The sequence below is a fragment of the Lepus europaeus genome, chromosome 5, assembly GCF_033115175.1.
Source record: "Lepus europaeus isolate LE1 chromosome 5, mLepTim1.pri, whole genome shotgun sequence".
Taxonomy (NCBI): domain Eukaryota; kingdom Metazoa; phylum Chordata; class Mammalia; order Lagomorpha; family Leporidae; genus Lepus; species Lepus europaeus.
The window spans coordinates 81,243,456-81,387,634 of NC_084831.1; the positions used below are offsets into that span (position 1 = coordinate 81,243,456).

The following is a 144,179-nucleotide window of genomic DNA, read 5'->3' on the forward strand; positions in this document are numbered from 1 at the left end:
GTATTTACTTCTAATTACTCTTGAGTACTATACATATGGCTTGAGGCTTACTCACCAACTCTTAATAAGTTCTGAGTAGTCTGTTTTCCTTACAGTGTTAGGAAAGTTTGCTATTTGTGTGTATGTGTATGTTTCCAGAAGAGCAACAATGAGTTTTCGGTTTGCAGTTAGACGCCAACGTAGTTTAAATAATTCTTTTTAATTTTGTGTTTGCTAAACATGTATAGTTGAACACATAAATTAAATTCATATGAGATGTGATTCATTCAACTTCATTGTTATAATAGACATGATAGAATTCTGATCTACCAAAAATAATTTCAACATTTATATATTATAAATTGGGTTATCTGATCTTTCTGTTTTTATAAAAGATTTATTTTATTTATTTGAAAGATAGTTTCAGAGAGAAGAGGAGAGACAGAGCAAGGAGAGATCTTCCATCCACTGATTCACTCCCCAAATGGCTGCAACAGCTGGCTCCAGGAGCCAGGAGCCACTTCTGGGTCTCCCATGTGCATGCAGGGGCCAAAGCACTTGGACCATCTGCTGTTTTCCTAGGTACATTAATAGGAAGCTGGATCAGAAGTGAAGTAGCTGGGTCTCGAACCAGCACCCATATGGGATGTCAGCTTTCCAGGCAGAGGCTTAACCTGCTGTGCCATAATGCTGGCCCCAGGTACCTTGACCTTTCTTAGGAGTGTGAAATCTCAGAGCCAGAAAGGACCACAAACACATGGTAGGTGCACTAAACATTTGCTAGGGAGAGAAAAAAAGGATGAGTGTTCTTGACTTCTTTCAGAGTAAGTGTATTTCACACCATAACCCACTGAAAATACACACAGACACACAAACACACCCCCACACACAGTGCACACCATTGAAACAAAAGTTATTCAAAAACCCTGATGGTTTCTATTCTAATTGATCCTACTTTAGGCAGGATATGATCAACTGGATGAACCTCAGGATGCTCAGAAAGGTGGTGACCTGCAGTTTGAAAAACACTCATCTAGGGGCTGGTACTGTGGTATAGTAGATTAAGCCTCCGCCTGCAGTGACGGCACCCATATGGGCACTGGCTGCTCCACTTCTGATCCAGCTCCCTAACATGCTTTGGAAACCAGTTGAAGATGGCCCAAGTGTTTGGGCCCGTGCACCCATGTGGGAGACCTGGAAGAAGCTTCTGGCTCCTGGCTTCAGATTAGCCTAGCTCTGGCTGTTGTGGCCATCTAGGGAGTGAACCAGTGGAAGGAAGACCTCTCTCTCTCTCTCTATCTCTCTCTCTCTGTCTCTCTCTGTCTCACTCTCTCTCTAACTCTGCCTCTCTCAAATAAATAAATACATCTTCAAAAAATAAAAACCTCATGTACTCCGTAACTCATGATATACAGATAAGGCCTCTGAGCCTTCCAAGGGGCCACAGAGAGTGATTTCCAAAGCCATAGGAGTCCACGTGTCTAGACTAAACTAGCATGAAGCCAGCTTAAATAATGTGCCCTAGTCATTGGCATATCCTTATGCATTTTCTCTTCACTGCCTCTTCTCATGCACCCACAGCCCAGCATTCGTCAGGTCTGTCACTCTGTCCTACGAGATCAGATTAATCCAGTGGAATATATTCTGGATAAGCCATGCTGAGCATTACCTAGTATCTTCTCCTTGTTTGCAAATCAATCTCTTGATGACTTTCCACTTTTTTTGTGTGTGTGGGTATTAAAGCCATTTTTTAAAGAAATAGCATTTTGATAAAACAACCAGCTACACAAAGCAGTCCCTGGATCTGTGACTTAACACATTTATTTCATTACCTAAGTTGGAATTGAAAAATGCTTTGATGTCCAAACAAAAGTTTGTGTTTGCATTCCCTGATGAAGCCCATAACATCCTGGCAAAACATCAGTTGGAAGAAAAAAAGACTTAAGCTCAATTTTTATATATTTATTTTCAACTTCCCACATGCGTCTGCCCAGCTCTGTGTCTAGATGGTTAGATTAACAGTTCACCACTCTTTTAAAGAATATCCAAACCACATTACTCTCTGTTTAACTTCTGAGGTGAATTTTAGTTTAAATTTATGTGCAAATTGAAAGAACTCACAGGTGGATTCCTTTTTTGTTACTGTTCTCATTATCATGATTATTATCAGCAATTATACTGTTATTTTTAATCAAATAGAGATTAATTCTCTGCTTTCCAATTGCTTAGAGGAGTCCAGAGCCAGTGTGAGGTTTGTGACAGAAAAGGGAAGGGAATGCTCCTTGTTTGAAGATTTCTGCAGGCTTGGGAGGCCCATTCACCCAGGGAAAGACAGGGTACAGGCCCTCCGTAGGCCAGCAACAGGTGGGGTGGCCACTCGTAAAGGAAACAGGTTATCACTTAAGAAACCTTGCACACGTGCATACACTGGTTCCCACTTTAGCAAAGACAGCAGGATGCCTTCCCACAAGAAGTGCTCCGTAAGAGTGTATTCAACTTTGCAAGATATTTCCAGGCTGCTCTGGAGAAGACCTTGGGACCCATACAGCCCAGTGGGCCTCACTTTAGAGGTGAGGAAAGTGAGGGGAGCTGAGGGGACCAGGCCTGTGGCTAGGAAGTGGCATACCCCCAAACTGTGAGTTCTCTTCCCTATGTCATGTCGCTTCTTAAATTTGAATTCTTTCCAGGTCCTCCAGGGATTCAAGAGACACCCAAGATGAAACCCTGATCAGTATCTTTCAGTCATTTTAACAATAAATTCTGGAGCCTCTTCATCTATCAGTATATGTAGCAGATTCTTTTCTCTGATTTGACCTAACAGTATACTGTAAGGAGCCATTCCTTCTCTCTTCCAGTCGATCACCCCTATCCTTCTAAAAGAGAAAAAATGCTTCAAACTGCTTATATTTGTGATGACCTCTTTAAAAGTGAGAAGATACTTAGCCCAGTCTCCAATATCTTTACCATCTCTGTCTGTTCTACATTTATGAAAGATCTCTGTGAGTGAGATCCCAGTGGAAGGAACGGGGCCATCAAAGAAGGAGGTACCTTTCTCTGAAGGGAGGAGAGAACTTCCACTTTGACTATGACCCTATCGGAATAAGATCAAAGTCAGCAAACTCTAAAGGCTTCCATAGCCCTGGCAACTCATGACTAGAGCCTAGGGAGATTACTGACGCCATGAACAGGAGTGTCAAATTGTTAAGTCAGCAACAGGAGTCACTGTGTACTTACATCCCATGTGGGATTTGTCCTTAATGTGTTGTCTAATATGCAGTGATGCTATAACTAGTACTGAAACAGTATTTTTACACTTTGTGTTTCTGCGTGGGTACAAACTGATGACTTCTTTACTAATTATATACTAAATCGATCTTCTGTATATAAAGATAATTGGAAATGAAAAAAAAAACCTGGTGTTAAATTGGAAATGGCATAGAAAATTAATTATTTTTTTTTTTAAAATATTATGTAGGATCTCTGTCTTTAATGTACTGTATACTATTATTTAATGCTATAACTAGTACTCCAACAGTATTTTTTTCACATTGTGTTGCTATATGTGGGCAAACTGTTGAAATCGTTACCTAATATATACTAAACTGATCTTCTGTATATAAAGAAAATTGAAAATGAATCTTGATGTGATTGAAAGGGGAGAGGGAGCGGGAAAGGGGAGGGTTGCGGTTGGGAGGGAAGTTTTGGGAGGGAGGAAGCCATTGTAACCCATAAGCTGTACTTTGGAAATTTATATTCATTAAATAAAAGTTTAACAAATGAAAAAAAATAATTATGTTGCATGAGGGCCAGATAAATGGAAAAGCCCCTATTCATTGAATGAGCATTGATATAGTCATCACAATGACCTTAAGCAAGACATGAAATTTTGTACCAATATATTTTTTTTATTTATCTGAGAGGCAGAGTTACAGACAGAGGGAGAGACAGACAGAGGTCTTCCATCTGCTGGTTCACTCCCCAAATGGCCCCAGTGGCCAGAGCTGAGCAGATCCGAACCCAGGAGCCAGGAGCCAGGAGATTCTTCCAGGTCTCCCACATGAGTGCTGGGGCCCAAGCACTTGGGCCATCTTCTATTGCTCTCTCAGGCCATAGCAGAGAGCTGGATCAGAAGAGGAGCAGCTGGGACATGAACCATTGCCCATATGGGATACCAGCACTGCAGGTGGAGGCTTAGCCTACTATGCTACAGCACTGTTCCCCCACCCATGTAGTTTTAGTCTTGATCTGCCCTCAAGGAGACCCAACAGGCCAGTCCACTGCAGTGGCTTTCAATGTGGTAAGCCTGGGCTTCAGCAGAAGTCAGCTTGTGAAGAGCCCTGGCAGCTCTGCCAAGAGTTGGATCACCGGAAATGGACCTGCCCTGGAGTCGAAGGATGCCCAGGTCAGAGCCACAGATCTTATTGGCTCTAAGCTGAAAAGCCCATCACTCAGCCCAACTTCCAAAGTGACCACTGCAGCTGAGGGGATGGTCAAGTAGGGTCAGCAACATTGCAGGCAGAACTGTAAATTGCTTGTTAGAGATGCCCCCTGCCTTTACCTGGCCAGCTCTCCTCCCAGGCCAGCCAAGTAATGAAAGTCAACAGAGTGCCTTCCCCTAGGAGGTTCACACCTCCCTTAGGATGTACCCCATGTGAAGAGATAGATAGGTCTGGGCCTCTTAACTTACAAGGCCTAAAGCCCAACAGATTATTATCAAGCCCCTTCTATCAGGTTCTATTTGCCTCTCAATCAGAAAACTTAATTGTAGCTTAGACAGCACCTTTCTTAGCTCCTCTAATAATGACTCTGTCCTTTGTTCTAGACCCTGTCTAGCGTACTTGGGCCTCATTCCTTTGTAATCATAACCTCTACTCTACCACCAATGGCTCTACTCCCAACCTGTATGTACTGATGGTCCTCTTCCCCACTTAATGCTGTATAATTGTCCAAACCTGGTAAATGCCACTCTTAGGCTCATTGGTTACTATCCTCACTCTGTCTTTTATGACCTTGTCTAAATATGATTAGAGTCGGCAAACTTGGAAGGCTTCCATAGCCTTGGCAACTCATGACGACAGCCTAGGGTGGTTACTGGCACCATAAACTAGAGTGTCAATTTGTTGGGTCAACAATAGGAGTCACTGTGCACTTGCTCCTCATGTGGGATCTCTGTCCTTAATGTGCTGTACATTGTGATTTAATGCTATAACTAGTACTCAAACAGTATGTTTCACTTTGTGTTTCTATGTGGGTGCAAACTGTTGAAATCTTCATACTAAATTGATCTTCTGTATGTAAAGAGAATTGAAAATGAATCTTGATGTGAATGGATGGGGAGAGGGAGCGGGAGAGGGGAGGGTTGCGGGTGGGAGGAAAGTTATGGGAGGGGGAAGCCATTGTAACCCGTAAGCTGTACTTTGGAAATTTATATTCATTAAATAAAAGTTAAAAAAAAAAAGCTTTGTGCTCACTAGGCTAATCCTCCGCCTTGCGGCGCCGGCACACCGGGTTCTAGTCCCGGTCGGGGCACCGGATTCTGTCCCGGTTGCCCCTCTTCCAGGCCAGCTCTCTGCTGTGGCCAGGGAGTGCAGTGGAGGATGGCCCAAGTGCTTGGGCCCTGCACCCCATGGGAGACCAGGAGAAGTACCTGGCTCCTGCCATTGGATCAGCGCGGTGCGTCGGCCGCAGCGCGCCTACCGCGGCGGCCATTGGAGGGTGAACCAACGGCAAAAGGAAGACCTTTCTGTCTCTCTCTCACTGTCCACTCTGCCTGTCAAAAATTTAAAAAATAAAATAAAATAAATAAAAAAAAGCTTTGTAACAAATATTTTTCATCTATCAGAATTTCATTTATCAAAATTCTATATTCTCAACAAATTCGTAAATGATATTTTCAACTATAGTGTTTCTTGTGTCATATTTGAATATTTTGTCCCTCCCACTTTTATTTTAGAGTCAATGCACATTAAAAACAAGAAAGATATAGTAAGTACTATCATCAGCTCTAATCCAGTAGGGGCAGGCAAGCTGAACATTATAAAACAAGATTTAACACTGCATACAGGAAAATCAAGTGAAGTTTGTAGGATGACATAGGCAGGTCAGGGGAAATTAGAAAGGGAAAGATCATTTGTTTCTTTAAAAGATTTACTTTTTTATTTGAAAGGCAGAGTGACAGAGAGGAGAGAGAGAGAGAGAGAGAGAGAGAGAGAGAGAGAGAGAGAATCATCCCTCCATTGGTCTACTTCTCAAATGGCTGCAACACAGCAAACAGGTTGAAGCTGGGAGTCAGAAACTCCATCCTTGTATCTCATGTGGGTGCAGGGGCCCAAGCACTTGGACCATCTTCTGCTGCTTTCCCAGGCACATCAGCAGGGAGCTGGATCAGAAGCAGAGCAGCTAGGACTGGAAATAGTACTCTGATATGGAATGTCCAGCATCTCAAGTGGTGGCTTAATACTTGAACCACAACACTGTCCCCAAGGGGGAAAATCATTTTACATAGGAGTTATATAGGCGCATTCCAAAGTCTGCAAAATGGTCTGGAAAAGGGGTTTAGGGTTTGCAGGCATCAACGTGTGCAGAAACAGGTGTAGCCTCTTATCATCAAGGAGGAGGGGGGCGGGGCAGAGGAAAGGTCCTACAATTGATGAATGATGGCGATGAGAACAGTAGTGGCTTTTATGTGACGCTTTCACTTAACAAGCATTAGCACGTCCGGCGTGCACAACACATCTGTGAGATGAGCACTGCTGGCGTTGCTATGTAGGATGTAAGAGGAAAGTGGGCAAAAATCACAGAGCAAATACGGGACAGAGCCTCTCAAATGAAGCCCAGGGATTAAAAAAAAAAAAGAAATGCCAAAAAAGACTTCCAATGGCTCCTATTACTCTTCTGTTTCTCTTGCCCCTCCCCTTAACCATTATTTTAAATTTGAGACTAAGAAGTTCAAGTGTTAACTTGTCCCATAGAACCTGATGTTATGTACTGTGTCCTAGCCCTGCCCCGCTGGGCTGGTTCTCTTTTTCTCAGAGGTTCCGGGATTTTTGAGGATTCTTGGATGGAAGAAGTACCTTTGGAGTCCTGAGTCACGGACTTCCCATGCCTTGTTGGCCCTGCCAATCTTGGGAATTCCACTGTGGAGCAAAAGGCACCCCTCAGGCAGTGCGGAAGACTCATCCTGAAGGGCACGAGAAAAACCAGTTTCTGTGCAAATCAAAAAAAAAAAAAAAAAAAGTAACCAGAGCCCCAAGGAGGAAATAATTCTTCAATCAAAAATCACTTTGGTTGAAACATGTACTGACACCTAGATTTGCAAAAAAGAAATATGACACTGAGAAAGAATTAGAGTCCCCTTCCAATTAATAAATCTTGGCTACTGTTGGGAACGCTCACAGTTTTGTTTTCCAAATGAAGTTTAAAACCATATTTTGTAAAAATGCAAAATGACAGGTATTTAAACTCCTTCACTTCCTTCCAGCCCTCTCCCTAGGATCTGTCTTTACCTGGCCTCTCTTTTTAGCTACATGTGCACCAGAGGTATGGTCCACCCAGAACCCCTGCCCAGGGGCCATTCCGCAGTGATCAGTGGGACAGCCTGTGTTTACCTCACGTCTTTCAGGCTGAAAAAGGTGCCCTTTTGTTACAGAGGCCTCCCTCTGGACAGTCCATAAGCAGAAAAATAAAGCAAATAATTATCCTTGCCCCGACCTGCAGGTTCACGCCTCTATTGCCTTGTCGCTCCTTAAAGTTAGAAACAGCTGGAATACAGACACTTTTCTAGGGGAAAAACATAATGTGTCTTCTGCAAAACTTGAGGACTCTTTTCTTAAGATGCGGGTCCAAGAACGGTCTTCCCTTTTGCTGTGGTCAAAGTACACAGAGCCCTCAGTGAACGTTTTGGGGTGGGTATGGAGAATTCAGGGCCTTTGAAATGATAATCTGTTTGAGCGGTGGTGTCCATGAACTTGGTCACGAAGACGCGTTCCCCTGGTCTCTGGTCTCTTAAGTCTGAGGTCAAATATTTCACAGACTGCCACACCAAGTGATTACGAAACTAAGTTGTAGCTGGTGGACAGCTGGGTGCTTATTGCCTTGTAAGCCCCAGTGGTTTGGGCTTGTCTTTGATTATAGGAGGTGACCTTGGTCGTAGAATAGTTGGGAAATCTAAGGGACTGGACAAACTGCAAATAGATTGCTCGGAGTTTCCTGTTTTCATTCAGATGTGTACAAATTACCTCAACATGCCCCCCCCCCCCTTTTTTTTTTTTTCAGAAAACACTAAGGTCTGAAAGAAACTCTTGTTATATTGTTGCCACTTAGGTTTCACTGAGCCTGCATTATCTACTCACAGCTTTAATGACTTCCTGCTGAGAGAGGTTCTGTAGCAGTCTTGGCAGCAGGGCTAAGAATAGCATTAAATGCAAGGTTATCTAGGCATTACACTCACTGTAACATGCAATTAACTCTCCTCTTCCATTTTCATTACACAATTATTCATTAATGTCAATTTAATTTTATGCATTGTTCTACATGACCGAAGGCTGATTACGGGCCTTTTCACTCCAATATCCCAAGTTAACTGGTGCCAGCCGCACTCAGGGCTGCCTAATTGCAATTTAGCCCAGACAATTCCTCCCATTTTTGCCTCCAGTAATGGAACAACAGATCATGGCCAGGTAAAGATTTTAAGGTGGAAATAAAGCCCAGGCTACAAAGCACTAAAGTTCAGAAAAGCCTTTTTCCTTTTATTCAGCCGAATAAAGACTCACTGGAAAAATTAAATGGAACAGGTCTTCCCCTCCCCCCCAACCTGCCTCATCCCCGCCTCTTTTTTTATATGATGCTTTTGTGAGCTGTAGTTTAGGAGTTTAAACTAGCTACCAGAATCCTAAGCTACTCTGGGTCTTGGGACCCCACTGGGCTTCCTTGGTTCAACATTGTCATGGTCATTATCACACAATGCTGCTCTGTCCACACCCTGGAGTTTCAAAGGATAATACAGAATGCCCAAGGACCTTCCCTAGTAGTTGCCAATGGGTTCATGGGTTTGCCGCCCATGAATAAGTAATTATTTTTTGTTGTTGCTGTTTGAGAACGTGAGCAGGTTGTCGGGTTCTCAAGTTCAATCTCTTTCTAGCCGCCACTGTGCGTGTTTTGAACAGCATCCCGCAGGAGGTAGAAATGAAACGCATCTTGCCTCTCTCTAAAGCTTCCCACTAGAGTCTTTCTACTTCACATCAAAATCAGTTCATTAGACGTCCACCTTAAAACCCTAGCAGCCATGCAGGCTAATGAAATCAGGGTCCTCAGACCTCCTTGTGCCCAAGACATTCACGGTATTCTTTAATCTGCACAAACAGCGCATCATTAGCGTCTCCAGTTTTACCAGCAGAAAATTGGGGAAAATTGAGATTTAAAGAACCATTAAAGAGGAAGCTTACGTTGTCTTCTGCTTTTTGTTGATAGTTACTGTTGTTAAATGCATGGGGGGAAGGGGACCGTGCTGTGGCTTGGCGGGTAAAGCCTCTGCTTGAGGCTCCAGCAATCCCATAGGTGTGCCAGTTCGAGTCCCGGCTGCCCCACTTCCAGCTCCTTGCTAATGTGCCTGGGAAAAGGCAGTGGAAGATGGCCCAAGTGTTTGGGCCCCTGCCACCAGGTGGAGGGCCTGGATGAAGCTCCTGGTTCCTGACTACAGCCTGGCCCAGTACTGGCCAATGTGACCATCTGAGGAGTGAACCAGCAGATGAATGACCTCTCTCTCTCAACTCTGACTTTCAAGTTAAATAAATAAATCTTAAAAAACAAACAAAAAAAAAACCCGCAGGGGAAGATGAGTCTCTGGGATAATGAGATCTATCAGAAGTCAGGAAATAAGTCTGGCCTCTTTCACAAGGGGTTACCAGGTGCCTTGCCTGGGGCTTGGGTACTAGTTTCTTTGCAAGCCCTCAGAGTGGCAGGACGTGTGACCAGATCAATGCATTTAAGCAGTGTCTCATGCTCAGGGCTGGGCAGCTAGACTCCTAGAGCAACTGAAAAGCAAGCAAGGTACAAATAGACACTACAGCACCTCCCTCCTCACCACTGTGGGCAGAGCTGTGTCAGCATTTCCATTTGAAACCTCTCCCCTCCCCCCCCTCTTTTTCAGAGGCTTTATAACTCTGCCATAAAAATTAGTTCCAAGCAAAAACTTGGCACGCAAAGTTTCAGCCTTACAGTGAACTTTTTTTTTTTTCATCACAAATTGTCAAAGAAAAAAAGAGGAAAAAAAAAACCTAGTCCTTTGGCTATTTTTACTTTTTTTTTTTAGGCACAAAAATAGAAAACAGAAATGTAATGTACTGGTTGTGCACTTTTTTGGAACTCTTACAAAAACATTTATAGGCCATTATGAGGCACGAGTGTTCTTGGAGGACTCCTGGTTTTCTCGACAGATGATTTTATAAGACCAACATCATCAGGGCCTGTGAGCTGACTTTCCCAACGTGTTCTCTGTGGTATCTCTTTTTCTCCAGTCTCATGGAGCAGATGTGCTTCTAAGCTGCTGTGACACTTCTGGTGCCTGTAGTGGCGAGTCGTTCCTGTCTCTCAGCTCCGTAATCCATGCTCTCAAGCACCCGCCAGGATGCGTTTGGCCACTGGACCACAGAGTCTGGCGAGAGGCTCCCACAGCTCCTAGAGTGATTTGCAAGATGTTTGAACATTCTCGAGATTTGTAGGGAAACACATGGGCCCAGGGAGGAGGGGCCGAGTTTTTCCAACTCCTTTGAGAGCATTGGGCCAAAGTCCCACACTCCATAGGACACCAGGGGAAAATTAAAGAACTTTAAATAGCACCACTCATTACTTCGCTAACATGGTTCAGGCGGAATTGTGCAAGTTTGGTGATACGGACGGCCAGTGGTAACAGAATCACACTTGTGGCTAACCATGACTCTCCTGGCCGTACAATCAGCGCACACTGGTCAGGTCTGCGAGAAGCTGTAGTGTTTTGATTCCCCACAGGTTGCAACTACTTGGTGCAACCCAACAAGTGAAGGAGGACAGCAGGGACTGAAAATCGGGGCTCCCTTAAGCTCTGTGAGCTTGCCATTTTGTGGGGAACAGCGGGACAGCGTTTGTATTGTTCCAAGTTCGATAGTGTCATTGCTGCTCCTTGTGTGCGGGTTGGTGTGTGAGGCTGCGCTGACATCACGGCCACTGAACTTTCTTCCCCCACCCAACTTTGATTTTACACTTAATTTATATGTTACTAATAGCTAACTGCTGTCTAAAGCCTCTTTGATTCATGCTCTGTTTGCTTTCCTTCTGTGAGGTTTATGGTCAAGGGACCTAATTTGCTGGCTTCATTATAAGCTGCATTTTGGACAAAATACGAACTAATGGGGTTGAAAGGAGGCCCTCGACTTTGCCTCAAAAGTCAAACCATGGCTTTCTAACAAAGAGGTATTTAGCAGTGTCATTGGAGCATTTAGCTTCCTGAAGTTCACATATGATTAGAAGTTAAATATCTAAAGATCCATTTATTTGCTTAATAACATGGCCAAATTGAACCCGTCTGTGGGTTCTGCATTATAAAGCCACTAAAGGACTCTTTTGAGGTTCTGTGTGTGTGTGATTACTGACTTAATAGATTTCAACCAGCACCACTCCAAGGCAGCCCCCATTCCTCGTGGGCTGCACACTTCGTGGAGCACCGCCCGGGGCTGGCCCTGGGAGAACCTGTCACACGTTGCCCTCTATCTGCTCATCACCATGGAGCTTTGGTATTGGAGTCCGGGTCTGCCTCCACCCGCATTCCTTGATGGTACAGTCTGGACTCCTCTGTGTGCGGGTGTTTCCGCCATGGCACAGAGGGTGCAGTCCCTTGAGCCCTTCCCACGGGAAAGTGGCTTGCCTGCTGCCTCTTTCATGTGCACTGACACAGAGTTCCTCTTCTTAACAAATGAAAAGCCGGGTGTGCTGATGAACACGGCAGTACACACATGACACAGCTGTGCGTGTGACTGCAAGCCAAAGGAATGGCAGAGATCATAGGAGCCGTAAGCATCTAAGATGGCAGCCATCAATGTCGTCTCTGTACTAACCAGGGGAGACGTCCTGGAGGGGGTGTGGCTGTCTTTTTGATTTTTTTTTTTAAGATTTATTTATTTATTTGAAAGACAGAGTTACAGAGAGAGGTAGAGCCAGAGCCAGAGAGAGGTCTTCCATCTGTTGGTTCACTCCCCAAATGACCACAACAGCCAGAGTTGAGCTGATCCAAAGCCAGGACCAGGAGCTTCTTCCAGGTCTCCCACAAGAGTACAGGGGCCCAAGGACTTGGACCATCCTCCACTGCTTTCCTAGGCCATAGCAGAGAGCTGGATCCGAAGTGGAACAGCCAGGACTTGAACCAGTGCCCACATGGGATGCCAACACTGCAGGCCAGAGCTTTAACCCGCTGCACCACAGTGCCAGCCCCAATGAGATTTCAAGAATGAAAGGCCTTAGGTAGGTGGCAAGGAGGCGAGAGTTATTTCTACTGTGAGGAGGGAGAGAAAGAGGGAACAGAGTTCACCCAGTAGGTCAGATAACCACAGGCAGGGGAAGTTGGAGAGATTGTCTGGGTGGGTGAGGGCCTATAAAGTGAGCTTAATGAAAGAACATGATTACTGCGTTAAGTGTATGGCTTAGGAAATCATCTTTGAGTTTGTTCAACAACCTGGGAGATGGAATGTATTCAGAAGAGCCTGCGTTGCGTGGGAACGGGCTGTAGCACACCCTCCTGCCCAAGGCCACAGCTGGGCCCCCGTCCTTTCTCAGGCTCCCCGGAGTGGAGAAGCTGCCGCACCTCAAGTCTGCACGAGTTTATAGCAAGGCTGGTGCCGGGGTTAACTTGGCTGCCAGTCCCGATAACGGAGGCCGCAGCACACGCATTGCTTGGATTAAGAATTCAGCCTCCTGTACGAAGATCCAGAGAACGCATTCAGTCTCAGGGCTTCTTCCCCCATTCTTCTCCCGGGGGAACTTGCCCAGCCTGGTGTCTCTTATGCAGTCTGATCCAAAAGGTGTATGTGTTCCGAAAATCCAAATTGACATCCAGCTAATCAGAGGCTCGTTCATCACAAAGCAGTCATCAGGAGCCAACCGAGCGAGCACCGCATTCAGGGAAAAAGAAAGCCACGTTTCGAATTCCAGTTGAGACACTCATATTTGGCCAAATTTTCTCTGCCAAATAGGGGCCCACGGCAGCGTCGATACTCCCGGGGCGACAGGTGGTCCAGCCCCAGGCCTGATTGGAGATTCTTGACATGCATGGTAGCAGATAGTTCACGGTCGCTTTGCAGAGTTTTAGAGGGCATTTTCTAAATGTATGATATCACACGTGCTTTCACAAGTTAGAAAAGATATAACCGTTTCTTTTGTCTTAGAATGACAGAATGTGGTAGGAAAAAGATATGCCCCCTTCCCCCACGAGACTGTCTCTCTTCATTTGACAAATGAGGGGTGCTGAGACCCAGAGAGGGGAAGTGATTTGCCAGTTCCAAACTCTAGTTTGCTTTTCGTGCACACACTCAGTGTGCTCCTTCCTAATATATCTTTGAGGCTGTGCAGATTATTAAAGCTAATTAGAGTTCTCCTTGGTAAGGATAATTAGCACAGAGGTACCAGCCTTGCGTCAGACAGTCTAGGCTTCAGTCCAAACTCTCACTCCCTGGAAGACTTGGAATAAATCATTCAACTTTCCTGATCCTCAATTTCCTCATCTGTAGAATGTGTATAATAGTTGAACCGAGTGCCCTGGGCTGTTAAGAGCATCCAAAAAAAAAAAAAAAAAAAAAAGATACTACACAGGAATGTTTTTAATAGACCATAAAACACTCTGCAAATCTAGTTGTAAAAAAGGATAAAAATATTATTTTAAAATGTGATAATGTTTGTATTGACATAGTTTATATCTGTGTATAATTTCTCTCCTCCCACTACCCCCTAAAATTCAAAACAAACAAGAAATTGGTTTTAGAACAGACTGCATTCCTGCCAATTTTTCATTCTAAATTGAGTGCTATTGGAAGGTTACAAGGCACAGGAAAAGGCACATTCTAAATCATTCCCGTTGAAATACATCAACATGTTAACAGTGGTGGTTGTAGGGTAGCAGGGCTATGGGGAATTCTTTTAAAATGTTTTCTTTTGTAATTTCTCAATTCTTGATAATGAAATGTATCAGTCTTACAATTAAAGAAAAACATTGAAAAATTAATCTCATGCTCTATTTGGAAGAGCCTCAGTTGAGGGTCATAATTGCTGCAATTTATCCCTTGTTTACCACGTGGCATACGTTGCTTTATTCGATTTTTTTAAAAAACCTACAGAAGTATTGTTCCATTTACAGATGATAACCGGAGGTTCGGGGAAATGAAGTCAGCTGCCCAAGGTTGCCCAGCACGATCCGTAGAGCCTCTCTCATTCCAGAGCCCTTATTCTTTCCACTGTGCCATGCTACAAAGCCAGATTGAGATGGGACTTGCTGGGGTTTAACCTCTTACTCCCTCTGCCTGCCAGACCATGGTGATGGCAGATGGCTGAGCCGGGTGCGTGCGGAGCAGACAGAGGCCTGGATCTGGCTGGGCAAGGAGAACTGGGCTGCATTCTTGAGTGTCCATTAAGGACTGGGGGAAGACTTCACACCTGTGCCTCGTCTCTTCCCCTCCCTGCAGCCTGTGGGTTCTCATCAACAAAGCGAAGGCTTTAGATGAAACAAATGGCCTTCGGACTCACTGTAGTGACAGACTCCTCCCTTTTCTCTTTCTCACATGAATTTTTATTGTCTGGCCTGGGTGTTAGGGACAGTATGCCTTTGAGATCTAGACAAGGGAACGTGGGCCTGTGCTGTGGCATAGCCGGTAAAGCCACCACCTGCATTGTGGTGGGCATCCCATTTGGGTGCTGGTTCTAGCCCTGGCTGCTCCACTTCTGGTCCAGCTCCCTGCTGATGCGCCTGGGAAAGCAGCAGAAGATGGTACAAGTCCTTGGGCCCCTGCACCCATGTGGGACACCTGGAAGAAGCTTCTGGCTTCAAACAGAAAGCCATCCTGTCTTTGGATCAGCCCAGCTGCAGCTGTTGCAGCCATTTGGGGAGTGAACCAGCAGATGGAAAATCAATCTCTCTCTCACTCTGTCTGTCTCTCTCTCTCTCTCTGCCTCTGCTTCTCTGTAACTCTGCCTTTCAAATAAATAAATAATAAATAAAACTTTAAAAAAAGAAAGAAAAGGTGACAAAGCCCAGCCTTACCCTGTGGGTGTGATCCTAGACCCCTTGTCTTGCGAGCCCTACTTCCGCTAGGCGCGGCTCTTGCTCTGCCTTGTCTGTGCTTCAGTGGTTCACGTCTAACGTTTGGCTCTTTATCTTGCTTTGCTCTCAAAGCAAAAACAAAACAACACTCGTCTCAGTCTCTGCGCTTGGAAAAGGATTTGCTGAATATTTGGGGAAGATGTGGGATTTACAATCTAATAACTTAAACATCCCTACTAGACCCTTCTATAAAGGTTTTTGCTCGTTTTTGAGCATGGACTCCAGCCTCTGATTGTAGTTCCACCCCTGCCCCCTCCCACCTCCAGCTCCTTCCCTTTTGTCCCTCCTTTCTGTCTCTCACCACCACTCATTCCTATTTTTGCTTCTTCTCCTGAACAAAATATTCACCCTGAGGAATTTCTGCACCGGGTGTCGACAATAACTTTTTTTAAAAACAACACATCGTGTGGCGCCTGAATAAATAGAATTGATGGAGAGGGCGCAGAGCTTGAAGCTGCAGAGGAAGGAGCAGCACCTTGCTCTCCAAGGCCCCTGGGCACGCCGAGGAGCCCAGCAGCATAAGCACTGGAGCAGGTAGGTCACCTTTGAGCAGAGAACCTCTCTGAACGGCTCCCTTCCCTGCCTTTCCCTACAACAGGGGCCACTATGACCACGGCACCCCCAGCAGGCAGACCTCAGAGTAGCGTTTCAAATTGTATCTGCACGTCTCCTGTACCTGTCGCACCAGCTAGACTGTTAAAGAAGAGGTTGGTAGTATTATTAGTCATCTCTCTACTAGACAAGGTACCTGCTAAGCAGATGCGTATGACTGCTTGTGGATGACGGATAGGATATGACCGTGGGGCCTCTCCATCCAACCGATCACCCACTAGAAAGGAGGGAGCTAAAAGTGACCACGTAGGCCAGAAAGCAAGCAAACCCATCTCCCCAGGGGACCTCAGAGAGTTTGCAGAAAGCGGGATGACAAGCGAAGTCTCTTCTGGCACAAAAAGATTTTTGACATCATGCATAGAGGGGTCTTCAAAAAAGTCAGCATTGTGCTCCCTGCCCTTGCACGTGGGATCCACTGCACCCAGTTTGATGGGGAGGGGAGGCCCTGTGTGAAAGCTTCGTTTGTATACTTTGTTTGTAATCAGCCCAGTTGCCCGTTTGATTTAGATCATTTGGTGGAAGACCGTGCTTGGATCCGTGTTGGGCGTAAGTAAATGGCCATCCTTCATCCGTTCGGAAATGCTCTGGTGGCTCGCCGAGGTACCCGGTGCAGCTGTTGTACAACGTGTAACGGCGCCAGGCGCTGCGCTGGAGAAGGGTCCGGTGCCAGGCGTTTCTGGCAGCGGCGATTCTCCTGGTGAGGAAGCTGGCACCAGCCGCAGCGCCAGAGGGCAAGGCTGGAGGAGAACCTGCATTTCCGCCCCAGGAAGGAGGGAAAGGGGTTTTGTTCCTGGGTCACAATCAGCAATGATCCCCTTGCAAATTCCATCTCAGTGACTGGGAGTGGAGCACTCAAAACCCAAATCCATGTACGTGTGGTTTTGGTAGTTCCTTTCTCCCCCATGTCCTCCCTCATTCCCTATGGATGGGATGAGAGAGAGCACACCTAAGGCGGCCTGCCTCTGATTTGGCTTCCTGAGGGCGTTCATTTCCTTTAGTGCTCACAATGTGGACACTTTAGGGGGAGGAAGAAGGTTCTGCTCATCTCATTCCAGTCACAGTCCTAATTCTTCTTGTCATACAGCTAAGAGTAAGGGAAGTATTGTGATTGAACTTCGGAGTAGAGCACCAAGTTCTCTCCTACGACGAATAAGAAACTCACATTTTCCAATGGCATGAGAATACTCTTTCTGTCTCTCCCTGCACATTCACACATACATAGGAAAAATAGGGCTGCACCGTCTCAGTGGTCTTGAAGAAGCCTGAGTGGTGTTTCAGGCTAGCCATGCCAAAGGATATTTTGTAATTAACTAATAGGGGCAGATTAACTGTCAGTCAGGTGTTGACATATGCTGAAATGTAGCGACACAGGTGCGTGTGGAATGGCCTGTAATGTTTCCCATTCAGATCAGACCCTGCTCTCACTCATCCTCCTGCTAAGGGGTTTCAGCACAGCTCTGTTCCAGGAACACATTTGTGAGACTCCAATGTGCAAGTTCCTGACCATAAGACACAGCTCCCATGGAGCACAGGACAAAAACATCTTCTCTGTGCAAGTGATACCATTGCAAAGACGTGGGTTGGTGCTCGCTTCGCCAGCATATATACTAAAGAGATGTCGGTCAGCCGCTGTTACACATCATGAGTTTCTTTAAACCACAGACATTTTTTCAGCCCCTTCCTTAGGGTTTTAGAGTTTCAGTGAACACACCACCTTGCTTTACCTCATGTTTAGAAACATTTCAGGGATAGATAAATGGTCAGAGATATATTACTGACAATGCTGATTGGAAAAATGGCCACATAGACTTGCTGACGTCATCAGCACCCTCTGGGTTAAGTTGACTGCCCAAGCTTTCAGCACAGTGGGGAGAGAATGCTGAAGAGTTTCCTGAAGGCAGGTGAACTTCTTCAGTCTTATTCCATGTTGGTTCTGCAAACTTGCCAGCTGCACAGGTTTCTGTTCTTCAGAGGAGGCCTGGGGGAGCAGAAGCAGTGAACAAAGGGCCAGAGAAAGAGCTAGAGTGTTGAATTCCTGAATGTTTCCATGTGGGGGCATGAGAAGAGGCAGAATGAGCATAGGGCAGTAGCAGGCCCTATGGTATACAGTGGCAATGCAAGAATTAATATATAAGAATGCAAAAAAGTACCTGGCATAAAACCACATGAGCAGAACAGAAGCCTTGAAATACTGATTATATCACCATACAGATATAAAGGGTAGGTGGGGTCACATAGGCAGAGTGTACTGGGTAACTAATCTGCCTGGTATGGAAAGCTAACATTTCTTGCAGGGATGTTATTTGACTTAGTAAACACCACATTTTGTCTTCTGCTAAGTCCTGCTCCTACTGGATTTTACACATGGCCACCAGCATGCATGGCTCTTAAGCAGCACAAATCCTACAAGAGAACTAGGTGCAGTGTCCAGGCTGGGATAAAGGAATTATCCAAATGGTGGCTTCTCAAAGGAGCAAAAACACTGATATGTTAGCATGGAAGACACTGTTGGAAATTCTCCAGCTGTCACCATCATTATATCTAATTGTTAGCCAGTTAGCACTGGATTCCTGAGACACCGGTATTTTCATTTGGGGTTGACCTGAATCTTAGCTATTCTTTTTATTAGTATGCTTTGTGATCACTTTGCTGGCAGAAAGAGACTGAGGGGAATAACCAACAATGAGATGCCAATCCACTGACCATTTAAACCTGAGCCACTGGAGTCTTGAGGGAAGGATCTAGCATCCGGAGTCAGAGAATATGAATTTTAATCCTTCATCTGCCATTAAATTGACTCTGTTATCCTGCGCATAGCTTTCAACTTCTCTGAAATTGTACACAACAAGGATACTAGTAGGACCAGTGATACTTTATAAACTTACACAGAAGGTGAAATTACATAAGGGATGAGAGAATCCTCTGAAAAGTACAGTGTTATCCATTATTATCTGTTAATGATGAGACATTTGGTGGAGTTACAAATTGAAACAAATGGCTGAAACATGGTACAAGTCTTTTGCTTTCCCCCTTCCCCTGCTGTACTAACTCCTACCCAAATACTAAACTCTGTCCTTTCACTGCACGCTCACGCCCACCTCTGTGGGGCACACAGATGATGCTTCCCTGGCTGATTCACACCGACACTGTTGAACTGAATAGACTCCATTTATAAAAGGGCACATTCAAGGTAGGACTTTTTTCCAGCCAGGGTAATACCTCCCACTGGGTCAGGCCTCTGCTAAGATTGCATCTGTTCCAGGCTAGCTCTGAGCTTCTGTTTCCATTATGGGCTGTGTAAAAAAAAAAAAAAAAAAAATCAAACTAAAGTGATACAAAAAAGGTTAAAAACAAGCAACGTCTCACATGGATGAAAATAAGACTGCCAGACATCTCGAGCCTTCCGACTAGAAGCTTGAGCACCAGGAAGAAAGCATCCCAATGTAGGCCATAGGCCTACCTCCCTGTCCCTCAAGCACGATTCAAATGCACAAAGAATCCCATGATTATGAACATCAATAAAGGAAAACTTTAAAAAGCCAAAGGCATTGATTAAAAATAAGATAAAATTTCAATAGAGTAGAGGCATTTTAGACAGAGGCATTATTTAAAAAATAATCTACATTATTTTTAAACATAGGGTTTTAGACTGGAAGGGATTTCAGGGTCACCTGTTTAATTCAATCTGAATTACTGTAACAGGCATGTCTCGAGCCCCTTTTGTGTGTCAGCCATGGGGATACAAAAAGGAAAAGTCTTGGGATCCGCTCTCACGGGGAAATCACTCACAAGCCATATAATGAAAGGGGGTTGTATGATGCTTACAGCAGAAATAAAGGCCTTGGGGAATGTGATGAGGAGAGAACTCAAGATACGTTCTGGATTTCAGAAGTCAAGGGAAGGCCTGTAGGGAGATGGAACTCACTCAGGGTCTTAGAGCGTGAGGTGGACCCTGCATGACTCCTGGGAAGAGGTGGGAAAGTATTGTAGGAAAGAAAAGAGTCTGAGCAAAGGGGAAGAAGTGAAGACCACGAGGAGCAATCCAGCATGATGACCGACTCATTCACGGGAAGGGAAATTAATGCTCAGAGTGGGAAGAGAGCTGAGCCTTTGAACTTGGGGGAATTTAAAAAGCAACATTGAATAGTGGTTAAGAACATGACCTCCTGGGTTCAAATCCTGACTCTGCCATCTCCATCTCCATCTCCATCTCCATCCACATGTTTCTGTGGGATTTGGAAAAGTTACATGACTTAGCTCTGCTTCCTCATTGAACAATGAATAATATAAGACAGTTATCTTATAGAATTACTGTGAGTGCTGCATTAGATAATTCATGTCAAATACTTACATAATAGTTACTGAAAGAAATAACTAAACTTATTGCTGAGTTGTGTCCCCTGCATATTTTTATATTTTGAAGCCAAAACCCAGTGTGACTGTATTTGGACCTCTTAAGAGGTAATTAATGTTAAATGAGGTCAGAAAGATGGGGTCTTCATAAGGCAGAGTTGGTAGAGTTATAAGAAGAGGAAGAGGGAGTTAGAGAACTGTGCTTGAGTGTTTGCCCTGAAGAAGGCTACGTGAAGATACAGGGAAAAGTCCACCATCTGCTAGCCTTTACCAGATCCTGATAATGCTAGCCCTGATCTTCGGCTTACCAGCCTCCACAACTGTGCTGTGATGGAACGCTATGTAAGCCATATAGTCTATGATCTTTTGTATGGAAGCTTGAGCTGACTAATACATATAGTCTAGGGACCAAAAACCTGAACCCTCATGGAGTAACACAAATAATAAAAATAAGTGAAGCAACTGGTTGTTAGCAAAACAGCGTTTAAGCTCGGTGATAAATGACAGCTGACACTGGACATGTCTGACAGGTACCTGGGAGTGCTGGAGCCGTTGTGTGACTGCCAAGTCGGAACGGATCAGCCTTCTCTTGGGTTGAGTCAATTGGTGATGGCTGTGTGGGATGCCAGGCCTAGCATTCCAGAATTCTCTGAGTTTTTAAAGAAAAGGTGTGCTGTGGTTTTTTTTTTTTTTTTTTTGAGGAATTGGGGAAAAAGTGAGGAAGAACTTCTAAAATTAAAATGCTGCCAGTACTTTGAGAGTGTAAAGGTAAAAGCTGGTCCACAGACCACTGATCTACTCCATCAGAAATACTGAGAGTCCAGGGACAGGAAGACTGGGTTGGAAGGAAGAGGAAATGCCAGGACAAGAGGTGGGAGGAGACTGGGATTTCTAGTTTAGCTTTTCTGAGACTCAATTTTTTCAACAGAAAAATGATAATGAAAACAATACCAGTATTTTATGGTTCTTGAAGGAATGAATGAGGAATGTATGTCAAGTATCTAATGAGCACTGGAATATTCATTCTTTCTCTTTTCTCAGTGGATAGATAAAAGTCTGAGCAAAGGACAGGATGGTAGAATGGAGGGGATGCTGTGAAGATGTTTCACAGGATTTGATTGGACGAGGGAGACTCAAAGTTGATGACCCTTGGGAGGGAGGGGATAATGAAGCTGTTAACTGAGGAAAGAACCACAGGAGAAGAGAGATTAATTAATTGTGTATTACATAGATTGAACTTGGGGAGTCTATGGGACGTTTGAATTGAAATGTCCTACTGGTATCCAAATAAGTATAGGAGGAGATCAGTTAGGGGTGGAGACTTAGTTTGAGGTGCCATTTCTTAGATAATTGAATCAGGGGAATGGTACAGATTTTTCAGACAGACCAAGCAGCATTAGTGAGAACAAGGCTCAGGAAGGCCAAGGAAGAATCCAAGAGACAATGGACCACAGAAGAAATGACAGCTTTAAGAATGGTGAGGGCTGCCAGAGGCATACCTATGCAACAATGAACAAGAAGTAGCATGAACAGAGAGAAGAGCGATTCAAGAGTAGGTCATTATAGCAATTTTAGATAGAATGAGAAGAAAGAAAACAAACTTGGCTTTCGTAATTTGGAGTTTACTAGTGAACTTGAGAACAGTTTGATGAGAAAGCTACTCTCGTGTGGTCTGAGTTACTTAGCTCTAGTCACCCTTTGCCTGGACCCTCCTAACTCTCAGTACTGACTGCAACCCATCAAGGAAATGGTTGATTATGTTCATGACAAAGAAGCCACGAGGGTATTGAGGCTGAGGTGTTCCTAGCAAACCTACTGGAATGATACAGAAGAGGGGTATGCTCTTGACATAGGGCCGTGTGCCCAACTTTTTATAGGCATGAACACAAACTCCATATTGAATTAATCAATTATGAATGATGACCATGTATAATATAAAGCCTCTTCAAGTATGCATAATTAAACAGGGTAATACAAAAACCAACTGCATAAATTATATTTAATATGAGGGAGTAGCATAAATATTAAACAAAGTTATTATTTTATTTCCTGACATTCTTTCTCATTGGCAGGTGATGGGAATTCCAGCATCATGGAATCATAAGAAATCTTTTGGAAAACTTTTCATAGATATCTCTGAGAAGGCTCTGGACATGACTGGGACTGCTTGATGCCTTTTTAAGGAATTAATGGACTATTTTTGCTCTCTTTTTTTCCTAATAATGGTTTCCATAACAAGTATTGGAGGCCAAAATGTTGGTTTTTCTGCTATCCTCAAAAGTAAAATCTTTCTGCTTTATAAACTTAACATTGTAAGCCAAATACTTTCATTAAAATGATCAAAATTTTATTTCCATATTTTGGCTTTTATAAAACTATGTTTCATGTTTTTGAAACTTTTATTTCTGTGGAATAAAGAGTTTTGAGACTGACCTAAAAGTAGCATCCATGAAGAGATGTCATGTAGTTTTGTGATACACAGATATGGAAGGAGCAAGGTGTTGATGATGAACTTGAATAAACCGCCAAGCAAGATAGTGTGATTTCCTTCTGGACATCTCCATAAATTCTATCTTACCTTTTCCAAAGGGGAATGATGGTACTAGATGTTCTCCATCTGTCGTAAGTAGTTCACATTTCTAAAGTCATTCTTTTCCAGTTGATGTGATGGACTTTCCCTCCTCAGTAATTCACATTCTCCTCAACAAAGGCTGATATATGTTCCCAATGGCTGAATCAGGAAGAGAATATTAGGATATTCACTAGAGATCAAAAGTGAAAACAAGTTGTTTTTAAATGTCCTCTAAGGAACTGTATTTGCATTCTTCCAAAGAAAGTGAGTATGTTTGTGTTTGTGTGAATAAATTAGGAGTTTATCTCCTTAAAGGTGCTGAAGATACTCTCTCCAAAGTGTGTGTGTGTGTGTGTGCGTGCGCTGGAAGGAAGGAACTGGGAATAAGGAGATCTGTTGTGGAAAGACATAAGGAAGGCTGGGCAATATGCGGGAGACAGGGTGGTGATAATGGTGGCAATGGGGAGAGGATGAGTTCATAGTGCAGTTAGAACCTGGAAATCTCCAGCCCTGACCTGCATGATCTGACTGTGAGCTTGGAAGGGGCTTTGCAAGCAGACACATCAATGGCTTGCTCTGATGGGCTGTGTGCAGAGCCTGAGCCAGTGCTGCCTCCTCCTGCCCCTCATTCTTGGCACTCTCTCTCATGGTTACAGAAGGACACTCAGGTACGAGTGAAGCACTGGGGCGCCAACCCTGGGACTCAAGGAAGCCAGAGAGATTCTAACAATCTAGATATGATGCTGCCTGGAGATTAGGGATGGAAACTCTTTGAAAACCTTGGCTTTCCCCTACAACTTCCACATAGCTATGTCACTTATTCTCCTCTTAGCAGTAATTTTTAACCACCTCATAAGGATTCCATCATGTGTTGATTTCATGATTGTCTGAAGCTTCCTGCTATACTATGGGGTCCTTAAGAAATTTTTGGAGGGCCGGCGCCGTGGCTCACTTGGTTAATCCTCCACCTGCGGCGCCAGCATTCCATATGGGCGCTGGGTTCTAGTCCCGGTTGCTCCTCTTCCAGTCCAGCTGTCTGCTGTGGCCCAGGAGGGCAGTGGAGGATGGCCCAAGTGCTTGGGCCTCTGCACCTGCCTGGGAGATCAGGAGGAAGCACCTGGCTCCTAGCTTCAGCTCGGCACAGCGCGCCAGCCACAGCAGCCATTTAGGGGGTGAACCAGCAGAAGGAAGACCTTTCTCTCTATCTCTCACTGTCTAACTCTGCCTGTCAAATAAAAAAAAAAAAGAAATTTTTGGTTTGTTTTACAGGTTGCACCACTGCCTAAACCCTTTGGGATTGTTTTGAGCTCCCATCTTACCAAAGGTTTCACAATCCTTTTTCTAAAACTCCAAGTGCAATGCATAATGTAAATTACTTACCATCCTTAGTAGTATTGATCAGTAACTGTGATGACTTAGTTCCATAGGGAAGACATAGACGTCCATGGTAAGGTGATAGATAAAATCATAAAGAGCTTCATATCCATCTACATCAGGTTTTGTTGTCACTGGATTCATACCAAATTGTTTCAGTTTTCAGTGCTTTTGGGATTTTTGAACTATGAACAGCTATTCTGAACTTATGCTACTATTGTTAAACATCTTAAAGGCCAGGAAGGAGTGATGGGTTCAACTGGTGGCGGTTGATATTTCCTTGTGTAGAAGGCCGAATGATGGTACCACCAAAATATCAGGTCCTCATCTCTGGCTATTACCCTATGTGGCAAGACATGTGATGCAATGAGGGCTCTGAGATAAGGGAATTACTCTGGAACATCTAAATGGACCTAAAATGCAATCATACACAGATGATTAAGATGGAAGAAGTCAGAGGGATCCTTGACATACGCAGTAGAGGCAGAGGTAATGAGAAGAAGAGGAAACAGAGAGATGAGATTTGCAGATGTCAGCCTTGGAGATGGGTGATGCAGCCACAAGCCAAAGTCTGCTGGCAGCCACCAGAACCTGGAACAGGTGAGGAATGGATTCTACCCTGCAGCCTCTGGAGAGAGGTGGCTCTGCTTACCCCTCAATTTCCAATCAATGAGTGGGATTTGGGGCTCTCAGTCTCCGGAACTATGAGAGAATTAATGTCTGTGCTTTAAGTCACCAAGTTTGTGGCCATTTGTTACAGCAGCCATCCCACTGAGGGATGCCTTGTGACTTCTTGTGCAAGTTCTGCAGTGTTCCTCACTCTTTGGATTGCCTGACTTATCTCAGCAATTCCCTAGTTGTTGCTCCAAATGTCCAAATCTCAGTTTCTCCATTTGTTAAATAAGGATTACGATACATACCTCACCGACTTGTGTGAATTAACTTAAAATGCTTATTATATCATCAGCATACAGTTAGTGTTCATGACGTGGTAGTGTAGTTTTGACAGTACTGTTTTCTGAGAATGCTGTCCTTTTAAAACTTCCCAGGAGATACGAATTCACATTTATGTCAGAGCCCATCTATACTGCAGAGAGGGCTGATTAATCAAACCTCAGTTTTCCCTCATCTAAAAGATTTTTCCAACCCATTTACATTCAGCAATGTCACACTGATGATGCATTTGATGTCTAAGAGTGTTAGAAGTCTAAAGACATACCGATCAGTCCCAGGAGTTTAGCTGCTATATTTACCCCAAACAGTTTTACTTTCTCAAAGGCTAGAGTTTTTGAATCTGGTGTCTTCAATCAAATCAAGGGTACATTGCTTGACAAATGCTTAGAAATATGCCCATAAGATGGGTATGCCTTTTGGTACTTAGTAGAAAATTCTTTTTTTTTAATGAAAGTGACAACCATATAAAAGCACTAATCAAACTAAGAGACTATAATATTTTGAGGAGAAGCAATTAATAATTATAAATTACCTGAGCTCCTAAAAATAAGAAATAAGGCAATAAAGTAATCAGAAAGCATTCACCAGGAGTTACAGAGTATGGAGAGAAGAAAACCAATGGGTGGCAAAAAAGGAAAATAATATTTTCTGAGTGTCTACAATGGGGTAGATGTAGGGACTAGGTTATAAGTACTTGTGCCTAACTTCAGCCAGACAAAATATTTCTAATAGTTTAGTCTTCTGGGATAGTTCAGCTCATTTGAACAGGGTTAGTTTTACCATTTACAAATATGTAGCCTTGTTTCATTTATTAAAAGATTTTATTTATTTATTTGAGAGGAAGAGTTAGAGACAGAGAGAGGAAGAGACAGAGAGAAAGGTCTTCCATCCGCTGGTTCACTCTCCAAATCGCTGCAATGGCTGGAGTTGAACTGAAGCCAGGAGGTAGGAGCTTCTTCTGGGTCTCCCCGACAGGTGCAGGAGCCCAAGCACTTGAGTCATCTTCCACTGCTTTCCCAAGACATTAGCAGGGACCCGGATTGGAAGAGGAGCAGTAGAACATAAACCGGCACTCCTATGGGATGCTGGTGCTACAGGGGGAGGCTTAGCCTACTATGCACAACGCTGGCCCCACAGCTTGTTTCTTGAAGGACAGCTTTTTCTTCTAGCATAGCATACAATGTAAGTGCATTGTTCTTTCAGGAAATTATGGAGTTACACCCTCTGATAAGTGTCTCCCCTAAAAGACCTCTCTGGTGCTAAGATCACAAGGCATGAGAGCCACCAGGGTCTTGGCATTTATCTGACACTGAATGCTCATTTTACAAAGGAGGAAGCTGAGACACGAGCTTCCACGCCCCATGACTGGGGTGAGGCCAAGGCCTTGCAGGCTGCCTTGGCACTGAGAGCTCTTTCTGTCCCACAGTGAGGCACTATTAGTTGATTTGTGGCTACTCCTTTCTCAACTTCCAATTTTAGCCTTTTTGAGGCTGTAATACCAGGGAAGAGAAAGAAGTCCAGAACTGCCCTCGGGGTTTAGAGATCCAAATTGAAAACTCAGCTGACCACTAACCAAATTAGAGTGGGAGAAGATCTTCCACTTTCTTCATTTTGTTTAAAGTTTATCTAGCTGGGCACTGGTTCTCACAACTGTCTGTGGAATAGACTGTGGTGCTACACTGCCTGGGTTCCAATCTTGGCTCCACCATTTATGAACTCTGTGGGCAAGTTACTTGGTCTCTCTGTGCCTCAGTTTCCTCATATGTAATGTGAGGCGCTATAGTTTGGGTAGATTTGACCCTCTAACTCATGCAGACATTTAATCTCCAAAGTCATAAATTAATGTTACTGGGAGAGTGAAGCTTTGATCCAGTTATGGTGAAAAGGAAGGGGGAATAATGAATGGTCCTTAGGTCACTGTGGGCTTCCCTTGGAAGATAATCCCAAGAGAGGCTTGGGACAAAAGCCTGAGTTGGACACTGCCTGTAGCTCTTTGCATTCTGATTTCACCATGGGATTCTTCCTCCACACATGCTCTTCTGTTGCTGCCCTCCAGAGGGTCAAGCCAATGGGACCTACCCAGTGTTGGACTGTGAACCTACAAAACTGTGAGCTAAAATAATCCTCCTTCCTTCATAAGCAGCTTGTGTTAGGAGTTGAGGTATAGTGATGAAAACCTAGTACGTGGGGTTAAATGATAGAAGCCACCTCACATGTAGAATAAATGAGTTGATAAGCAAAGAACACTTAGAGTCATACCTGGGACACACTAAGCACTGTTGACTTCTTACTGCCCCACCTCCTTTGACATGCTCTATCAAGAGTTAATTGTATTCTTGCTTGGGTCCTTGCTTTCCTTCCAATGTTATCTGTTGCTCCTTTTCCACTGGTGCTAAACTATTTCTCACCAAGTTTTTTTTTTTTTTTTTTTTTGACAGGCAGAGTGGACAGTGAGAGGGAGAGACAGAGAGAAAGGTCTTCCCCTTGCCGTTGGTTCACCCTCCAATGGCCACCGCGCTGGTGCACTGCGCTGATCCGAAGGCAGGAGCCAGGTGCTTCTCCTGGTCTCCCATGGGGTGCAGGGCCCAAGTACTTGGGCCATCCTCCACTGCACCCCCTGGCCACAGCAGAGAGCTGGCCTGGAAGAGGGGCAACCAGGACAGAATCTGGTGCCCCGACCGGGACTAGAACCCGGTGTGCCGGCGCTGCAAGGCGGAGGATTAGCCTATTGAGCCGTGGCGCCGGCCTCTCACCAAGTTTTTTAAACCATCCAGGACCTTGTATGACATTTCCCTACCTAAATACCCTTTCCTTCATAGGGATGAGAAAAGGAAAGATTCTCTCGATTTTCTTTTTTTAAAAAACGGTGACTGAATTCAAGCTGCAGTAAATTGGCTGCACAGGGTAAATAGTGAGGCTCCCATTCATTAGCTCTCATGAGCCTCTGAGGGTGGCTACTCTCTCGGTTCACTCAAGCATACCATTGTTTTCTGGAGGTTAGTAAAACATGTAGACATAACAAGTGCCGCCACCCCTATTAACTAATTGTTCTAAATCACTCAGGTGATCCAGGGGCTCCTAGAGAGCTGTCCTCTGATGTCCTCAGAGGGTTGAGAGCTTCCCCCATTGTGCTCTCACTGTGTTTCTTCTTTTGCTTGCTGTGTAGACCAATGTTTAATGGTTTACATATTTTGTGATTTTTTTTTTTTTTGCTTTTTTCTGTTACAAGCTTTTGAGCTTTGTGGGTGCAGGGACCATGTGTTAGTCATCTGTACTTGCTGCATCTACACAGTGTGTGGCACATGGTCTAGTCTAAAAACTCTTTTCTGTGGTTTCCTGGGCACTAAATACTTCCAGTTTTCTTCTAAATTTTCTGAATCTTCTTTTTATTTTTTTGCTGGCTCCTTTTCTTTGAACTGTCCTTTGGAGTCCATTGCTCTTTCTTCTTGTAACTTCCTGCTCATCTGATTCATGTGTCTAAACATTTGCTACAAGCAGGGATCTCCGCAGTCTAGCTGATCTCTGCTTCTAACCCAGATGATTTTACCTGGGTGGATCACATAGATCTCAAAGTATGTGTATCTCGAAAATAGAAGTCATCCTACCTTGTCTTCTAATAATGTTTTTAAAATCTCTTGTTGGGTAAATATTCCAGGTGAGAAATTTGGAATTCTTTATCTCTCTTTCTTTGGCATCTATGCAGTCTTTAAGTATGGAAAATGTAGAATTTATATTTCACATTTTTGATGCTTCTTCAAAATCTCCATTGTCATTGGTTTTTTAGTTCAATTCTTCATCATCTCTATTTTGACCTTTGGCATCTGCTTCCTAACTCCTTTAATAACTTGACACTTCAGAAGAGTATAAGTCAGATGCTTTGCACACTGATCCTTAATTGGGTTTCTTATGTTTAATTTCAAGTTATGCATTTTTGGTGGAAATAGCACATAAGTAATAATTCCCAGGGCTGGTGTTGTGGCATAGTGGGTTAAGCTGTTACCTGTGATGCTGGCATCCCATATCAGAGTGCTAGAGTCTCAGCTACTCTGCTTCCAATCTAGCTCCCTGTTTATGTGCCTGGGAAAGCAGGGGATAATGGCCCAAGTACTTGTGCCCTTGCCATTCACATGGGAGACCTGCATGGAGTTCCTGGATTCTGGCTTTAGATTGGCCCAGTCATAGCCATTGTGGCCATCTGGGGAGTGAATCAGGAAATGGAAGATTTCTCTCTCGCTCTGTCACTCTGTCTTTCATGTTTCCTTCCTTCGCAATGCATAGTATTAGAAGTCACTTGATGTCTCTTTTAATTAATAGGTACTTTGTAGGAAGATATTTTGAGATTATGTAAATATCTTATTTCTTCATCAAATTTTCAGTAGTTTTATCATCCATTCATGATTAGAGCCTGAGCAAGTCACTACTCTGATGACTTTTGTCTAACTCAATCATTCTACCTATATATTTTAGTTGATATTCTACTTTAATTAATTTAATAATGTATTCACTATCAGTACAGATTCATAAATCCTTATTTTATCTAACAGATCTTTTACTGTCATTATTTATTTTGATATCCTAGGTTTGGCCAGTGGTAAAGCTGACTCCTGTGTCTTGTGATATGTTTTCATATTTTTTGAGCGAGTCTTTTATTTCTGGCATCAGGAGATACTTTATCACTTTCATTTTTGAGAAATATTTTGTCTATAAAATTAAAGGTTATCATTTGCTTTCTTTCAGTATTTTAAAAATGTCTTTCCATTGTCCTTTGACATCCATTGTTCTTGTTGATAAATCAGCTTGAATCTTTATTTTTGTTTCATTGAAGGTAGTGTGTATTTTTTTAACCTCTATTTTAATATTTTCTCTTTGTCTTTGATTTTTAGGATGTTTCACTATGCTATGCTTATATGATGTTTTTCATATTTATCTTCCTCAGATTTTGATAGCTTAATGAATCTGGATTTTATATTTTTTAGTTTTAGACATTCTTAACTGATAATTCTTAAATATTTTTCTGCCTCATTTTCACTCTCTTTTCTTTATGGAATTCCAGTTACATGGGTTATGCATATTCACAATATCCTATATATCTCTTTTATTCCTTCCCCAAAATTCCAGATTTTTCCTCTCTATACTTCAATCTGAATTCCTTTAAGTGATTAGTCTAGTTTACAAACTCTTTTCTTGCCCCTGTGTAACCTACCTTTAGACTCTACATAATTTATTATATTTTTCAGTTCTACAAATTCCACCTGGCTTTTTAACATGGTTATAAATCTCTGCTGAAATTCTCCATATTTCTTTTATTTTATTGGACATATTTATACAGATGTCCCTGCCTAATAATTCTATTCTATTATCTAAATCATTTACTGATTTTTTTCTATTTGGCTCTGGTGATTGGATTCTTTTTTTTGTTTGTTTGTTTAAATACCTCAAACTTTTTAGTTGGATGTTGGACATTATATTTGTTATCTTCCTTCTGAGAGTGTAAAGATCTCATCTGCCAGTAGGAGTCAATGTAGATCACCCCAATCTTGTTGAAGATTAATTTTAGGGCTGTTCTATGTCAATTTGTGTTTGCTCTTTGCATATAGACTTTCTGATGCCTCAACTGAGGGTCTGGAATATTTATAAGAGATGGTCAATATTGGCAAGCCTTGAATTCCTATTTCTGTATCCTCAGCTCTAGCAAGCTTACAAAATCTTTGCCCCAATTTTCTGGTTTTCCAGCTGCCATGGTTCCTGGCAGATTTTGCAGTCATACCCTGTATGCATTTTAGAAATTGGCCAAGCTCTCAAGTGTAGTTGAAACACAGACTCTGTAACTGACTTTCCTGTGGTGGTCTTCTTCTTCCTCCTCCTCCTCTTCCTCTTCTTCTTTAGATTTATTTCCTTATTTATGTGAGAGTCAGAGTTACAGACAGACAGGCAGAGAGAAAGGTCTTCCATCCACTTGTTCACTCCTTAAGTGGCACCACCAGCCAGAGCCGGGCTAATCTGAAGCCAGGAGCCAAGAACTTCTTCCAGGTCTCCCACGTGGGTGCAGAGGCCCAAGCACTTGGCCATCCTACACTGCTTTTCCAGGCCATCAGCAGGATGCTGGATTGGAAGTGGAGCAGCCAGAACTCGAACTGGTGTCCATAAGGGATGCCAGCACCGCAGGCAGAGGCTTAGCCCACTATACCACAGTGCCAGCCCTGGTTTCTTTCTATCCAGATTTTGTTTCAAGTCCCAGCTGCTTCAACTGTCCCACCTTCTTGCATTTGTCTTCTCAGATCATTAAATCTGCCAATTTCTGCTGGGATTCCAAGTCCTCATGCTACCAACTGGCAAATACCCATGAGGAAAAAACTAGGTGAATTTGGTCCTCACTCAGAGTGTTTCCTTTCTCTCAAAGGATTGCCACCTCTTTAGTTCTGTCTATGATGATTACTCTCTGGTAATTTAAATGGATGTTTTATGTATCTTGTACAGGTTTTAATGAGGAAGAGCTTAGTCCAAATCAAGCTTGCTAAAGGAAAAACTTTTCTATTTAGCAATAATATTAAAGATTTCAAAATATTTTTCAAGTTCTCTGTCATGGATTGAATATGTACCCCAAAAGGTACAAGTGTTGGACATTTGATCTCAAGTGTGGTGGTGCTGGGGGGTGAGGTCAATAGGAGTGTGAATGGATTAATGCCGTTATCATAGGACTTGATTTCTTACAGAAGGATGATTTCAGCTCCCTCTTGTTCTCTCTCTCTCTCTCTCTCTCTCCTTTCATGCTGGGGTGACGCAGTAAGAAGGCCTCTGCTAGAAGTCAGCCTTGTCGATGGGATAGAAGGAGAAAGTCAGAATCAAGGCTTTTTTTTTTTTTTGACAGGCAGAGTGGACAGTAGAGAGAGAGTGGACAGTAGAAAGAGAGACAGAGAGAAAGGTCTTCCTTTTTGCCGTTGGTTCACCCTCCAATGGCCGCCGCAGTAGGCGTGCTGCGGCCGGCGCACTGCGCTGTTCTGATGGCAGGAGCCAGGTGCTTCTCCTGGTCTCCCATGGGGTGCAGGGCCCAAGCACTTGGGCCATCCTCCACTGCACTCCCTGGCCACAGCAGAGAGCTGGCCTGGAAGAGGGGCAACCGGGTCAGGATCGGTGTCCTGACCGGGACTAGAACCTGGTGTGCCGGCGCCGCAAGGCGGAGGATTAACCTATTGAGCCGTGGCGCCGGTCAGAATCAAGGCTTTTCAACTTTATATCAACGCACAAGACAAAAGGAAGGATCAATAATGATATAATTTCCTTCTTTATTTAAAGTGATGTTATTTGATCTATTATGGATTGGTTTTGATCTTAATTTCTAGATCAAAATATTATATTCAAATACTCTTTATCTTATTTACTGAGTTTTTCAGTGCCTCCTTAAATTTTGTGCCCAAAGTGAGTACCTCTTGGTCTTATTCTCGATTGGTCCTAGGTATTCAGCTTTACAGGCATTCAGCTCCTGCTGAGAAGGTTTTTCTTTGTATGCTTTGGGGCTTGGGATTCTTGAAGTAATATAAGCTGACAGATCAGGTTGAAGCACGGAGAGATCACAGTGCCTCTCTACCACAGTCATTGACTAGTTAGATAACACTTCTCACTGCAGACAAGAGAAGAGTCAGGCCTCATAGAAAGGAACAGGCTGAGCCCTCACCAGTCTGTTCTCCCTTCCCTGTCCTAGATTCTGCTAGACTGCAGGGGAGCAGAGAAGGAGGCCTCTCCTCACCACGCATCCGTGCGATCTGCTTGGAGAGGAGAGCACAGGAGAGAAGAGAAGAAGAGAGGAGAGAATGGAGGCTCTGGAAGACAAAACCACTTCAACATGGAAGATTAAAAAAACAAAAGAAAGAAAAAAGCCACTTTGTACTCCAGTTACTGGATAATAATTAGTTTCCTATATATTTATAATAAATGAGATTTATTTAGGATATTATTCAAATTTTTCCTATTATTGCTTAATTTTTATCTATCTGATATACCAGACTCTGAAAGAGGTGGATTAAATCTCCAACTATCATTGCTGACTTAGCTATTAGCTATTACTTTCTGCAGTTCTGGTGATTGCTTTATCAAATTTCTATTATATTAGGTGGTATAGGTTCATGATTCTTGATATTGTTTCCATGCAGAAAATATTGTTTTTCTCTCATGACTTAAATTATCTTTAGTGTGGCATTAAAATTTTTATTCTGTTTCTCTCTGCATTCATGTTTGTCTAGCATATGTTTTTTAAGATTTGTTCATTCATTTGAAAGGCAGTGTTACAAGAGAGGCAGAGGCAAAGCGAGAGCGAGAGCGAGAGAGAGAGGGAGAGAGAGAGAGAGGTCCTCCATCTCCTGGTTCACTCACCAAATGGCTCAATGGCAGTAACTGGGCCTATCTGAAACCAGGATCTAGGAGCTTCTTCTACATCTCCCATGTGGATGCAGGGGCCCAAGGACCTGAGGACCTGGGCCATCTTATACTGCTCTCCAAGGCCATAGCAGAGAGCTGGATCAGAAGTGGAGCAGGTGGGACTCGAACCAGTATCCCCACAGGATGCTGGCACCACAGGCACAGCTTCACCTGCCATGCCACAGTGCTGGTACCTGTCTAGCATATTTTTGCTGTATGCTATTTTTTAACCTTTAAATGTTTCTTATATTGGGATTTACTCCTAGAGTTTAGTTTAATATTTTCTATTTACTCTTCATTCTTTTTTTCCACTTTCTTTTTTCCCTTGTTTGCTACTGGATAAATTGTTTTATTTTGTTTCTCTGAAGATTACATATTCCATTTTTATTCTTATAATGAATATCTCTCACTCACTTACACCCACAGTCCTGTGCAGGTCTTTTCTTTCAGCATGTAAAGCATGACAAGATTGTCAGCACTCTCTTCTTCCCTTTTGCTCTGTGCTTCTGGTTTGGTAAAGTTTTGGAATTTTGACATCATCTTTGATATCTTAAATGTCACTCTATTAGACTTTGAAATCTTTCGTTAATTTTGGGAAGTTCTCTGTCATCACCCCTTCATTACTTCCTTCCCTGCATTTTTCTCCTTCTTCCTCCCTCCTCCTCCCCCTCCTTCCTCCCTCCTCCCCCTCCTCCCCCTTCCTCCCTTTTCCTCCCCCTCCTTCCTCCCTCCTCCCTCCTCCTCCCCCTCCTTCCTCCCTCCTCCTCCCCCTCCTTCCCTTCCTCCTCCCCTTCCTTCCTCCTTCCTCCTCCCCCTCCTTCCCTTCCTCCTCCCCTTCCTTCCTCCTTCCTCCTCCCCCTCCTCCCCCTTCCTCCCTTTTCCTCCCCCTCCTTCCTCCCTCCTCCCTCCTCCTCCCCCTCCTTCCTCCCTCCTCCTCCCCCTCCTTCCCTTCCTCCTCCCCTTCCTTCCTCCTTCCTCCTCCCCCTCCTTCCCTTCCTCCTCCCCTTCCTTCCTCCTTCCTCCTCCCCCTCCTTCCTCCTCCTCCTCGTCCTCCCTCCTCCTCCCCCTCCTCCCCCTCCTCTTTCTTCTTCTTTTCTGTTACTGTGACTCTGGCCAAATTTTGGACATTTACTCCAGTGTCCCTTTTATTTCTCTTACTCTTTATCCCTTCTGAGATCTTACATCCTGTGGCTTTATCTATTCGGCTCTTCAACCAGTCCAATACCTTGCTTTTTAATTCCACTACTATTTTTTATTCCAGTAATTTGAACTGGCCTTGCTATATCGTGTTTGCTCCCACTTCATGCTTGCCTTACCCATTCTTTCTCTCAAGACCATATTGTGCTTGTTTAAAGTTCTTGTCTATCTGGTTCCTTGATTGGACTCTTTGGTATAGACCCCTCCAACTGCTCATGTTGATGAAGCTTCTCAGACATCTTCTTTCCCTCCCTTGTGACGCATGATTCATTCCCTTGGGAACCTCACCTGCCTGTTAGCCCTGCAGTGTGGGAGGAAGGGAAGGAGTCCAGGCCTGTGTTCTTCTGGGGGAGTTGCTTTTCCAGAAGAGGCCTGATGGGGAACAAGGACCTTTCGAGGTGACTTTTCTATTTTTTGACACATCCCTATTGTGTTCCCTCTCCATACATTTAATCTTGTACCGATTTGGCCCTGCACAGCCCATGGGCTGCAGAGAGAAAGGGAGGCGATCCTGGGCCAGCCGACTCAACGGACTCAGTGACATGGGCTCCCTACCCTCGCCTGGACCCACTCCTGAGGCAGTGCTACTGATGGCTCTGGGCTTCCGCAGCTGCTTCCCTGACCCCTAATAGCTACTGCACTGCAAAATCCCAAACAGGCTCAACTAGGAATCTCTCCCAGTCTAGTCTATCCTGGAGATCCGTAACCTCCTGCTGCCCTGTGCCGGGACCATCTTCTGTCTCTGTGAGGGTTTCACACAGCTTTTGACCTTCATGGGTGGGTGGGGGAGTGAGGGTCTGGCACCCGTCCTTCTCTGTATCCTCTTGTTCATCTTCTCTGCTTGATTGAGGGGTGGGGGCAAAGAAAGCCTCATGCTCATTCCCAACCCGACCAGGCTGTGAATAAATGATCTATTTCTCGTGGAAAGAAAACAAAGACCTCAAACTCTGGCCATTAGAGACAAATTCTTGCAGCAAAATTATTACAAGTGGTCTTAACACATGTAGGGTTAATAAAGAAACCATAACATAACTTTAAGATCTTTTATGGAAACTTCACCATTTTTCCCTCTAGGTTTCTACTCAATATTAATTTTTACCATAGGGGAATAAAGGACCTTATGTAAAATTCCTTTATTCTCCCTTCCCCCATTTATATTAAATAACGCAAAATTATTTTAATAATGTGATATGGAATCTAGAGACAAAACGCTTTAGTCTACAAAAGGGAAGCAATTTATTTCATAAATCACATTCCTCTGCTCCTTTCAGCATTTTCCCGCTTTCCTGGGAGGGGGATGTTATTGTGTTCTTTCTGTGGCTCTTTGTGTAATTTTAATTTATCATTAAGTCACACTTTGCTTTTTAACATAAAGAATTCAGTGTGCTTGATGGAGCAGTGCTCCGTGCAAAGTTAGTTCGCAGCAACAACTGTTTGGAGCAGAGGAGTTTATTAATTTATCAGAACCTTATGTTCAATTTCAGATTTCTCAGTGTAGGAACCAACAATCAGCTGCACCTGTTGCCAATTAAAGTATTAATGGCACATCAATCAAAGAAAAAATCCCTGGGAATGGAGATTACACAAGCTCTGCGCTCATGTCATCTTTTGGAAGTCATCCTTTATTTAAAAATAAGTGAGATCTACAATCCGTACCCTCCAATCTGCGTTCCCAACTTTTCCTTTAAGAGGACTGTAGCAGCTGAACGCCTTGCACTGCCAGGCCAAATGTAGTTTTCAGCAGAGGAAACTGTTGCTTTGTATTTAAAAAGTAATAATGCCACTAGACATGTGGAGAGTGGCAGGACCCTGTTAACATTTGTAGGAAGCTTGACAAAAGTTAATTACTGGGTTTTCAGAAAGCAGAGAGGCACTAGCGCTGCTCAAGATGGATGGAAGCTGCATTGCACGTGCAGGTGTCTACATGTGCTTAGGAGAAATTCATGGGCTTCCACAGGGGCAACCAGGAGAGAAGAGTGTGCTTTCTAATTCCTTATTTTGAGTAGTTATTTAAGAGATTTATTTATTTATTTGATAGCCAGAGTGACAGAAACAGGGACACACACACACAAAGAGAGAGAGAGAGAGAGAGAGAGAGAGAGAGAATCTTCCATCTGCTGATTCACTCCCCAAATGGCCACAATAGCCAGGGTTTGCTAGGCTAAAGCCAGGAGCCAGGAACACCATCCAGGTCTTCCATGTGAGTGGCAGGGGTGCAAGCACTTAAGCCACAATCCACTAGTCTTCCCAGGCACATTAGAAGAAAGCTAGACTTGAAACAGAGCGGCTGGGACTTCAACCAGCACTCCAATATGGAATGCTGGGCTCACAAGCGGCAGCTTAACCCACTGAGTCACAACGCTGGCCTCTATGTCAACTTTTTCTTGGGGAGAGGGAGGCTGGGGAGAAGGATGGTGGTAGGGGCAGAAGTGGTTGAAAAAAACATTGGCTAAGGGGCTGGCATGATGGTGTATCAGGTAAAGCTGCTGCAGGCACCAGCATCTCATATGGGTGCCAGTTTGAGTCCTGGATGCTCCACTTCTGATCCAGCTCCCTGCTAATGTGCCTGGGGACCCAGCGGGGCATGGCCCAAGTGCTTGGACCCCTGCACCCATATGTAAGACCCAGCTCCTGGCTTCTGGCTTCTGTCTTGCTCCCCCCTGGTGGTTTCAGGAATTTGGGAACCAAACCAGCAGATGGAAAATTCTCTCTCTCTCTCAACTCTTTCAAATGAATAAATCAATCTTTAAAACCATAAAAAGAGTGTAGCCCAGCACATTGTACAGGCTGGTTCTTTTCCATTTCTTTCCACTAGCAGGGTTAGATGTCACGATATGGACAACTTTCTCATGCACGATATGGAGATGTCACAGCAATTGGCCCCGGCCTGGGAGCAGAGCACCTGGAATGAAAAAACATCTGTGGGCTCTTCTGCCAAAACCTCCTACTTTCCTTTGTTCTTCCCTCTCCTTGAATGCCTGTAGTTCTTGATATCTGTATCACTCAAAAGAGAGCTGTTATTTCTATCCCCTGGGTGTCTCTCACCAAGGCAGAAATGGTAAAGAAATGGGAATATAGTGGCCAAGACTCTGGTCTTGGAGTCAGAGAGGCCTCAGGTTGACCCCCGCTCTGCCACTTTTAACCTGGGCCATCATGGATAAACTTACCAGGCTTCTTACTGCCTCAGATTCCAGTCCTGCAAAATGGGCATAAATATTGATCTCATAACACGGCCCCAAAGAGTTGATGTGAGGAGGATCGGTAGACTCATGCAACAAATAGTGGGCATTGTTATTACTGAGCAGATGGGACTGAAGCTGAGCGTTTCATGATGCCTGGGGTATCATAGGCTCAGCAGAACAGGTGTTAAGCCTAGAAGAAACAAATAAAGCAAATAGGCACTTTCAAGTCAGGGCTGTTTGCTCTCCATTCTAATTTAGAAAACTCATATGTGGTATTATAGGCAAGGAGAGAAGATGCTAGAATAAGCTCACCTAATAGTATTAGGGACATTTTCAGGAGATGTCTGCCTTATGTCCCCATTAGGATTAGGCTCAAAAGAAGGTGCTGGGCCATTGTGTTAATTGTGTTCTGTGCATGTCCAGTACATAGCTTGGCACATGGTTGTGTCCAAATAACATGTGTTAGCCAACGGAGTGATTTCATTGTTTGCTAAACTAAGGTGTCTCCAATTATCTCAAAAGTTTCCAAGTAACACTCAAAATATGTTATAAAAGAAAAAAACACTCAGTTTAATATTTAAAAAATGTACCAATATCCTTTCAAGTCTTTAGAAGGCCAAAGTCTGGGGAAGAGGGGGATGCCAAGGTAGGGTTCTCAATGCTAAAATTTGAAAAAATTTCTTTAAAGCATGGTTGCAGCTCTATAGCCATCACTGTAATATGTTTACCTATAACATATTTGTTTTTTCCTGTCTATCTTCTTTACCATTTGGGAACTACATTTGCTCATTCATTTTGATGTAATGAGATTGTGAATAATAATGCTCATCCTCCACCCCTCCTTCTCTACAGCCTAGCCCTAAGTCACTGGTCACTGGCTAAGATCACTCATAGCCCCTAATCCCCAGTTTGTAGAGGTGAGTCCAGAGGTGGGCACATGAGCACAGTGAGGTCAAACACATTGCTTGCTGTATGGATGCCACACCTCAAAACTTCCTGCTCCTCCAGGGTTTCTGCAGGCTGTTCTCCACCAGCTAGTCTCCTCTGCAGTGGCAAGCACATGAGGCTCCACAGTGCAAAGAGAACGGAGACACACAGTGAGAGGTGAGGAGAGTGGGAGAGATCTGAAAGCAGAGACTTCCTGGCTTGTTGCTGTGGCCCCTCCTTCACTAGTGAAAGTGATGCATCATTATTTGCTTGTTGCTTGCAACCAAAAGAGCCTGCCTAACCCATCTGCCTATGGGTCCTGAGACTCACTTCAGAGCCCTTGCAGGTCTGTCACCCCTGTGTCTAGATAAGAACCTATATAATTATGGCAATCTCTGTTTACAGAAGTACACCCATCAGGCATTCTCTCTTCAGCACATTTTATATATATCTCAGGATTTCTCAACCTTGGCATGACTGACATTTTGAACCAACAACTCTGTGCATTGCAGGATGTCTACCAGGGTTCCTGCCCTCTACACACCAAGGGCTGGTGGCACCACTGCCCCCAGTGTGACAAAGTAACATGTCAACAGTGTTTGCAGGCATTGTCCAATGTCACCAAGGAAGGGAAGGCCAAAATCACCCTGGCCAGGGGCCACTGGTAAATACAGAATGTAAGCTCCAAGACAGCAGGCTTTCTTTTTCTTTTCCTTTCTTTTTTCTTCCTCTTTATCTTTTTTAAAATACGTATCCTCAGAACCTAGACCAGCACCTGCCTCCTGGTAGGTGTTTACTATCTATTTCTCTATTTAGAGAGATCGGAGTGCTCAGTAAATGAAGCCACTCTAACAGATGCTGCTATAGATTCAAACACAATCTAAAAAAGAAAAACCTATCATCTTCTAATTTGATGACAACTCAGGGTTTATGAGAAGAAAAGAAAAAAGGAAACTCCAGCACCTAGGTGAGGGCTCTTCAAAAAGTTTATGAAAACACATATTATGAAAAAACTATACAAGGATTTTTGAAAATTGCACCAAAGTAAGCAACTTTCAGATATATTTTCCACACATTTTTCAAGTAGCTTTGTAATTTGGCAACCTAAGGCTCTTGCATTCAGTATAGTTTCTTTTAATGAGGAAAGTACAGAGTTGCATCAGAGAGAGGGGAAATGTCGATTTTTAGGAATTCTCCTTAAAGTATCGTGACATTTTACATTCTCATTTTTTCTATTGCAAGAGAAGAGCATAGTCCAGCAGTAATCAATGATCTGGGATCTTGGTAGTTAAAACAGAACTTGGAAGAATTCCTCAGGAAGAATAGAATGTCTGTAGTAATTTTGTTTCTATTCCCTAAACATGACACATACTTTTTCAAGTGTAGTTTGATTTCCACACCTTCACCAAATAGTTTTCCCATCAGGATTAATAGGATCAGCACGTGGAAGAGTCATTCTGGATTTGATCATCCTCTTTTTATTGTAACTTGATAAAAAAAAAAGCAAGTTAGAGAATTTAATTTTACAGTAAGTTTTCACACATTGTAGAACACTTGATATGTGAAAATACACATGCATACCTTGGCATGCCAAAAAAGCTTATGGAATAATAGAATTAAAGATGTTTATTTTGGTGCAAAAATTCAGAAATCCGTACATAATTTGTTAATAACACACATTTTCCATGAAGGTTTTGAAGACCATTTAGCTCCTTGGCGACATTAACATTGTATTTATAAAACGACTGAGACATAGATGGTCGAATCACATGATTTTGACAATAGCTGCACGGGCTCCAGCCACATCCATCAGAGCAGGAATTACACAGATTATAAGTTGCATTGCCAGAACACCCCTTGCTTAACAGAAAAGGCATAATCCAGGGCTGCTTCCGACTGCCCAGCCACACCCACTCCCTTTCAGAATAACTTGCTTTTCTGAGTTAGAACTGCCTTACCTTTGAGCAACATCCCATACCAGGGGGCTTTGTTTGTCTGTTGTTAAGAGAAGACAGCAATGAAGCCCTAAAGAAAGCAGATGCTGGGTGGTCAGCCAGGCCCTCCGCCAGCTGACTGATTCCATCGCTGCTGCAGCCACTAGAACAGGCCATTGAATTTCGCACCTCAGTAATATTTACAAGACTGTATGCTGTCCAGAGATAGGATAACGTGGACAAAGGTTCTCTTGGAGCTAGACAAACCTAAGTTTGCCAGATTTTCTTCCTGGGGGCTCTTGAGCAAGTGATACAACTGTTCTGGACCTCAAGAGAAAGCATATGTGAAATGTTTGTGCTATAACACCCAGAAGGGTATTATGCTCTACTCCCAAAGGGATACCACCGTGATTAATTTCTTTCAGGAACATGCAAAATTCCTAATAACTGTGGATGTTAAATCCATGAAGCTAAGATGCACAATACAATTCTAGAGTTCAAAGCCAACAATGAACACCACTCTGGATTTGTGTATGAGCCAGATTTGCTGATAGATTATAGGTGGAAGCTAACACTTAGGTTTCCTGGCACATCTTACCTCTGAGGTTTTGTTCATGGAAGCCGTAGGGTAACTTATGACTATCTTCCATTTGCACTTGATTTTGCTATGGGCTAGCCCAGAGCTTCCCTGTTCTCCTTTGTTCGGCCTTTGGGGATAATGGACTCACTCCATTTAAATGAAACCAATAGTTCCCTATCAGGAACTGTAAAGCATTGGACATTAAATCCCAAATAATAGCCAGTGAATGCGGATGCCTACTCTGTGTAAGGCAAATTGACTTTGCCAGCAGTATTTGTATGCTAGGATCTGAATGTGTGTGCTCCCCCAGGTTCGTATGTTGAAGCCTAATCGCCAATGTGATGACGGAGTCCTCAGGGAGTTGATTCAATCTTGATTTGAAGCCCCAAAGAATGGAATTAGTGCTGTTCTATCAGAGGCCCCTGAGAGCTGCCTAGCCTCTTCCTCCATGTGATGATGTAACTACAAGATGTCATCTATGAGAAAAAGGTCCTCTCTAGACTCTGCACCTGCCAGCACCTTAGTTTTGGAGTGTCTACCCTCCATAACTGGGCAAAATAAATGTTATCTATTTTTAAGCCATCCAAGTCATTGTATTTGTTATAGTAATCCGAACTAATATGATATGCCAAAGTACTAAGCAAATTCTTGAGGATTTGAAATCTGAAGTCAAGAAATCTAAAGTTATTACCAGGGTACACCAATTTCTATAGAAAAAGTGAAGTTAAAACCTTGCTCGGGGCCATCAAAGAAGGAGGTACCTTTCTCTGAAGGGAGGAGAGAACTTCCACTTTGACTGTGACCCTATCGGAACAAGATCAAAGTCGGCGAACCCTAAAGGCTTCCATAGCCCTGGCAACTCATGACTAGAGCCTAGGGAGATTACTGACGCCATGAACAGGAGTGTTAAATTGTTAAGTCAGCAACAGGAGTCATTGTGTACTTACATCCCATGTGGGATCTGTCCTTAATGTGTTGTCTAATGTGAAGTGATGCTGTAACTAGTACTGAAACAGTATTTTTACACTTTGTGTTTCTGCGTGGGTACAAACTGATGAGATCTTTACTAATTACATACTGAATCGATCTTCTGTATATAAAGATAATTGGAAATGAAAAAAAAAAAACCTGGTGTTAAATTGGAAATGGCATAGAAAATTAATTAATTTAAAAAAAATATATTATGTAGGATCTCTGTCTTTAATGTGCTGTACACCCTTATTTAATGCTATAACTAGTACTCCAACAGTATTTTTTTTCTTTTCTTTTCACTTTGTGTTGCTATATGGGGGCAAACTGTTGAAATCGTTACCTAATATATACTAAACTGATCTTTTGTATACAAAGAGAATTGAAAATGAATCATGATGTGATAGGAAGGGGAGAGGGAGCGGGAGGGGGGAGGGTTGTGGGTGGGAGGAAAGTTTTGGGAGGGGGAAGCCATTGTAACCCATAAGCTGTACTTTGGAAATTTATATTCATTAAATAAAAGTTTAATAAAAAAAAAGAATAAAAAAAAAACACCTTGCTTTATAAAGAAATGCATCTTGAGACATAAACAATACCACAGTCATCTCTCTTAAGAGCATTTGAACTAATTTCCAAAGTACCAGAAAAGCGTCAAGTAATTACTATTCTGTTTATGGTGCTATACTGAGTGCCTAGTAAATTAATGTAAGCTTCGCCTTTGGCCTGAAGTGGATTTTAATCTACAACATACACCATTGATGCAGACAGAAGTCATCTTATACCATGGGGAAACACTGACAGAGAGTATCAGCAACTTAGAGGGCTAAGACTGTTTTTTGTTTTCATTTCACATGGTCATGTTTGAATAGATAATTGTAACCTGGCTAAATCAGCAGACTTCTCGAGCGATGAAAAGGGATTAAGTGTGCTAATTTTCAAATATTTTCCCTGTCTCCAGTGCTTTATGTTCTAGGCCACCATCATGTCTTGCCAGAATTACTGCAACATCCTTCTAACTGGTCTGTGGTCTCACGTCTTATGGCAAATTAATTTCTCAAGTGGAGTCAGTGAACTTTCTAAAGTAGGCACATGATTGGTTTCTTTCCCTGCTAAGAACCCTTCTGTAGCAGGGGACAACACTGTGCCACTGTGGGTTAAAGTCTAGGCTTGTAGCGCTGGCATCCCATTCAGGCACCAATTCGAGTCCCAGCTGCTCCACTTCTGATCCAGCTCCCAGCTTATGAGCTTGGGAAAGCAGTGGAAGATGGTCCAAGTCCTTGGGCCCCTGAACCCGCATGGGAGATCCAGAAGAAGCTCCTGGCTCCTGGTTTTAGATTGGCCCAGCTCCGGCCATTGCGGCCATTTGGGGAGTGAACCAGCAGATGGAAGACCTCTTTTTCTTTCTGTTTCTCTACCTCCGTCTATAACTCTGTCTTTCAAATAAATAAAATAAATCTTAAAAGAAAAAAAATCCCTTCAGTAGCTCCGTAGGGTGCTTAGATTAAGGGCAAACCCTTTAGGCTTATAAGGCCCTGTGTGATTCAGCTTTTGATCTCCTTTTCCGGTGGTTTCACCACTTTGCAAAATGTGCCACAGCCTCTGATGCGGCTGCCTAATGTCTCCTGAGACTCCACCTCTCAGTAGTAGCGGTTCTTCCTCTGGGAAACTTTTTCTGATCTTTGGAGCCTGGGTGAGTTGATCTATTCTTATGCTGCCCTAGCTCTTAGTGGCTCCACCTCCCACTATCCTGTGGAACAGGAATGCAGTCATTCATTGTTGAATCCACACTTGTTTCTCAGTTCCACGGAGGGCAGGGCCTTCATTGCCTGTTTACTACTGTAGCTCTAATGTTTGACACAGGGCCCAGTGCAAAGTAGACTTTGTTTAAGCAAACTAGAATGGAGATCAGGCCAGGGAAATGCCTGAGCAGCCAAAACCAGGTAGTAACTTTAACCCTGTTTGCAATGCAAACATCAGTGAAACTTAACTTGGGTTCCTTTCTTGTAAATGCTTGTATCAGAGAAAAACAAAAGTCGAGCTTTACCGGCATATAATGAAGGGCTTTCGAAGTAGTCCTTTACTGTGTAACAGCAACCGGGTGGATGTTGTCCTTGTCTTCTTCAGTCTTTGCCCTGAAAGAGCCCTTTCCTGGTGGGTTTTTAGCAAGCCCCAAGCTCTCTTTGGGGTTGGTCCTGCTGGATTCATTAGTTGCTGTTTGCTCAAACTCTAAACTTTCTATTGTGCGTCTGTTTTATTTTCAACAATACACTGTACACAGTTTATTAAATTACGGATGTCTGTTTTTCTGTGGTTTCATTGCTGTTGGCCTTGGTCTGTGTACTGACCTCCAGAGTACCCCAATCCAATAGGACTTGGCCGTGACAATGGAAGTCACATACCTGCTCTCATTAACACAGTGACCACTCGTCATGTGCGGTTAGAATTAATTTAAAACTAAAGAGCTTCATCATGGACAGCTGTATTCGACAGAACATCCCTAAAGATCTTCATGAGATTCATAGGCATTGAAAGTTTTTCAGGGAATGTGTCCAGCAGTAGCCACTAGCCTCATGAGACTATTTAATTTCGAATTTATTACAATTAAATAAAAGTGAAACTTCGGGCTTCTCAATCACGCTAGCCACATGTTAACTGCTTAAAAGCCAGCTCCGGCTAGCAGCTACTCTGTCGGGTGTTGCAGGGAAAAATTCCATTATCACAGGAAGTTCTCATGGATGGCACTAGGTTGGAGAATGGCTCACCTGACCAGAAGGGAGGGCGCCCACTCCACATGATGGGACTGACTGTTACCACCATCCTCCTGCATTTCCACTATTAGGTAGATGTGCTTAGAGAGCTGGAGTTGCAGTGCCCCTAGAATGCTTATAACATCCAATTGTATTCACCTTATTTGAGTAGGAGATTGACCCCTGGATTCTAGGGTAACCATAAATTAGGGCCACTGATGAGAACAAAGTAGCTGACAGGACCAGCGGAGTCCAAGTTGGCTCACGCGGGCGTTCTCCTGTGAGAGGTGTCAGGGCCGATTTCAGCGCTCCCAGCTCAGGCTTCTGATTTATTCTCAGACATGTCGGCTGGCAAGGTTGTAGTGGCCTTTTGACCCCCTAGCTGCCACCTGATTCCCAGGCGGTAACCTCTTCCCTGAGTATCTCTTTTTCTTCTTGCTTTGCATTCAGCCCTCAGACCAGCCACCTCTCCTCCCCTGTGATGCGGTTCCCGGCAGGTGCTCTGGCCTTTGCTGCCTCCAGAATGGATAACCACAAGGCTGCTCTGGAAGAACACCCAGAAGCTTCAGCTGGCGCAGTGTGCCACTGCGCATCTGCCCAAAGACACCAGCACGCCGTGCCAGGTGCACCTGCGCATCTTGGTTTGCCCATCCCTTTGCAGGGAAGTTCAAGGTGCAGCCTTGAAGGCTCACATTGGCCATTGTTGCTTCTGGGGGCTATCTTCTCCCCCTTAGCAGCCTCCGGGCTGTGGGATACCCACCGGCAGGGAGTGATCCCGAGCAGGGGGTTAAAGTCAGGGCATTTTCTGAGGAATTTACTTCACCTTCTGCTCTGACGAGCCGACTTCTCTGTGTTCTGGGACACAGTGAAAGAGCCATCTGTTAAGTTAGGCTTCTGCCATGAAGGGTGGTTTTGGGGATGGCTGTTTAAATCATGTTTTTGTGTTCTTCTCATGTACATTTGGAACTTTAAAATACATGACCAAAAACCCGACCAACTACGTGCCTTTAATTCTATTCGGCTTCCTTTATTTATTGATTTCTTTGAAAGTGGACTTTCTGGTCAACTTCGTGGATCTTCCCTAGGGTAGTCGGTGTTTCTTGCACTCAGCACGTCCCCCCTTCCTAATCCTAATTTCTCAATCTTTGGCCCCAGGAAGGGCCGTGCTACAGTTGTTTTACTTCTCATGTTTACTTCCTCTCAGGCCCACTCCACCCCAGTGTTTTAAAACCACAACCATTAAAAATTCTTTTCAAAAGCACTTAAATATTATATCCCCCCTCCCCCCCAAAAAAAGTCTTGTCAGATTTCTTCCTCTTGTTTGCTTCAGAAAGTGGTGCTTTGATTGTCCATTAGAGAGTTGTTTACATTTCTCCAAAAGCTCCATTTAGTTTCCTTGACAAGGTGGAATAAGTGACTGGCTGTGATGGATAGAGGCACCTGTCCTAATGGCTGCTCACACTGTGCCCACCAGTGCACGTTACATTGATAAATTGACAACAGTTGGGACATGCTCTGCTAGCAGCAAGAATGAGGCTACGAGGACAAACACAGGCGGTTAGGCAGTCTGCTTTAATATTCCTGGGAAAGGTGTGCAGCCTCCTAATCTAACGCCGCAACAGCTGCCGGGAGGAATTAGCGCACAGACAGAATTTCTTTGTTACCTTGACACTACCTCTGCTAGTTAGTCTAGAGTTACAGTCACCACCAAAGATTCCTCCGTCTTCCTGCTAGCCTTGAATTGGGTGCGCCAGTGAAAACAGCCTTGTGAGAGGTTCACGGTGGGCTATTAGAAATGTATGGATTTTGTTGGGAATTCCTTCACTGAGACTTTTCTTCTGCCCCTGATAAGAAAAACAGCAAGAAGGACAACAAAATGCCGCCGTTTGCTGCGGGTTGATTATCAGGAAGATGCGGGAGGTAGCCCGAGTGGATGCTAAGGTGTTAATTATCTGGAATAAGGAGCTCAGGAGGTTCCAAATTTCGAATAATGAAGAGGTGCCTGTCTAGCACTACACACCCCCCACCCGCACCCCGGCCTGGGGTCTTCCATTCCTCTGGGCTTCCTACCCTTTCATTTTCTCTTTTCCGCTCTGTTGGTTTCGTGTTACCTTTATTAAGCCTGGAGCAGCAGTGAGTCTCAGCCATGGACTCTCCCGTGTTGACTAGGGGTCCCCGCAGACACAGACCCCAGATTCGGGAGCCCACCGCTGCCTTCGCCTTCCTGAGGTCCTTGCTCTCAGGCAAGTTGGGAGCCTGTGGGGCACGTGGTGGGTGGGTCTGCTGACACAGCTGGGCGCAAGCAATCTCCACACGGCCCTGCCTTCATCCATTACATGCTTATCTTAACTGAAGACTAACCTAAGGGAACGAATGACCACTGAGAAAATGCTCCAACTTAATACAAAGTCATAAAAAAAAAAATAAAAAAAAAAGCAGGAGCAAAAGAAGTGCGGACATCATACTATGCTTTCCTGAGCCTCGCTTTTAAACGGCCTAGTTACTGATTTTATGATAAGACACAGTTTGCCTTTATGATTTGCATGGGTAATGAAGCAATTAGCAGTCATCATATATAAAACATGCCAGTTCTTCATTAGACACCACACAAAATGGCACAGCCCAAGACGTATAGCATGGCCAGGCTCAGGCGACTTGCTCCCTTCTGTTTACTTTGTGTGGAGTTTTACTGAAAGCCTGGTTGCTGCCCGCCTCCCATTAGAAGGCTAGACTGTGGTTAGTTTGATGTGAAATTCGGACTGGCTGGCAGTCGCCTCCACTCCCCACCCGCTAACTGCTACTCAATTTCATTTCAAGTTATAATTATTGACATTGGAAACAGCTACTCCTATCACAACAACAAAGCAACAATTATACAGGATCTGGTGTTTCTCATGCAAATTACAGCAATAAAATACAGGAAAATCCGGCCCACTTACAGACCAGTCTTTGTCTTTGGAGAACACAGTCTGAACTATTTGGTTAACTAAATTAAAATGTAAATCTTGGCTGGCTTTTCTTCTTAGATAGCGATATGAAACAGTTTCTAAAAGACAGAAAAAGCTTAAGCATTTCAAGCAACTTGTCATGAATCTATATCTATATCTATATCTATATATACATATATAGATATTAATGAATTAGGTTTGAAAAGCTTAACTGTCTATAACCATCAAGGATTCTAAAATGCTGTTCAAGTAGGAAAAGCAGAAGGGAAGAGAAAGTCCGGTGTGTTTACCCCTTATATTTTTGTTTATAAAGGAACTTGAGAGCTCGGGAAGACGCACAGTAATAGAGTCCCCGGCGTTTTCCCGAGTGAAGCCGTAGCTCTCTTATTCCCGGTTGGTGTAACTTGTATAATGAGACATATAACCTAGAGAAGGAGATTAGTGAGCATTAAAACCGAGTTCTTTCACTTTATTAGAGTTGCTTGCCTTCCTGTCTTTGTCTCTTCTTCCACACAAAACCGGAGCCTGTGAAAGTGTCACAGTAAGGGAGGGCTAAATTAAAAAGTCAACCACAGTGGTGTCAGCATTGAGGAGCTGTGAATGCGGCCCCTGCAAGCTGCATGGAGTTCTTCTGCAAAGAACCGGAAACAATGATTTGAATCTACAGGGGAATGGTGTGGTTTCTGATCCATTATCATTACTGCTTTTAAAAAACAAAACTAAACTAAACAAAGCACCGCTCAGTGGGCACAAAAAAGGGTTGTTGGACCCACAAGGCTGCAATCAGTCCTACAGAAGGCAACATCAAAGCAAAGCAGAAGAAAAGCCACTACTTGTGCCCTTGGCCTGGATTCAGCTAACAACACATCTGCTTTGGAAGCTGTGCCTCTGAGTTTGACCACAAGTAAACTGACCCATCCGAAGCCACGACGATGGCAAATGCTGACGTTTAATTTATGTATTTAATTTTTTTATACAGGGAAAAGCAATGATGTGATCACATCTCATTTATAACAAATCTGATCTTTAAAAGGCAATAATTTTACAAATGCACTTTTGCATTAAGGATACTGTTATCATAAGCACAGAGCAGACGCTGTGTGGGCAGTCACTCTGACTTATAGCAGCTCTGTACAGCCGCGGCAAGATAACCAAGAGTAATGGTTTTTGATAATCAGGCCACACTATTAATATAACATGAACCACAAGTGCTTTTGTACTGCAGCTCTGGTTAAACTAGCAAATCTCATTGGAATATAAAGAAGGGGTGAGGAGTCGTATTCTGTTTTCTGCTACTTGCGTGCTGAAAAATACGCCTCAAGGTGCAGTCTTGGGCGTTTCATGTCTTTGGGAGTGCTTGGCGCTGCTGAAGTATGTTTCCCTCTAGAACCTCTGCGCCTTCCTGCTTGGTTCCTGCTGTGTGCTGGGTCAGCATTGAGGTCCATGAAATGCAGCAGATGGATTTCGAACGGCAGTTCTGTTGGCTGGGGTAGTGCTGGTGGACCAGGCTGCTGGTCTCTCCCTGGTCTGTGACAGTTGAAAGATTGCTGAGTGGAAAGGGACTCATTTTTGGAGGACGTGAGCAAGGGGGGACGGCTGCCCCTTCATCGTAAATGTTAATGTGAAGGAAAATATGAGGGAAGCACTTCTGGCAGTGAGAATCAGACAACATCGTCATAACAAGTAAAACCAGGCTTAAGCATGTCACTACAATGTTTATTCATATGGTGACATTTACTGTAATTTTCCTCTAAAAGCCAATGCTTCCCTCCTATTTCAACAACCCAGAAACCATTAGGAAGTTAGCTTTGGACACATGATGGGTATCCCTGTCACATAGCTCTCCAGTTCCTAGGACGTGGGCACTGGGGGCACATAGTGTCTTGAAAATCATTGCTTGTGTGAATTCTACAAAATTGAAGTGGTGTCTATCCAGTCAAGACAGGAGTATTTCCTGAATTTGGCAATGAAGAGAGAGAGGCTCAGAAAAGGCAGATTAAAGAAGCAAGACACAGTGAAACAGAGAGCCACACTCCATCATTTAAGAAGCCCCTCCATGGGGGTGGGTGTTTGGTGCAGGGCTGAAGCTGCCCCTTGGGAAGCCTGCATCCCAAATCAGAGTCCATGGGTGGAGTCCCAGCTCCTCTGCTAATGCACACCCCGGGAGGCAGCCGTGATGGCGCAAGTCCTTGGGTCTCTGCCCCCTTCCTGGGAGACCCAGATGGAGCTCCAGGTTCCTAGCTTCACCCTGGCCTAGCCTGAGCTGTTGTGGGAACCGGGGAGTGAAACAGATAGACAATCTTTCTCTATTCGTCTCTCTGCCTTTCAAAGAAAATGAAGATAAATAAATGAAACATTTTAAATAAACGATCTTAGAAATGAACCTATTCTAGGGCCATGTGTTTTGTTAAGCTTCCCCTAATAATGCAACTCGCGAGTGGCTCTCTCTGGACCACTCCCCTTTCCTGGGAGATGAAGATACAGATGAATTTCTATAATGCTTTCACTATTTTGCCCTGTGGCCATCACCAAATTCAGGCACTTCAAATAGTTCATGGAAAAACAGAATTAAAATATCAATTTATTTTGGTGCAAAATAATTTGAAATCCATGCATAGTTTTCTCATAGCACACATTTGCCACGTACTTTTTCAAACCCCCTTGTATTGTTGTTCATTCCTTCATTCATCAAACATTTACTGAACACTTATTAGGTGCCAGCCAATGGGCCAAGTAAAGAGGAGGAGAATGAAGTAAATTTGCCCCAGTGGGGTCATAATCTAGTAGGAAAGAAGAGACACACAGATAGTTCACTACAGAACTTGCTTGAACATGATAAGAAGACGTCCATTTAAGCTGCTGTGGGAACAATTGCATTGAACAACCTAGGATTGATGGAGTTTGACACATTTAATCTGAGCCTTGAAGAATTAAGTTTTATGTACGTGTCTTATCAACCTTATCTGGTTGCACATTCATTGAAATTATTCACAATGTCTAATTTTTATATATGAAGGTTCTTCAAAATGCTTCTGGAAAAATGAAATTAAAAGACATCGTGAGGGGCTGGGTGGTGGCGCAGTAGGTTAATCCTCCGCCTGCAGTGCTGGCATCCCATATGGGTGCCAGTTCTAGTCCTGGCTGCTCCTCTTCCAATCCAGCTCTCTGCTGTGGCCTGGGAAAGCAGTAGAAGAAGGCCCAAAAGCTTGGGCCCATGCACCTGCGTTGGAGACCAGAAAGAGGCACCTGGCTCCTGGCTTCAGATTGGCACAGCTCCAACCATTGCAGCCATTTAGGGAATGAACCAATGGAGGGAAGACCTTTCTCTCTGTCTCTCCCTCTCACTGTCTACCTTTAAAATAAATAAATAAATAAATCTTTAAAAAAAAGATACCATGAATTTTCCAGGAACGTTTTGAAAATCTCTCACATTACTGTATGAGTCAAATGTCTGGTTTATATAAATCTTACATTGGTTGGTGCCATCTATAAAGCCATTGCTGTGTTTCAGGCATTGTTACAAGCACAAGTTACTTTATTTAATCTTTGTGGAATTTCCTGATGGAGGAACCAAATTATCCTCATCTTCCAGGGGAAACTGAGGCGCCAAGTGGTTAACTAAGTTGCCTGACTTCACAATGCTGAAGCGGACAAGCTGGATGGGAGCTGGGCAGTCAGGTCTGATGAAGAGATTACATTCCTCACTCAAATGCTCTCACCGCCTCTGGGCAAGAAACATTGTTTGCCTGTTGAATAAGCTAGCAGGAGCTTCTCAGCAGTTATAATGTGATTTCATTTACCTCTGTAGATTTTCTTAAGAACATTTAGCTTAGGAAAGGAAACCAAAGATCATCAGGATGTAGAAAAAACATCAGTTTATGATGAAATTATTTATTTCCACAAGAAAGCCACGCAGTTGTCCACAATATATTTGTTCTCTTAAAAGCCTAACAGATGTGGATTGGTGAGCATAGTCTTGACTTACACCGATTGTTCTGAAAAACAGTTCCCACTGTCTAATGAATGTGTGGCGATCCTGTTCGTGGCATCCAGTCCAGCGTTCATCCTCGCTCCCTCCTCACGCAGTGAGATGATGGGCAGCCACGGGGTACTCTTGGGTTCCGTGGCTCTGATTGCTCTAGCACGCTTGCTGTTCTGTGTGCATGTCAGAGCCATTCTTCCCTATCAGAGTGGAATTCATGGACATCTAGTTCAGATGGGCGGTGGCTTGTTTGTATGAATCTCAATGGCATGGATTGTGAGGGGTTCCTGGGCCAACTGGAGAGACAATAAGCAATGATGCCAAATACACCAGCAAGGGAGAAACACCTGCACCGCGAGGGAAGTGAGAAGACAAGGTGCTCAGGTCGATCAAGTGTCTGTATTGCACCGGATTCAGCCTCCACTTAAACCCTCTCTGCACAGAATGGATGAACTTGTTGACTTGAAGAGTAAGATATGGGCCAGCGCTGTGGCTCACTAGGCTAATCCTCCTCCTGTGACACCGGCACCCTGGGTTCTCGTCCCAGTTGCTCCTCTTCCAGTCCAGCTCTGCTGTGGCCCGGGACAGCAGTAGAGGATGGCCCAAATGCTTAGGCCCTGCACCCACATGGGAGACCAGGAGGAAGCACCTGGCTCCTGGCTTTGGATCAGCACAGCGCGCTAGCCATAGCAGCCATTTGGGGGGTGAACCAACGGAAAGGAAGATCTTTCTCTCTGTCTCTCATTCTCTCACTGTCTAACTCTGCCTGTCAAAAAATAAAAAAAAGAATAAGATATGGAAAAAATACATGTGAAACTATCAGATACACTTACTCTTCCAAAGATTAGCAAAGAGCAAACAAAGCTAAAATACTTGGTTTTGTTGTGGTTGTTGAACAATGGCCCTTTTGTGTATCACTACATAGATTTGGGAATTTTATGTCGAGCTGTAAAATACTATGCCAACGGAACGTATAATTCCGTGACTAATTCATCATAAAGAAATAATTCATTATAAGTATAAACACTCACAGTCAGTGGCATACCTTTAATATTATTTTATAATATTAATGAATAGCCTAAATAGTCATCAGTAGGAAAATGGTTAAATAAACTCTAATATGTCTATAAAATAAAATACAACAAAGTTGAGTAAAGATTGCAAATATAGTTTTGTCCAGATTTAGCATGATGAAAATGCACCATAGAATAAGCAGGTATTATGTCTTTTAGGTTAAGATTGCTAATACTTTTTATTTCTACACTTTTTATATCTTCCACATTTTATACCATGAACATACATTGTGTTTATATTGTAACAGCTGTGGACGTGTTGAGGATCCATCCAGACTTTCTCAATGAGAATGAGCACTCTCTTCTCAATTCCTGATGTGCCATCTCATTTGCTGGCATCCATGGCCCTTTCTTCTTGTCTTTCCACAGGAAATTCCAGGAAAGGTACAGCTGCTTGTTGGGATGAACAAGAATATAAGAAAGTGGATTTGAACAACTTGCTAAAAACCTTTGAAAAAATTCACCCTGCCTGAATTAGCAAATCTAGTTGTTTTCTGGGTGAGTTTGTTTTTGGACCATGGACCCAGGCATGCAATGTAAATTGCTTTTTACTTTGTAAGTGATAATGCCTAACTTAACAAGTCAGACATTACCAGCAACTTTTAGCATGAAGTTTTCAAGATAAGAAGAAACAGGGGGGCGTTATGTTTACAGCAAGCAGGAACATTCCTCTCTAAGGACTTCCCTAGGTAAGTATTGATTCCTACATGGCTACATTGGTTTCAATGGAATATTGCTGGCAGCTACTAATTACTATACCATTGGCTTGGGACATAAAAATGCTGGCTCATTCTGTAATTTTTTTTTTAGTTTAAAGAAATGAAACAAATAATTTTGATTTTCCAAAATACGACCAAATTGCAGCATCACTTTCAATTATATTTCTATTCAAATGATTTTGTAAAGTTTAATTCCCTTGTATTCACAGTTGGCATTCTCTCATTTATTCAGCATTTACTGAATACCTATTATGTAACAAGAAACAAGAAGTTTTTTTGTTCCTACATTTTATTTCCAACCTTTTAGAGATTGTTTAACTCAAGAACAATTACGTTTCTCTTGTTGTTCTACCCAGCACCTAAACTGGTACCTGTCATGTTTATTTTTTTTAAATTCAAATGATTAAAATAAATCTGAGCATTAACTTGCATCCCTTGAGAAAATTGGAAACATAACAGACCACAGAAGAAAACTTGTTTTACTATATGTATGTGCATATGGGAGTGTGTATATATATTCAATATTGAAAGTAAGTATCGCAAATAATCAGGGAGACAATGCATAATCAAGAAGGCAACCAAATTTTTGGTGGTCATTGAAAGTGTTATATTTAACTGACAATATGGTTTCTATATACTAATTTTGATAAAATTTGAAATGTTTAAGCTTGGTCTACTTTTAGATTTGAGTAGCAATAATGAAAACTTCATGTTAACCATAGTTGTGACTATAATTGCATACCATTCAAGAAATATTCCATAAAACCAGAACTATTGTTTAATATAAATAAATTTACAATTCAATTAAATTTAAATAAATTAATAATTTAAAATAAAAAGAAACTGTATGATGTGATAGCATAGTCTATTTGAGTAGTTTGGAACAGAAAAAAATGTCTTAATATCACAGAATGGTAACATAATAGTCAACTTTCTGTATTCTTAGCCTCTAATTTTAAAGATAAAATTAAATGTGGATAGGCAAGTTGAGAAACTTGTCCAATTTTGATAGTTCATAGTTAGGCTCAGCATAACATTGAAATTTTCACTTTCTTCTTCACCACTTTGTCCCAATCTACTGAAGAAAAATCTTGTACTAAAATGCCACTAAGTTGTATAAATGGTTTATTTTCTTGCTTTTAAATAGCAGACCAACTTAACTAAGACAGCTCAATATCAGAAAACAAACATCAAATAATTAAATAACTAACTAAATAAATCCGAACAATGTTAAGCAATCTGGGTAAATGAAAATGGATATTTATTTTTGAAAAACAATAATACTATTGCCCTCTCTGGTAAAAAATACTTACAGAATTTACGTGCATGTCACAATAATGCAAAAGTTAGAAAAGGCAAAGAGAGTCAACATGTTTGAGAAGACAGCATAGTTTGGGGAAGAATAAAAGCATTAATTTATATTGGACTTTAGTAAAATAAGGATACATATTTTAATCTCCAGGATAACCATTAAAAACAGCTATAAAATACTAATAAACCAATAGAGAGAAAATAGATTGATTAAAAATAATTTGTTGGCCGGCACCACGGCTCAGTAGGCTAATCCTCCGCATGTGGTGCTGGCACACCGTGTTCTAGTCCCAGTTGGGGCGCCGGATTCTATCCCAGTTGCCCCTCTTCCAGGCCAGCTCTCTGCTGTGGCCAGGGAGTGCAGTGGAGGATGGCCCAAGTGCTTGGGCCCTGCACCCCATGGGAGACCAGGATAAACACCTGGCTCCTGCCTTTGGATCAGCACAGTATGCCAGCCGCAGCATGCTGGCCATGGCGGCCATTGGAGCGTGAACCAATGGCAAAAGGAAGACCTTTCTCTCTGTCTCTCTCTCTCACTGTCCACTCTGCCTGTCAAAAAAAAAATAATTGATTAATGTAAAAGGATAAAAAGAAAAAGTATATATATATACATACATATATATATATATAAAGTAGAAGGAAAAAATAGAAAATACACAGTGAGAGTATAGCTATAAAATTACAAATATCAGTAATTACTTTCAATGTCAATGACTAAAAAATCTCCAAAAATAACTTGATGAAAAAACCCAACAATGTATTGTTTGTATGATATTCATCTTACAAAAAGTAAATAGAAAATCTGAAAGTAGAAGGATGGATAAAGGAATAATGCAAACCACAACCAAATAAAGCAAAAATTGCTGTGTTTTGATTAATATCAAAGGAGTGGATTCTTTTTGTTATTTATTTATTTATTTTTCCCAGAAACCTTTTATTTAAGGTATGCAAACTTTATGCATTTCATAAATCCAACTTCAAGAACATAGTGATTCTTCTCATCCTGCCTGCCCTCCCACTCATACTCCTGCCCTTCTTCCTCCTCCCTCTCCTATTCCCATTCTTATTTTTTACTTAGATCTATTTTCAATTTACTTTATACACATAAGATTAACTCTATACTAAGTAAAGAGTTCAACAAAAAGTACGAAAAAAAACCCATTTCTCAACAGTGTAGACAAGAGACTGTTCAAAGTCACTGCATCTTTGTCAATTTCACTTCTATAGATTACCTTTTAGGTGCTCTATTAGTTACCACAGATCAGGGAGAACATATGGCATTTGTCCTTTTGGGACTGACTTATTTCACTAAGTATAATCTTTTCCAGTTGCATCCATTTTGTTGCAAATGACATGATTTCATTTTTTGTTTTACTGCTGTGTAGTATTCCATAGTGTACATATCCCATAATTTCTTTATCCAATCTTTGGTTGATGGACATTTGGGTTGATTCCATATCTTAGCTATTGTGAATTGAGCTGCAATAAACATGTGGGTACAGATAACACTTTCATATGCAGATTTGAATTCCCTTGGGTAAATTCCCAGGAGTGGAATGGCTGGTTTGTATGGTAGGTCTATATTCAGATTTCGGAAGTCTCTCTGTATTGTCTTCCACAGTGGCTGTACCAGTTTGCATTCCTACCAACAGTGGATTAGGGTACCTTTTTCTCCACATCTCCACCAGCATTTGTTATTTGTTGATTTCTGTATGAAAGCCATTCTTACAGGGATGAGGTGAAACCTCATTGTGGTTTTGATTTGCATTTCCCTGTTGACTAGTGATCCTGAGCATTTTTTTCATGTGTCTGTTGGTCATATGTATATCTTCTTTTGAAAAATGCTTATTTGAGTCCTTGGCCCATTTCTTAACTGGGTTGTCTGTTTTGTTGTTGTTGAGTATCTTGACCTCTTTATACATTCTGGATATTAATCCTTTATCATAATTTGCAAATAATTTCTCCAATTCTGTTGGTTGCCTCTTCACTTTGCTGAGTGTGTCTTTTGCAGTGCAGGAGCTTTTCAATTTGATGTAGTCCCATTTGTCAATTTTGGCTTTGATTGCCTGTGCCTCTGGGGCCTTTTCAAAGAACTCTTTCCTATGCAAATGTCTTGCAGGGTTTCTCCCAATGTTTTGTAATAATTTGATGTTATTAGGTGATAGATTTAGGTCTGATCCATTTTGAGTGGATTTTTGTATAAGGTGTAAGGTAGAGGTCTTGCTTCATGCATCTTCATGTGGAGATCAAGTTTTCCCAACACAATTTGTTGAGGAGACTTTTCTTGCTCCAGGGATTGATTTTAGCTACTTTGCCAAAGATAAGTTGGCTGTAGATACATGAGTTAATTTCTGGGCCATCTTTCACTGCCTTCCCAGGCCATAGCAGAGAGCTGGATCTCCAACTGGTGCCCGTATGGGATGCTGGGGCTTCAGGGCAGAGCGTTAACCCACTGTGCCATAGCACCGGCCCTCTTCTTCTATTTCTTTCTATAATGTTTTGTAATTCTCATCTTAGAGATCTTTGATTTCCTTGATTAAATTTATTTCAATATATTTAAAGTTTTTGCAGCTATTATGAATGGGATTGATCTTAGAAATTCTTTCTCAACTGTGGCAGTGTCTGTGTATATATATAAAGGCTATTTATTTTTGTGTTGATTTTATATCCTGCCACTTTACCACACTCTTTTATGAGTTCCAATAACTTCTTAGTGGAGTGATTTGGATAACCTATTTATAGGATCATGTCATGTCATCTACAAATAGGGATAATTTGACTTCCTCCTTCCCAATTTATATCCCTTTGATTTCTTTTTCTTGCCTAATGGCTTTGCTAAAACTTCAAGGACTATATTGAATAGCAATGGTGGGAGTGGGCATCCTTTTCTGGTTCCAGATCTTAATGGGAATGCTTCCAACATTTCCCAATCAATAGGATAATGACTGTGGATTTGTCATAAATTTCCTGGATTGTGCTGAGGAACGTTCCTTCTATACCAATTTGCTTAAAGTTTTCATCATGGAAGGATGTTGTATTTCATCATATGCTTTCTCTGCATCTATTAAGATAATCATACGGTTTTTGTTTTTCAGTTTGTTAATGTGATGTATCACATTGATTGATTTGCAAATGTTGACTCATCCCTACATACCAGGGATAAATTCTACTTGACATGGGTTAATGATCTTTTTTATGTGTTGTTGGATTAGATTGGCTGGTATTTTGTTTAGGGTTTTTGCATCTATGTTCATCAGGTAAATTGGTGTAGTTCTCTTTATCTGTTGTATCTTCTTCAGGTTTAGGAATTAAAGTGATGCTGGCTTCTTAAAAGGAGTTAGGGAGGATTCCTCTCTTTCAATTGTTTTGAATATCTTGAGAATTGGAGTTAGTTCTTCTTTAAATGTCTGGTAGAATTCAGTAGTGTAACCATGCGGTCCCGGGCTTTTCTATGTTAGGAGGGTCTTTATTACTGATTCAATTTCCGTCTTGGTTGTTGGTTTGTTTATGTTTTCTGTGTCTTCATGGTTCAATTTAGGTAAGTGGTATGTGTCCATTTCTCCCAATTTGTTGGTGTACATCTCTTTGTAGTAATTTCTGATGGTTCTTTTTATTTCTGTTGTATTTGTTGTTATATTTCCTTTTTCATATCTAATTCTGTTGATTTGGGTCTTCTCTCTCTCTTTTTTTTTTCTTTTGGTTAGATGGGTGAATGTTGTGTCAATATTGTTTATTTTTTCAGAAAATTCAGCTCTTTGTTTCACCAATCTTTTGTATTGTTTTTTTGGTTTCAATTTTGTTTATTTTTTCCTCTAATTTTAGTTATTTCTTTTCTCCTACTAATTTTGGGTTTGGTTTGCTGTAGTTTTTCTAGGACATTGAGATGTATTGATAGCTCATTTATTTGATGCTTTCCAGTTTTTTGATGTAGGCACCAATTGCTATGAACTTTCCTCTTAACACTGCTTCTGCTGTATCCCATAAGTTTTGACATATTGTACTGTTGTTTTCATTCATTTCCAGAATTTTTTATTTCTTTTTTGCTTTATTCTATGACCCACTATTCATTCAGGAGTATTTTGTTCAGTCTCTATGTGTTTGCATATGTTCTAGAGATTATAGAGTTGTTGATTTCCATCTTTATTCCATTGTAGTCAGAAAAGATGCATAGTATGATTTCATTTTTTTAAATTTGCTAAGACTTCTTTTATGGCCTAGCATGCAATCAATCCTAGAGAAAATTCTATGCAGTGGTGAGGTGAACCTGTATTGTGCAACTGTAGGATGAAAAGTTCTGTAGATAGCCACTAAGTCTGTTTGGTCTATAGTATCAAATTAACTCTGTTGTTTCCTTGCTGATTTTCTGTCTGGATGATCTGTCTGTTGCTGAAATTAGGGTATTGTAGCCTTCCATTACTGTTGTATTGGAGTCTATCTCTCCCTTTAGATCCTTTAACATTTATTTAAATAGCCAGGTGCCCTATAATTAGGTGCATATACATTTGTTATAGTTACATATTCCTATTAAATTGATCCATTAATCATTACATAGTGCCCTTCTTTGTCTCTTTTAACAGTTTTAGGGCTAAAGGCTATTTTGTCTGATATTAGGATGGCTATACCATCTCTTTTTTGGTTTCTGTTAGCATGGAATATCTTTTTGTGTTCTTTCACTTTCAGTGTGTGGGTATATTTGTTGGTGAGATGCATTTCTTGTAGGCAGTAAATTTTTTTAAAAGATTTATTTATTTATTTGAATTTCAGAGTTACACAGAGAGAGGAGAGGCAGAGAGAGAGAGAGAGAGAGAGAGAAAGAGAAGTCTTCCATCTGATGGTTCACTTCCCAGTTGGCTGCAATGGCTGGAGCTGTACAGCAAGAGCCAGGAGCTTCCTCTAGTTCTCCCATGCAGGTGCAGGGTCCCAAGGACTTGGGCCATCTTCTGCTGCTTTCCCAGGCCATATCAGAGAGTTGGATCAGAAGTGGAGCAGCTGGGTCTTGAACCGGTACCCATTATGGGATGCCAGCACTTCAGGCCAGGGCATTAACCCACTGTGTCACAAGGCCAGCCTTGGCAGTAAAAGTTTTTTAATCCATTCAGCTAGTCTTTGTCTTTTAACTGGAGAGTTGAGACCATTACATTCAAGGTGATTATTGATAAGTAACAACTTGGCCCTGCCATTTGACCATAATTATTCCTATTTTTTACTTTGGATTTCCTTTGCATTTTTACTGAGAGATTTTCTGTCTTCACCTTCATTCGTAGTAATGACCATGTTTCTGTGTTTCTGTGTGTATCACTTCCTTAAGTATCTTTTGTAAGGTTGGATCAGTGGTAACAAATTCTTTCAATTTCTGTTTGTTATGGAAGGTCTTTATTTCACTTTCTTTCATAAATAAGATCTTTGCAGGGTACAAAATTCTGGTTGACATTTTTTTCTCTTAAGGCTTGGAATATATCTTACCATTCTCTAAAGGAGTGTTTTTTAAAGATAAGCAATGGTGTTTCAAAATGATAAAAAGAATAGACATACAGTAATTTAAATTTGCAAGCACATAATAAAAAAAGTTAAAAATAAGCAGAAACAAAAGCAGTGGACATATCTATAATCATAGTAAGGGACTATAACATATCTTCTATTAATTGACAAAGCAGATAAAATCAATAAATACATAACATATCTGAATTTAATAATATGTGCTATTTTCAAGTGCATGTGGAATATTTACTAAATTTGATATTTCCTGAATCATCAAGCAAGTTTCAAATTTTAGAGAATCAGATGAATAAGAGTGCATTGTCTATTCTCAATGTAATTAAGGTAGACATCAATAAATATACATGCAGCAAACATTTGGAAATTAATGAACACTTTCATGAAAATTTATGTAGAAAGTAAGAAATCAATAAGAGGATGTGGCATTCTGTCATGGCAGGTTGGATGGCTGTTGACAATGCCAGCATCCCATATGGGTTTTGGTTCCTGTCCCTGCTGCTCCACTTCTGATCCAGCTCCCTACCAATGTGTTTGGGAGGACAGTGGAGGATAGCCTAAGTGTTTGTGCTCTTGCCACCCACAAGAGACATGGAGGAAGCTCCTGGCTCCTGGCTTCAGTCCTGCCTGCCCTCAGCCTTTGTAGCCATTTGGGGAGTCGGCCAGGGGATGAAACCTCCCTGTCTTTCTCTCTTTCTTTCTCTCTGAAACTCTTCCTTTTAAATAAATAAATAGCTTCTTTTTTTTTTTTTTATAAAAGAAACCACTAAGGAAGTTAAAAAACATTTAGGACTAAATGAAAATAAGATATAACATACCAATACTTCTAGGAATTTTCTGACCATACTTAGAGAATTTATAGCCTTTAATGGACATTGAAGAACAGAAGAATGGCTGACAATCAGTACTTTGAGAACTGATTTCATGAAATTTGGGGAAAGAATCCACAAGTGAAAAATCTCGAAAATGTAGAAGAATCATTAAAGATAAAAATAGAAAATAGTGAAAAAAAAGAAACACATTTACAAGAGAAAAAAACAGCAAAGCCAAAAGTTTGTCATTTGATAATAAAACTTGTCAATGTTTTTTTTTAAAAAAATATGTACTATGAGGTAATTTCTCATAGCTGTGAAAGTCTTAAGGGAAATATTAGAAAATAGAAATTAGTAATATATCAAAATAATAAATATATCATAACAAAGTCAGGTTTATTCAGGAAGGTAAGCTTGGTTTAATGTTCAAAAAATAATTAATGAATGGCCCACTTTAACAGAATAAAGGAGAAAAATCCTAGGGTCCAGCCCTATGGTGCAGTAGGCTAAGCCTCTGGCATCCCAATTGGGCGCTAGTTCATATTCCAGTTGCTCCTCTTCTGATCCAGCTCTCTGCTTAAGGCCTGAGAAAGCAGTGGAAGGTGGCCCAGGTCCTTGGGCCCCTGAACCCATGTGGGAGGCCTGGAAGAAGCTCCTGGTTCCTGGCTTTGGATTGGCCCAGCTCTGGCTGTTGTGGCCATCTGGGGAGTGAACCAGAGGATGGAAAACCTATTTCTTTGTCTCTCTCTCTCTCTTTCTCTGTAACTCTACTTCTCAAAGAAATAAATAAAATCTTAAAAAAAAGGAGAAAAATCTTTCAATTATTTCAAAGGATGCAGGAAAAAGAACCATATTGGATAAAACATAACAACCATTCATGACTGTAGAGAAGTTTTTGGTAAACTAAGAATAGAAGAGAATTTTCTTAACCTAGAACAGATGATTTTTTCAAAAAATTATTGACTCTGTGATTTAAATGCCAAGATATCAGACCTACTTTCGTAAAAATGCTGATCACCCAAACAGTTTCTGGGAAAATATAGATCATTAGGGATTACCAGAGGAGAGTTCTTAAATGGGTTAGCAGGTGTCCAAGTCAGTTACCAACTTCTCAGCATTAGTCTATGCTTTCATCCTCACCATATTGCCCAGGAAACTTTTTGAATGACTTTAAAGAATTTGCTTTTCTTGCTTTTTGTTCTATAGAAATACCAAACAGGACACGTTCCATTTACTTTGAACATTCATGTATTTTTTACATGTACTTAACAAATTATTAAGAATGACATAAAGACAAGCTTTTTCATCGTTGATTAAAAAAACAAAACAAACCACTGGACCTCAAATAGAAAGCGCAATTCAAAGTATGAGGAAGAGACAAGACATATGGTGGCCTCATGAGTGGGTGAGTTCAGAACAGATGAATCATTTAAAGGTTTAGAGTTTCTTCTTCGAGAGGCATATAACACACTTGGAGAAATCTATTGCTTACAGAAATATTAAGAATGAGAAAGGAGCTATAGCAAAAGAATTGTTTTTAGAAACCTGGAGGCAAAGTTCTACCAACCTTCTTTGAACTACACTGAATAGTGAAGAATTCTAATAAGCAAAACAATGTTCTAATATGTACTTAGGCTGATCTTTTTAACTTCCCAGTGGGATCTAGGGCTTTTATTTTTCTTGAACTCCCTTGAAACCAAGCTCTGAGAGTGTGACTAAGACTGAATTGGGTCACTGTCTTCAAGCAGGGGCATATTTTTTCCATTTAGTAAGTTACCAGCATTGGTACACAATAAGGAAAGGCCTTTCTTAGAGTAGAAGAACTCCTCTCAAAATTCACCTTCTGAGGTGTGTTGGGTTGAAAGACATGGTCTGATGCTGGGAGACAAACTAATGAGAACCAGATATTAATTTCTTTACAGTATGCCAGTGGACTGGAGATATCCAAGGACAGGCACATGATGACACATGAGGATATTCAGTGTGGAGTAGCTTGCAAGTAGCTGGGAAGTCTGGTAGAACATGTGCATGTATAGACAGATTTTTTTTGGTTCTTGCCCTGAGTTAATGAATTAATACTAGTTGAGAGAATTGAGCAAAGCGGACTTCTGAGAGCAACTGCTTTAGTGTCTAGTGTCTACCTAAGACAAAGATAATGATAAGAGCTAGTGACTACCTTCCCACAAGAAGTATGTCTGCCATGTACAAGACCTTCCCCAAACATCCTAAAGACTATGCTACATCACTTTCCATATGTTTGGAAATATATATGGATCTGTATTCCCAAAGCCTAACACAGTGCCTTGCACATCATAGGTGCTTAATAGATACACTTCGAATAAATGACACCTGAAATTAGCAAATAGTTGGATTTGCCTTTCTTTTGACACTTGTGTCAGTCAAGAGTAAAATGTTTTGTAAAAGCAGATACCCCTTTCCCATGACGGTTTTGTATCAATTGCTATCCATACTGTATGCTTATGTATGTAATCTCTGTAGTGTAATTTAATTTAATACAGGGCTACATAAGTTCAGCAGAGGTTAGGGAACTGTATCGCCTACTGTGTCTACATTAGATTGAAGAAAATTAACAGAGTGCTTTATCATCTGAACCTATGTGGCATGGCCACAAGTGACCTTGTATGTGGTCTTTTTTTAAAAGATTTTTTATTTATTTATTTGACATGTAGAGTTACAGACAGTGAGAGAGAGAGACAGAGAGAAAGGTCTTCCATCTGATGGTTCACACCCCAAATGGCTACAACAGCTGGAGCTACGCCGATCAGAAGCCAGGAGCCAGGTTCTCTCTCCTGGTCTCCCATGTGGGTGCAGGGGCCCAAGCACTTAGGCCATCCTCCACTGCCATCCCGGGCCACAGCAGAGAGCTGGACTGGAAGAGGTGCAACCGGGACTAGAAACCGGCGCCCATATGGGATGCCGGCGCCACAGCCGGAGGATTAACCTAGTGGGCCACAGTGCCGGCCCTGTATGTGGTCTTGAAATAACTTCATACACTGGGGGGAGACTTCCATCTTATTTAGCCTCCAGGGTAAAACAAATACAATGTTTTAATCAAATGCCAAAAGTGCTGATTTCCCTAATGGTTTAAAGTTTTTTTCTGAAGGAGCTAGGAAAACAGTGTGTTACAAAAACATATTGCCCATTCATTCTTACAACAGTTGGAAAATACAGGAAAAATAATGTTAATTTAGTAACTATATGAAAATCCATATTTACACCATAACGACTATAAAAGAGCTATGATATTCTGGGGGATAAAATTCACTTTTGATAAATTGGTTTCAAACAAGGATAATAAGCTAACTCACGCCTGTCGAGAAAGTTTTATGATTTTTTTCCGTAGAGGTCAAAGATACTAAGGTCTTGAAAAATGTTAACAAAGCACATAAGATGTAAATAATCATGGTAGGGACCTGGTGTTCACCAGTGAGAAGTAATGTTAACACATCTAAAATGTGCTCTCTGGGCTGTTTTTACAGGGATTGGATATTATATAGACATGATTTCTGTACTCTAGGAACTAAAGAGTCTGGTGGGGAGAGCACGAAGGAGAAACACATGAAAAATTACTGAACAATATAATTTATCTGTCTGGCATGTTGCAGTCTGGCAACTTGTCAGAAGTCAAAAAAGTCTATTTCTCTCTGCCTTTTGCATGCTGTGTTGTTTCTTATTGTGCAAGTTATTTAGGACCCTGTGAAGATGACTTTGTGTGAGTTTTATGACTTAGTTTGTCTATTTTATTTCTTGGCATAGCTAATTTGAGTAAAGTTGAGCAATTTTTTTTTAAGATTTGTCCATTCATTTTGAAAGTCAGAGTTAGAGAGAAAAAGAGAGAGAGAGAGAGGGAGAATCTTCCATCTGCTGGTTCACTCTACAGATCGCCACAACGGCCAGGGCTGGGTCAGGCTAAAGCCAGGAGCCAGAAGCTTCATCAAGTCTCCCATATGGGTGCAGAGACTCAAGCACTTGGACCATCTTCTACTGCTTTCCCAGGCTATTAACAGGGAGCTGAATTGAAAGTGGAGCAGCCAGGACAAGAACAGATGCCACATGGGATGTCTGTGTGTGGGTGTTGCAGGCAGCTTTACTTGCTATCCCACAGTGTTGGCCCTGGGACCCATCTGTTGAAAGGAGCTCTGTCACCCGAGCTTGGCTGGCTTGCCTTGGCTTTTGCCATTGTTTCTCTAGATAGCATCTGCAGTGAGTCTCTTGGGTACATTGAAGCAGCCTTTGTATATTCTTAATACTCTTCCTGGAACTCTTCCCCCCCAGTTCTCTTTGTGTGAATAAGTACTGTTTATATTTTAGGACTCCGCTGAGATACCATTTCTCCCATTTGGCATGAATCCATAAGAATTGTTCTTAGACTTTTAGGTTCTCTCATAGCTGCTTGTTCTTATGTGTGTTACGCTTCAATACTGTAAATCACTTAGCTATATACTTGACCATCACCTCCTGTAGACTGCAGTCTCCTTGAGGTCAGGGAATAAATTCTACATCTTGTTGGTAGTTTCAGTGCCATCTTTGTATTGATGCACACTCTACTGTGTACATATCCTAATAAGTCTATACACCATATTACATTGAGAAACTATATGGCAGACTGGTTAAGGAGCACCTGGACCTTGTAAGTCTGCCTGAGTTAGAGGTTCATCTACCACCTAGTAAAATATCATCTTTAATTTTTCTGTGCCCAGTTGGACCAGCTACAAAAGAGAGACAGCAGTATCAGAGTGTTGTTGTAATGTTCAACAAATGGATAAACGTAAAGGACCCAGTTCTAGAAAATGCTTTACAAATGCTTGATATTATTATTGTAAATACCTGGTAGGTGAACGAATTAACTAACCTTGGTATTACAGTCACTTCATTTAAGTGCCAAATATCCCCTTGTACTGGTGATACCGTCTATCTTTTATCCTCAGCCTAATATTTTTCCTCTTCCCAGTCACCTTTAGTTCTGATTGATGTAATTACCTTTTGCACTTCTATGTTTAATAGGTCATGAGATCAAGGAGAGAAACTGGTTATGGAAGGCTTTCAGTATCTCATTGCTAGGACACCTCTCTTTGGATGTGGCAATGCCCTTGCCCGTTGTCACCAGTCTGCAGGTAATGATGGTGAAGTAATAGAACTACTGGAAACTAAGATATGGGATGGAAGTTCAATGCTGTTGTCTTCATCACTTCTTCTCAAAGAAAACTTAATTGTAGCTTAGACAGCACCTTTCTTAGCTCCTCTAATAATGACTCTGTCCTTTGTTCTAGACCCTGTCTAGCGCACTTGGGCCTCATTCCTTTGTAATCATAACCTCTACTCTACCACCAATGGCTCTACTCCCAACCTGTGTGTACTGATGGTCCTCTTCCCCACTTAATGCTGTATAATTGTTCAAACCTGGTAAATGCCACTCTTAGGATCATTGGTTACTATCCTCATTCTGTCTTTTATGACCTTGTCTAAATATGAGCAGAGTCAGCAAACTTGGAAGGCTTCCATAGCCTTGGCAACTCATGATGACAGCCTAGGGTGGTTACTGGCGCCATAAACTAGAGTGTCCATTTGTTGGGTCAACAACAGGAGCCACTGTGCACTTGCTCCTCATGTGGGATCTCTGTCCTTAATGTACTGTACATTTTGATTTAATGCTATAACTAGTACTCAAACAGTATGTTTCACTTTGTGTTTCTATGTGGGTACAAACTGTTGAAATCTTTATACTAAATTGATCTTCTGTATGTAAAGAGAATTGAAAATGAATCTTGATGTGAATGGAAGGGGAGAGGGAGCGGGAGAGGGGAGGGTTGCGGGTGGGAGGGAAGTTATGGGAGGGGGAAGCCATTGTAATACATAAGCTGTACACTGGAAATTTATATTCATTAAATAAAAGTTAAAAAAAAAAGAAAAGGATCTCTGAAACCTGCTGCAGACAGAAAGAAGGCACTGATTCAGACAGAGTGGCCTGATTTGCCTGCACATGCTGCTTTTCATGAAAGGAGGGAAGAGATTACAGAATGACCCAGGTTGGGTTAAATGCCTCCTCTCCTGGCTTTTCCTTCATGTTCTCTCTGCTCTCATTTTCTTATGAGACTAGGGTGGTGGGGCGTCCCCCAACAACTGCTCTTGACCAAGAAACATTCCTGCCTTAAGAAGACATAGTAGATAGGGGAGGTGCCAGGAAAGGCAAATATTGAGAACTTCCCAGATAGGCTCCACCCCGTGTTTGCTAAGTGGGCAAAAGAAGCTCTTTGGTTTCACATGCTATGTGTTGAGTAGGAGTAGTCATCCCAAAACTTACACAGATGTCTAAACTCTGATGTCTTCATGTTAATTTGATGGGTTAAGGTGGTGACTTGATCTAATTGTGGTGTCTGGGAGATGGATTGGGTGGGAGATTGTTAGTGGTATGTCATGATGGTGGTTGTCAAGAGAGGGTGCATTATTCGAGTTCATGTTTGACCCACCTGTTCTCCCTGCTTCCTGGTTCCTAATGTGATCATTCCTCCACTTCTACAACGAACAGTCTCCACAGACCATGGGGCCACCTGATCTTGAACTCCAACCTCCAAGCTGTAAACTGAAGCAATACTTTTCTTTCTCACGAAGGCCTTCTTGAGTATGTTAAAGTAATGAAAAGTGGACTGATATGTCACACATAGTTGAAGAGAGATTAACAGCCGAGATGACCAGGTGAGATCCAATCTTCACTACTCTCTTGTATTTGCCTCAATATTCCTTGTGATTATATCCACCGGGAATCATGTAGAAGAGTAGTTAGGTAGACAGGGTTTTATTCACTAAGAGTAAATTGTGTTCTAGACCATGTAGGTTTAGGATGAACAATCAGCACTACATTTTCATCAAAAGAAGAGATATTTTCTTTTTCAGTGAGCATATTGTCTATTTTTATTATGAAAACATTACATTTGGACACATTGCTTTATTTTCTTTAAAAAAATCTATTATCTGACTTCAACCTATTCAGCATAGATGTCAATAAATTATATAAATCCTAGTTTGAGTCTTTTAAAACTAGGAACAGGCCGGCGCCGCGGCTCACTAGGCTAATCCTCCGCCTTGCGGCGCCGGCACACCGGGTTCTAGTCCCGGTCGGGGCACCGATCCTGTCCCGGTAGCCCCTCTTCCAGGCCAGCTCTCTGCTGTGGCCAGGGAGTGCAGTGGAGGATGGCCCAAGCCCTTGGGCCCTGCACCCCATGGGAGACCAGGAGAAGCACCTGGCTCCTGCCATCGGATCGGCACGATGCGCCGGCCGCAGCGCGCCAACCACGGCGGCCATTGGAGGGTGAACCAACGGCAAAAAAGGAAGACCTTTCTCTCTGTCTCTCTCTCACTGTCCACTCTGCCTGTCAAAAAAAACAAAAACAAAAAAAAAAACAAAAAAAAAAAACTAGGAACATAATATGTTTGATGATAATCAAGTAACAACACTAAATTTGAGTTGTATGAGCTATTAACTTGTAATTTTGTTTTTGATGTTTAACTTAAAATAAAAAGAAGTGAACCACACTAATATACTGTTGCCAAAGTTCTGGAGAACTTCCCTCTACCTCACCGGGCCAGCACTCTTGGTTCTTCACTGAGCCACAGGATGCAGCCAGCTTGGAGGCTGTGGAATCACCTATGTTGCACTGGCCTTCCCTGTTCCAATGGAGGGCAAGTATCTGCCTTATTCCCAAGCCCAAGCTAGCCTGCTTTTTATGCAAAAAATTAAAAGTAGAAATGCTTAAAAAAAAAAAAAACAACACAAGAGCAGATGTTTAGTCTAGAAGTTAAAACACCTATGTCACACATGGAAGTTTGATTCCCAGCTCTTTTTCCCAATTCCAGTTTCCCACCAGTGCAAGCTCTGGGAGGCGCAGATGATGGTACAAGTAATTGAGTTCCTGCTGCTCATGTGGGAGGCTTAGATTATGTTTCTGGCTCCAGGCTTTGGCCCTGGCCCACCCCACGTCATTTGGAACATTTGGGAAATGAAACAGTGGATGGGAGTTCTCTGTCTCTCTCTTTCTCTGTGTGTCTTTCTGTCTCTCAAATAAAAACATTAATAAAAGAAAGGATGGCAATTTTCAACTTACTATAATGAATATTGCATATTGTAGAACATTAGCCCCAATTTAGTTGGGGTTTATAATGAACATTGCATATTTTAGAACCTTTTTACTATATTATTTGTTAAAATTAAAAAAGCAAATTGTTTTTGTCATTACTGGAGATAGCGACTCAATTTTAAAATAAGTTTATCAGCTCTAGTTAAAGATGCAATCAATAGTGAAATAACTTAGTCATCAAAATAAACTAAAAAAACACCTTTCAAAATTCTGTTAAACTTTAAAAATATTCAAAGATATTATGTCAAAGAAGAAATTATAACAATGAGAAACATTTCAAATATAATAAAAATGAAAATATCACACAACAAAATTTTATAAAGTGAACCTGAAGGGTTACACATAAGAAAAATGATAGCCTTAAATGTTTATAAGAGAAGAAGGATTGAATATTATTGAATTACTCTTCAACTCAAAAAAATTAGAGAAAATTCAACAGAATAAAATAAAGGAAAGTAGTAAGGAAATGTTAAAAATCAGGAGAGAAATTAATAAAATAAAAAAATACATAGGACAAAGAATTCTTTAAAAGCCTAGATATTTTTGAAGAGATTAAAATATCATTAAATTTATGACAAAATTGAGGAGATAAAAGGATGATGTAAGACATGAATAAAAACACGAAGAATAAAACTAAGACATAAAAAGAAAATGTACAAATTTAATATGAAAATATTGGAAACAAATAGTGAATATACTTGAAAAATTAAATAAGAAGGCTGGCGCCATGGCTTAACAGGCTAATCCTCTGCCTTGCGGCGCCGGCACACAGGGTTCTAGTCCCGGTTGGGGCGCCGGATTCTATCCTGGTTGCCCCTCTTCCAGGCCAGCTCTCTGCTATGGCCCAGGAAGGCAGTGGAAGATGGCCCAAGTCCTTGGGCCCTGCACCCGCATGGGAGACCAGGAGAAGCACCTGGCTCCTGGCTTCGGATCAGCGAGATGAGCCGGCCGCAGCGGCCATTGGAGGGTGAACTAACGGCAAAAAGGAAGACCTTTCTCTCTGTCTCTCTCTCTCACTATCCACTCTGCCTGTCAAAAAATAAATTAAAAAAAAAAGAAAAATTAAATAAGAAAAGTTTCAAGAAAACTACAATTTACTAAAATATGCAAAGATGAAAGAAAAATCTGAATAAACATGAAAATATTAAACAAATCATACAGTTAAAATACTTTTGCATTAAAGACATCAGACCCAAATAATTTTAAATATCATGTCTGTCAAACATTTAGGGAACAGAGAATCCCAACCAAAACCAAACTGTTCTAGGAACAAACAAACAAAAAAAGTAAATAGTTCTAATTTTATTAGGTTATTAAAACCTTAAAACCTAACCTAGGGCCAAAGACCATAACAGACACCTCACCAAAGAAGATATACAGATGGCAAATAAGCATATAAAAAGATGCTCTACATAATATGTCATCAGGGAAATGCAAATTGAAACAATTAGATACCACCACACACCTATCAGAGTGACTGAAATCCAGAACACTGAAAATATCAAATTGCTAATGGATATCAAAATGGTATATCACTTTGGAAGACAGTTTGGCAATTTCTTGGAAAATTAAACTCTTACTCTGTGATACAGCAAGCACGCTCCTTGGTATTTACCCAAAGATGTTAAAAATCTGTTCATACCAAAACCTACTCATGATGTGTATAGCAGCTTTATTTATGGCTGTCAAAACTTGGAAGCAACCAAGATGACCGTCAGTAGGTGGATGGATGTTAAGCCAATTTTGCATTTCTTAATATACTCAATCTGGTCATGATGTATATATTCATCTTATTCATTTTTAAGAGTGTACTTAACTAATGTTTTACAGTCAATCTCCATGCATTTTCATCTTGCAAAACTTGAAATTTTACACCCATTGAAAAACAAATTCTCATTTCTCCCAGACTCTGCCAATTTTATTTTTGGCCACAATTAAAATAGATAAAATAAATAATGTATACAATATATTAAAATATATACATCATGATCAGATTGAATATATTAAGAAATGCAAAATTGGTTTAATATTCGGGAATCTATTCAGGTAAGTAATTCCATTACCAAATTAAAGGGAAAAACTATCTGGGATCAATTTCTAGATGCATAAAAGGTTTCTGATGAAATTTAATACTTCTGTGTGATGCAAGTTTATCGCAGTCTATAAATAGGATATCTGTCAGCTGAAAGAAACACAATTTTTGCTAAATCTACAGCAAACATTGCACTTAATCATGAAATTGTAAAATTTCAGGTAGAATGAGCAATAACACCATTTGCATACATTTTTGTGCTGGAGGTTCTAGTTATTTTTGATATATGGTAAAAAATTAAAAAATTAGAAATAAGGAAGGATAATAATTATAATTCACAGTGACATGATAAAAAATGTGTTTGGCACAACTTAAGTCATTGCTTGGTATGCCCAGTCCCATGTAAAGATTACCTGTTTGAATCCTGGTTCTACTTCTGATTCAAGATTTCTCTTATGTTCACCCATGGAGGCAGTGAATTAAGGTTCAAGTATTTGGGTCACTGCCAGACAAAGGAAAGATTCAGATCAAGTTCAAGTCTTCTGGCTTTGGCCTGGCTCAGTATTGGCTGTTGTGGGCCTTTAGGGAATGAACCAGAGGTTGAAAGATCTCTATCTCTCTGTCTCTTTCTTTCTCTCTCTCTCTCTGCCTTTCAACTAACTAGCTAACTAAATGTTAAAATAAAAGCAAAAGCAAAGAGCACATCTAAACAAGATTTAGGACTAAAAAGACATTTCAAGAAAGTTGTTAAGGGGCCGGCATCTCATGTGGGCACCAGTTCAAGTCCTGGCTGCACCTCTTCTAATCCAGCTCTCTGCTATGGCCTGGGAAAGCAGTAGAAGATGGCCTTAGTGCCTGGGCCCCTGCACCCATGTGGGAGACCTCGAAGAAGCTCCTGGCTCCTGGCTTTGGATCAGCCCAGCTCCAGCAGTTCTGGTCATTTGAGGAGTGAACTAGTGGATGGGAGACCTTTCTCTCTGTTTCTCCCTTTCTCTGATGTAACTCAAACTTGCAAATAAAAAAAAAATTACTTTCTTTAAAAAATAAGAAGATTGTAAAAAAATAATCAATATAGAAAAAAGGCAATGTGTTCCTGTAAATTAGTAACAACCAGAAAAATATTTAAAAAGGATATTCCACTCAGGAAAAAGATTCCAACAAAAATTTTGAGAAGTACAAAACATTAAAGGGGAAATGTTTTTTGTTTTTTTGTTTGTTTTTTTTTTTTGACAGGCAGAGTGGCCAGTGAGAGAGAGAGACAGAGAGAAAGGTCTTCCTTTTGCCGTTGGTTCACCCTCCAATGGCCGCCGCGGTAGGCTCATCGCGCTGATCCGATGGCAGGAGCCAGGTGCTTCTCCTGGTCTCCCATGCTGGTGCAGGGCCCAAGCACTTGGGCCATCCTCCACTGCACTCCCTGGCCACAGCAGAGAGCTGGCCTGGAAGAGGGGCAACCAGGACAGGATCGGTGCCCCGACCGGGACTAGAACCCGGTGTGCCGGCACCGCAGGCAGAGGATTAGCCTAGTGAGCCGCGGCTCCAGCCTAAAGGGGAAAATTTAAAAAAATTTTTATTTATAAATTGGGAACAGATTTCATGTTTTAAGAATTTCATTTTTTAATATTTATTTATTTATTTGAAAGAGTTACACAGAGAGAGGAGAGGCAGAGAGAGAGAGGTCTTCCATTCACTGGTTCACTCTCCAGATGGCCGCAACAGCCAGAACTGCGCTGATCCGAAGCCAAGAGCCAGGAGCTTCTTCCGGGTCTCTCACATGGGTGCAGGGACCCAAGCACTTGGGCCATCTTCTACTGCTTTCCCAGGCCATAGAAGAGAGCTGGATTGGAAGAGGAGCAGCCGGGACTAGAGCCAGTGCCCATATGGCATGCCGGTGCTTCAGGCAAGGGCAATAACCCGCTGCCACAGTGCCAGGTCCAAGAATTTCGGTTTTAAGAATGTAATCATGCTTCCCAACTTATCCTCCTTCTCTCCCTCTCATCTTCCTTCCTCCTTCCTTTCTTATTTTTCTTTTAATTTTTGCAATGAGATGCTGTCAAGTTACTTTATAATCACAAGCCTAAACCTCTACTAAACAAAGAATTTAACAAGTAGTAAGTAGAAAAACTTTAAAACATTGAGGAGATTCAGATAAATGGAGAGGCCCACCACGTTCATGGATAAAAGGAATTGTCTTCATAATGGTATAATTTCTCCTCAAGTTAATCTATTAAGTCTAATCAAAATTTAAATGAAACTTGAAAAATGTAATCTAACAGAGGATTGTAAAATTAACATGGAAATGCAATGCACTAAGGTGATTTAGAAGTAGAGACAGGGTATGCTATGCTACATGGAAAGAAATATTATCACTAAAACTGCGTGTGTAGCAAATGATACAAGAATGAGATGGGAATGGATGGTTAAAAGAGATGAGACTGATTGTCCAGAAGAGATCTGTGCACATACAGAACTATAATGTATAGCTGGGCTGACACTACAAACTCATGAGCCACCACACTGACACTGGTAAACCATATAGGAAAAAGTTGAGTCCCTATCTCACATCAAATTCACAAATCCGTTCCTGGTAAATCAGAGACCTAACCATGAAAGCAAAGCATTAAAAACCTCTACAGGAAATTAGACAATGCCTTTATGACTTGAGTGTAGGAAAAGGCAATTTAGTAGCAAATCCCTAAAGAAAAAAATAGGAAAATGTGGCAACATTAAAAACTTCCATATAGCAAATTATACTAGAAATAGAAAAGGAAAGCACAGATAGGGTAAAATTATTTCAGCACATAACTGACAGAGCATGATTAGCCTGAACAAAATGAAAACTTGTAAGGAAACAATGAAAAAAAGAAAAAAACAATTTAAAAATAAGCAAATAAAAATTAAGTGGGGAGTTGTCATAAAAAGGCAAATGAGTAAATGGAGTAGCCGACAACCAGCAAACTGAGTAGCTCAACGAGAAAGATGCCCAATCTTTCTAGCAGTCACAATATGAAAATTCAGTTTGTAGTGATACAGAATTTCTGACTCATTAAATGTATAAAATCAGAAAATCTGAAAACACCAAGGGTTGTTGAAATGAATTGAGACTCTCAATGATGTAAATTGATACAGCCTGGATGCAGAATAATTCAGCAATATTAGTAGTTAATAACACTGAAGATAAACATATATGTTCCAGCCACAATATTCTCCAGGAATATCCTAGAAGAATTCTAGCTCCAATGCATAGGATTCATGTACAAGAATGCTTATCCCATGAGGTCAGAGGCTTGGTTTAATTCATTGCTGTATCCCAGAGCTTAAACAGTATAGTCATCTAGTAAATAAATGGTGCATTAAAATGCATCTAATGGGGCCAGCGCTGTGGCTTAGTGGATAAAGCCTCCATCTGCAGTGCCGGAATCCCAAATGGGCGCTGGTTCGAGTCCTGGCTGTTCTGATCCAGCTCTCTGTTGTGGCCTGGGAAAGCAGTGGAAGATGGCCCTAGTGCTTGGGCCCCTGCACCCGCATGTGAGACTTGGAAGATGTTCCTGCAGCCAATTGGGGAATGAACCAGCGGATGGAAGATCTCTCTCTCTGCCTCTGTCTCTGACTTTCTGTAACTCTGACTTTCAAATAAATAAAAATAAATCTTTAAAAAAATGCATTTAAGCAAGCAACAGCAAGATGAGAAGAATGAAGGTAAAACTTGAGGGCAATTTGAGCATTCTACTTTGCCATTCTACTCTTGCATGTATTTTTTGGCAGGTGGGTCTGGAATTTGCTCAGCCTATGTGCTAATTACCCTAGTATTCATCATCCTTTCTTATTCCAAAGGCCATGCTTCCCATTTCCACAGAGTAGCTTGGGGATATCCTATTGCTTCCACAACTCAGTCTAATGACTCGTAGTTCTCTCTTTTTTATATTAAGTCTCCATTAACTTTCATTTGGAAAAAAAGACTCAGAATTTCATGTCTTTGAAATATCATCCTTTCAAAATACGATGATGGTACCGTATAAATGAGATCCTTCTGCCTTCAGCCAAATAGCTGTGATGCCTGAAAGATAGGCTTTTGTCCAGTTCCTTCCTTCATCAATGAGCGGAGGGCTCTCAGGCAGTTCTGGACACTAGTAACAAAGGTTGACTTGAGGCATTAGAATGAGAACTATTATGTAGATTAAGCGGTATTATTTTCTTTACCATGAGATAAAAATGGGCCTGTGTACAAAACTGTTTTCACTAATCATACTGGAGATCAAAGATTTCATTTCCTAAGAGTTCAAACTTCACATCTTTCAGCAAGGACTTACTTTGAACCCTGTTTAATGGTGGTGTGGACAATTTTTTTTTCCTCTCAAACTACAGCTAAAAGACTTGTAAAAAAATGTTGTTTCAACACTGAAGCACTTTAAATGACTGGCTCCTAACCACAATGTATAAAAAGTATAATTCAGACTTGGCAGAGCGAACTAAATAAATAGTGATGATAAGCGACCCATCTAACAATGTAGCCTTCGTGTCTTGTCATTAACACAATTATGGCAGCACAGTCAATGAGCACATTGCCTTGACTTTAAAGCCAGAGACTGAATACAAGCTTTTAAAGTTGGAGGGAGCACAGAGAGAGAAGAGCTATCACACTTCAGCCAGCAATGTGACTTCACAGTTATTCAGGGCTTTTTAAGAAAAACAAGGTTATACATTTACAAAATGCTTTGTTGTTGCAGTAATGCTAAAATTATTCTTATGAGTTCAATACCAGCTGTAATAACCCTCCAGGGATCCCAGACAAAAAGAGGGGCTTGGGTGGCAGCATTCCTTTCACATCCGAGAAACTGATTTACTACCTGAAGTGATAATTAATGGGATTCCGTTCAGTTTCAAGTGGAGATGAATCACTTGGGAGGTGAGTACGGAATGTCAGAGCAGCAGTATTCTTCTGAGAGCTCTCCCAGAACCTCTGCAGTCGTCAGCGGCAGGTGACAGCACCTGTCAGCTGAGTAGCTTCCAACCACAGACAGAGGAACTTGGCCATGGAAAAGGGAAGGACATACCTAGGAATTTCTTCGTATGCTCTCTGCCCTGTGTTGAGCTTGATGAAGCTCAGCAGGGCTAGGAGCACCCATTTGCATCCTTTGTTGGAGTGACTTCAGTCTCCATCCCCGACACTAATATTGAGTCACCACTAGACACCCCAGCATTCACTTGAGTTGAAGACACTCATAGATTCCGCAGTTAAGAGAGTAAGTGTTTTTAAAATTTACTGAAGTTTGACTACCTGAGTCTGAACAATAAAAATCATATGTTGACACTTAGACTGGGAGGTGACGAACTATGCTTGAGGAGGTGGACTTTTCCCAGACCAGTTCTCGAAAGCTGCCTCTTTCTACAAGGACTAGCCCTTCCACATGGCTACATCAGAGAGGATTGCCATTTGATAAACATTAGGAGCCTTCCTGAGGGAGACAGTGTATCATCCCCATTTTCCTGAAAAAAAATTGAGATGCAGATAGTTGAAGTGACTGAAGCTTTCTTTTTATTTTATTTTATTTTATTTATTTATTTGAAAGGCAGAGTTACAGAGAGGCAGAGGCAGAGAGAGAGAGAGGTCTTCTATCTACTGGTTCATTCCCCAGATGGCCACAACAGCCAGAGCTGTGCCAATCCAAAGCCAGGAGCCAGGAGCTTCCTCTGGGTCTCCCACATGGTTGCAGGGGCCCAAGGACTTGGGCCATCTTCCCCTGCTTTCCCAGGCCATAGCAGAGAGCTGGATTGGAAGTGGAGCAGCGGGGACTCAAACCAACACCCATATGTGATGGCAGCACTGCAGGCAGCTGCTTTATCCGCTATACCACAGCACTGGCCTCTGAAGCTTTCTTTCACTATCCACTTCAAAGACAGGATTCAAATCCAACTTAGGTACATGAAAGCTGGAGAGTGTGCTGATCCCCAGAGTGTGCTAATTTAATTCATTAGGTTTGTTGTTGCTCATTCTTTAGGGTTACCATTTCAGCTTCCATCCTTCATAATTCGCCCACAGTTTGCCAGAACTCCTTTTTTTGCTAATTCTCCATACTGCCTTGGAGGCAGGCAATGCCTATTCTGAGGTCTCTTAGAATCAGCCACCCACCCTCATCTGGCCCAGCACTCTGTCATCTCATTCTGCTTTGCTTTTCTCCATGTTAGCTTCTGCTATGGACTTATTACAGATGATGCAGCATTTATTCAAATACTTGTTAATGTCTGCCTCTGTATCTTGAATATAAGCTTTTTGAAAGCAGGGATTCTTTGCATTGGATTCACTGCTGTATCCTTGATGTCTGGAGCCATGCCCAACATGTGATGGTCTTTCATGCAAGAATGAATGAGTGCTCCTGTTTTGCAGGTGGGGTGATGACAACACAGAGTCTTTCCCTCTCCACCATGGAGAACATTAAGTGGGGGAGAATGGAGTCTATCTGTCTTCTTTGCACTGAGCCAGATCACCTTTGAAACAGAAGTGATGTGCTCATTTTGGAATGGAGATGTGCTGGCTTTATTAGTTTGGGTGCACAGATCCAAATCAGGACAGAAAATCTGGTGATGGTTATTGGTGTCAGAGAATTGATTTGAACTCCTGGTCATGAGAAAGTGATTGAACTTGGATCAAAGGTGAAATTATTTGGTTATTTCCCCAACCATTCTGAGGTTTCAGACATAAGCAGTACAACGTTACTGAACACAAATCTCAAATACTGAAGCATCCTGTTCAGTCAGGAGGAGGGGCCGGAGGGGATCTACATTTTATGATTTTGAAAATAGGAATAATAGTATTAGTTATCCATTTCTCATTCCAACTAGCGCCATATTCTTTTTCACGTCTTCCTAAACATCAGTTGGCAGCTTGTTTAAATAAGGCTAGCTGGAACTATGCTAAAAATCCTAAAGTGTTTAGGGTAGACATTTAAGAAGGCATTCTGAAGGTATTCAGACTTTTAACATAGAAGCCAAGGATTTGGTCTTTATGCCATATGAATCTGAAAATCACTAACAATTCCATGGACAAAGGGTTATCCTGCGTCTTAGTCCATTTTGTGCTACTGTAACAAGAATATCTGAGACGGCATAGTTTTTAAAGAACAGAAAATTGGGGCATGTTTTTGGCAAAGTGGTTAAGCTGTTGTCTGGGACACCCATTTCCCATGTGGGCTCCAGTCTCAGCTTTGCTTCTGATTCCAGCTTCCTGCTAATGCACACCCTGGGAGGCAGCAGGTGATGAGCCAAGCGCTTGGGTCCCTGCTATTCATGTGGGAGACCCAAGCTGGCTTTTTAAAAATTTTTTATTTATTTTTATTTGACAGGTAGAGTTAAAGACAGTGAGAGAGACAGAGACAGAGAAAGGTCTTCCTTCTGTTGGTTCACTCCCCTAATGGTCACTACAGCTGGCGCTGCGCTGATCCGAAGCCAGGAGCCAGGTGCTTCTCCTGGTCTCCCATGCTGGTGCAGGGCCCAAGCACTTGGGCCATCCTCCACTGCACTCCCGGGCCACAGTAGAGAGCTGGCCTGGAAGAGGAGCAACCGGGACAGAATCTGGCGCCCTGACGGGGACTAGAACCCGGTGTGCTGGCACCGCAGACGGAGGATTAGCCAAGTGAGCCATGGCACCAGCCCCCAGGCCAGCTTTGAACTGGCTCTGCACCAGCGACTGCAGATGTTATTGGGAATGAACCAGCAGTAGACAGGAGATATATTTCTGTCTGTCTCTGTCTCACATGTTCAGTCTCTGCTTTTCAAATGAATGAACATAAATAAATAAAAAATATTTAAAAGGAATTTATTTCTCACAGTTCTGGGGGTTACGAAGTCCAATGTCAGTGCGCCAGCATCTGTCAAGGTGCCAACATCTGGCTGCATCCTCCCACAGTGGAAAATAGAAGGGCAAGAGGAAGAGCAAGCTAGCTAAACCTTGCACAAAGCCTTTTTCCTAAGGACCCTAATCCCATTCATGAGTGTGGAGCCCTCATAGACTACTTACCTCTTTTTTTTTTTTTTTTTTTTTTTTGACAGGTAGAGTTATTGACAGTGAAACAGAGACAGAGAGAAAGGTCCTCCATCCAATGGTTCACCCCCCAAAATGTCCACAACAGCTGGAGCTACGACGATCCGAAGCCAGGAGCCAGGTGCCTCTTCCTGGTCTCCCATGCAGGTGCAGGAGACCAAGCACTTGGGCCATCCTCCACTGTCCTTCCAGGCCACAGCTGAGAGTGGACTGGAAGAGGAGCAAGTGGGACCAGAACCCGGTGCCCACATGGGATGCCGGCGCCACAGGCGGAGGATTAACCTAGTGCGCCACGGTGCTGGCCCCAACTACTTACCTCTTAAAGGACCACACCCAGTGCTATCACACTGGCAGCATCTGGGTTTTAGAAGGCACACATTCAAGCCATACTACCCAGGAAGAAATTAGAACTGAAAATGTTTCTCAAGGACCCGGAATAGGAGGCAAAGGACAGGAAGGGTGTACCATTTGCCAAGTCAGGCACACACAAGAATGTCTGTTCTATTCACACAGAATATTATATCCATTGTAGAGTTGGGAATGAGGCTTATAGCTAAATAACTTGCCCAAGATCACATAGTTCATATGAAATAGAGAAATCCAGAAATGTTTGTTTCAATTTAGTTTAATTTAATTAATTTATTTGAAAGAAGGAGAGAGAGGGAGAGGCAGGGACAGGGAGGGAGAGGGATGGAAAAGGAGAGGGAGAGAGCGAAGGAGGGAGAGAGGGAAGGAGGGAGAGAAAGGGGGAGAGAGAGAGAGAGAGGGAGAGAGAGAGAGAGGTAAATATCTTCTATCTGCTAGTTCACTCCCCAAAAGCCTATGACAGGGCTAGGTTAGCTTGGAGCCTGGTGCCAGGAACTCCATCTGGGTCTCCCATGTGGGTGTCAGGAATGCACATACTTGGATCATTATCTGTTGCCTCCCAGGTGCTTTAGTACGAAGCTGGGTCAGAAACTTTAAGTAGCTGGAACTTGAATTCACACTCTAAAATGGGATACAGGCATAACAAGCAGCAGCTTAACCTACTGCACCACAACACCTGCCCAACTTTAATTTTAAAGTTAAAAGACAATATGGTGGCCAAGGAGTCTTGAAATCCTCTTCCTTTAGAAACCGTTGTGACCATGGCATGAAGAGACTCGAATTTTGCAGTTAATTGGTTGTAAGATACAAACAATGAGCCCCGGTTTCCTCTTTGTCACATGGGAATAATAACCCCTACCATATAGGTTTGGTGTGAAGATGAAAAGAACAAGATGATGGATCTGTTTAAACCACACAGACTGTCAATGCTCAAAGCCCTTCTGGGCAATTAGACTTCTACTTTTTATTTTCATCTGTAGCACCCTGGAAACTTTTTTTTCTTTTTTGGTATGAAGTGGGGATGAGAAGAGTAGCATTTATGAAAACATATTTAATCATCAATCTCCAGCCAGGAATAGTGCATATCAACAAACATCTTAATTGAAAAGTAACAAAATTTTCTAGAATTGTCTAGTATGCAGTTTTCTAAAGAGTGAGTGAAACTGGCAGAGAAATCTTCCCTTGCTGGCATGGGAAAAGGATAGCACAATGAATTTAGGGGGGTTAAAATCCCTAAAGCCCATAAAACTTGTTCTATTAACTGTTACAGTGCAGAGAGTGTCAGCTTCGCTAACTCTGGGGAAATGAAAAAGAAGGCCCTACTGAACAACTCGGAACAGAGAGTTTTGCCACATGTTTCACAATTACTAATCCATTTGGTGAACAATTATTATGTGTGTGGCATTGTCCCAAAGTTGTTCACATTTGTTATCTTATAGCAGCCTCTCAGGTTATACATCATGAGTATCTTATAGACAAATTGAAATCTATAGAAGTAAGGAATTTTCCTAAAGTTGTCTAGCAAAAACAGATCCAGAATTTGGCCTCTTTATGATCATAACACATTGAGGAAGGAGACTGATACCCTCCACACAGGAACAAGGCAAAGCCAGGTCTCTGTAGTGAGGATGAGCAACTATGTTTCTTGCAGCAGCTTGCCATGCTGGTCAACGTTGATGGACATGACACTGAAGGAGTTGTGTGTCTGGTTTCCCTATTCCCAGGAGGCTGTATTTGTTAAAATGAGGAGGGCACACCTGATCTAGGGAAATGCTTATGTAACAAATGACTTGGAACACAAAGAAAGGTTACGGCTGTCAACCGGAAAGAAGGCTGACTAAGCAACAATTAGTAGGGATGTGCTGACAATTTACAAACACTGGAAGTCTGCAAATATCAAGGAGAGATTTTCTAGAAAAAGAATCAGAAAAAGTTGAACAAAAGTGAGGTGTAATAGTGCAATAATTGCTCTTCAAATTGCGCTGAATAAGATTAAGTAAGGAAAAAATTAGGCCAAATGTTAAAGAAAAAACACCACCTTGACAGAATTAATATGAGCTGGAATGTGGAGGGTGTCAGGCTCTGCCTGGCTCTAGTTTGACAGCTGGCCTCGAACAGAGGCCACAGCCACACTTTCTGTGCTGGGGGCTGGCTCCACTCATTTCCTCTGGAACTGGTACCAAGCCATCTCCTGCTGGATGCATTCTCTGTGTGCTTCCATTTCTCACCACTGGCTTTTTGTCCAGTTTTATAGGTGATTTCTTCTTTTACCTCATCCTGGTTCCTGGTTGTTTGCCTTGTTTCCTGGGCCTAGGACCCTGCTTTGTGAAGTTATCAGCTATCTATAAGCATAGGGACTATAGTCCTGCAGTAAGAAAATTTCCGTATGTTAACCAGTCATCTGCCGTTCAAATCAATTGAAAGCTATTGGTTTTCCTTTGTCAACATCCATCTCCCTATTAAGAAATACAAGAGTTTCATGTTATTCTCCTTTGATCTAAACCATCTTCTGCAGCATATTGACTGTCCCAAACAGTCCATGCTTAACATGCTGGGCAAGACTTGCACAACCTCTCCAAACGGCTTTAGCACCCAACTCCCAAAAGGCTCCTATGCTGTGGTGTGGATCAACATTGTAGTCTTGGCCATTTATGAGCCCCTTCCTTCTGTGATAATGTAACTTGTGTGTGTCTAGCATGACTATAGAGATTGAATGGAAGGGTCTGAGAAAGTCAAGTCAAGAGTCCCGGGAAATTGTCATGATTGAGTGATATTTGAGCCAGATTTTGATGAATGAGTGTTGCCCAGCATGTTGACAGTGGGAAGGGAGAAGGCTGAGAGGAAAACACTTCAAATGGAGGTAAGATCAGAGGTGCAGAAAGCAAAGCATAGCATTACGCTGCAAGTAATTTGGTGTGACTGGATGGTGGCATAGGAGAGAAGGAATGGCAGAAACTGATAATGAAAGAATAAGAAAGGGTGTGTCTTAGAAGGAATTTATAAGCTGTGTGATAGAGTTTTGAAGGAAATGGGAAGACATTGAAAGATTTTAAATTGGATTAATCAATTTCAGACACTTGCATTTACCTTTTAGAACCATGATTTAGGTGAATAGAGTGAGAGGTGGGAATTGATAGCACAGGCAGGGAACCAGATAGGAGGACATTGAGCCATTCCAGGTAAGAGTTAAAGAAATAATGAATTTACAGGAAATGAAGTGAGGAAAAATATCATAAACATAAACTAATGGGAGCGGTTTATTTTGGAGGCAGAATTGCTAAGATCTTATGGTTTACCAGAGAGAGAAGCCAAGGAAGATGGAGGAATCTAGAGCAACCCCTGATTTCTAGGTAAGATAAAGAAATAAAGTTCCTCTCTTCCAAAAGTCAAAACCAGATGCTTGGTTTCTCAAGTGGTGTGGCCTCAGTAAAACTTGGGGATGGCTGTGGGATGCGGAGCATAGAACAGAGGCACAACTTAAGGCCCCGCTGATACTGCAACCAAAGTGTCCGTTGAAGTAGTGGGCGGGAAAGACTCCAGGTACAAGAAGCAAGAACCAGCAGACATGGATATGGAGGGCATGAGAGGGGAGACCTACTCATGGGCAGGGGAGATGAGATGATTAATCCAAGCTCAGGCATCCTGAGTGTAAGGAATCTGTTGGACAACGTAACAGAGATGCTCAACAGGCAGTTGTATTCACCGTCTGCCGTTAGAGTCAAGTTAGCATGTGGACTGCACCTAGCCCACTGGGACAGGTGACGTACCCCGGATGAGCGCAGCAAGCTGGGGCCACTTAGGTCAGACTTGCCTCCTCCTTCTTGTTTGTCCCCAATGACATTCTAACTCTCCTTCATTGTTCCTCTGCCATTAGGAGCTCCTTTAACCTCTGCTTGTTACACTGATCCACTCACAGCTCCTTTGGAGCCCCTACAATCCTCCTTGAGCCTCCCTTTGCTGTTCTGATCCCTTCTATGCCTCCCCTGTGAGTCTTCAATTATCTCTCGGCTTTCCTGAGTCCCTCAAATCCCTTAAATCTCTGCTGTGAAATGCACACTATTCTTAGTAGGCCTGCCCCTTGTGAAGTAAGCGGGAATTTACAAACAACAACAAAAAATAAACATGATCCATCTGCCATGAAACATTGATGCAATTTAAGAAAAAACTAGAAGTGTAGCTTTTAAACCACAGTATCTAATCCTTCCTTCTTTGGAAAGAGCAACGTCTAGTAAAAATTTTAGGTCTTACTTCTTTTTCCGACCATTTCTACATTTTTATTTTCATCTAGTGTGTTCTCCATTAAAAAGTGGTTTCAAGTCAACCTCTCAATATAATGTCAAGAACTGCACATACCCGCACACCCAAATCAGATTCTGTGATTAGTAACTGGGGATAAACAGAAATCAATTTCCTCATGTGTTTTGAGCAACAGAATTCATGCAATGTTATTACAAATGGTCGCAAAGGGTCACACAAAGCCAAGTTTAGAGTTGTGAGGTGGACTAGTCCTTTAATGTGCTTTCATTAAAGACACTCATAAAATCATGTGTCACATTTGAAGTCTCAGGTCTCCATCAACCGCAATTTAAACTTGCTTTGTGTGCTATGAGACTGAGAATTATCTATAACCTATATTTATAAATAGTATAATCAAAAAGGCTCTGAATTTTGGCGGCAAGGGCACCTGCCCTTTAATTTCACTTCCAGTGAATTGTTGAAAGCAGGGAACGCACATATGTGTGTGCATTTTGGGGGAAAGCACTACCGTTTAATATCTTCAAGTCATAGCTCCAGCTGCGGTAGAAGAATGATTTCTAATCCCTACACAGTATAAAGTGTGGTCAAGGAGGTTAAGTGTGTCCTATAGATGCAAAATCAAAATTAGGGTGTGGGATTCAAAATTGGTTTTCCTGGGGTGAATGACTATGCCCTTTTCATTGATGGCCTCTCTTGCTAATAAGCTATGTGACTATAACCTTACTAAGCCTCACTACTTACTTTTTTAACATGGACACTGGGGCGGATGTTCGGCCTAGCAGATAAGATGCCACTTGAGATCCCTGCATCCCCTACTGGAGGGCCTGTGTTTGAGTCCTGACTCTGCTCCTGATTCCAGCCTCCTGCTAATGCAGACCCTGGAAGGCAGCAGGTGAAGGATTAAGAAATTGGGTCCCTGACATCTCTGTAGGGGATCCAGATTGAGTTCCAGGCGCCAGGATTTGGCTTGGCCCAGCCCAGCTCTGGGTGTAGCAGGCATTTGGGCAGAAAACTAGCAAATGGAAGCACTCTCTCTCTCTCAAGTAAATAAAATAAGTAAATAAAAGTACAAATAAAATGGGGGACAATTATTTGTATAAGAGAATTTGTGCATAGAATTGTTATGATGATATAAGGAGGAAATGTATAATTAAGCTCCTGGTACATAATAAATGTTCAATAAGTTGCATTTTTTTTTGATAACTGAGAACTTCAGAGATAAAGTACTCTAGTTTTTATGAATGGGACAAAGAGTGAGCAGGTCATTCAGAGATACTCCTCAAACCCCTCCATGTGAAGAAGGGGTTTCTGTTCCCTAGAGGAGACACTTTCTATCTATGTGTGGTTTGTTCATTTATCTTAGAATGATACCAAGTGTTCATTTTCTCTATAGTAAATCATATTCTTACATTTCTTTTTGTATTCCTAATTTAACTAGTGGTCCACGAATATGTTTAGTTAACTTCTTGCACTGTTTATCACTATGCTGCATCAGCAAAAAGTCAGTAAGGAACATTAATTATCAAATATGCCAGTTTTGTGACCATTAAGTACCTCATTAGAATCTGTATGGGAAATTGCATTTATGAGCATCTTTATAGAAAAGAATACAACATGACTGGCACTGCTTAACCATAGCACTATTGAAAGGAGAATCACTTGTTTAATGCAGCTCTTCTATTATTATTATAATACCACAAAACAACAAAATAATCATTCTTTTTGCAAGCATAACTAAAAAAATGACAACCTCAGCCTCCAAACACATCTTGTTCGAGGAGAAAACTACAATATTCATTTAAGAAAAGCCCAAATGGCCGGCGCCGTGGCTCAACAGGCTAATCCTCCGCCTTGCGGCGCCGGCACACCGGGTTCTAGTCCCGGTCGGGGCACCGATCCTGTCCCGGTTGCCCCTCTTCCAGGCCAGCTCTCTGCTGTGGCTAGGGAGTGCAGTGGAGGATGGCCCAAGTCCTTGGGTCCTGCACCCCATGGGAGACCAGGAGAAGCACCTGGCTCCTGCCATCGGAACAGCGCGGTGCGCCGGCCGCAGCGCGCTACCGCGGCGGCCATTGGAGGGTGAACCAACGGCAAAAGGAAGACCTTTCTCTCTGTCTCTCTCTCTCACTGTCCACTCTGCCTGTCAAAAAAAAAAAAATAAATAAAAAAAAAAAATAAAAGTTTAAAGAAAAGCCCAACTTTGTAGATGAAAACACAAAAAGATGTATCTTGACGATCACCCTGTAATTTCTGTTTTGTATTTAAGCTACTTGTTTGAATGGCGAGGCTTGTCTGCACCTATAATCAGCCCTCCTCATTGTGCTTGATGGAATGTGGGCAAAACTAGTCTCTGTTGACAGCTTTTATATCATATCATCCTTATAGGCACTGAAGTTTCTTTTTTTTTTTTTTAGTAGTGGTTAGTATTAAAATCTGATATGCTTCAACTGTGCAGAAAAAAATAGAAAAGAGGAAAAAAGTAAATTAAAACTGTGTTTAAAATATATGATATGGCCTCACCTTTTCTCCATTAGGGAAACTATAGCTTCAAAAAAAAAAGATTAAATATAAATTTGCTTTGCTTTTAAACCTACTTAAGAAGCACCTATCCTATCTGTCCATATAAATTCCAATGGAAAACACGGTGACATGCAATTACTAATCTCAATGTACACAGCTATGCCTCGGGGACTTGGTGGTTCATATTTTACTATTCTGTAATCAAATACAAAACTAATGAGTAAAAATATGCTTCCCCCAATAAATTTCCAGCACCTGGACAAGTGTCTGACAGGGAAATGGAGGATGCACACACAAAATTCATTCTGCAAAGCTATTAAAGTGTTACACTTGCCAACAAGTGTTCATTAAACAAGAATGAAGGATCTTTATGCCAGTTTCTTACCAAAGGCTTTTTAATATTTTAATGGAGAGTAAAGACTATTTATCTGAACTCTGATCAGTTAACGTTCAGATCTGTTATGAAGAAACAAGGAGTCCTTTATAATACCTTTCATAAAAATCCACTTTGCAATGCTTCAAATAAAGACTAAGGACTGTAAAAGATTATGCTGCATATAAACAAAATCAGTATCGTTTTGAAATTATATGGTTATCCCTGGAACTCCTTAGTACATTAGAATCATGCTGTATTTTTATTTAAAAAGTGGTTAACAAAATCCAGCATACAAATGGAAAGTGGGATTAGAGGTGGCATCCCTGCCATGTGACTTCATGCAGGCTCTAAAAGCAAGGAGCACATTTAATGGAGCAGGCAAGGGGAACAGAAGTCTCATATGACATGTAGTACTCAAAGGAGAGGAGAGGAAGGGAGAGGAGAGGAAGAAAGTGGGGGTGTGGGGAGGGGAGAGGAGGGGAGACCATAGCAATGTGTGATGGTGAAAGCTGCTTTCCAAACCAGAATTCAAACAGATAAGTCACACACACACACACGCACACACTTATGAATTGAAAGTAGCCTGTGAAGGTTATAATCTAATTTCTCTGACAGTATCTTAGCGTCTCCTCGCCATTCACATTTATTTTTATCATTTCCACCACAGGAACTGTACACATACATGCATTTGTGCACACATGGAGACACACCTGAGTGTGTTTATACACACATACACACTTAAATTTGAGTACTGGAGCAGACGAACATATAGAAACATGAAGCTGGTCATGAAACAGCTGATTCGGTGATAAGCTTTCAGAACTGTGTCTCCCATAGCTCTGTGGGTGTGCACGGTAAGCTCACTCTTATGCATGCCTAGAAGGTGCCCAAGCAGATAAACAGAGCAGGAGTCATGCCTGTGCTAACTTGAGGTTTTCTTCTTTCCAAAGAAAGAGATTAATGGTAGTAGCAGTAATAATCCTAATACAGTGCTCAAGCTAGCTAGCTAGAACCTTACTATCTGCCAGGAGCTCTTCTGAGTATTTTATATTTGCTTTCCCTTGATAATTTCAAGACACTCTAGTGAAGGAGACACCTTGAGGTTACTTTAAGAAGTTCATGGAAAGTGGCCATGAACGTCTAAGGGTAGCCATTTAACCTAGTGGTGAAGGCATCCATGTTTCACACTCCACTCTGCTTCCTGGCTCCAGCCTCCCACCAGTGCAGACCCTGGGAGGAAGTAGTGATGATTCAAGTACTAGGGTTCTTGCCACTTTGGGGCAGAGATTTGGTTCTGGGTTCCTGGCTTTGGTTCCAGACCAGCCCAGCTGTTGTAGGCATTTGGAGAGTAAACCAGTGAATGCAAGCTTTTTCTGTCTTTATCTCTGTTTCTTAAACAGATTAAAAAAATTTGAAAAAGGCAAGTTTATTTTGGTGCAAAAAACTGAAATTCATGTATCGTTTTTTCATAATAGTCCATTTCCACGAAGTTTTTGAAGACCCCCCTCCCCCAACCCCTTGTATTAACCTTACTTTACACATGGGGAAAATGAGTTTCAGAGTGATCAGACCATTGTCTCCTGGGAGAGGCAGGCCAGCAGGCCATCATCCAGAGAGTCTGCACTTTCTAACTAGGCCTTCAACCAAAAACATCAGGAACATTGGGAACAAGAAATAGAACTGATGACACCTGACTTCTGTTCCTTGTACCTGGGATACCAAATGGCTGAGAGCCCACAGGGCCCCTGGACGTGAACCCTGCAAAGGACAGAGGTTGACATCACCAGGGCCTTGCATTGCCTAGCGACCTAGGACAGGTTGTTTAACCTCTGATTTTAGAGTTGGGTAAATCAAGTTTGTGGCATACAACTAGAAAGAGCTGAGGGAAGAGGTGAACACTTTCTGAATATTTTGAGGCCCTCAGCTAAGATAGGTGAAATGCTGGGGAAAGACATGACCGACATCCTGGCAAACTCCCGTATCAGCCCAGCGTCTACAGGAATGCTCAAGTGAAACCAAAGAAGCCCTTGGTGTCTTAGAACCTGAGGTCACCTCATGCTCTGCTGGTGACAGGAGCCTTGCTCAGCCAAATGACAAAACCGTATCACAGTTATTGGTTGGTTCCTTCTGTGTGGCTTGTTTTCAGGGAGTTTAACACAGATTCTGGGCCATGCTTTGAGATTAGAGTGGGATTTTGAGTTTCACTGTAGAGGCTGCTGGGGAGAGTATAGAAAATCAGCTTTACCCCTGGAGGACAGAGGGAGCACACCATCTTTGTTTTTATTTTCATTTACTTATTTATTTTTTGAGAAAAGAGAAAGTGACCAGGACTCATGAATTTGACATTCAGGTCAATGTCCTGCTTAGGTCGTGAGGAGAAGACATTTACCGGTAGTCGATTCAGTTTCTAAGGGAGACTTCTTCCGCCCGTGAGCAAAGCAAGAGGGCTGCCATGGTCTGTGGTCCCAGATTTTGCATCCTCACCCAGGCCTTCCGAAGCCAAGACAGGCTCCCAACAACTCAAGGACATCACTTGCAACCCACACACGCCCAGCAGGAAGGGTAGTGTTGATGTCCAAGAGGAAACAGAAAGTTCTGATCCTCCTCCTTGTAACAAGAAATATCTGACGTTTAAAAACCAGGAGGAAAAGTAATGACCAAAAACAATTTGGAAAACGCTACTAGCAAGAAAATCCTGGTAAGGAGAGAGACCAGCCAAAAGTGATTTTTCTTTTTGTAGATAGATACTGTTGAATGAGAAAACCCCAATTTTCATTGTTTTTTATTTAACTTATTCAACAAACACGGAGAGTGCTTGCTATGTGCCATGCAGCATTTTAAATGCCTAACAAATATTAACTCACCGAACTTTCTCTTTTGATGCACTGCTAAGCCTGAGATTGTTTTATTCTGAAACCTGGAGCAGAGATAAGGTTGTCTCTGTACATTAAAACGTCTTGCCTTATAAGGAAGCCTTTGACTGCACTAGATTAAACTCATAAAAGCTAATGAAGAGTCCTCCTTAATACACATTTCTTTTTTCCTGTTTGGACTTGAAGTGACAACATTACAGAAACACCCTGCAGGTTTTTATCTAAATAGCATCCTATAAAACAATGTCCTCTTGTCAGTCACCACTAATTCAGCACAGTCAAGCTATAAATCTGTCCAAAGGCCAGCAAAGTGCTTAACTTGGCACATCACTAATAAAATTAGGAATGTGGGTTTATTACATGAACCTTAAGTAGGTTTGGCCAAGATATTAAGATTTTTGCTTATGGCAACCATGGCTAATGTGGATTGGTATTTTCATTATAACACACCCCACAGCACTTCCCAGGAACATCTCAGGTTTCCAAATTAGACAATAATCTTCCACATGCTCACACTCACTGCTAGGTGCTGCAGCTGGAGCCCCGTCTCGAAAGCCTCATGCACTTTAGGGTACTCAAGGATGGGAAAGAGTTTTCAATAATGCTAATTCTGCTGAATAAAATTAGAGCAAATTAATTAATACTTCTATTAATGTAACCTGATTTCACTTTGTTCAAGAACAGAAGCACTTACAGGCTTTTAACATGCGCTTAGAAATATCATTTCAGCTCAGGGCAATTTTGAGAAGTGATTTATAAGCAGTTGCAAATGCTTCTAAAATGGTGAGGTTTGAGAAAGCCAAATGTATGTTACCCAAGTTGTCCTGCGGTCTTGAGTATTTTATTTTTTAAATTATGGAAGAATAATAAATATATCCTCTCTCCTGGGCCAACGTTTATCGCTATGGCTGATATTTGCATAGTGATTGAGTTTACCAAGTGGGCTCAGCTGCATTTCTAAGCCTGATCTCAGTAGGATCTTACAAGGGGGGTGGTACAGGTATGGCTACTTTTGTTTTGTACCTGGACATACAGAGCAAAGACTAGAGCCAGGGTTGAGAGGCAGCTCTTAGCTGAGTTCAAGAACGCCTCACTTGGGTTCACATTTACAGTCTTACAAAATGTAATCACATTCTTTTCTTCTACCTGGAACTGTGGTGCGTGGACGCACGTGCACGTGGTGTATGTGGTACATGCGCAGGCACCCCGAATCCTTCTTGTCCTATCATTTGTACTCTCCTCGATGCAAGGACAGCTTGAATCTTCCCAACGAGACAAGCTTTGCAGATTTGCCTTCCTTACCCATCTTGTGGAGGTTGCCCAGATTGGCAGCCTGCATGATGGTGGCTGCATTATAAAATCTGAAATGCAACTGCGCAAAGGGGAGACGGGAAGCTCTCTTTAGCATGCTGCAATCTCAAAAACCGTGTAGATGGGCAAAGTCACTAAAGTTCACTTCATGAAAAATACAACACACCATGGAGAGCAAGTATGATTGATGCCCGCAGAGCAAACTGTTTATCAGACAAACACATTTGGCAAACTTTGACATAAATTGTTAAGTTGCCTTATCACCCAGACAATGTAAGACTAGCATCTTTGTAGGAACTTCTCCAAAACTCTTTAATGACCTCTAAAAAGCTTTATCTTATCATGATCTGATTTGCTACTACAATAAATCATTCACAAATAGGTTAAAAGAAAAACTGGTATTAGAAATATGGATTCATTTTCCAAACATAAGAAGGCTTCCGCACTTGGCTGGCTATTGTGCAATTGTGAAGGCATGATAAAGCACTCAATATGCTCAATACTAAAAGATTCAACAGGAGAAAGAGTGCCGCAGCCTATTTGAATCTAATTGGAGGCTAATTACACATTTGGTAAATCACGCAGGCCCTTTAATTTTCTTCTTTCCTGCTTTTTGACTTTTATCACTTATGGCAGGGGTGGGAATAAAGAAAAAGGAAGTTATATTGTTCAATTTCTAGCATGTCTGATATTTGAAAATTAAAATGATATCTGGAGGTGGTGGCACAAAATTGGCAATCAAAACACTAGTGTTTAAATTGTGCCTCTGTCTTGTATAATCTAATTTGATTCAATAAAATTGGTTAAATTAACATTTATTGAGAACCTACTATGAGCCAGACAGTGTGTTGGGTATTAGGGATATGAAATGAGCAAGATATTCCTGTCCTTAATGGATCTTTTATTCTGATAAATTACAACTACCCAACACATTGCCTTTTTCACCTCTAAAATAACAAAATTAGCCCAAGTAATTTTTAGATCTTCCTAATTTCTGGGTGGATGATGATGCTTATTTTCATTTTGCTGAATCTTGTCCATTTACTCCTTCTCACATATTTTCCATTCTTTTCTACCCTACTCTGCCCTGAGAGAAGGACAATGGCCCCTTTGCCTTCTCTCTTGTCACCTGTCATCAATGGAAAGTACATTGGTAGATCACTAGGGGGAGGGAAGAGAAACAGCCCATAATATTTCTTCCTCTGGCTCATTGATTTGTGACTTGGATTTTGTGACTTGGATTAGCTTTGTCACACCATGTGAAGCCCTCCCCCCTCTTTTCGAGACTGCATTCTCTTGTGACTCTATCCTGGTAACTGACTCTTCCCATCCTTTTGGGCCAAGGATGGTAAGAGCACCACTGGTGTTGGCCCCAGGCTCTGCACTGTCCCTGTGGCCTCCCTATAATCTGGCCTTTGCTTTTTAAAGAATCCCTTTGAAAACTGTCTTCAAGTCTTTCCTGTGTTTCTTTTCAAGACCCTGGTTGATACACTATATGCTTTGTCAAGTGGATAATGGTGATTTCTGGAGTCTTAAAGAGGATTCAGTGTAAAGAGAGGTCAGATAATATATGAAATATCTTCAAAAACTTCCTAGAAAATTAATATTATGAACAAAATATACATGGATTTCAAAAATCTTGGGCCAAAACCAAACTGATCCTTTAATTTCATTTTCTGTGAAGTTTCGGAAGTCCCCTTATATTTATTCTTTGGGCAGATTAGTCATTTTCCTTGTCATAAGAAAGCCATTCCAATCTTTCATCGATCTTTTGCTTTATTGTGACAGGAATGCTGCATGCAAATCTACCCTGTTAACACTTTGAGGTATACATACAATATTGTGACCCACAGGCACTGTCCTAGAGCCGATCTCCAGAACTTACTCATCTTACGTAACTGAGATTTCATGGCTGCTGATTAGCAGCTCACTCCCCCTTCTCTCCCCCTCCAGTCTATTCTTTGTCTTTATGAGTTTGACAATTTTGTATATCTCATGTGAATGGAATCTCTTAGTATTTCTCATTCTGTGATTGGTTATTTTCATTTAGCATAATGTCCTCCAGATTCATCCATGTGGTAACGTAGGGCAGAGTTTCCTTTTTATTTTTTAAGGATGAATAATATTCCATTGTATGTGTACATCACATTTTCTTTATCCGGTCATCCATAGATGGACGTTTATATTGTTTCCATATCTTGGCTACTGTCATTAGAGCTGCAGTGAACACAGGAGTGTGACTATCTCTTCAAGTCTCTGATTTCAATTCTTAAATTAATGCTTCCTACTGATGAAATATGATGGTGATACAATGAGGAGCCATCCATTTGTCTAGGTTGGTTTATATTTCCCAGAATGCTCCCTCTTAAATGTTACAGATGAACCATAAGAGACGTGTGTGTGTGTGTGAGAGAGAGAGAGAGAGAGAGAGAGAGAGAGAGAGAGAGAGATACTGAGACTAACACAGCAGTCATCATCTGGTTTTATATTCTCAAAAGGCCTGGGAAGGCTCTCCTGGCATTCCAGCAGCCCACGAACTTCCGTGTTGTCCTCCTTTGTTGGCGTGGACAGCAGCTAGTGTTGTGGCTGCTGCTTCTTTCTCTGGATTCTCCTTTAGCTTCTTCAACTTCCAGCGATGCGGGGAAGTAACTGCTGCAAGTCCTGACTGTCATCAAGGTAAGAGGCAGAGAGGACTGACTTATATTCCAGACTGTCCATGTGGGTTCCAACTTGAGATGGTAGTTTCCAGGTTGTTCTTGCTCCCCTGCCCATAACATACATTTTCCCTTCTCAACTCCCTGTTCCAAGGAAAGTTCCAGAACAAAGTGTAAAGGAAACAGCTTTATAGAGACTGTTTAGCTTGCTTCCATAACTGTATAGGAATAAATTCCTGTCATAAATGTCTTTCTCCATATATCGTTAATAAAGACACACATACATGCACAATGTGTCTGTATATGTGTGTATGCGCATCTATTTGTCTACACATACGCACACTCACACACATTACAGTGGGTCTGTTTCTCTGATCGAATCTGACGGTTGTACTGACTAAGGCTTTTTCAGAAGCGTGAGCTTCAGGCACATCCCCCTTAGGTTGGATCTTCTCTTCCTGTTGCCAGCCAGGAACACATCAGCCAAGATCAAACCTTGAACATCATGTCAAAAGCAAAGAAATTCTCCTTCCTAAAATAGCTCATTTGGCAATTACACATCAAACTGGGTAAGATTTTTTTAACTGGGCAATTATATAAAAATGTGAGAGCAACTAATGAACATGTCTGTTGGCTTGATATTCTTTGTAATGAGGGATTTCACGTGCCAACTTGAGTGGGCCATGCAAGGGAAGCCCAGATTCTGCATTATTTCTGGGTGCAGCAGGGAAGATGTTTCCTGATGAGATTAGCATCTGAATTGGTGGACTCTGTAGGATAGATTGTCTTCCTCTCCAATGTAGCTGGGTACCATCCAGTTCCTGGAAGGCTTGAATAGGACAAAAAACAGAGGAAGGAGGAATTTTATTCTTTTTTCTCTTGTTTCACAACTGAACTGAGCCATCTCATCTCATCCCATCTCCTGCCCTAGGACTGGGACTTACGTCATTTTTTTCTGCTGGATCCCAGGCAGGTCTGTAGACTCAAACTGAACTACAGCAACAGTTTTCTTTGAACTCCAACTTGCAACAGCATATTGTGGGACTTAATAGCCTCCATAACTGTGTGAGCAAATTCCTCATAATAAATTATATCCCCCACAACACGCACAAATACAAAGAGGGGTAATTCAAAAGATTCATGGGAAATGGATTAAAAGGAAAGTTTATTTTGGTGCCAAAAATTTTCAAAACACATGCATAGTTTTTCCTCATAATATAGGTTTTCCATGAACTTTTTGAAGTTCCAACCTGTTCTTGTTGGTTCCAACCTGTGTAGCTGGGTTCCAGCTTGTACTTGTTCGGCACTTACCAGTCATCTTCCCTTCTCAACCTCAAGGACTCTCTAGGATAAAATGTAAAGGAAACAACTTATCTCTTATTGATTCTATTTCTCTGGATAACCTTAATGAACCTCTGAACCCAATTCTGAGGGTAATGAAAAAGGACAATCAATGTTGATACATCTGAGAAAGAAAAGAAAAAAACCCGTGTAAAGCCTCTAGGGTGGCAGTCAGTGGGGAGTTGAAGGCCACTGGTGTTGGCAAGTGCTGGTCCTTGAGCTTCTCCTCTTCTCTGCGCCATGCCCCAAAGGCCAGGTGTTCATAATCAAGAGATAAAGCTCTTAGAGAAGAGTAGAGTTCAGGACCAAGGTGCTAGGGAAACGCCCCGAGGGCTTCTGTAACCTGGTGAAATGTTTTTGTATAGAACAGGAAGTGATCAGGTGCTGGGAACAGCATTGGGGGATTTTTTTCATCCTTGCTCTTAAACTAACGTGGAAAGGCATAAGCTAAGGTCTGGATTTTCATCCCTTCTTCAAAGAACAAATTATAAAAGTCCTAAGGTAAGATGAGTCCAGAAGGAAAATTATGAACTATTTGAAGTGTACAAGTACTGTGAAAGACCAAAAACTGAAACTATTAGATGTAGGCATTTGAGGGCCGTTCCACATCCAAGCTAGTACCTAAGCCATGGAAGGCACTCGTTTTTCTTCAGTTACTGATGTAAAAAGAAGACCACACTGACATGGTTAAAAACCAAGGAACTTCAGTTCTTTAGGGGTGAACTAAAGGCCTGGTACAATAAAAGTATCTTAAATTTGATGGAATTTATATTGAGAAATAAGGTTCACATTTTTTATTTTAATCTTTTCATTTCATTTTCCATGAGACTTTTGTAATTCCCATGAATATTGTTGGAAAGATCCTAGAATTATAAATATGATTGTACTGATCTGAGCAGAGAAATAATTAAATTCTAACCTAGGGAGATAGTAGTGGGCAAGGCAAGGCCCATGAGATGGTGACTACTTGGGAATTGGCTGGGTATGAGTTGAAGGGAAAAAAGAGGTACTAATATGGCTGGTGACAGTCTCTGAAAAATGCAACTTATGAGTTATTAGATTTCAATGTCTAATTTTGACTTCTCTAGATGTGAGAGAAGATTATACATAGTTATACTGATATGGGATAGACAGGCAGCTAGCAAGGTCTGTTGAGCTGCAAGTCACAAGCAGGCTAATTGTAAATTCCATCCTCCTACTTGTCAGTCACAATGCTCCATTTTCCGGGCTGCATCGGCTTCAGCTGAGACCTAAGGAACACATCATAAAAAATATGGATATTGGGGCCAGGGCTGTGGCGTAGCAAGTAAGTCTGCCTCCTGCAGTACCAGCATCCCATATGGGTGCTGGTTCGAGTCCTGGTTGCTCCACTTCGTATCCAGCTCTCTGCTATGGCCTGGGAGAGCTGTGGAGGATGGCCTAAGTCCTTGGGCCCCTGCACCCATGTGGGAGACCTGGAGGAGGCTCCTGGCTCCCGGCTTCGGATCGGCACATCTCTGGCTGTTGCGGCCAATTGGGGAGTGAACCAGGAGGTGGAAGACCTCTCTCTCTCTCTCTCTCTCTCTGTGCCTCTCTTTCTCTTTCTGTGTAATTCTGACTTGCAAGTAAAAATAAATAAATCTTTAAAATTGTGGATATTGACCTCCATGTGGAACACGTGGTGGTGCCACATAATTCCCAGGTAGCGTCAAGCCTGGAGGCAGCACCCCCACCTCATAAAAGAGACCCAGAACTTGGAGGAGCGCTCTCTCTCTTTCTCCCACCATAGACCTCGGGTGGAGGGGCTTCCAGGTGCTCTCTCTCTGTTTCCCTTCCCTCCCCTCAGGCAAATCTTCTGGCTCACTGCTCAGTCATGACAGGTATTTCTCTGTGGGCAACCCACACCCATGCGTGTATGTGTGTTTGCTCCCCCATCTTTTAAATAAATTTTATCACTCTGTGTATCAGAGTATGTTTGTCGTTGGGCATGTCAAGAGCTTTGAGTAAAAAAATTAATACCCCCTGACCAATCAGTATCATCTCTCTCTCTCTCTCTCGCTCTCTCTCTCTCTCACACACACACACATAAAGTATTTCATGAAAAATTGTTCAACTTTTCAATCAACCAAAATATACAGATATTTGGATTTTTTTACTTTCTGCTTCAAATGACAGATCAATGAATAGAAAAACCGATCTAGTTAGGTTATTTTGAATTAATTATCTCTCTTCAATATTGCTTCATTAAATATTTTGAAAGAATAAAAGCAATCAAAATGAGCCTTAAGTCCCCAAGTCATCCCAGGCATTCAGATTTGTGAGAACTGGAGTCTAAAGGAATGGGGGGGGGGGCAATCTTGTTTTGCAAGTGAAAAAGTGAGCAACATAAAGTAAATTTACTTCAATTTAATATGGATAATCATATGCAGGTCTAGAGTCTTTATATTTTATAGCTCTCTTTAATTCCACATCTTCCTACTGCAGACAGTATAGACATAAAATATTTCATCAGAGTGTTTAGTGGGTTTTCCTTTAAAAAAAGGAAAGGAAGGGGGGGATAGGATTTCTTTTTAAATAGCATATACTCTACAAATTCCTGACTATGTTACTGACGACTGACAATCACAATTTCTATGTCAGTTACAAAACTGCACTGACATGACTAATTGAAAATAAACTGAGAAATGTACAATGGAAGGAGCAATACAGGAAACACTGAACTGCATTTTTCAAGGCCCCATTGTAGAGATAAATGTTACTGATAAAATGAACATTTTATTACTAAATATTTGTGTGCTGCATCTAAATCACATTAATTCCCATCTCTTTGTTCTAAAAGACCCAATGTGACTACCCCTTTAGGATTTTGCTTGGGTCTTGACTTCCTCTGAACACCACCATCTTCAGTGTGCACAGATGGGGCGGGGCCAAGTGTGCTCACACAACAGCACACGTTTCTACACAAAGAATCTACTGTATGTCACTCACCCCCCTGGTCATCAAAAGTTAATGGACTCTGAAATTGACACAATTCCAATATTGCAGCTCATAAAAACCAGAATGATATTTTATTTGTGACCTACATCATTCACATTAACGAATGCAGAGGGAATTAGGACCCTCTTCTCTACATAGGTGACTACATAACTGCTTCTTTCGTTGTACTGGATGACACCTTTGTTAACTGTGGTAAAATATACAAAACGAAATTTGCCATCTTGATCATTTTTAAGTGCATGGTTCAGCGGTGCTAAGGGCCAATTAGAGGGTTGTGGGCCAATTCTTGGAACACCTCTCATCTTGTAAAACTGAAACTGTATACCCATTACAACAAATCCCCATTTCTCTCTTCCTCCCAGCCTCTGGCAACCATCATTCTACCTTCTGTCTTTATGAATGTAAACCTTCTAGATATCGCACATAAGTAGAACCATATAATATTGGTCTTTTTTGACTGGTTTATTTCAGTAAAGATAATGCCCATCAAATTTGTCTATGTGATCTGTGTCAGAATTTCCCTCCTTCTTTAACTGACTAATATTCTACTGTATGCATGTGCCACATTTTGTTAATCTAGTCATCCTTAGATGGACACTTCCAACTTATGTCTATTGTGAATACTGCTGCTCTTAGCACAGCTATCCAAATGTCTTTGTAAACAGACCCTAATTTCTTTTCTTTTTTTTTTTTTTTGACAGGCAGAGTGGATAGTGAGAGACAGAGACAGAGAGAAAGGTCTTCCTTTTTGCCGTTGGTTCACCCTCCAATGGCCGCAGCGGCCGGCGCATTACACTGATCCGAAGGCAGGAGCCAGGTGCTTCTCCTGGTCTCCCATGGGGTGCAGGGCCCAAGCACTTGGGCCATCCTCCACTGCACTCCTGGGCCACAGCAGAGAGCTGGCCTGGAAGAGGGGCATCCGAGACAGAATCTGGCACCCAGACTGGGACTAGAACCCGGTGTGCCACTGCCGCAGAAGGAGGATTAGCCTATTGAGCCGTGGCGCCGGCCAGAGACCCTAATTTCAATAGTTTTGGAATATACATGGAGGTAGAATTGCAGGAAAATGTGTTAATTCTACTTTTAATTCATTGAAGAATCGCATAAAGTTTTCCATTGAAGCTCCCTTATTTTACACTCACATTGATAGGGTGCAAGGGTTCTAATTTCTCCATGTCCTCACCAATACTTGCTGTTTCAGTTTTGTTTGTTTGTTTATTTGTTTTTAAGCCACTTCCCTAATGTGTGCGGAACATCATGGTGCTGCTGATTTGCTTTGCCTTAATTATTAGTCATGTTGAGCATCTTTCTATATACTTGCTGGCCTAGATGATATTTTTTGATCTCTTGACAAGAACAAGTAAGATGATGTGGATAGAAAGCAAATTTGCTGAGTGTCCCAGGACATTGGAGTGATAACAAATATTGCTAAGTACGTCTTGTTGACAAGGCTCCGGAATCAGGTTAGCAACTATAAAAATAAATAAGGAAAACAAAGGAGTTTAAGAGGAGTCTGCCTGCAGGAATGTAGAGGAGAGGACAGGATGTGCATATAAAAGCACAAAGACACTCTTGAGACTTCAGGTTCCTTGAAGAGAGAAATAACTTTTGTAGCCCTACAGTTTTCAGGACAGGGACATCTTATGCTGTGGTTGAATAAATATTTGTTAACAAATGAATAAGCTCATCCCTTATACATGCAATCTTCAAAATAAAAAATTTTCAGAGTGAACTTTCTGTGCTTTTTCTGCACAATGAGCTTCAATGTGGATCAACACACACTATGCTCCTGTAAGTCTTCTGACAACAGTTGCCTTTGAAGAGGTGTGAATTTTCCTTGCTTTCCTTAAAAGGGTGTTAACTTCAAAAGGAGACCTGGTGAGTGTTAAAAAATTAACACATTTAAGTCAGTAGCCAAAACATCACCCCTCACCCCCCCCCCCCCCCCCATCTGTGAACCTGAAATTGAACTGGTAGGCTGAGCTGACTCTGCTTGGGATGCCAAAAAAGTCATCACTCAGCACTAATCTGGATCAGTGAAAATGTGTGTCCCTGTGGGTTGGGGGGCGGGAAGGAACCACAGGATGGTGATGCTAGCGGGGCATAAAAGCAGGAGACAGACTAGTTATAAACTCCTCTAGACCCTTCTCACCCCTTAAACTCGCTCTCAAAGCTCCTTTACTGCAGAGAACGTGCGCTTTAGCTGACTATCATCAAAGGAAAGCTCTTTTTATTAAGAATGGAATTGTTTATTTGCGGAGAAATTGAAATATCTTGTCTGAGCCCCTTCCCTTTCCTTCTTTCTTTGTTTTTCCTCCTGCCAGGCACAAACATGGATAATTCTTTTCTTCACTTCCCTGTCACTTTGTGTGGCACCCACCAATATATAACCCGAGTCTCCTTTTCTTTCTGCAGTCCGTGTCTAGCTGGATCCTAACTGTGTGCTTTGGGTCAACAGAAGTGTAGCAAATGCAGACGGACTGCTGTCAGGCTCCACTTTGGGGACTTGGAAGGTTCTAAGGAACTCGGAGGACACTTCGGCCCACCTTTCTGCCTCTGGGCATGGCTGCAGTTTAGCTGATGCCCTTCCAAAGGCTTTTATGCCACACAGAGGCAAGATATCACAGGATAGTTGCGAAATACCTAGAAACATCAGGAACAGAGAAAGAAAAGTTGTGTGTAACAGAAGTACTGGAATTTTAAAAAAATTCCAAAAATAGTTTCTGAAAGAGTTGGAGGTCAACAGGCCATGACCCTGGGCAGGGTCATGAACCAGTTATGCTAAAGTTGTGAAGCAGTAGATAATGTATGAGCATGTCTACAAAGGAAAGAACTGGCTGCTGAGTGGTCTTCTTAGCCACTGCTAAAGAACCCTGACAGTCACAAGCGGTGATCCACTATCCTGATCCTACAGTGCGCTACTTGCTTTACCTAAGAGATGCATTTTGAAAAACCACCCAAAAGCATTCGCCTGGTCATCCATTATTTCATTCACAGAGATTTATTAAGTGCTGACAACATGTCAGGTGCTTTAGTGGGTGCCAAAGACAGAGGAATAGGATGACCTATTCATCGAATTAAGTCTCCATGTAGTAGAGAAACGCAGACGCCAACACACCAACTAAAATGCAGATTGGTAGGTACATTAACAGGGGGGAGATTATAGATGAAAACAGAGAGAGATACTGTCTTTTGATGAGTCAATGACAGATGTTTTGGAGCTGTTTATTTCTCATTTTCTGCACTGGGGTACAGGGGCCCAAGGACTTGGGCCATCCTCTACTACTGTCTCAGGCCATAGCAGAGAGCTGGTCCAGAAGTGGGGCAGCTGGGACTTGAACTCTTTCTTTTCTTTCTTTCTTTCCTTCTTTCTTTCACAGGCAGAGTTAGACAGTGAGAGAGAGACAGAGAGAAAGGTCTTCCTTTTTCCATTCGTTCACTCCCCAAGTGGCCGCCATGGCCGGTGCGTTGCGGCCAGCACGCTGCACCGATCCGAAGCCAGGAGCCAGGTGCTTCCTCCTGGTCTCCCATGCGGGTGCAGGGCCCAAGGACTTGGGCCATCCTCCACTGCACTCCCAGGTCACAGCAGAGAGCTGCACTGGAAGAGGAGCAACCAGGACAGAATCCGGCACCCCAACTGGGACTAGAACCCGGGGTGCCTGCACCGCAGGTGGAGGATTAGCCTAGAGAGCCACGGTGCCGGCCCTCATTTTCTTGCTGTTGCCTGATGTCTCCTTCTTCATTAGCCTTCTCACCTGCCCACAGACCTCTTCTGCCCTCTGCCTTCTTTACTACTCTGGATTTGGGACACAAGGGAGATGAATGACAGACAAAGGACTATCTGCAGATTGTTAGTGTGTGTCCATATTTATTCAGATCTCACAGTATCCCAGGCACTTGTCTAAGCACAAGCCACAGTTTATGCTCTTTGAATCTTTCCCATTCCCAAGGCGATAGGTGCTATTTTCAATCATCCTTATACAGGTGAAGAATCTGAGGCACAAGGAGGTTCTAGAACTCTTCAAAGCAGCAGGCTCAGTCATGGGGAGCCAGGAAGTGAAGACAGGCAATTGGCTGCAGAGTTCTGTGCTTGGTGGTCATCACTTGAGTAGTTGACATACAGTGACTGCCTAGGAGTAGTATGGCATTGAAGACGGCATGTTTAGTGGGCAGGCCCAGGTGGAGATGGGGCAGAGGACAGTGTGTGAAAGAGAAGAGAGAAGAAGGAAAGCCCTAGAACCGAGCTGGCATGCAGGCCCAGGGAGGAGAGTGCTTCAGGAGCACATGAGCCAGATGGCTTTGCATTTTGAGAAAAGTACTGAAGCAGGTGGCAGTGAGAGGCAGAAGATGCACCCATATCCTAGCTGCTACGCTCACAGGCTGTGTGAGCTTGGGAGGGCCACTTAATCTCTCTGTACCTTGGTCTCTTTGGTTTGAAACCGTGATATTGGTTTTCATGTGCCACAGAGGTAGTTTTAAGACGCAGGCCAGAATAATTATAGTGACCACACTGAATACAGTATGCGACATTCATTATGTGAACATGTTCATTATTATACCACTCTACCTGAAAGTGACTTAACTCAAGCATTATAAAGTTGCCCTTAAGGTTCCTCATGTTACCATAAACACACACACAGACACACATTCCTATATATACACATACATATCCTTATACATGCATATGACATCCATACACATACATATATATATATATATTGTATTTTTATCTTCGTTTTAACTTCTTTTTTTACGAAAAGATTTATTTAGTTATTTGAAAGGCAGAGTTACAGAGAGAGAGAGATGGAGAAAGAGAGAGAGAGATAGAGATCTTCCATCTACTGGTTTACTCCCAAACAACCTCAATGGCCAGGGATGGACCAGGCTGCAGCTAGGAGCCAGGAGCATATTCCAGGTCTCCCACATGGGTGGTAGGGTCCCAAGCACTTGAACCCACTTTCCCAGGCACATCAATAGGAAGCTGGACCAAACATGAACCAGTACCCACATTGGATGCCAGCATTGCCGGCTGCAGCTTAACCCACTGTGCTATAACACACTAGTAAAAGCTAGTATGGCAAACTAGCTGTACATGATTATTAATATTCTAAATTATTAGTTAATGCATGCATTAATAACTAAAATTTTGAGTGCTTATTATAATCAAATCTAGAATATCTTCAACTTGTGATTTCTTCATGAAGAATTTATAATCTAAACAGAATGCCTCTTTGTAAACAAATAATGACTATACAGTGGTTATTAACTAGTGGCCACTCTGTTCCTCTCCTCTATTTCAGAGGACAAATCTGAAGAGTTTTTTGGGTTCACAACTAGATGGGAGGGGTGCTACGGGTGTCTAGTGGTGAGAGGTGAGGGATGCTGCTGCTATACATCCTACAAGGCACAGGACACCCCCTCCCCTACTCAACAACGAGCCAGAGTGTCAACTGTGCTAAGGTCAGGAAAGCTGAGTACAATGAGATTGGAGCTATAATAGAGAATTAGCAGGATGGCATGAAAGGAAACTATCACATATTCCCTGGAGACATAACGAAGGAGCCCCCAGCCCCCAGCAGTACATTTGGATCTGTTGCAACACATGCCAATGATAACTCATATTTCACTCCATTTTTTAAAAATATTTACTTACTTATTTGAGTCAGAGTTACTGGTTCACTCCCTAGACAGCTGCAATTGCCAGGAGAAGCCAGGAACCAAGAGCTTCTTCCAAGTCTCTCAGGTGGGTAACATGGGTTCAGGCACTTTGGCCATCTGTTGCTGCTTTTCCCAGGCCATTAGCACAGAGCTGGATCAGAAATGGAGCAGCTGGAACATGAACTGCTACCCACATGGGATGCTAGCGCTTTACCCGTGACACCACGATGCTGCCCCTTCACTCCATTCTGCAGCCATACATACTATTTCAAGTATTTGTCATGTTCCCTTTGGATGGGGAAATTTTCATGAGGTTCATCTGAGACAGAACTTAGACTCTCTTGGTTCACTGGCACCCAACTCTCTGTCATCCCAGAGACAAAATCAAGGAAATCAAAAGAATCATTGGGATTTTGAATGAGAATTTAATGCAAGGAATGGGTTATGCAGATGTTGGGAGAGCTGAGAAGTCAAAAAGGGGACAGTGAGACAACTTGGAGATGTGCGACCTCAGGAAGCCACCACCAGATCTAAAGGCTGCTGAGAAGCAGTGGGCCTAGACCTGTGGAAGGGGGCACTCAGCCGAAGCTGGAGTCAGGAAGACAGTCTGCGGATCAGAGGCAGAGGCAGGGAGAATGCAAGGACAGTCAGGCCATCCCCCCCACCCCCGAGGTGGAGGTGTCCCAGGACAGACCCTGTCTTCTTCCCCTATTTCTTCTCTCCACCTTCCCTGCTCCTTCCAGTACATCCCACTGGCTAAAACTACTCTCTGATTAGCAGGCACAGGAACCTGGGAAATGTAGTTCCTTGTGATACAAAGTAGGAAATGAGTGGTGAATGTGCAGAAGGCAAATATGTGATACCCACATCAGCGCTAAGATGACAAAGCAGTCACTGTTCCTTAAAGAAAAATGAGGTCAATCACTAACCAAAATTATATTTTAAATAAACATTCCAAATTCAAATATGTAATAGGAATAGTTGAGATATTCTTAGATTGTATAATTTGGTTGCTTTTCTAACTGTTTCCTGCTTTCTTTCCCCTCCACCCCCTCTTAGGCTTTAAATTCTGTTATATTAGGGTCCGTTCAAGTTGACTTTTTCTAATACTGCTTCCGTGGTATCATGCCCATGTCGTAGGAACATAAGAAGTATTTGCTGAGGGCTGGTGCTTTGGTGTAGTGAGTTAAGCCACTGTCTGCAGCGCCAGCATCCCATAATGGTGCCAGTGTAAGTCCCAGCTACTCTACTTCAGATCCAGTTCCCTGTTAATGAGTTTGGGAAAGCAGCAGAAGATGGCCCAAATCCTTGGGCCCCTGTACCCATGTGGGAGACTTGGATGAAGCTCCTGGCTCCTGGCTTTGGCCTAGCCCTGTGCTGGCCATTGCGGCCATTTAGGGAGTGAACAAGCAGATGGAAGACCTCTACCTCTCTCTCTGTAACTCTGACTTTCAAAAAAAAAATAATAGTAGTAAGCATTTGCTGAATAAACTAAAAACGAAAAGAAAGAGATCTCTGCAGTTTTCTCTGCAGGAAGAGACATGTAAGAAAGTTTCCTTTTAGTTCTAAAAAGGTGAATGTACAGGCATTTAGCCATTAAACAGAATCATCACCTAATTGATTAAAGAGAAGTCAGCCTTGTAAATATGTGTAGGAGTACAGTTAAGTGTTCAAGTAATGCAGATCAATGAGATGCGTGTGTCTGTAAATCTAATTAAGTATGGTTGCCATAATTCCTGTATTATGCTGGAGATCATTGACATATGAGTATTCATGTTTGAGTACTTGCAGTTATGAGGTTGCTTAGGGAAGTAAAAGTTGACATAACATGAAAATATTCTCTAGTGCGCTGAACACTCTCAATTAATCCTTGCTCCCAGCATCCTGATTAAGCTTGGCCCCCAGATTTCCTCTTCCAGGCAAACAAGGCTTCCTTCCATTGGTCCCAGTTTTCCTGACTGTGAAACATTGTGCCACAGAATTAAACACAATAAATACGTTATAGAGCGAAGCAAAAAAAAAAAAAAAAAAAAGGAAAAAATAAGGTTGATGGTAATATGTCAGGTAACTCTAAATTATCTGCAGAACCAATGACAAAACAAGAGCTTCACAGAATGAAACCAGTTGGCAAATAAGAGAAAATAGACAAGAATAGTCATGGCAATGTAGAATGATGCTGGTATTTTTAGGATTAAGAGAGGCCTCCAGGAGAACTGATGATTTCTGAAGACTGCAAAAACAAAGTTAGCTTTCAATGATCACATATAGCTAAAATCTGAAATAAAAGTTGGTGAATCAAATAATCATAAAACTAGTTGGAAAAACATCCCCCAGAGGTCAAAATTTGCTTCATTCTTCATTTCCAGAATTAAAGCCAGTTGGAAACATCATGGAACTCCATGATTATAAAAGCGAATATCTTGTGTTTTATAAGCAATGGCATGCTTATGTTGTTGTGTGGGTGCAAACTGATGAAATCTTTACTTAATATATACTAAATCGATCCTCTGTATATAAAGATAATTGAAAATGAATCTTGATGTGAATGGAATGGGAGAGGGAGCAGGAGATGGGGAGGGGTGCGAGTGGGAGGGAAATTATGGGGGTGGGGGAAGCCATTGTAATCCATAAATTGTACTTTGGAAATTTATATTTACTAAATAATAAAAAAAAAGATAAAAAAAAAGAGAGAGAGAGCTTACGTTATTTTCAACATGATATTGTAATAGTTTTTTCACCATTGTCTCTGACGCTTTGGTTCCCATTTTAAGTGGACTCCATCCCGTGCTTTCCCCTGGTACCAAACACTCTTGGGTGGTGTGGCTGTGCTGACCCCCAGGGCTCCAGGACCTGGCTGTTTATGGTTGTCTCCCGCTCTCAGCACTGAGTTCGCTTCCGTGTCACTGAGAAATGCCATCGGAAGCTTTTGTGTAGCACAGATCGGTACAGCAGCCAGTTGCTATAACTTTCAAAAAGTGAGAGAAATAGGAACAGATAATAGGGGACGCAGACTCGTAAAATGTTGCAGCTGCAAAAGGACCTTCCTGTCACCCAGTGTCCCTCCTCCTCGCTTGGCAGTGGGGGAAAGAGAACAGCGAGAGGCAAGGACTTGCTGTGGGCTGTGGCAGAGCCATTGCTGCACCTGGGTCTCTGTCCTCCTGTCCCGAGCTTCCTTCTCAACGGCGCTCCTGCACTGAGAGCAGTTGTAAACTCTGTCGCTAAGGCGGAGCTTGCGTCATCAGCGACCTCACGTGCACTTGCCGTGGCTCAGCACTGCCCTGCCTGGAGGAACCCAGGCTCTAGATGCAGACTGCCTGGGGTGGAACGAAGCCCTCATACTTCCTGGCTGAGTGACCTTGGGCACGCTCCGGAATCTACCTCTGTGCTTCAATTCCCTCTGTATTTTCTGAGTGCCTACTCTGTGCCAAGGGAGAGTAACAACCTTTATCTCAGAATGCCTAGATTTAGTGAGTCTTTATATAAACTACTTAGAGTGTGGCCTGGCTCTTAGGAATCTCTCTGCCATGCTCACATGAAACAGTAAGGGACCCAGCAAATCACCACCAAGGCTCAGAGCTAAGCAGTGAGAATCCGGATGCAAAAACAATCAACAGCGACTGTCCACTTGGCCCCCTGATGGCCTGGGGCTGCCCAGATGAGGTTAGAAGCTCCTAGGGGCTGTAGTCTTTCTTCTTCTGTGGGATTTGCTGTATGTGTGTACTGAACTTGAAGATTCAGTAAATCTATAATTCCTTCATGGTGGTTCTCAACTGTGGTCTTTTTGTGGCCTCTTTGGAGCCTTGAGCTACTATTTAATTCAGGTATTGTTAAGATGTCAGAACTCAACCATATTCACCAGTCTGATTTTCTTTTTTTTTTTTTTTTAAAGATTTTATTTATTTATTTGACAAGTAGAGTTACAGACAGTGAAAGAGAGAGACAGAGAGAAAGGTCTTCCTTCCATTGGTTCACTCCCCAGATGGCCGCTATAGCTGGAGCTGAGCCGATCCGAAGCCAGGAGCCTGGTCTCCCATGCAGGTTCAGGGGCCCAAGCACTTGGGCCATCCTCCACTGCCCTCCCAGGCCACAGCAGAGAACTCGACTGGAAGAGGGGCAACCGGGACTAGAACTCGTGCCCATATGGGATGCTGGTGCCACAGACGGAGAATTAACCAAGTGAGCCACGGCACCGGCCCCCAGTCTGATTTTCTAATAAGGTCAACTGGTAGCTAGCTGTTGGACTAGCAAGTAGCCGAGTCTTAAAGAAGACTGAAGGTGTGACAAGGAACAGTGCTGTTTGGCTAGCCCAGACAAACCACCGCTTCAAAGACAGACTACACACCCATGCCTACAAGCACACAAACACACATGCCGTCCGGACCATCACACTCCCTATCGCATGCTGCAGGCAGATTGAAGTCCACACATGCTGAATTTCTTCACAAAATCGCCCTAAAAGATACCAGTCACAGAAAATGTGCATCTAAACCCAGAAGTATGACAACTCTATTTTTTTTTTTTTTTTGACAGGCAGAGTGGACAGTAGAGAGAGAGACAGAGAGAAAGGTCTTCCTTTTGCCGTTGGTTCACCCTCCAATGGCCGCCGCGGTAGGCGCGCTGCAGCCGGCGCACCACGCTGTTCTGATGGCAGGAGCCAGGTGCTTCTCCTGGTCTCCCATGGGGTGCAGGGCCCAAGCACTTGGGCCATCCTCCACTGCACTCCCTGGCCACAGCAGAGAGCTGGCCTTCGAAGAGGGGCGACCGGGACAGAATCCGGTGCCCCAACTGGGACTAGAACCCGGTGTGCCGGCGCCGCAAGGTGGAGGATTAGCTTATTGAGCCACGGCACCGGCCATGACAACTCTATTTTAATAAATGCATTTGTGAAATAAATCTGGTCTAATTTTCCTGAAGTCCAGCTTCCATGCTAGTTTGCATAGCTTATCAATGCTATTCTGCAACTGTCCTGAGAGGTATATTTTTCAACTTTGCTTAGAATTCCCTTTCAGTTTCACACAGGAAATGCTAGGCAATCAGCTAAATTACAGAATGAGACTCTGAAGAACACAGGCAATGCTACAAATATGTCTCTATTCACTCCGCCCTATTGCATTAGATTAGGTAGTGCTATATTTTATCCTTGTTTGCAAGGTGCTGAAATATTGAAACTATTATAAGATCAGTCCTCTGAGGGGAGGGTGGGGGAAGAATGGGGGCAGTCACCCCAGAAGGCTCCTGTTACAGGATTCCTGAAGCTCCTGACATTTCCTTCTAAACATTAGAAAAACAGAGGAAACAAGAGGCTACAATTGAACGTCCAATGCAAATGGAATTAAACCGTGCAAATCCCTGGGGAACGGGGAAAATCCAGTTAAGCTTTTGTTTTTCTGCAAATATATCAATCATTCTCTCAATATTTATTGAAAGGCAATAAAAGGGTGGGGTTAAGAGCTTAAGCTTTGGAGTCAGAAATATATGGAGTGAAACCCTGGCTCTGAAACGTTCTGACTACTGTGAGGTCATTGTCAGGTTTCAAGTCTCTCCAAGTCTCTGGTTTATCAGTTGTAAAACGAGGGTATTATGCGAATAGCACTTCCCCTACAGACTTGTGAGAAGAAATCTGATAATACATACAGTATACTTCACATTGCTTGGGTAGTCTTTAAAGAGCTATTAATTTCAGGGCCGGCACTGTGGCTCACTTGGCTAATCCTCCACCTGCGGCGCCAGCACCCCGGGTTCTAGTCCCGATTGGAGTGCCGGATTCTGTCCCGGTTGCTCCTCTTCCAGTCCAGCTCTCTGCTGTGGCCCGGGAGGGCAGTGGAGGATGGCCCAAGTACTTGGGCACTGCACCCACATGGGAGACCAGGAGGAAGCACCTGGCTCTTGGCTTCAGATTGGTGCAGCGCCAGCCGTAGTGGCCATTTGAGGGGTGAACAAACAGAAGGAAGACCTTTCTCTCTGTCTCTCTCTCTCACTGTCTAACTCTACCTGTCAAATAAAATATTTAAATAAATAAAAGAGCTATTAATTTGGAGCTGGCATTGTGTAGCAGAGTGTTAAGCTTCCACCTGCATCCCATGTGAGTGTTGGTTTGAGTTCTGGTTGCTCTATTGCTGATCCAGCTCCCTGCTACTGTGCCTGGGAAAGCAATGGAAGATGACACAATTACCTGGACCCCAGAAGCCCATGTAAGAGACCTTGATAGAGTTCCAGGCTCCTGGCTTTGGCCTGGCCCAGCCTTGCCCTTTGAGGCCATGTGGGGAATGAACCAGCAGATTATAAATCTGTCTCTTTAAATCTACAACTCTGCCTTTCAAATAAATAAAGTAAATCTTTTTATAAAATCGAACCATTAATTTGCTACTTATTTATTGAGTGACTACTGTGTACAGGCAATGAATAAAACCAAATCCCCAATATCTTGGCAATATGTCCTAGTTAAGGAAACAGAAAATGTACCATCCACCCCCCCCATAGAAAAATGCAATACACCATAAAACTTGTGATCACAAAAAAATTTAAGCACTGTAAAGAGATACAAACAGAGTTGAGTAGGGTTGCTACTTTATATAGAGTGTGCAGGGAAAGTCTTTATAACAACACAGTATTTAGGATTTATTTATTTATTTGAAAGTCAGTGATACAGAAAGAGAGGAAGAGACACACAGAGAGATCTTCCTTCTGATGGTTAACTCCCTAGATGGCTGCAATGGCTGAGTCAAAGTCAGGAGCTGGTAGCTTCTTATGGATCTCCCTCATGGGTGTCAGGGGTCCAAGCACTTGGACTATCTCCCACTGCTTTTCAAAGCTATTAGCAGGGAGCTGGGTTGGACATGGGGCAGCCAAGACATGAACTGGTGCAGGTGTCCATGTGAGTTGCTGGTGTCACAGGAGGTGGCTTTACTCACTATGCCGTAATACCTGCCCTGACGACATGATTTTAAGCAGAAACCTAAAAGATCTAGGGATCAGGATTTGCAGACACACGGGAGTCAAGTATTTCAGGCAGAGGAAACACTGCACCAGGCCCCAAGGCAGGAGAAGGCAGTGGGAAGTGGAGAGACCGATGTGAGGCCAATGTGAGTTCAGCAGAGGGAGGTGTGCAAGGAGCTAGGGCAAGAACAAAGAGGTGGTTGTAGTGGGCGAGGAGTTAGATTTTGGTACTGAGGGAGCTTAGAAGTCACAGGAGTGTTTCAAGTGAGAAGTGATGAGAGCTTTGAGAAAGCTCCCCTGCTTTTTGGAGTACAGCATAACCTGCAGGCAGCAAACAGACTAGTTGGGAGGGTTTGCATTAATCCAAGCCAGACATGGTGCTGGCTTGGACCAAGGGTGAAATAAAAGGGATGATGTGATCTTCAAAGTCTGGATGCAGTTTAGAGGTAGATCCAAAAGGATCTGCTTACGAATTTGGTATGTGGTGCGGGAGGGAGAGAAAAGCCGAGCTTTTAGGCTAATGCAGGAACTTCAGGGACTTCCAGCTTAGATGTACAGGGTATCTGGAGTGGGAAATCCAGTGTTAGAGCGCTCTGTGTTAGTCAACACCCTTTTCAGTCTTCTCTTCCTGCCTTGCATTGGAGTAGAAACTGAAAACTGAGCTGCTCATATTCCCAACTTCCCTTATGGTGGAGAGTGATCACATGGTGGGGTTCTGGCTGGTAACATGTAAGTCAATGTGCCTGGCTGAATTTCCTGGAAAAAAAACAAAGCAAAACAAGGCCTGGCAGCAATCGGTGGTGGGGGCCTTTCTCTTTACCTTTCAGTCTTTCTACTTTCTTCCTGGAATGCAGAAGGCATACCTGAGTTGCAGAAGCCATCCTTAATGTTACAAACTAAACAAGAACTGTAAGGTCGGGAGAGCTGGAAGCTGGAAGCCGGAAGACGAGAGGGACAGTGAGGTTATCACAGAGCCACAGTGTCAGGTCAGGCCTTCCAGCCTCCAGGGTACTTGGTGCGTGACATTAATAAGCCTGCATGATTAAGCCTGTGCTGATCAGGCTTTCCCCTATTCATGGCAGAATGTGCTCTTAGTGGATGCAAATCTGTACTCAACATCTCGGTGGAGATGTTCACCGCACCACACGGGGAAGGCAGGCAGCAGCGGCTGTGTGAACTTGGCCTTGAAAGTGTGCAGCAGCTGTTTGGTGCGGGCGTTGTAGAAGGACAGGAGGCCTTGCTGGAAGTCGCAGTGCACGCCCAGGCAGTCAGGCACGGGGGCGTCCAGCACCTTCACCTTGTTGGCGTGCTTGGCCGCGAAGCTGACCTGCAGCCAGTTGTCGACGTGCAGGCAGCAGCACGCGGCGGTCTTGCCCAGCTGCTGGAAGCGGCTCAGGCTGCGGTAGGCCATGCCCACGCCGAACGCCTTGCTGTCTGGCCCGTAGCGGACCTCCCGGTAATGCTCGCCGCCATCGGTCAGCATGTCCCCCAGCACTGTGTAGGACTCGGCCGTGGAACAGTCCTGTCCCCCGCGACTGGAGGGCATCCTCTTGGTAGATGGGTAACCCCTGGCCGGAGAGTTGATGGGAGACGTCCTCCGCCCCTTGCTGTTTTTCTCACGAGCCTTGATGTCCTGCTCCTTCCCGCCCATGGCGTCCCACTCCACGGAGAGATCGTCCACCCGTGGGTTCTGATGGGATGTGGACCCATCCAGGGCGTACATGAATGCTGGGGTCTCCAGGGTCACCGGCTCGGAGAACTCCCCTGCCACGACCTTGTTACAGGACTTCGAGCGTAAGTTCATGAACTTCACGTCAAACTTGAGACCGATCAAGATGTGCTGGGTCTGCCCCATGCCCTCGATCATCATCCAGGGCTGGTCCTCCTTGGGGCGCGGCAGGCCCTCGAAGTTGGTCCGCCGATACTCCAGCACATAGTGGTCGATCTTGCTGTCCTCGTCCTGCACGTGCCACACCAGGGTCACCCAGTTGTCGGCCACGAGGGATTCGGCCAGGTCAATGACGGACGCGCTGGGCACAGGCAGGAACTTTGAGTGCCTGCAGAATCTGCCGCTCCTGGGCGAAGTCCACCATGAAGTGACTCACGTTGTCGCTGGCTTTGGCTTTCAGGGACAGAAGGAAGGCAGAGGCCATGGTGACCCCGTCTTTGATCTGCTTGGCAGCCTGGGGGAAGTCTTGGCTGTCGGCGGCCTGCAGGGTCTGGTTGGCTGACCCCAGCAGCTCCTCGGAGCTCTCCAGGGCCCGCGTGCAGGCTGCAAGCTGGTAGGTGCGGCTGGCGCGGTCCTGTTTGATTTTCATTAGCATGCCCTCTTTCAGCTCCTCCAGCAGTGAGAACAGGGACTGGAACTCCGCCTCCAGGGCCTCCTGCACCTCGGCTGAGTTCGCCTCCGCATTCAGCAGCATCTGTTTGAGTTTCATAAAACTTTTACTTGAAAAACATTTTTTGCAAAATAACATTCTTCCAATCAAAGAAACGTTCCCAAAGGATACATGTGGCTTTCTGTCTCAAAAATTACAGTATGGCATTCAAAGGGAAGAGCATTTTAAAACAGCCACTGAGCTCAAAACTTACAAGAGAAATAGATTTGTTTAAAGTGCCTTTAAAATATGAAAGCAAGTAATATCAACATCTCGGTGGAGATGTTGAGTAGGTAGTTTGATCTAAAATCTGAAAATACATCCCAGGCTGTCGTCAGCATGTACACGGTATTTAAAGCTGGGGGGCTTAATGCTCTTTAGGGGAATAAGTGTAGAGAAAGATGGGAAGAGTTTGGATGGGTGACTCCACCGCACTCGATGGTCGGAGGGCGGCAAGCAGGAGAATCACAGAACAAGATGGAGAGGCATGGCCACACGAAAGCAGCTGACCCAATCAGTGTCCTAGTAGCCACTGGAAGAGTATGTTAAACAGAGGGAGTGACCAGTCATGTCAACGTCAGAGAGAGAGGAATTAAGATGCATCCGTGGACTCAGAAATCAGGAACCCACTGGTGATCAAGACAAGAGCATCTCAGGTTTAATGTGCAATAGCTAGAGTTATTACTGTGTACCTACTATGCCATGCTCAGATCTATGGGTATCGGAAACAACACAGTACACCACCTCTCGTTTCATTCAAACAACCAAGCAAACAAACAAAAATGATTTTCATCGATAGAACTTCAGTGAGGAAGGAAGGGATAGTCATCCTTTTCTCTAAGTAATAATGACGTTTTCATAGTCATCTCATCTAGTTATGAACATTTTCTTTAACATTTTATTTTGTTTATTTGAAAGGCAGGGTTACAGAGGAAGAGAGGGGGGGGGAGAGAGAGAGAGAGAGAGAGAGATTTTCCATCTGCTGGTTCACTCCCCAAATGGACACAATGGCCAGAGCTGGGCCAAATTGAAACCAGAAACCAAGAACTTCTCCCAGGTATGCCACATGTGCCACATGACCCTCTTCCACTGCTTTCTCAGGTGCATAAAAAGGGAGCTGGATTGGAAGTGGAGCAGCCAGAGCTTAAACTGGTGCCCTTATGGAATGCTAGCATCCTAGGAGGCAGTTTTACCTGCTATACCGCAAAGCCAGACCCTTAGTTATGAACTTTTTATGAGAGGCATAGAGACAGTGTCCTGTGTAAGGAAGAGGATAGAATTGAGAGAATTGGGTTCTAGTTCATGCCTGATGTACCATCATGATTTTCCATAAATATGTGTCTATACATATATAGGCTAAAATGTCACATACATATTTTATACACATACATGTATGTATAAAGATTTATTATAAATTACTGGTTTCTGTGATTATGGGGTTGAGAAATTCCACAATCAGCTGTCTGCAAGCTTAAAACCCAGTAAAGCTGCCAGCGCAAATCCAGCACCTGAGAGCCACAGAACTGACAGTACAGATCTCAGTCCAAGTGTGGAAGCCAGAGAATCAGGCAAAAAATAAATAAATAAAAGCTCAAGCAATCAGGCAGACAGAAAGTTCAACCTTCCTTTTTTCTTTTAATTGAAGCTCTCAATGGATTGAATTATGCCCATCCACATGGGGTAGGGGTAAGGGGACAGTCTGCTTTATTCAGGCCACTAACTCAAATGTCAGTTAACCAGAGACCCCCTCACAGAGGCACCCAGAAACAGTGCTTATATATCTGGCATCTTGTAGCTCAGTCAGGAGGACACATAAAATGAGCCACATTCACCACCTCTAAACGGGTCACTGAATCAGTTTGGTCTCATTTCTAGAATAGATTGGGCTTCTTTTTAAAGTTCTCTTCCAATTCTAATCCTGTATTTCTGGATTGCTTAATAGATATTTTCAAATTTATAGTGCCTACAACGGCACCTAGCACATCATGGACGCTCCAAGAAATATGTGTTTATTGAAAAGTGAATATATGTGTCAAGAGACATCGAGAGTGACATTGATACGTTTAGAGACAGTGGCACAAGGCTAGGTTATGAGGCCACAGAGCTGGCAAGTAGCAGAGCTACTGGGTAGGTCTTCCTACTTCAAAATTAGTGATGAATTTTTCCTGGATCTCAATATTTAAAATATTAAACCCTTCCATCCATAAAAAACACTTCTGTTTTTGCATGTTTACAGATATATGTATACCAGCCAACCCAAATTGCCAAGACTCCTTGACTAATTTGTCTGGACTTCAGAGACCTTCAAGAAGTAAATATACACCTCGAATATATTAAGACTACTGATTTGGATACTACAGCATTATTTAAAATAGTGCAGAGTGTTCCTTTCATTAAAAGGCAAGAAAAAAAAATCATTGAAAGTATAGAGGGGGGAAAAAAAGGCAGGGGGTTTATTTGTTTGATTCCTCCAAATAAAAATGTCCCAAATTCCCACACAAGCAGAAACATAGTTAAGCTGCATGGTTCTGTCTTGAGTATGCAAATATCATAACCCAGTCTTATGTCAGCTTGGAAAGATAATGTCATGCAGAAAATTAAGACCATCTGACGAAATCACGGTATGAAATGTGGCTTGAGAGAGCAGCTTTTTGTGTGTTATGATTTGATATATTTTCACACCCAAACGCAAAGGAACAGGCAGGGAGCCTCAATTAATGCAACATTGGAAAATTTCAGACAAATTTACAAGGTGTTTACTGAGCAGAAAAGGGAGGGGGGCATCTCAAACGCTGTCTCCCTCTAACAGCTTTGATTTTGTGTTCTGTGTCTAAGGAACCAGAGGACTCAACTTTTCATTTAGAGTTTTGAATTTAATCTGATGGCAGGTTGGACATAATAATGATGCATTTATTGTTAATTTCCTTAAAGCCTTACTATCTAACAATGTAGACCATTATCACCCCCAGTGCTGTCTCTGTTTAGAGGGATTTCCATATTCCACCATGCACAGGAGCTGACTGGAAAGCAAAGCTGAAGAGGAATATATGAGAAGCAAGAATATATTTCTTTCGTAACTAGCTGGGATTTTTTTCCTCTCTGCAGACCTGTTTTCCAGAAGATGAGAAAGAGACTTGACAGGACTTTATTGGTTCATAAATTAACTTGGTAGATTTACAATCATTACTTGGAATGCCAGAAACTCTTTTTAGGAACTTATTTTCAATAGAGAAAAGGCATCTTGAACTCCATATGAAGTTGGCACCGGCACCCTCCCTGAAGACGGTGGCTTTGCTTGTTTTTCACCTATGGACCCGATCCCATCTGCCAATGCCATGGTTATTTTTGGCCTAGAAGAGTATTTCAACAGAAATGTATGATAATGTTTTCTTTCTAGTGTAAGTGAAAAAACAATGAACTCTCATTAGCTATGTGATCTTTGAGATGCAGTCAATCAAGTTTGTTGACTTCTTTAAGAGGCTATGATGAAGTCAAGAGGTCAAATGAGCACTGTGCAAGACCCTAAAGCACCCATTCCTTCCTGTTAACCTGCAAGTGTAATCCAGGAAGGAGCAAGGTTAGGTTACTCTCTGGGTGACCTTCCCTTCCTCACCCCCACTGGAAGATGTAAATAATCCAACTTGCAGAGATAAATGGCCCCATCCTAAGCAGACCTCTGGGCTCAGGGTTCATGGGAGAGAGATTTTCCTAAGTGTCTAAGAGAAGGAGATGCTTCTATGCCCACAAGTGGTGGAGAGAAATTGGTCTTCCCATCTCCTGGATCAAGCCTGTCTGTTTAATAGAGCTACCGGGAGGTCCCCAGCCCTCTCAGAAGGAAGGGTACAAGAGGACAAATATTTAAATTCAGAACCTTACACACTGTGGGAAAACATAGGAGACTAATGAAGAAACTGCCCATTTGGCCAAAGCAAACTTGAGGCCCATTTTCCTGTGATCCAGGCAAGCAAATGTATATATATATGTATTTTTTAATAGGATGAGCTAATTATAGGAGGCAGAGAGTAGGTAAAATAGTTCCTTGTTTGGAAGCATCCACATATTTTCCTGAGATGAAGAGCAAATATTTGGTTTAAATAGCAAGCAATTTTCTATAAAAGTGCGACTGCTTGGGAACGCTCTATGATTTAGTGCTGCCTTTTAACCTGAAAAAATATTAATAACTGAGGAGCCCTTGTTGGTATCTTTATTATGTTTAAAGCCAAATAGCCATAATATTATAACTGGTGTGGCCACATTCAATATTTTTCTTTCATGAATGCAGCATGGGCTTATTAACGGAGACCAGAAAATAAAAATAGAGGCGACCTGGCAGGCCTTGGCTTTTCCATGGAGATACCATGGCCGCAAGGAGGCAGCTAACTCTTCCAGGAAGTGGGGCGAGCCACCAGGAGTCTTCCCGCAGCCCCCTGCCTGTGTCACAGAGAGCACTTTCTCCACATATGGATCCATGTCATCTTTCAGCTGTTTTCTTCCGGCAAAGCCAGAATCCAGAACAGAATCGCAGTGAAAAAGAAACCTATAAATTAGATCTCTTTGTGAGCAATTTGCCGTTCCTTCTATTCTCCCTGCCTATTAAGATTCTTTATTTACTTCGCCGAGAGATTTCTGCTGACAAGTCCATCCATTTACCACTAGCCTAGATAAAATGATAATAAACAAAATGTCAAAAAATGTATTCATGGGACCTTCCCCATCCCCAAGCCCTCTCCTCCCGTTTATGAAACAGCCATTGGAGCTAAAAAAAAAAAAAAAAAAAGTTTAAAACTGGCATGTTGGTGGAGGCTTTTAGTTTAGTTCATTAATTATATTTTATGATGGTGTTATATGATTTTAAAACATATATGTATGTTTTAAATATCTAAATATTGCTCACAAAACTGGGACAATCAGAAAAAAGGCAAGCATCTTTTGGCTCGTGCTGCCTACAGCCCATCTGATTTGACTAATACTCAAGGCTCAAAGATGGGGAGGCTCGACAGAGGCACACTGAGGGGAAAGGAAATTTTCCATTTTATATTTAGGGATGATTTCCAGAGGAATCTCTTGTTTCCAAGTATCTTTCGAGTCCTTTGGGTGAGAAGTGAACTCTGAGTAGCTCTGTCTTGCACATAACTCCGATGGAGGCACCTATAATACAAAACAGAGATCCCCCGAGGGCACCGTTATACATTTATTATAAAGCAAAGATTAAAACAATTTTATGGAAATTAAAGATAATATGGAACATTTGTCTCTCTCTCAGTCAAAGAGTAACATAAAGCAGTTCGACAAACAGCTTCAGGCAGTTCCACGCGGGGTGATGTCTAGCTGGGAGTGCGGGACAGGCAGGCGCAGCGGCAGAGCACAAGGTGTGGGGTTTTCACCAGGGCGTCTCGCCGGTACTTGGCAACTGGTGCAAAACGATGCGCCTGCGCAATCAGAGCAATGGGCAAGTCAAGGGCTAGGAACGTGGCTGACCCTCTTGAAATCTCTCGGCAAGACGGGATGCTAACAGCAGGGCAGGGACCAGAAGGGCTTCTTAAGGTTTGTCTTTTTTGTAGAGAGAGAGAGACTATGTGTACAGTGTGTATGTGTCTTTATCTGTTTCTACTTGATGCACATGCTTGCTGGAAAAAAAATATACAGAAACCCTGAAAATTTGCAAAAAAAAAAAAAAAAAATCCAAGCTGGTAGCCTTTCCATTTTTTATATAATAGATTCCTGTTTCCAAAAAATGTAGTTGTCAGAGGAGAGTAAAACATCTGTGGTAAGCAAGAGATGTACTCTACCTTGTTTGCACACAGGGTTCTGATTTGACCTCTGGTGCACTGAGTTTATGGAAAAAGGAGGGCTTTTAAATTGGGTTTGTTTTATTTTGATCCTCTGTCTGGATATTTCTTTCATACCTCCCAGGCAGTCAATCTCATGGGTAAGCTTATATTTTTGTTAATAAAAAAATGCAATTGGTGCTAATCTAGACTTCCCTCATGGTGGATCAAGCTTGCCAACGTTAATAACCACTCCCAAAGAAAAGATCATCAAAAGAGTTCAGACTACGTGGTTCTGTGGTCAAGGCAGTGAGCCATGTTCAGAAATGTCTGCTTCCCATTCCCTGGCCCACTGCTGGATAACTGTGTGACATTTATAAGTTAATTGTTTTCTTTCCGTCTCAATTTCTTTAGCTGTAAAAGGCGACTCTTTATTTATTTATTTAACATAGGTCTAGGGATGGGAATGATTTATGAAGTGAACTAGTTAAGATATTGGGCTTTTGATCGGACTGACCTGGGCTAGCCCCATGACTTAGAATAAGTCACCCACTGTGATTCATGTTTATGTATATAAATGCATAGATTGCGGCTCTCCTGAAGTTTAGCTGAGATAATGTGTGGAAGATATGTGAAGACAGTGGCTGGCACATGGCATTCAATAAACTTACAAATGTTATAAACAATAGGAATAATAACTAAAAGTCCTTGGGCCTTCACACAAAGAATTATCGGAAGAGGCCACGTGATCCTAGCAGTACTGTTCGTAAAGAGGAAGATAACGTGTACATACAGATCTTAACGGGCTCAGCGAAGCAAATGAATGCTCACGTCAGGTCCCAGGCATCATACTTTGCCTTTTATTTTGAACTGTACGCCTTGTTCATATAGTGGCATAATGCAGTACAGACGCTTGAAACGCCTCCAATTTTAATTCTCCTCCTCCCCCACGGCCTCCTGCTTTGCGCTCTCTAATGAAAAGTAAAGGTTAAGGGCAATCTGTTTGAGGCTAAAACCTACCAGGCAGAGCAGGCCAGGTGAGGGTGCAGGGCTGGAGAGTGATGGGAACAGGAAGAGAGACCTGAGCAACTTATGAAACACACAGGACGTGTCTGCACTTTCATATTAAAGACACACGGGGGGAAAAGACTCAGCCCCGAGAGCAGTAGAAAAGGATTTGCAAAGCCTTTCAGTGTGCTTCCTTTCACCCTTGCAATAGGAACTGTTTCCCCAAACTGGGTGGATGCATGTAGTACGATAAATACAAAAGCTCTCTTGTTCGAATCCACTGAAAATAATAAGTGTAAAAGAGACCTCCTTTATAATCACAAAAAAACACAGAGTCCAGGGGTTCTTGGGTTATAACAGACACACGGGGTGTTAAAGGGACAAGGCCTTCATTACTGCCTGATGACATTCACCCTGGAGTGTCATTGCTTAATTATGTTTTTGTTTGTTTTTTAGTGGTTGAGCAATAAAGGAATTTACTTTCAAACACATATTGATGTACAATTAAGCAATTTAGTTGTTTCTTGTCTATTAATGAGGTTGAGACCTAGGCCTTTAAAGGGATCTCAAATTCTTGATATATTTTGTCTTTTCAATATTTTAAATATATGAATTCATCAGGATTTGGGGATTAGGTGACTGCTGTCTACTCAAGAAATCTGCAAAATTTTTCATTACTTTTTTATGAGTTGGCAGCAAATACTCTAACTGTGAACTTTTATGCAGCTATAAACATGAAGGACCTTCTGATACTGGTATGATGATAATTCTAAATTTCCTCTTTGCCGCTGTGGTTGATCCCCTCTATTTCGTAGAGTCTATTTTTTTGTGACTTAACAGAAGAAAGTTGGCTCACTACTGTATTGCCTTCGAGCAGTTTCTCGGGAAGTTCTTGAATTAAATCCACATGGAAACCCAATTCTCTTCTCCACCTTTCCCTAAAGGTGGTTATAAAATGTCGGTCGAAAGCAAAGCTGTTTATTTTACTTAGGGATGGATTCTGTTAGTAAATGAGCTTCTGGTGGGGCTTATGTGCAAACCACATCTTTCAATCAGTTTCTTTACATTACTAAATGTGTATTAAATTGTGCCATAAATATTACTTTAAAATTCAGAAGTTCGGATTTCACCTAAGTCGGCACATGAAGAACTAGTGAGAAACACTGCTTAACAAGTTCTAGACTCACAGTCTAGCTCCACTAGCGACATGTTGCACAACTTTTGTGCATAACAGGCGAGAAAACAACTCCGCTGGCTTCGCAATAGGCAGACATCCCAGCTGGCAGAGATCAGTGTCCTGACTCTCTTGTGACAGCTTGGAGATATCTGCAAAGAGAGTGTGGCCATCCTGGCAGGGCAGTTTTGCTCCTGGAATCCAGGAGATGATGTGTGCAAAGGCCCTGGCTGCAGAGCCATGTCTAATGTTTTGGGAGTTGGCACAGTTCCCAAACGTAATGGAACAAGGCAGCGACCTCGGAGGTCCTGGAGTGTCACGATACTGGGAGGTAGATGCATCTGAGATTATGTGGCTTCTCTGGGCTGTACATTAAGGGTTTTCAAAGATGAAACTAAGCTATGTTTCTAAGGGCTAAGAGACAAGAGACCCTTACTGGACCCCCGGTCACTCCATTCACCAATTCCAACCCCGTGCTTTGAAGGCTTGCAGAATGTACCATAGGCAGACAAACTGTGTATGTTGGTAAAGCATGAAGACAGACTTCGCTTACATTTTCCTTTCCATGTGACTTGTTTTAACTCTTGCAGTATCTTACCTTTTACTAATTCAATGTTCAAAGAGAAGGGCAGGGGCTGGCATGTGGCTTAGTGGGTAAAGCTGTCACCTGTGGTGCCGGCATCCCATATGGGCGCGGATTCGTATCCTGGCTGCTCCTCTTCTGATCCAGCTCTCTGCTATGGCCTGGGAAAGCAGTAGAAGATGGCCCAAGCCCTTGGGCCCCTGCACCCACGTGGGAGACCCAGAAGAAACTCCTGGCTCCTGGCTTCGGATCAACATAGCTCCGACTGTTGTGGTCAGCTGGGGGATGGGCAGCGGATGGAAGACTCTTCTCTCTCTGTCTCTGCCTCTCTGTAACTCTGCCTTTCAAATAAACAAATAAATCTTAAAAAAAAAAAAAAGAATAGTATATTATATGCTTTGAAAAAAGGAGAGAAGGGCAGTGACATGATCAGAAGTTGCATAATTGATGGTAGAAAGTACCCCTCTCTGTTCTTTGTTTGCATTTCTTTGCAGATCAGGGCTTGTGGTTCCTACGTAAATCTCTACCATTTCTTTTGCTGCCATTTCTTTTGGGGCTTTGAGGAATCAATGTAAACATTATCTCCTTTAGAGAGAGAGGCTACTTATTGGTATCTATATTTGTATATTGCAAAATGTTCATAAGTAGGAATCTATAATGTCTAGAGAAAAGGAATAGAAGGTAGTGTTTAAGAGAATGGACTTTGAAGTCACATTTGGGATTAAATAAATATTTCAGTACTTACCAGCTATATGAACTTGGGCAGGTAACTCAAGCTCTCTCCAAGTTCTGGTTTTATCATCCCTAAAGGAGCAGTTATATTTATACTTATAAGCTGGTGATTATTAAATAATAAAATTATGGAAAGACTTAGCACAATTGATGGTGCATGGTAGCACTCAAAATTTGTAGTAACACTTGTAAGGACCTTGGGACAGGCTGTAAGAAAGAGATTCAGAGGAATACTATTCATTTGGGGTATTCCTACTTCCAGTAAGTTAGCACCAATATTTCTTGGCAGGTTTCTCCACATACGTCAGGTGTCAATGCTGAAAGGTACTGCTCAGGACTTAAGAGACAAACAGGAGCACACAGGGCTAGGATGGGGTTGGGAAACATGACCCTAAGGTCAGAGAGAGCAGAGGGAGCAGTGGGGGATGACAGAGACACTGAGGTGATGAGGGAGGAAAAGAAAAAAATAAAACCATTAAGAGAAAACAGAAGGAGAGAAATATAGAAAATATAGTAGAAAACAACTGAAGGACATCTGGGGGCTGGGCATTTCAGACCCCTGTAGCAGGGCATTAAGTTGAAAATGCCAGTAGACCTGAGGATCTGTGACTGAGTTAGCATCATTGAGGCCTCCAGTATCGGACCCATCACCGGGAGCGAAGGCAGAGATAGACTGGCTCCTGTGTACGTCTCTGGTTTTTACAGAATTCTGGTATCACCCCGAGTACCATGGTGCCACTGCTAAGAGTAATAATAGTACCAACTAATAGGAATTGGGTTCTTGCCATGTGCCAGGCTTGTAGACAGGCATTAGTTCATTTAATTTCCATTACAAAAACTTGTGAAGCAGGAAACGCTGTATTATTGATACTGTACAAGTGACAAGACTGTGACTCGTCCGAAGAAATGCACCACTTAGGAAACCCAGCTGCTTCTCACTCCTGCGTCTGAGCCCACACCAGGGCTCTCCTGAATGGCTCTACGAGCTGTGCACTGTATAATTCCCAGTGTCACTCTGCCTTCCAAATAAATCAATCAAGCTTTAGAAATGATGTTAATCAAATAGCTTTAAATAATGTTTAGACTCTTCTAGTCGAAACCAAAGTCACTTCTAAAGTGTGAAATCCTGTGTTAATTTAAAGAGGGAAGAAGATACCTTCTTCAACTAATTTTTAATCGAGGACCACCATCATCAAATTGGTGGATCGTATTACCTTTGTCCAATGGCTCTGGTCTGTTAAAACAAACAGTATTCAATGTTCACTGTCCATTCAGGTAAACAAACACTTGCATTGGAGTAAAACATTCTGCCTTTCTAAATCTTGGGGGTAGCAATTTTTGTTGCACGTGGAAGACAAGGTTCAGGTCACAGAAATCTAGCTGAAGCTTAGAAGCACTTCTTACATGGTTAAGACCAAAGGCTGGGGTGGAAGTTAGAGGTTGCAGTGGCAGAGTCAGCCCAAAAAACTGATCAGGGGAACAGAAGCACCAACAATTTCCCTACAAGACTGGAAGAATCTAGAACAGACTCAACTTCTTGGCTGGTCAGCTCTAATCTACCACCAGTGTTACGATTAGAATTATTGTTGATTTTCTGGTTTGCTGTCAACCCCTTGCAGAAACAGCACATGCCTTTTTAGTATCATTAAACCAAGAAGCCTTATATCTGCTACTTTGCTATATTTTCTTCTGTTCTCTTCTGAGTCCGTTTTGTTGCTGTTCTGACCTCACATGTCCTTTCTTTGCACATATGTGTCATCTGCTTCTTCAACAGCACGGTATTTCTTTTCTCCAAAATTCTGGAGAGTATTATTTTCCCATTAGTGAGAACACCAGGAACTGAGAACGGTTTAGTATTCCAAGATTCCATAAACAGCCCGAGTGATTGCTCAGATTTAAACGACCTCACACATAATTTTAGCAAATGGAGATGCATTAAATGGTTCCAACAGGTGTATGATTATAAAAAGAATGTCACATTTTTGTGGAAATTAATACTGGAATATAGGTTCTACTATTACTGCTTAGCAGCAAATGGTTCAAGTAGTACAATAATAGAGCAGACTTATGGAGCCAATTAATCCATTAGAGGAAAATTCCATTTATTTAAAAAAATAAAGTGAGGTTTAGCTTAGAGAAGAACTGCAGACAACAATTGTAAGTGGAATTCATCTTAGCAAGTTACATACTGCTTTGGAGATAATTTAAAAACCAGTTATGGAAGGCAAAGGAGGGTATCGGGAAAACATAACTGCTATTTTTAATAAAATGTGCTTTTGGGGGTTATACTAGAAATTGATGTCACCAACACTAATTATTTGGGCATCTTATTGGCAGTCACAATTGGACAGAAAGTGGAAGTCTGTAAGTGCACAACAAGTTCTTGGCTTCATTTCTTCATCCCCACATACTTCAGGGTTTTATTTATGGCTAACTTGAAGCTGGATGTCAAATCTGGGCCCCTCAGAACAAAATCTTAATAATTAACTGGCAAAACTGAACATGATCGCTTCTGACACACCTACACTGGTAATTATTGCTTTGAGGCCATTTACTAATGAAATTAATGTATTCATTGCCCTAACAAATTAGCATAACTCATACATAATGCCCCACATTTCAAGACCTCGCTAGAAAAACAACACTTAATACCGCAGAATGAAATGGCAAGGGCATTCCGTGGAGACAGTGTTCGCTGAATTACTACACGTTCAAAACCACAATAGCTAAGTGTTCGTTACAATGCAAAATGTAAACACAATGTGGGTATTAAAGCCATTAATGGTGTAGTCAAGAGTCTACAATTGATGATTATCTTTGCACTTCAAATAAGCAGATATTACAATAGCAGTAACCATGGAATCTAATTAACTGGCTACTTTTAGAGCTGAAAAGTATGAAAAGAATGCTCTGAAGACAGCCTCTTCTCCCCCATGCATCTATAAAGAAGAGAGTTCAGCTGTTGTCATTTCTCTACATTTCTTACTAAATGAGCTCAACGACACCCTCAGTAAATACTGCCCCCCATCCCAGCAGCTGGAGGGTTAACAAAGGAGGGTAAATGTTGTCAGTGTCTGCCTGTCCCCCTTGAAGGGGAAAAACAGAACTACCCTGCTCTAAGCTTAGCGTTTTAGTATAAAGAAGTTTGCTTTTTTACTCTATGTGCTTTTCACATCAAAGACAAAGAAATAATTGTAACTCTTGTGGGGATAGTAAGAAGACAGGGCAAATAAATAAGCAAGTACACTCCAAACTATATTATGTTTTCTTTGACAAATTGTAACCTGAAGACATCTTCCCAAGCATGCAAGTACAGTAAAAGGTGGTGGTGTTCTGTCTCGCTGACTTAAACTCACTTTTAAGAATTTTGTCTCCTAAAAATAACCACATGCTAGGATGGGGTGGTGTTCAGTATAGGTGGGCTGTGCGCACAGGCACACACAGAGAGCTGTCAGTAATTACTGGATACTTGAGGTTTGAGTTTGACTTATGCTTGATGAAACAATGATGTCTTTTGCAAAAAAAAAAAATAGCATTTACAGAATCCTTCATTTCACATGTGTTGGCCTCTATTCAGTAGCTAGAAACATGTATTTCATCAAAATTCAGGGCATAATGATTGCGAGAACTCATAGGATTGATTACGATTGGAGGCTTAAATCTTCATGGATGGAAGCAAGCTCGGTGATCGTGTAATCCAGCTCTCTCACTTGTAAATAGGGAAATAAACATTGGAGCTTTTAAGCAATTTGTCCAGGGAAACATAGTAGGTTTAGTCAGCTGAGGTCTCTGGGTTTTTGTGTTTTAAAACCTTAATTCCAGAGCTCCTTTCATTACATTGATGAGAGAGTGAATGGATGAACACTAAGGAAGAAATTGTAGGGGTCTCTTTGCTTTATTTAATGGAAAAAAAAACAACAACTGTATCTTAGAACTGGAACTTTTTTTTTTTTTTTTGCAGGTTTGTTAAAGCAACCTAGAAATATGTTTTCAAATAATGTTAAGACTGAAGCACCATAAATCCACCAAAATATTGCACGCACTTCAGCCCTAAGGAATCCATTCCTGAGAGACTCAGACTCTGACTCGACATCTTCCCATATCATACTAAGGGGCGTGAATACCTTTCTTCATCAAACGCTGTATAGAGAGAGCACTTAGGGCATCAAGAGAGCTGGGAGTAGGGAGCATTCTATTCACTCATTTGCTAACTATGTGTTTCATGAGGCAAAAGATGAATTTCAGTGACTTTTACTTAAACCACACACACACACATTCATATATACACACATATGTATTTGCATTTATTTTTGCATTGCAGAGACCAAGCCTTCATATTGCTTACACACAGATTCTTGTAAAAGTCAAACTGAATACAATAGAATAAAGACTAGGGTAGTGCAGGTATTCTATTTCTCATAGGCCCACTATATGACTACCATTTAGTCTAGGGAATAATTTATATTTAATCTGTACACAAAAGAGTTCTCTTTCTGCATGGCTATGAGCTGGTACAGTGGGCCTATTCCTACTCCCTTCACCTCTGACTGCACCCCCTTCCAACCCACACTCCCCCCTTTCTTTCCTTCCCCCCTCTTTTCCTCCCTCCCTCCCTTCTTTTCATGTCTTTGAAGTTATTTCCAGAACCTTGTACACCTCACTGAATATTCTACAAAAATGGCCAGACAGGCGACGGACGGTGATAAACAGTTCAGCTCATTACCCTGCACCGACGACTTCTTTACTCCCTTATCTGTGGTACATGTTGGCAAGATGGAGATTGTGAGAATTTTGGAGATGGGCCATATAGAACTCTGTGTTCCCTCTGTTCCCTTCTGAGGCCAAAAGGAAAAGGCATTAATAAGGCGACATGTCAAACACCAACAGACACAGTAAGCTATGCATCTACAGTCATGGGTATTCGCAAAGCTGCTCTGATGAGGGGCTTTGATGGGTTTATAGGAGACAAGTGAGGAAGGCCTTGTGACAGACATGAAAACCCAAGTGTGACAAATGTGCTTTTTATGTATAGAATATGGACTTGCACCAAATGAAATGTTGGCTAAAGTTCAGTTCTAAGAATATTTCAATACTCTAAGAATATTTTGGGTTCAGTCAATTTAGAAAACATGTAGATTTGATGCTAGATTTAACTTAGAGCCAACACTACTATTAATACAAAAAACAGAAGTAGTAATAGCTACCAGAATATTGAGAGGTATATGCTAGGCAACACATGCCAAGAATTTCACATATATTATTTCCCATCTCAAAGGAATATAAAGAGGTGGGCATTATTAGTAGTATTATTTTCATCTTAACACAGAGTCAAAGAGTTTTAATAACAATGTTGTTATTAGTAATAACACTACGAATGGTCCTAAAGCTATTGTAATGTTGATAAAAATGGGGTGGGTGTCTGACACAGCAGTCAAGATGATGCTTGGCATGCTTGCCTCCTGTAACAGAGTGCCTGGGTTCCTGCAACACTTGTTTGAAGTATGTGGCCCAGAGATTCATCAGCATGCCAACTTATTTCCTCTATCTCCCTCTTTGCCGTGTATACACATGTTCTTAAATGCTTTCTATTTGTTGATGGATTAGTGTCTGACTTCTCAGCTCTAAGATCCAGGAAGCAAGGACTTTGGCCATTTACTCCATCAGTGTTCCTCAGGGCCTCCTTCAGTGCTCTGCAGGGAGGGGACACTCAAGAGTGCTTGTTGAGTGAAAGAACACGTGGATAAACCTCACCCCCGGACCACACGACAGCTCTAGCAGGCTCAGTGTGTGACTAGTTGTGAGATTTTAGATCATGGCACAAGTTAAAAAACAGTTTCCTTCAGTGGTGATCAGGTTTTATTTTACTGTCACGGTTTCATACAAATTCTGTTATCAAATGCTTAGTGAGGGACTGGTGCCACGGCTCACTAGGCTAATCTTCTGCCTGCGGCACAGGCACCCCAGGTTCTAGTCCCTGGTGGGGTGCTGGTTCTCTCCCGGTTGCTCCTCTTCCAGTCCATCTCTCTGCTGTGGCCCAGGAGTGCAGTGGAGGATGGCCCAAGTCCTTGGGCCCTGCACCTGCATGGGAGACCAGGAGGAAGCACTTGGCTCTTGGCTTCGGATTGGTGCAGTGCCGGCCGTAGTGGCCATTGGGGGGGTGAACTAATGGAAGGAAGACCTTTCTCTCTGTCTTTCTCTCTCAGTGTCTAGCCTGTAAAAAAAAAGAAACAGGCTTAATGAGAAGAAACTAGCTAAGGATGCAATTTTACATCCTACTATTACACACATTCTTGCTAACTTTTTTGTTCAGAAATGGTTTTTCTGCCTGTTTGGACTTTTAAAATGCTGCATATTAATTGGAATTTTTATTTTGAAGATTTATTTATTTGAAAGAATGATACTGTTATTTGCCATCTGCTGGTTCACTCCCCAGGTGGCTGCAGTGGCTGGAGCCGGGTCCAGGAGCCTGGAACTCCATCTGCATATCCCATATAGGTGTCAGGGGCTTAAGCACTTAGGCCATCATGCACAGCCTTCCCATTAGCAGGACCTTGATAGGAAGCAGAGCAGCAAAGACTCACACTGTTGCTCTCATAGGGAATGCCAACACTGTACCATCATAGCAGATCCTGGAATTTTGATTTTGCATAGACTTATAGCATAGTGCTGCTTGGGATCTAGCCACAGAGCGACCCTCAGAAGGAAGAACCACCATTTGGAAATTTGCTGAAGAAGAATCAGAAAAATTTCTCCTTTTTTCCATAGTTTCTATGACAATGAAATATTCTCTCATTAAAAAATGTGTCCTAGTTTTCTCTTTAGAGTTCAATGTGTCTGTTCCGCATTGGGAAAGAAATGACTTCAGCTTCCATGTGGATCTGGGTAGGTGTGAAGATAAAGCCCATAGAGAGTTTCTTTAAGGTGGTTGTCACTCCTTCTAATTTGAGGCGGTGGCAGGTGGATGTAAGGAGGGAGCAGTAGAGGAGGTGCCAGTGACTAAAAAACCTTTCTTTAAATCACACCTGAACTGAGAGTTTTTGGACTACACAGAGGGGACAGGAAAGAAGATGGTAAGTGGGCTCTAAGGCTGTGCTAGCAAAGATGGGTTTGGTTATTTAACCAAAAGGGGGGGAATTAGGCACTCATCTAAATATCAATGCATGGAAATTAAAGACTCAAGGCTCAGTTAAACCTCTGGATTGGCCCACCTAACCCTCATTGTTACTTACTAAGCACTTGCTAGGTGATCCAACTACTGAGTGTTGGACTGACCCTGCCTCACAGACTCCTACACCTGCTTTTTATGGATTAGTAGACTGAGGCAGGAAAGTTGAAGTCACTTGCCCAGGGCTACTCAACAACCAGATGCCAGATCCAGGATTCAGGCTGTAGCCTTACAACTGCCACACCTCTGGCCTTCTTGGATTCCACACCTTTTTGGGGGAGGACATTTCCTCAAAGGATCTCAGAGAGAATATGTTCTTTTTATCTATTTATTTTTACTTATTTGAGGGGTAAACTTACAGACAGACAAAAGGAGAGACACAGAGAGAGGTTTTCTATCCACTGGTTCACTCCCTAAATGGCCGCAACGGCCGGAGTTGTGCCGATCCAAAGCCAGGAACCAGGATTTTCTTCTGGGTCTTCCACACAGGTGCAGGGGCTCAAGGACTTGAGCCATCTTCTGCTGCTTTCCCAGGCCATAAGCAGAGATTGGATTGGAAGCAACCAGGACAGGAGCCGGTCCCCATCTAGGATGCTGGTGCCGGTCCCAAGAATGAGTTCTTAGTTAAGAGGGCTCCCCAATTAGGGAAGCTGGGTTAAAGGTGGCAGAGAAAGAACCCATCTCCCTGCAGTCAAACATGACTGTCTGCCACCCAGGTGGACTTGGACAGAGAGAGGCAGGAAGAGTGATTTGAATGTTCCTTTAAAAATGGTATAGCAAATCATGCCATGAGGGGGAAAAGATTACAAAGAGAAACATGATTTCATATGTCTCATAAAATCACATAGAATTTGAGAAGGGGAAAACATACCTTTATACATTTGTTCAGACATATAGAATGTACAACATCACAAGTGAATCCTAAGAAACAGTAGATTCTGGGTGATTATGATAGGTCAATGCGGGTTTCTCAGTGCTGACAGATACCAGCCCAGTGTGGCATGTGGACACGGGGGGAGGCTACACATGCCTGGGGAAGGCGATCCTCTGTACCTTCTGCTCAATTTTGCTGAAAATCTAAAACTTCTCTGGGAAAACAAAATTTTTCAGGAACAAGACAAAACACCCCTACTGAGCCATGCCTTATAAGGACAGAGTAAGGAAAAGCACAAGTCACCGTCATGGCCATTTGAATTTACTCTACTTCAAATAATGATCCAAAGACTAACAACTGAGAGGGACACAACTGCCCTGTGAGGGGAGTGTTGGTTTTGTCCACTAGCCCTGAATGTATACAGAAGTGGGTAGGGGGATCAGTGGGTCTTAAAGCAAACAGGGCACACACACAGATGCACACTCACACCCAGTGCACTCTGATATTTTAGGCCTGTGTGATAACACCATTGACATAGTTTGGGGGCTAAACCAGTTGCCCTGGTTAAGAATTTTAATGTCAGGGCTCTGGGAAGAGTGCTGACTGAGAGAGCTCCTGTTGTGGCCTGGAGTTCCTAGGCCTTGAATTCTTTATGTGTATGTTTGCCTGTGAGGGAGGCTGACCAGGAGCTGATGGCTGAGGAGAAGAACTTGGCTTATCACAAGGTAGGATGGATTTTGAGGGTCCGTTCTAAGCTCCCCTGAGGCTGGGGATGAGGCTACAGAGTCGGTGTCACCGTTGGCATTGCGTGAGAGCCTGTAGACTTCTGAGTCTTCGATTCGTACTTTGCATCAGTGACTGAAACTCTGGTTATCCCAGGGAGTCCGTAGTCTTGTTGGGCCTGCGCCTCGGGGAATGCCACGCTGTGAGGGTCAAGTGCTACGAACCCGGGCACTGGAAGAAGACCCAGATTGGTGACACTTAGGAGAAACATTAGTAAGAGGCAATCAATCTTCCTCTGGCACATGTTGGCAGGAGCACAGGGTTCCTGGATACACTCACTAGACAGGGTGAGCACTGGGACAGCCAGGGTGGGCCCTCACCTCCCCTTGCCACGGAAGGCCCGGCTGTCTGGAGAAAGAACTTTGGGTGACCTCAAGGAGCGACGCATGCAGCCTGGCCTAGGACACCCACGAGAGCGTTCTCTGTTATGTTTATAAACTTTGCGAAGTTATGCTCACAGTTATATAACCCCTATGTGGTGCCACAGTTAACGAAGTGCTGGGAGTTAGAAAAATAACTGCGCTGTTGTTTCGCCTGCTGAGGCTTTCCCACGTAAGGGTTAAAGCCAGTGCTAATTTGCTGGTGTGACACAGGATACAATCTCTCTGGCACCAGCCACAGGTCAAGTCGATCTCCTACATCAGGAAACTCGTAGAAATCAAATTAATATACAACCATATTAAACTCATTTCAAAGAAGGAATGCTAATGAGTGACTGAAATTTGTGGCCTAATCCAAAAGCAGAGCAAGATCATATCATAAAAATAGCTATAATAATAATAATTTGTTGACTCAATGGTTTATCCTTGTTTTTATTTTTCAAGCATCCATCTGTAATATGCCAGGGTTCCATTTCCCCTCCCACGGATGCTGTGTGCTTGCCTGCTTAGAGAGAACTTCATCGTCCTTTTTTGATAGCTTTCTGATGCTTACACTTTGAATAAAATACCAAATAAATAAAAGAAGAGAAAACGTGTGTGTGTTTCCTTTCGCTAGCCATTTCCTAACATACCAGTGCACACACATGGATGCCTGAGCGCTTTCAGCACCTAGTAGGTCCTCAGCTGAAGTGGGTTCAGTCAATGGGACAAGTCAGTACAAGCACTTGCTGATAAAAGATCATTCCTCCACCTGCAGTAGACCCTGGAAGGACAAGTCAATATTTAATTAAAGAACTAATAGTTATGTTAATCCCACTGAATTGTTCTATCCACAAATGTCATGATCTTTCTCTCTTAAGAGATCACAGAGGCGCATTGATGGCCAGAAAAGTGCCCGGGTCAGGAAACTGTTTGGAGAACTACAAAAATCTTCATACCAGTTGGATGAAAAAGGCATCACACAAAGTAGTAGATGGCCGTAGCCATATATTTACATTAAAAAATATTTCACTTCCTTGACACCTTGGGAAGGAAACACTGTGATTGTGATAATTAGCTATGTCTAAGAAAACAATATATAAATTTCTTTCGTTTTTTCAGAAGACCAAGAATTTACCAAATCATTTATGGGAGCATTTAAAATATTGAAGTGGGGGCCGGCACCATGGCTCACTTGGTTAATCCTCTGCCTGCGGTGCCGGCATCCCGTATAGGTGCCGGGTTCTAGTCCCGGTTGCTCCTCTTCCAGTCCAGCTCTCTGCTGTGGCCCGAGAGTGCAGCGGAGGATGGCCCAAGTGCTTGAGCCCTGCACCCGCATGGGAGACCAGGAGGAAGCACCTGGCTCCTGGCTTCAGATCGGCGCAGCGCCGGCGGCTATAGCGGCTATTTGGGGAGTGAACCAAGGGAAGGAAGGCCTTTCTCTCTGTCTCTCTCTCTCACTGTTTATAACTCTACCTGTCAAAAAAATAAAAAAATTAAAAAATTGAAGTGATAACATTTAAAATTATTTAACGTATTTATTAGCATTTGTAGAGGCATTATCTTAGGAGTTGTGATCTTTTGATCTGATTTCTACCTAGAAACTTCAGCTTCATACAATTTCTCAAGACAGAAGAAAATGAAATAAAAACATTTTTAGGGGGTATGCAAGAGTGGTTACAAGATGAATAAAACTCATAAAAAGAAAAAAAAACAAATATCAAATCGAACAAGATAAGAATTATGATGTTATTTCACCTTTTATCATCTTAGATATGAAAATTTTAAAATCCTCCAATTTGCCTTTCAAAGAAAAATAAGCATATAAAATGTCAACAAGGCTTCTCTTAAATTTTTAACAGACTCATAAAAAAGTAAACTGCAAAAAAAAACTTGAGAAACATTTTGCATATGATTACCATAAAGTTATTTCACTTCCGGAAAACTCAGAATAGTACTGCACATGTTCGGTATAGCATAGCACAGGGGAGAGTGCCAGTGCAGAGAACTGCACATTTTAGAGTTCTTCTATCAAAAATATCATTTTATATCATTATAATTGAGTATCTGCTTAGATTTGCAAACCCTAAGTTTTGTGGAACTTGCCACAGTACCCTGAAACGAGGCTTGCCCCATCTTCCCTAACAATTCATGTCCAAGTTCCTCTAAAGGTATGTCTCTCGTTCATGTCTGTGGTGTGTGTTTGGGGCCAGTGTGGCCATTTGTTGTCCATACGAGGGTGGAGCAGTGCTCGCCCCAGGGTGAGCCACATGGTCTGACCCTGGTACGGGTGAAGAGCCAATTGATCAAGAGGGAACAGAAACCAGGTTCCGATGAAATGCAGCAGGCTGAGGGCAAACCAACCTCTTTCTGTGAAACTGCAGCGACCTGTGATTTCCTGTAACCCTCTCCTCAAACGTCTCCGCGAAAATCTATTTCCGCTTTTCTGAGCAGGACAGCCGGTGAACAGAGGCAAGTCACAAGTCGAAAGGCCAAACCGGAAAAAGTACCTTTTACCCCAGGAAATACCAAACCAACCCTCTTTCCTCCGTTCAGCCTCACAAAGTATTCTCACTACTCAGATTTAATCACGTCTTCCTTAGAAGAATTTTGTGTGTCGTGTGCCCCTTGTCAGCAAGGGATTCAAATGGTGGACATGTACTTTGTAAATCCTATATAATTCTCCATGGTTTCAATAAATATTAAATAGGATTAATCCACTGGTTAGGTTATTCTTGGGCCTAGGGATAATCATCTGTGAGCAATTATTTTACTCCTGGAAGTCCAACACAGGGTTATTTCCACGTGCAGAAGACCAGGACACAAGGCCTTAAGACGGCTCCTCCTCCGCCACCAGCGTGGGCAGTGCGGGAGCCGGCTCGTCCTTTACCGGTGAACTGCACCAGCCGCTGCGGAATGGTGAGTCTGGCTGCATTCAGATGCTGGTGCTGACACCTTTTACCCTCCATGATGGGAAACAGCTCATCAGCAAGGCATAAGAAAACATTAAGCCCAAGAAACAGTACCTTTTACTAAAAACTGTGGTTAGAAAAAAAAATGGAGGTCAAGGCTAGAAAATTTCCAAAATATGTTGTTTGATAAAGCAGGCAAGAGACATAAATGATCATTTATGGCCAGCTAAGGGTGACCAAGGATGACTCCACGTTTTCACAGTATATAAACAATGTGCACAGACATAGCACGTTAGCTATACTGGACTTACAGCCAATTACTTACTCAGAGCGCAATGTTTTTCACATGTGAACTTGGGAGTTATAAATCATTTGTTTCCCATTAATTGTGCTCATCTTAGAACAAATCAAGACCACAAGAACAGCTGTGTTTCTCACCTCAAAGGTATGATTCTTCATCCTGGTCTCATTTCCTGGTCAGAATCCTATTAGAAAAATTTGCTTTTAGTAAGGGACCTACTTTAAAATTATATGGACCAGAAAGGTAAATCTCAAACATATTAACGCCCATCCTACTTTCCCCTATGCAAGCAGAAGAGATGAAAATAACAGAGCTAAAAGGTTCATGAAAAGTGTATGCTGCACTATTCTAAAATCTGGTTTGTATTTGATAATTGGCATCGTCTTGCACTTCTATTTGTCATTTCATGGAAACAATCTTCAGGAGACTACCAGTCAATAAGGCGTAAAAAGTGGCCCTTGAAAAATGCCTTGGACCATGAGCCCACAGTGGCAGTTGTTGGACTCGGGAGCTTCTGGGAATTTTCAGGTATTCGAGCTTCATGGGGTTGCACCATCACCCTGAAAGGAACCTATATATATATATATATATATATATATATATATATATATATATGGTGCAGAAATGGCGTCTTTTCTAGAAGTAGTTAAAGAGGCAAATCGAAAGAGGTAGCTACTACCTGAGAGGAAGACAGAAAAAGGTCACCTAGAAAGTGTGCTACCTAGGGGCCGGTATTTGGCCTAAGGGCTAAGATGCTCACATCTGGTGTCAGAATGCCTGGGTTCAAGGGTTCAGGTTCTGGCTTTGTTCTCCATTCCAGCTTCCTGCTAACACACAGGCTAGGAGGCAGCCAGTGATGACTCAAGTAGTTGGGTCCCTGCCATCCATGTGGGAGACCTGTGTTGAATTCTGCACTCCTGATTTTGGACTGGCTCAGCCTAATCCCAGCTGTTGTGTGGGCTCTTAGGAAATGAACCAACAGATGGCTTCTCTCTCTCTCTCTTATTCTCTCTCTCTCTCCCCCTCTCTCTCTTCCTGCTTCTCAAATAAATAAATAAATAAATAAATTTTTTTTTTAAAAAAGTGAGATAGCTTCAGAAGGCTTAAATGAATTCAAGTCAACTGCCAACTTTTGCAATAGTTGAAGGATATGATTCTTTTTCTTAGGGAAACATTAGGGCACTTTAAAAGTTCCTGGAAACCTGCATTATGAAGAAACAATGCATGGATTTAAAATTTTTTTGCTGCAACATAAGCTTATTTTTTAATTTCATGTTCCATGAAATTTTTGAAGTGCTCTTATAGATTTTTTTTCTATCTCACAACAGAAATATAAGTCATTACACACATTTTATGTCTTTGAAAGATTTACAGAGGGGTAGAGACAGAGAGGTTTTCCACCTGCTGGTTCACTTCCCAAATGGCAGCAATGGCCAGAGATGGGCCTATCCAAAACTGGTAGCCAGGAGCTTCTTCCAGGGCTCCCACGTGGGTGCAGGGGCCTAAGGATTTGGGTCATCCTCCACTGCTTTCCCAGGAGCATTAGAAGGAGCTACTAATTGGAAGTGGAGCAGCTGGGACTTGAACATTCGCCCATATGGGATGCCTGTGCTGTAGGCTGGGGCTTTAACCTGCTGTGCCACAGTGTCGGCCCCTTCACCACACACATTTTTAGAAGTCCATGTGGAACCTAATACATTTTTTCAGAAATAAACATGAGTAGAGAGATAAACTTTAATACTGCACATTACTATATACCTGGCAAACCACCTATTTTTTTGGTAGGCATTTTAAAGTCACATTTGCTTTTAGAAATTACTTTTCTGGGGCCTGGGCTGTGGCGTAGCGGGTTCATGCCCTGGACTGAAACGCTGGCATCCCATGTGGGCGCAGGTTCTAGTCCTGGCTGCTCCTCTTCCGATCCAGCTCTCTGCTATGGCCTGGGATAGCAGTAAAAGATGGCCCAAGCCCTTGGGCCCCTGCACCCACGTGGGAGACCCCGAAGAAGCCCTTGGCTCCTGGCTTCAGATCGGCGCAGCTCCAGCCGTTGTGGCCATTTGGGGAGTGAACCAGCAGATGGAAGGCCTCTCTCTGTCTCTATCTCTCTCTGTAACTCTGTCTTTCAAATAAATAAAATAAATCTTTAAAAAAACTAGTTTTCTGGTATATTTGAGAACTAAAATCTATTTTATGAATAGTAGTACTTGAAATTATAGATTTTAAATGACTTGATTGAGAATTTTTAAGAAATAAAATATTGCATATTATATATACATTTATGTGCACAGGAGCAGATGAGCAAACAGGTTATTCTAGAATAATGTAATTACCCTTGAACCCTAAGATCTCCCCAGCAAAATCTTCTAATATTAATTGTCTGGGTTCTTATGAATTTATCCTCACAATCTTCTAGGAATGATATTAAGTATGTGAGTGTTGCCACAAAAAGCCGCAAGCTCTCCTAAGGCCTTTTTCTGAAGGCCACCATAGTTTTTAGAACTAAATCATGGAACAATTAATAATCAATGAATAATTAATAATAATGAATAATTAATAATAATGAATGAGCAAGTAAATGAATGTAGATGGCTTTCTATTTTTCTAAGGGCCACCAGATTATTCCTAATTTCCCTAAGTGGCATTTAGTTTCTGGACGGTAAGTTGAAGTTCGTGAAATTAACTGTGTTAAGTGTAGCCAAAGAACTGTAGCCAACATGAAAATGGCCGGTACAACGGAAATCATCATTCTGAATACAAAATACTTTCAGGCTGTATTGAGACTTGCTGTTGATTTATTTTTTCAGCTATATTTCTATTTTAAAAAATAGAACCTAAATGTCCCCAAATGAGGGAATTGTTAAATGGATTAAGATGTGCTCATATAATTCAACATCTCATAGCAATTAAAATTTTTCTTTAGAGAAATTTTTAACGACTTAGGGAAAAGTTTATGTTATGCTTGCTGAGGAAAAAAAGAGCAAAATGTGAAATGGAGTCTACAGCTCTATTGCAAATGTGCCATAAAGAAGACAATGGAGAAAACAGGGAGAAACATGTAACTGAAATGTCTACATGGGAGATTTTGGATTGAGTTCTATACTTTACGTATTTCTAGATTTTAAACTTTCTCTAATAAGCATATAATAATCTTATAACTGAGAAGTTACAAAATCAAGGATCTCAAAGACAAAGAAAAAAAATCTGCAATTCATTGGGGGAACTCCGAAGGTGCTAAAACCGCAAATGCCAAGACCCCAACAGTAAAGATGTTACAAATGAATTAGAATTATTGGCAAACTTAGTTTTCTCTCTCAAAGTTACTAACAAACATCCTTGTAGCCCTGGAGACACATTTTAGCATTAGCTTGAAAACATTATAAAATTGAATGTCCTAATTTCTTCGGCTTTTTTTTTTTTAATCAGAAATTATTAGGAAACAGTACAATAACTTCTTAAAAGAGATACAGTTTTCTAAATCTGAGGCACTGGATGTGATCCTCAAGTCTCTCTTTGCCCATCTGAGCCCTTCTCCCTTCTCCCTTCTCCCCCTCTCCCCTTCCTCCCCTTCTTCCTCCCTGCCTCCCTCCTGCCTGCCATCTTTTCCTTCCCTCTTCTCTCCCTCCCTGCCTCTCTCCCGTCCTCCTTTCCAGTTCTGCTTTCTCCTACTCTCCCTCCCTTCCTCCTTTCCCGTGGCTGCCCTTCCTTTTCTTCCCTCTTTGCAACATGATTAAATACCAGGTACTGTGCTTGGGGCAGGTTTCACAGTCTAGGGAGGATCAGACACCCCTGAGAAGCGAGGCTGTGTCCGTGTCAACAGAGTGGGGAATGCTGTGGAGGGGCAGCTGACCCGGGCAGGCCATGCAGAAGAAGGCTTCCCAGGCTGGCCTGTGAGGTGAGTGGGGTTAGACAGCTGGGCAGCAGCGAGCTGGAGAGTGTCTGGAAGGAATGACCGAATATTCAGAGGCTTGGTAGGGAGGAGAGGATGTGTAATGGGGGGAGGGGGGGAGATAGAGAGAGAGAGAGAAAGCCAGGCAGAAACGGAGAGAGTGAGAGCACAGGAGAGAGAGGCAGGGACAGAGTGTCTAAGAGACAGCAAAGGAAGCCAGTTCTACGTGAGCAGAGTGTAGACTTTAAGCTGAAGGGAGTTACTGGCTGGGGCCAGCAAGGAGACCAAGAAGATCATCATGGCCTTGGGCCGTGGGTGCTGCACTAGGGTCCTTAGCTAAATCCTGAAGGATCCAGGCACAGAGTAAGGGAGCTGAACATGTGCTCTGGTTTTAGGGAGATCGCACTGACTCTGGCTGGGAGGATGAGTTATTTTATGTCCCCGAGAGTCATTTGTCCCTTCTGTTTCAACCTAGGAACCCTGCATGGTCCCCAGGCCCCTCCGATGTCTCTGTCCTGTGAGAATGAGTGACTTCTGCTTCCCTGTCGCTCAGACGCTTAGCTGCGCAGGAGTCGAGGACCAGCTTTATCTTGCTGGTTGTGGTTGTCAGTCTGCCCTGGTGAGAACAGACTCCGGGCTCAGGCAGGAGGTGTGGCACCCCTGCTCTACCACCTACTTACCTGGGGGCTTTGGACTAGTCAGTCGTTGACACCCATGTAAATCTCAGTCTCCTTATCTGAATCAGTACTGCTAGGCACAGTTGCTAAATGCACACACACACAAAAAAAATGTAAAATGGACTAAAACATTTCAAGCCCTATTTGTCCTTTGTTAATTTTACACAAATAGCTCTCTGATGGTTGGAATTCTTTTTTTAAAGATTTATTTATTTATTTTGAAAATCAGAGATACAGAGAAGAGGGGGAGAGAGAGAGAGAGGAGAGAGAGAGAGAGAGAGAGAGAGAGAGAGAATCTTCCATCCACTGGTTTACCCCGCAGATGGCTGCAACAGCTAGCACTGCACCACAAGCCATAAGCTTCTTCTGGGTCACCCACATGGGTGGTAGGGGCCCAAATACTTGGGCCATCTTTGGCTGCTTTCCCAGGAGGGTTAGCAGACAGCTGGATCAGAAGAGGAGCAGCCAGTACAGGAACCAGCACCCTTATGGGATACCAGCATGGCAGGCAGGGGCTTTTTCTGCTATGCCACAACACTGGCCCCTGGAATTCTTTTTTTTAAGATTGTATTTATTTATTTGACAGGTAGAGATACAGACAGTGAGAGAGAGAGACAGAGAGAAAGGTCTTTCTTCTGTTGGTTCACTCCCCAAATGGCTGCTACGGCCGGCGCTGTGCCGATCCGAAGCCAGGAACCAGGTGCTTCTTCCTGGTCTCCCATGCAGGTGCAGGGCCCAAGCACTTGGGCCATCCTCCACTGCCCTCAGGGCCACACCAGAGAGCTGGATCAGAAGAGGAGCACCTGGGACTAGAACCTGGCACCCATATGGGATGCCGGCACCACAGGCAAAGGATTAACCTAGTGCACCAAGGTGCCGCCCCCCCCCCCCCCCTGAATTCTTTTTAACGTCCTGGATGCTGTGTGTGCTACCAGCAGGGTCAGCACACATTCCTTAGCTGCAGCCGCCATCTTGTGTACCTCAGGCCATGGCCACCGCCCAGGCCAGCCGCTATCCCAGGACTGACCTTGCATGGGGAGAAGGGTGGCTCCCTCCCCTGTCTTTGGTGGCCATCCCAGTTCCAGCGCTGCCCAGGGCCTGGCGGAGGTCTTCTTTGTGTGTTCTGGAAGTGCAAACTCCCTCCTTCCATCTCTGCTTCCTTCCCTTCCTTTCCCAAATGCTGATCACTGTAAACTGTTCCCTGTCCTTGTCTCCGTGTGCTGTCGCAGTAAATATGTCTGTGACACCTCTGAAGGCAGATTTTCCAAATCCATCTTCTTTATAAAAGTGCCTCTCGGAAGCCTTTCAATGCCATGAGTATTTGTAAGTGATTGGCTGTGTTTCTTAGGCTTCCTGTAATGCAGGAAACATGACTATGAATGTTTCATGGTATGCTCCTGTGAAACAGCAATTTTTCAGTGGATCCCCTACTTCTCAGTGCCCCAGGGACAAATAAAACTTTCCCAGTCAGTGTTGGAGGTAGGCAGATTCCAAGGGAACCATTTTCTCCTATATTTTAAAATAGCATAATTTATAATATGAAATTAAAAACAACATAAATTAGTAATTCAATCCCAGCATTCCAATATAATGAACTAGAGATTTCATTGCATTATTGTTTTGTTCCACTGGACTGATCTGTTGGTGTGTGGATAGAAAGTTCTTCTTTATTAATAAATAAGTCTATAAAAAAATTTAAAGGCGCCTCTCCACAGTTGTGTTGATGTCTCACAGGAGTGCACATTCAATAATTTAAAATATTATTTTCTTAGAATATTCACAGCCACAGTAGATAAGAGAGTGAAACTTGTGTCTTTTTAGTTTAAGCTCCTTTTAAGTGCAGTGCAGCAAAGCAATTGTTCCCCAGTGGCATGTGAGAAGCACTTTCTGGGTAAATTGTTATTGGTTTACAGTTCTGGCTGTGTAAAATGTAAACAAATGATATTGTTGACATCCAAAGGGTGACCAATGATCAGGATGTGTAATACCCATAGAAGATTCAAATTCAATGCAAGGCTTCTTGTCTACCTAAAACAAAAGTGACATGTGGAATCTTGGTTCTAGATAATTCCGTACTATTTCACAATACTTTATCTGCTATAATTTGGGATACACAACAGATGGAAAAATTCTATTACAGATATTTTAAATCTCCGCAGACCTTAGTAAAGGCATTTCCCTAAATACTCATCTTCATCTAGATATCGTGATCTCTTTAAGAGATCTTATTTGCCTCCATAGAATCTAAGTCCATGCATAGAATGTCAATGCCATGTGCCAGATGGTATAGCCTAAAAAATCACCTTAAACTTCTTCTACCTGAACAGCCATACTTCTTGTAGATCTCTGGACTTCCCGTTTGTTCTCACCAGCAATTTATGCTTCGTCCTTTGTCTATTCAGGCCCTGCTATCGTTTTAATGTGATTTGCAGTTCCCCAAAGGTGCACTTGCAGGGAACTTGGGCCCCAAGGTGATGGTATTGGAAAATGGTGTGGCCCTTTATTTTTTATTTTATTTATTAGAGAGGGAGAGGGAGAGGGAGAGGGAGAGGGAGAGGGGGAGGGAGAGTGCACTTAGATCTGGTTCACTCCCTAAATTCCTGCAAAGACTGGGGGGCTCAGCAGGGCTGAAGCAGGGAGCTGCAAACTCAATCTGGTTCTCCTACATTGCTTGAGATATTATCACTGTCTCTCAGGGTCTGCATTAGCAAGAAACTGGGATCAAGCCAGAGCTAGGAATCTGATTCAGTCCCTATGATATAGGATGTGGGTTTTTTAGTCACCATACCAAAGGCCTGCTCCATGGTATAGCCCTTTAAGAAATAAGATCTGGTGTGGTGTGGGCCTTTAAGAAATAAGACCTGGTAAGAGGCACTTGGGTCACATGGCCAGGTATTGGGGGGGGTGCTTGAAAAGGGATTGTGGGACCACCTTTTCTGCCTTCTCTCCGCATCCTAGCTTGGAATGTGATCCTTCGTCTACGCACACTCTACCTTCTGTTGTCCACCACGGGCCCCTTGCCAGAGCCTGAGGTGTCACTTTGTTGTTTGGACTTCAAATCTACAAAAGTATGAGCAAAATAAACTCATAATCCATGTTCTTCATACATAGCCTATCTCAGGCATTCATTGCTGTGATGAAAGCATCCTAAGAAGGAAAAGTGACACCAAGAGTGAGGTTGGCACTGTAATTATACCTGAAAATGTTGCAGTGCCTTTGACTTGGGTCAACAGGAAGAGCTCAGGAGAATTTAGAGGAGTAGGTGAGAAAAAGCCTACAGTGCTGTACGTAGAAGACTATGGATCATTTTGCTGATAGGTATGTGCGTAGTCAAGGCCGTGCTGATGAGCTCTCAGATGCATATGCGGATTCTACTGGAACTGGATTGCAGGTCAGCGTTGTTGTATGGCTAAGAATCTGACTGCCCTGTGTCCATGCCCTATGACTTTGTGGAAGGCCAACATTAAGAACGATGCACTAGTTTATTTGATGGAGAACTGCAAACCAGCAAAGCATTCCATCTTGTGGCCTGGGTATTATTGGCTAAGTTTAGTCTGTTTTACAGCAAGAATAAGGAATAAAAGAAAACAGAGGGAAAAAAATATCTCAGTTCTGGCCCAGGAATAAGTGAAAATGTGTGTTCTGTGTTTGTGAGGCAAGGGTTCGACCAAACTGCTTGTTCTCTAAACAGGTTAGTGCAGGTTGAAGGAAGTTAAGTGCTTCGCATTCGGGCACTATGAAGGATGCCTTCAAGGCATCACAAAAGCTTCTTCAAGGCAGAATTGCTTCAGGAAGGAGCCCTTGGGCACCCTGCAAGCCCAGGGCTGGCTTGGGGTTCCGGCTCGCCAGGCAAGTCCTCCGGTGACACCATGGCAGTGTGCGTGCGAAGCCGGTCTTGCTGCTATACAGAAGGCAGAATGCAAGAGTCCTGGCGGCTTCTACTGAGATGTCCAAGGAAGGCCTGGGAGGTGAGAACAAAGTGCGCTGCCATGTCAAAGACCCCGAACAGAGCCTCTGGTAGGGCACTGTCTAGTGGAGCTGTGGAAGTGACGCCAAGAGAACCCAGGGAGGTACAGGTACCAGCACCATGGCACACCAGCCTTGGCAATCACAGATACCTGTGTGCAGCCTCACAGAGTAGCCATGTGTGTTGTGACCAGCAACAACATAGAGGCAGGGATGTCCAAACCACTGGGGGACCACTTCTGTCAGAAGTACGCCAAGACTTGGAGCACTAGGAGTTCATGTCTTCCCTGTTGGGTTTGGTATTTCTTTGAGCCAATTCCTTCTTTCCACTTGCCCATCCTTTCCTTTTGGAATAGGAAAACTTACATTTTGCTTGTCCTGTCACTCTACCTGACAAGTATATATCTTGACTTTTTATCTGCTTTGAGTCTCAGATGAGACTTTGGACTTGGACTTTGGAGCAATACTTTGAGTTAAGACTTTGGGACTCTTGGGGAGAAATGAATTTGTTTTGTAGTGTGAAAAGGACATGAAATTTGGGGGGGGGGGGAAGGAACCAAATACTATGGTTTGGATATGGTTTGTGTTCCTTGAGAGGTTCATGTGTAGAGAACTTGGCCGCTACAGCAGCAGTACTGGAAAATGTTATGGGCCTTTCAGAAAC

General features: G+C 42.5%; 1 protein-coding gene across 1 annotated transcript; it reads right to left on the minus strand.

Annotated features, from left to right (window-relative positions):
• Window positions 1–112,018: 112,018 nt before the first annotated feature.
• Window positions 112,019–113,426, minus strand: LOC133759134 (fibronectin type III and SPRY domain-containing protein 1-like). The gene is given in 2 exon segments (XM_062190102.1): window positions 112,019–112,999; window positions 113,001–113,426. Coding segments are annotated over 2 exon segments (1,407 nt in total).
• Between the last annotated feature and the right edge of the window lie 30,753 nt (window positions 113,427–144,179).